This window comes from Leiobunum rupestre, chromosome 10, assembly GCF_980474605.1.
Source record: "Leiobunum rupestre chromosome 10, qqLeiRupe1.1.hap1, whole genome shotgun sequence".
Lineage (NCBI taxonomy): Eukaryota > Metazoa > Arthropoda > Arachnida > Opiliones > Sclerosomatidae > Leiobunum > Leiobunum rupestre.
The window spans coordinates 44,038,966-44,166,380 of NC_143393.1; the positions used below are offsets into that span (position 1 = coordinate 44,038,966).

Genomic DNA, 127,415 nt, shown 5'->3' on the forward strand with positions numbered 1-127,415 from the left:
AAAAATAGTTCAAAGCAGGTTTTTTCAAACCAAATTAGTTCAGCAATAAAAGGACCAAGTGAAGAGCATTTATAATGAGTAAATAGAACACTAAAAAGTTGGTCAGATCAATCTCAAGCCATCTAGAGCTTGACAAATTAAGTAACAACAGACATATTCAACTCCCCCTTGTAATAATGGGAAAGACTCCCAAATTCTAAATCATGTAAATACTCAAACTGCAATGAATATAAACCTTAACATTATTTTATTCAATATGAAGCCAATTTATTCACCTTTTAACTTCCATAAAACTATATCATTATGATTGAAAAAACCAAATATTTATTTGATAATGGACTTCAAAAATGAAATTGATAATTTAGTTTCTAGTATAGAGTTGTAATGTGTGGCATAACATATCTGTGACTCTCCCTGTAACATTTAGTAACATCATAAGTGTATAATATTATAGACTTATGATAACGTACGTTACATAATTTGTAAATGCTATCAAACAGAAAAATTTGCTGTATAGAGTTAATTGTTTACTAGCAATATAGATAATTAATCAATTAATATTTGATTTTGCAAAGCCTTTAAAGATGGAAGACAGCTATTCTTCAATTTTGCCACCTTTTAATTAAATATCACTAAAAACCATAAAATATAATTTAATTCTTCTTAATAATAGTTAAATCTAATTTCAATTTCAACTCCCAATTTTCCAGAAATATATATATATTTTTTTTTAGAAGCTCGTTATGAGCGATTGTGACGGGTGGGACAATTCAGTCCGCTCGTCCATTTGATTAATCAGGTGCGAGATATGTGTTACGGCCACGCCAACGGGGGGGGGGGGGGTACTTGGGGATACGCTTGGGATTACAGGAGTACGCCACTACTCCCGGCTCCAGAAATATCTTGGAAAAATTGTCAAGATAATCAAAATAGGCGCTTAAATAAAAAATCATCAAGGTAATCGCCAAGAAATAATAATTCCGAAAGCCAGGACCTGAAAGTTACTGTTTATATGGTGCTTGTTGAAATAATGGAAACTTTTCACTGGGTCCTGTAAAAAGTACGTCGTGTTTTTGCTAAGCCTTAGTATGTCAAAAAAAGGTACCTGGTTAAAAGGAAACACTTTTTGCGTACCGTGGCATTCAAAAGTTTCCTTTATTTCAACAAGAACTATATAAACGGTAACATGCAAGCCCGGTCTCTCGCATTTATTACATCTTGGCAATTTCCTTGAAGATGTTTTATTGAAGCGTCTATTACACAAGTTAAAAACACGTCTTCCTACGGCTTTATGTCATTGTCTCTTTGGATCAAATCGATGTTAACAGACCGAGAAGTGATGTTTTACTATTATAGTGAATAGAAGGCACAAAATGTTGCCAATTTTCGAGACTCGAAAATCCCACACTTCCCGGCAAAAACAAACAAAAACAAAATAGCCATACCCCAAGGTTTATATGGCCATACCAAAGACAATTTAAACTCGTACCCTAGATTCGAATACTGAGAGCTTTCCCATTGACGGTTTTGTTACGAAGCGTTTACCCTTTTCCGGCACGTGACCTCAGAAAAATCGGGCTCCATCGGTTGCGGTAAGGCGTAAACCATGGAGCGAATTTTTTCTGAGTTCCAACGGGAAAAGGGTAAACGCTATCGGCAACGCGCGAGAGAGTGATTTCGAATCTAGGGTACGAGTTTAAATTATCTTTGGCCATACCCCATCCATTCATGTAAACTCCATAGAAATCGGATAACAAACTAGAATGCTTAATCGAATGGCTGGCAGACCACCGATTAGATTCTTGGCTAAAACGACAGTAACACCATCTACACCGCGCGCACTAAGCTTATTTTTATGTGAATAACGTAGGCACTGATGCAAATAACCATTTATATACAGGTGTTGTTGATTCATTAGTGGTCTTTTCCACTTTCTTTAACGGTTTTAGCTGTAAGTACAGAGCAAGATGTGGTTTTCGGATTCATATTTTTCGAAAGGTAAATACAGCATTTCTTTGTTATTTTACGAGATGATAAATTATCTTTTGAATAATTGTTGTAACTTATCTTTATTATTAAAAAAATAGTTTACGGTATTTAGGGGTAGTTAGGCTTAGCCTTTGCTATCTAATTCTGTCACTCTTGTAAGCTAATGTTATGCAATTATACGTTACCTAGCTAGATCATATCCAAAAGTTAAATTTTTCTTCTCAGTTTGTTTGGGAATTTTACCTTGGTTGCATAGGCCTAACTATTTATAATTCTTAGTTTATAGGAGGTTTTCAGTTGGCTTCTGTTAAAATTAGATGTACTTTTGTTTAGAGAGACTGTCTTTGCTAAAGGATTATATAAGGTATTCACCAAATATATTCTTGCTGGCTCTGATGTCTGTGCAATAACTGGTGGCTTTTACCGGGGAGTCGGGGTCCGGCTCTTGTAATCCTTAAGGGCGGTGGCGCACTGGGAGATGTTAGCTCTGATCAAATGGTCCTTTCTCCACCTCCGACTTCGGTCAGGTAGGGGCTGGAAGTTTCGACTCAGGCTAACGGAGAGGGTCCGTGCAAACTGGCCGCCTCGTCGGATTGGGTAGCCTGCTGTGGGGCAGCGGGCCTCCATATGAGGACACGGTTTTCCTGTTTCCCGGCCTTTTCGAGCACGCCGGGATCTCCGGTGCCAGCTGTGCCGGGTTATGTGGACCGCTGTGTGCTCGTCGCTCCCCTTTAGGAGCTCTCATTGACACATTACCTACGTAGGTAGGGTGTCGGCTGGAGTTGCTACAGCATCCACTCTTAATCCCACTGCTGTGTGCGAAATGGGAAATGGTCCACCCATTGCTGCACCTTCTGCTGGGTTGAGTGGCTTGCGTCAAAGGTGTGACCATCAGTAGTAGGGTACTACTACCCATGCTGGATTTGTCACCTGTCCGGGCTAGGTGGACGCTGGCGTAGGGCACTATGAGGATAGGCCTCCGGTGGTATGGTCTCTGTTACTGACACACTGGCTCTGAGGTCTACATTTAGCGTTGAAATAATACCCAATGTATTTACTAATTTAAAGTATTAAATATAATTTATTATACGTTTTATTCGCTCGCGTTCTACATGTCGAACAGTCTCATCGGTGTGGTGTTTTCTTTTCAAAGCATTGATACTGATCTTGTGAATTTAATCCTTACGGCAGTAAATATGAACTTAAATTGAAGTGACCCATTATTCCGGATTTACCATCATTTTATCTCACACAACCTTCACAATAGCTTCATTTTCAAGATATTTATTGCATAAATAACAAGAGTTAGCTGGGTGGTAAATTTTAAACGCGGTTACATGAAGAGCGGCGGGCGCGTTTTAAGTCAACGAAGGCGCCAAATTGTAAGACGCGTTTCGGGTACAACGTTAAAACCGCGAATACGACACAACGATTGCTCGTATGTAAAATGTTTATAAAACATTTTTTGTAGGAAATAGCTGAGCCCTAATGTTCGTAATTGGGTTTCTAGCCGTACATACAATACTAACGTAGATTTTCGTGATAAACCATTACTGTGCATCGGTTTCCCTCATAATCATTGCGGGTAAAACAACTATTTCTAACAGTAACCTGTGAAAAGATCTGTTTTGTTTGAGTAATTACTCCTAAAATATTTAAATAACCAATCTTCATTTTTTATTTAAAAAAACTAGCTTTCTATGATTTGAACATAGATATAGGAAACGTATATAAAAGTCTAGATAAAATATTTCAAAGGGAGTGAATACGGAGGTGACAGCTAGCAGAAACGCGTAATTTCTGCAGGCTATCCTTATAAGGCGCTATCTATCGGTAAGAAAGCTCGTCCTATCGTCGCGAGAGCCCATGTCTCCTGCTTAAAAATTATACTAAAAGTCACCAACAGATGGTGTCTAAAGACTACGGCCTGCGGAAAGGTCAAGAACTTACAAGGAGAATACCCGAGGTGGTTATCACCGATTTTGTTGAAACTTGGGGGTTAGGTAGACCTTATGGTAGTATGAAAATTCGCCAAGGGAAAAGTTGTAATGGGCTTTAGCTTTCCTATGGCAACCCAAAATGTTTTTGACCTCTCCATTTAAAAAAGCATGGGATTTTCTAGGTTACCCAAATTTTGTAAAAATTTAACCAAAATTTATCAATTTTAGCCAAAATCATTGATAAATTTTACCCAAAATAGGTCAAATTAATCAAATTTTTTAAGTAAGTAAACTGAGAAAATCCCATGCTTTTTTAAATGGAGATTTTTTTGTTTTGAGAGATCAAATACATTTTCGGTTGCCATGGGAAAAATAAAGCCCATTGCAACTTTTCCCTTTGGCAATTTTCATACTACCATAAGGTCTACCTAACCCCCGAGTTTCAACAAAATCGGTGATAACCAGCCTTGGAAATAACGGTGGTCAAGTGGTCAAAGACCAGTTTATTAATTGCTCAGACCAGTTTATTTATTCAAAATTTGGGGGGTCACTGGTCACCGTGTCCAGTTTATTAATTCGAAATATTAACAAAAAATAGAAGGTGACCAGTTTAATAATTCGAAATAATATAAAATAATAGGAGATGACCAGTTTATTAATTCAAGGTTTCTATTAATTTTGATTTCCCATTAAACCGGATTTCTATGTACCGCGACTCGGCGTACTACCGCTGCGGCCGCACGTCGAGGCTTTATGCAGAATCGAAACTTTCGAACCCCCTCTGCCCTCAAACCCTCAATCCTCTAGTTCCCTTTCCCCCGAGTACGGTAGGCTACGCGGTAACGGACCGGGGACTCTGGAGCTACGGGGCCTAGAGCAGAGAGAGAGAATACGGTAAATTACGAGGGTCTTCTAGGCTATGGCAGTAGTCTTAGGTGAGATAATACTATATTGTACTATTCTTGTGATACTAATAAAATAAAGTTAACTATTTTGAATACGTGTAAAATTAATGTTACCAACATAATCTAACTTAAAATGACATTAGAACATTTTATATGAGACCAGTTTAATAATTCATAAGCTAGGGGGTCACTGGTCATGAGGACCAGATAAAAAAAATAGCTTATTTCCAAGGCTAGTGATAACCACCTCGGGTAGTCTCCTTGTTAGTACTAAAATGCTAAGAGAGTTCGCGCTCTTGGTCACGTGCCTTCCTCGGTGTCTGCTAGGTGTCAATTCCGTATTTTATGTTAGGCTTAGATGCCCCGAAATTTATCTAGACCATTATATACATTTCTTTTATCTATGGATTTGAAAGAAACGCGTTTTCTAGTGCGTTCTTTTATTTCTAACACTAACCTGTGAAAAGATGATTTCTTTTGCGTATTTAATTACGCAATTTTGAGCCATTCTTCAACTTTAATTAAACATAAGTCGCTTTAAAGATAAAAAAAAAACCGCGTTAGCGTCGAGCTAATAAAAGTCAGCCATTTAATCTTAGGCGAAATAGAGTGTTAGTTCACCAGTGTGGCGCAGATGGCGTAACTTTCGTTGCCAGCCAAACGTAAAGCATGGGCCAAAGGCAGGATTTTTTAAAAGTTCTAATCGGACCACGCGACAAAATTTCCAAAATCGTTCTAGTTTGTTATCCGATTTCTATGGTAAACTCCTCGGAAAATAGGCCAAACGTTTTGAGACCAAATAAATAAATAAATTGACCTTCGAAAATTTAAAAAAAAAAAATGGAAAATCCCACGCAAAAATAGCCATTAAAAATACCACCATATTGAATTTATTCCACGATTTGGCAACACACTGATTCACTAATTTTAATTTAACCCCCTTTTTGAAAATTGGTCCTCCTCTGGACCCACCATAGAGATAAGACGTGACCGCGAGTGCCTACCCCCCTTGTCGCCAATGTATGAGATCATGAGACGGGCAGATTACGTGGCGCCAACGCTGACGGAAGTTTCACTGATTTTTATTAGGCACCCCCCCCCAGACATCAGCATTTCGGGGGGGGGAGGGGTGGAACCCCCAAACCCCACCCGCCCTTAAATACGCCCTTGCGCCAAAAAATAAATTACATTAAGCTTTTATTTGTAATTTGAAATCGCCGCCTACTACTAATAACTCGGCCAATAGATAGGTGACGCCAAGGAAATCCTGCCCATCTCCGCTTCTCGTACATGCAACGGGGGAAGATTAATTTTCCCGGTCAAAAGTTAACTTCTCTACTTCAAGCCTTAACCATAGAAATAGAAATTAGACTAGAAGCACTGCCCTTTCCGCCAATCCCAAGGGAAACAGGCGAGCTAGAAGGCTGACATTAGGGTGGAATCGCAATGTACGCGCCATCTGACAAACGCATTAAACATTGTCGCCATGGCTACGACGCGAATTTTGAAGAGGGAAAAAAAGACGATCCACTGCGCATCACGTTGTGCGCAGCGTCGGTCTTTCGTGTATAAATTTGGCGCCTAAAAGCATATCCGCATAAATGGTTAAAACACGGACTGTAAATTTTAGAGGACCGGTATTCCCGAGGTATTTTACGCCCCGTTCACCGATCAGGCTGACGGGAGTCGCTCAAGGTCATAAAAAAAACTAAAGCGCGTGTCATTCGGTCGGCCAGATTTCCAGATAACATGCGGGGGGGTCTATCTCTATGCGTGGTACAAATGACCTTGACGGACTCTCTCTCTCTAGTTCGAAGTGATTGATGCTCAGGGAAACCAAAATTCTACAGGGAAAGGCTACGCTTTACTCGTCCTCTAAAATTTACAGTCCATGGTTAAAAACTGCGCTTTTTCACATTGTAAAGAGAGATCTGGGAAAGAAATAAAATTATCATTTCATAAGTATGTAATATTATAGTAAATATTTTACAATAATCTCGGAATAAGTGATTTTTTTTACACTAAGATTTCCTCTGAGAAATGCTGAATTACTAGGAAAATTGGACTGCATCTTCAATTACTTCATAGGACTTTGTGTGTAGTAAACATTTTCCGCCGGATGAAATTTACTTTCAAAATGGAAGGCACCATTTGAAAGTAAATGCTGTACCTACACAAGTAAAAATTACCCTATACATTCTGAAATAAAAAACTAACTGAAATATGAATAATTTCCTTATTAAAACAAGAATTTGAAAGAGCTCCGAAAAATATCTATTCTAGAACAAAGCATATTTACATCTTCTAGAGTATGCCAATTTATTGATTTTAGTAATTGTTATTTAGTTTCCTTATTTATCAGAGGTTATTTCAGAAAACTTACGGAAAAAGTGAACTACCGGAAACCACTCACTTTGTCTAATACCAGAATACTGATGATAGTTTAAAAGACACTGAAACCAAGATTTTGGAATCTCATGTAGGCATATTTTAAACCACACTGAAATAATTAAAATTTTGTTATTAACTGTGATGATTTGTGGTATTTCAGACTTACAATGATTGCGCAAAGTTAACGTGTGACTTAAACGGTGACACCGTAGATATAGTAGATTCTTGAGATTTTATGATTTTCCTAAAGCTGTTTAAATAACTTAATATAATGTCAGATAAATAAAAAAAGTTTTTAATACGTTGCCTACGATCTGTTTTATGTTATTCCACGTGACCATATTTACTTATTTAGTTTAAATTGTTTCTATCAGATGGCGCGATTATCGCGATTCCACTCTGATGGCAGCCTTCTAGCTGGTACGTCCCCGCCCAATCCAATCGTGCTTCTAGTCTAATTTCTATTTCTATGGCCTTTACGTGATAATCTTCCCTCTACCAGTTTTCTATCTCTATAGGACCTATTGTCAAAAAAATCTGAAACTATACACTCTTTTCTCCCCTCAGTCCCTCACTTATACATTATTTTCAGGCATATGGAGAAAGGCCCCGGGGCTAAAGGGGGAAAACTCTAATGGACGCGCCCAGTAAAATACCGCAAAATAAGTGTGACAAATCTCCACTACGAACTGCGCGACTTCTAATGGGAAATAATTCAAATAAATCAATCAAATTTAAATTTTCCGTATGGACAGTTTGTGATTGACCCATTAACCTATTTTCAGATTATTTCCTTCGTATTTTTTTAGTAAAAACATTTATTTTAGTTACTAATATGCTAAAATGTAGAAATAATCAGGAATCGTTCATACCTTTTACATAAAATAGGCAAGTTTATATTATTTTCGATTTTATTTACTAAGCCTTGCATCAAGAAATGCAGCTTATGACGTTTTGAAATTGAATAAGTTACTTTAGTGGAGAATGCCATAGGCCAAGCTATTTCTAGGCGTTTGGCCTAATCCTATCGTGTTTAGTGAATGCTACTTATTATTGTTTAAATCGCTAAGTACGAAATGTCCGGAAATATAGCAGATCGTTTGGGCTTAAGTAATGAAGTTCGTGAATTCAAACTTGGAAAGAGTTTTTCTGAGCGAACTGGAAATGCTTTCCATTCTGTTCGATGTAAGAGCTTTCTTGTGTAATTAATTATTTTGGATGATTACTGCATTTTTTAATATGACTAGATGATTTTAAACCTGCATCTGTGGATACTAGTAAAATGGCTTCAGTTGAAATTGGTGAAAGTAACCAGGTTACTGTCACAGTCCCTCATGTTGAAGTAACTGTCCCATATAAAGGCAATTATGAACTGCTGTTCAAAAATTTAATTAATGGAGTTTATCCCAACAGGGAACAGCGCAAACAGTATTTAGAGGGTCACGCAGACCATACCAGAAGGAATGTGTTTTAATTATAGACCATAATACTGGGGAGATTACTTTGGAAAAGCTAAGCACAAACATTCAGTTGAAAAAAACCAGGTTTGATTATTTCATTAATGGATATTCATTCAAACAAATTTCTTCTAATCTACATTATTTCCAGAGCTGAGGGAAGTAGCAGAGCTTTGCAAGGACGACCAATAACACCTATTGAAAATCCTGGCGGAAGCTCAAATAATACCCAACAACCCTCTAATTCGAAAAAGCCTTCACCTAATAACAGTCACTCGCAACCGCTGAGGTATTCTCCTAAAAACAATCACTCCCCTGGAAGTAGCAATCAACGGTCTTGGATTTCTCCTCAAACAAGTCCTTCGATTGAAATGCCCAACAGTGCCAGTCCTTCCATGCCGAATATTTTAGCTAACATTCAGACCTCTTCTTCAAGAAATTCAAATGGATATAACAATTCCAATTCAGCTTCCAGGAATAATGGGAATAATTACAATTCTTCACAATCGATGCCGCCTTCAATGCCTCAACTGCTTGGAAAAGATAACACACTAATAGGCATGTAAATTTAGTCTCTCCAAAACCTATAAATTAATTAACTTAAGTTAATTTTATACGTGTATAATTTCAGTGGAGAACACTGAGGTTATGGAATCCGGTGATCTTTCTAATAGTTCAGGCAGTGATTCTAGTTCCAGTAGTGGTGAAGAAGAGGATGAAGATGAAATTCGACAACCTCAGGATGAGTTGGAGGCCTTGTTGTTGTCTGGTGATCCTGAACCCATGGATACCAGTGGCTCAGTGAGAAATGACAAAAACTCCAGTTCAGGAAGTAGCTCCAGCAGTTCAAGTGATTCTGATGACAGTGAAGATGTGCCAACTCCAAGCAAGAAAACTTCCGCTGAGGTTAAGAAATGCGGAATGTCCTCTCCTAATGCCAAGTCAACTTTGAGCATGCCGAAGCTAAGCCAACTTAGTAAGTATATATAAAATTAAGATTTCACTTATGTTTGTTAATAATATTGGTCTGTTAGGTCAAGATTTACAACTTAGCGAGTCGGGGAGTGATAGTGACGATTGAAGTGATGAATTGTTACAAAGAAATTACAAAAATTAAAGCAAATGGAATATCTATATTTAAAAAGTATATTTAATCAACATAAACTGACAAATTTTTTGGAAAATGGTCTTTTTTGTTAATTCTGTACGAAAATGCCAGAAAATAAGGCTAGAGTAAAAAAGTCTTTTGTACAATTTCTTCTCTGCAACATTTCATTAACATTAGTACATGTATATAAAAGCAATATATAAGTAGATTTTTAAAGGCACTATTGGTTTTGGTAGAAAGCTTTTTGGTATGTGTAAAAAAATGGATAGCGTAGAGTTATTCAGTATCAGGATAATCTTCTTTGGCACTCGAGTTACCCACATTATGATTTCCCAGTAAAATACTGGCCATGGCTGATTTGGTTCCTAAATTTTTCCAATTACGAGTGATACACTGTTGGATTCTCCTTTTTTCTTCTTTTAAACTGTCATCATCATTTTTAAGGAATATATCAATATCACTATGACAATCGAGGTTTTCATAATAGAGGCGAAGATCTGGTTCAATTGCCCTCATTAAATGAACAAGGCGAGCTCTTAGGAACATTTCCTGTTGGAAATAAAATGGGGTTATAAGTGATGACCTTCTGATAAGATTGTTTTACTATCTCCCGCAGTAAAACCATAATATATTTTCAGTAGAATAAATTATGGTATTACCTTGTTTGATTTTTCTTCCCAAATATGAACCTTACTTTTAAACCGGGCATTGAAATCTTATAGTAAAGACTCTTTTGAAGGTCTCTCATAGTTTTGGCTACTGGTATTTCTTTTTCAAACGCTTTGCGAGAAGTTAAATAATCAAAGACGTAAAAAGAGGAGTGGTCAAAGTTTTCTTTATCAAATCTTCCTTGACCACTCTTAATTTCAATAGCAGGAACATCAAAAACCAGTTCTTTTAATTTCCTGTAACCTACAGATAGGTTCGGGTGAAATTGAACAAATGGAATAGGGAAAAACACTTGAGTCCCGTGAATTGTATTCATCCTGACCCGGTTCAAATACTCCAACCGTAATTCCATATTAGGTTTACACAGAAGAACTAAAGAATCTGGGGTTAATTTTCTAACTAAAAGATCTAAAATAGCAAAGTCAGAAACAAGATTGTTCCTGGCTGTGGTTTTCAAATAAACACTCATCCAAGCTATCCTTCCATTACTGGAATGGTATTTCTCGGTAAAGTTATTAGCTAGAGATTTTAAATAGAAAAATGGATCGTTATCTTTATCCAAATCATTTGGATCTTTTTCATTTGATTGATCGCGATTGTGGAGCAACAACAAAACCAAGACCGAATTATCCTTCTTCTTCAAACAGACATTGGCGTAATCTTCAACAAATTTAAGAGCTTTATCTAAGTGCGTGGACCATACTGGTAGGGCCAGTACTATGCGAGTGTGTTCAGTTACGTAAGGAACAGTAATTATTTCAGTTTTGGCCATAGGTTTGATTGCTTTGAATCGAGTTGAAACTAAATCACCATGATCCAAAAAGACAAAATCAAATAGGTATTCCATTCCTCTGGTGGGGTCAAATTTTCGATAACCATCTGTGAATTCAATTAATTCCGCAGCAGGATATTTAACTTTGGCAAACTTTTTACAAGACTCCAATACATCATTTACGTCTAAACGATTTACTCCTGTAATTCTCGTAACTATGTTAAAGTCATCTTCGAGTAAGACATGTGTTTGGTTGAAGTAAATCCATTGGATCACGTCAAATCGATTTAAAGGAACAAAATTCTTTTGAACTCCCACTGGCCATGAATCGTATTCTAGTAACGCATCTTGATTTAATTCTTCAGTTTGAGCTTGAAAGTGAGCTTCATTTAGTTTACTTTCAATTGATGAAATTTGGTCGTAGATAATTTTTAACTCTCGTTGTTTTAAATATTTGGTCAATTTAGTGTGTTCAACCAGACTCTTCACTGGAAATGCAGAAATGGCACCAGATTCCCATAACTTTAATGCACTGCTGTGCTGGGTTATTTCAGAAAGGTTAAGCGATAAATAATCCTCTTTTGCTTTGTTGGAGCAAGAAATCAAAGTTGTTTTTGCTATGCACTGTTCAAATATTTTAGAATCATCGAGTTTGGCAAATAGTGAATTAACTTCGTAAAATTTGTTTAGATATGAAAAACACCATTCTATACCTTCTTGGTTTACAACTCTTGATAAGACATTTTGACTAAATAAAATGCCTGCATCAAGATAACACTGAGATTCATCTAAATTAGTGTTAACACGTATCACTTTCCCTACATGAATTTCATCGGCCAAACTTAAAGTTTGAATAAATTTTTCTAATTTGGCACCAATTATATAAGTAGTGTCTTTTATAAAATAAAAATATTGGTAACTTTTTAAGTAATGGTCTATAACATATTTTAAAGCCAGTAAAGGGGCTTTGGCATTATTTAATGAGGATCTGGTTACTCTAGCACCAGTTTTCATTGTATTTCCAAAAAAATTCTCAAACTTAGCATCCTCTAAGAAAACTAAGTTATCATATTTTTCATTTTTGAGGGAGTTTTTATCACTAACGAAATAAATAATCTTCTCCACGTAATTTGACAGCGTCTCATTAAGAGCTTTCCCATAAAGTTTAAAAGAGTTATAATCAGGTGACAAAACTATAACTAATAGTTTGTCTTTAATATTTAGTTCTGTAGAATAGTACCTTGGTCGTATTACATTTCGATTTTTATTTCTCAAAATAATGGGGTTTAATTTAGGTTTACTTTGTAAATTAATGATTGGTTCATAATCATCTTCTAATAGTGATAAACTATTAGACCTAGATGATTTACAATTTGTCTCTTCCGAGAAAAATGGAATTCCAAGGAACGTCACATAGAGAATACCTAACAGTAAACCCAAAAACAATGACGTTGGCAATTGTTGGGCAAAACCCATTACCACATATCGTCTGAACCGTCTGATAACTGATAATATCATACCCAAAACTATACGCATTTGCTTTTAGTGTTAGATTCACATGATGAGCTGTTACATTGATTTAAAGTTCGATCACTGCAGTTCGAAACATGATTGGAGCATGGCTCAACCAAGAAGCATATGGCTCAACTTCACGTTCATTAAAGAAACCAAGCAAAGGCTTTCCAGGGCTTATATAAAATTGTACTTCGGCTAGAACTAATTTAAATTTTGAATCCATGAAACACAATATTTAAACAGACAGTTGCATTTTCAACCTTAAACTAATTAAAATTTATTTTTCCACAACTGAGTATGTTGTTTGCAAAGTTAATAAAATGCGAAAGTCCTAATAGTACCATATCGACTAATTTACCAACGAATTCAGACGACAAAGGTTCAAAGGTTTTTATTCGCTCGTACCACGGCCCCCTGCACGCGCTCACGCTGCTCGCGACGATAGCGGCCCCGGCAAAGAATTTCCTCCCCATGTATTTTCGCGACAGCGATTTTCCGTCGCTTGGAACGCTGGTGTAACAACCGGAATCTATCAAAGAGGCGGGAAGTTTAACATACGTTTCAATGGCGATGAATTTGCATTAGTGAAGTTTTTTTCCAACTGTTTTATTGAATTTGGAGAAGTTTGTAACAAACAATTAGTAATAACACTTTTTAAGTATGTAAGTTTTCATTTCAAATTTTTTTTTTAATAAATATCTCAATATTTTGAGTGGTAACATTTTATTGCTAAGCCTAACCATAAATGGTTTAAGTTCAGGGGGCCTATTCTTGTCTTGGCGATACGCATGTCGTTATGGCGGAATCGATAAAATATCGCCATAACGACATCGACCGGCGAAAACCGTATTCTTGTCTCCAAAACTCACTTCGACATCGCCGTATCGCCAGCGAATTATAACGACAGGGCTGGGGATGTCGGAATCGCGTTTCTTTGTCGTTATGACGTCATTTTTCGCTTCGAATCGCGGTATTTTCAAAATGGCTGCTTTACAGCTCGCATGTTTTGAGTTTTAGCGTCTGTCAGAAACAGTGATGCACAAATAAATTTCTATCTATCTTTTTCGTATCTTTTTACATAGATGGCAGCAGCTATACTATACTTTCAATTTTTTCCCTCTGAAATTTCTGTAAATATCATTTTATTTTTGATATTTTTGAGCATAGATGGCGACAAAATCATTCACAATCTTTCATTTTATTCAGTTTTGGCCCTTTGATTTTTTCACGATCTTTCAAATTTCTTTAAGATATGAGAGTTTCAATTATTTTCAATTCTTTTTTGCCCTTGCCTGAAAAATTTCAGAAGAAATCTTTAAAGATTTAGATAAGTATCATTTCAAACACTTCTTTAGTTTTCATTATTTTGAAAAGTATATTTAAAAATATTTCAAGTACGTTTCACGAGAAAGTAGAATCAAATTTTTTCATATCAAAAGTTCGAAGTATTAAAATGAATATTTCAATTTTTATCTTTTTATTATTAATTCAATAGTAAACCCTCCAATATTTGATTTTGATTTTATGGATTAGAATCGATCTTAATTTTCGTATTTTCAAAAACTAAATTATGGAAAATAAATAAAGCTATTGCATCGCCACAGCCCACGCTGCCAGTTTGCAACACACGTGACACTCTAACTGCGTGGGAGTTGGGACGGTGGGAAAAATAACTTTTGGAAGTTTTAGTTTTAGTTTTGAAATCGCCTTTCAGGCTACGCGGCGCAGCTTTTTATCGCTAGAATCAGTCTTTGCTTTCCTTCCTCTGTCTGCCTAGGGATAGAGGGAATTATCCCCCCACCCGTTAAAAAACAGCCAGAAAAACGGCGCGACCTTTGACCGCTCCTCTCCCTTCTATCACTTAACATTGTTTCGGGTTTGCCTATATTTCGGTATCACGTGAGATACGTTCGCCGCTCAAATAGTGTATATCGGCATATCTAGATGGCGCTAAAATATTTCCTCTAAAATACAAACAAAATTGAAGAGAAACCAGAAAAAATCTATCGTGTAATTTCTAATACAAAAAATGGAAGCACTAGCTCTATTCCGCTCTTTTTTTTCGCTAGGCTAGGTAAGAGAAGAATCTTTTAAAATATAGTTCGCTCCCGAATTTATTTCTTCAAAATTCTATCGCGATCATTTTGCAATGTAGAAGATCATATCAAAATCGTATATTTTAATTTTAATTTTTTGGATAAAGTATCATCTCGTATCCTAAAAGTATCCAAAGATACGAGCGCGCACATCACTGGTCAGAAATGGAAGAAACGAAGAGTTTGGGGTGGGAGAGAGTTCTAAGAGATAGATCAAAAGCTTTTGAACTTTCGGAAAATTAGTTTAGAAGTTTATTTCACCTAGATAAGTATTTAGTAATAGAGATTTGTGAGCATCTAAAAGCGACGTTAGAGTCAAACGCGTCTAACGTAAGAGTTACGGATCTCCCTGTAGATTCAAAGGTGAGCCATGAATTTAAGAATTAAAGTTCGTAATTATTAGCGTTTTAATAATTATATGGTTCATTAGGCGTTAGTGGCTGTTCGATTTTGTGCTTACCAGAAAGCAGCTAGTTGACAAAAATTTGTTTCTTGATGTCAGTCGGGCCACGGTCAGTCGCTGTCTGCATCAAGAAACCGATGCAATAAATAGCATTTTAATGCCAAAATGGATAAAATTTCCACTGAGTAAAGGGAAGCCACAAAGTTGAGGTAATTATCAAATCTTCTCATAGCAGATAAATATTAATTTAACAATGCGTATAGATTTATGGAGAAGACCAGATTTCCCGGGGGCCATTGCTGCAATAGATTGTACGCACATTGCAAATGTTGCTTCAAATTATCGTGAACATTTGTACATTAACAGGAAAGGATACCATTCCTTAAACGTGCAATTGGTAAGCTTTATTTATATATCTAAATAATATACATGTACATTCAAAAATTTACATAGTTTTTATAGGTTTGCGATTGTGACATGGTAATTTTGAATGTCAAAGCCAAGTTTCCTGGGCGTACTCATGATGCCCACATATACAAGGCATCAATGGTTTCAAGATATCTTTGAAAAAAGTTACCTAGCAACCAAGAACTCTAGAGATCATTCCTAAGGTAAGTTTTGAGTATTAACTTCTCAATATAAAGGTAAGTATGAGGGTGTATAGGTAACAGAAAAACAACTATTTTTCTTTTCAAAACTTTATTAGTGAAATTGTAAAAGATTCTTCAAAATAAAAAATTTGAAATTTTCACTTACTTTGTTTTAAAACTAAGCATATGAAACTCAAATAGTTTTTACAATACAAATTCCCCTTTGAGAACTAGCTATATGGCACCAAGTTTCCAACTGATCTTCCATTATCTTAGTTTGCTTATCAAGATTTGAATTTATTTTCTCAAGAAATTGTTGAGCCCTTGCATATGGCCCTGTTGCCTTTGTTGGTTGCGACCTTAAACGGTTTAAGCCAAATTATCTTTTCCAAATTTTAAATTAAAAGTAAATGATTTTCTACTTACCTCGTGCAGCTGAAGAAATATTTTTACCTTGGGAGTGATTAGAACCAAAGAATATAAAGCCCCAGGAATGGAAGGATTGATATTATTGGCCGCGTGTTTTGGCCAAGCTAGAAACTTCCGGCAAAGCAAATCAGAGTAACTGGAAACGGTTACCGCAACCAGGTCTCTCTTTGAAAACGAGAGGTGCAAAAGTTCCACTAGACGGAGCTACACCTTCCTTTCCTGGGGCTTTATATTCATTGTTAGAACTCACAGACGCTACTGGTAAACTATGATTAAATCTTGGAGATCTGCGGGAATGGGAGCCAGTGGGAGAAGAATGGGCGATAGTGACTGAATATGGAGGAGCCATTGTTGAAGAAGCTGCGGGACTTTGATCTAAAGTAGCCAATGCCGCATCCATTTTCTTCAATTATCTGTTGTTAAAATCAAGAAATGTTACCATGAAATGTATTCATGAAAGAATACTTACCCCAAAACCAGCTTCTGGTACTTCGTAGTGGCCAAATGTACCCCCTAGGCCGCTCAATAAACGAGAGCTGCCCAGCATTTGCTCGACCTTCCTCAGTTGTCTTAGTTCTAGTTTGGGAAGTTCCAGTCAGCCAAACTCTGGAACATTTATGCATAAGTAATAGAAGTAACAGTATTTCTATTCCAAAAAAATTACTGCACCTCCAGTACGGTCCACAACAAGCATTAAGCCTTTGGACAAGACTAATGCACATCACGGTGTACTGTACGCCTCGTTTGTACAGTTTGCATCAAACTTACGGCTAACGAAACGTTCATTAGCCTCCATGTATTCTAAAATTAAAACCTTTAGATTTCCGCAGAATTTTGTGGCGCGACTCAATGTTATTTTAAAAAAAACTACCAACGAAGAACAAAAATGACAACTGCGAAAACGTAAACAAACGCAAAAATATTACAGCAGCCGACAGAAATAAATAAGTGCGATTCGTATTGGACGATTAGAGGGGCACGTCACCGGATGTTGACGTCACAACTCGCCTGGCGGTATTTTCGTTTTTACGACATTTCTGATAGCGACAGGGGGACAAGAATAAGGTTCCAAGCGAATGTCGTTATCTCGAATGTCGGTATGGCGAAGTGATAAGGCGGAATCGTTATGTCGTAACCGAGACAAGAATAGGCCCCCTGGTTTTCTCGGCGCGTATTTTGATTTAAAAATATCCAAACGTATTTTACTTATTTATTAATAAGTAATTTAAAGATTACGGAAAGAAATTATAACCCTAAAATTACACAATTAGTAATAATTAATGAAACTCTAAAAATTGGAACGTTTTCGCCATATACTCCAGCCATTTCTTAGTTGTTACGTCAGCGCCAAAGGTCGATGTAGGAAAAAAGTTAACTAATTTCACTTTCGCAATTTTCAGTCGATCGCCGGGGCCGCTATCGTCGCGAGCAGCGTGAGCGCGTGCAGGGGGCCGTGCTCGTACAAAGTACACCCTTTTGTAACAGGGCGGCTCCATGGAGTGTATTATTGTATAATTAATGCTGAGCTCCCATTGCAATGGGAGCTCAGCATTAATTATACAATAATACACTAGTAGTAAAAATAAAAGGTAATGGTAATGGAAAATTAACCAGGAAAACGTAAACAGGAAAAAGTAATATACAACGTTATGTAATAAATTTTAGGGGGAAGTACTATGTAGACCGGGAAACAGAGAAGTTAGGGTAGTCAAATAAGTTAATTTTTCTTCTTCTGCCAAGTCTCTAACACCTTTTGGATCACCTTGAAGTCCCAAACATCCCCTGCAAGACCAAGAATATTTTCCAAGGGGCACCCAAAATGCTCTGCTCGCCAGCTGTTACACGCTTGGTCAGTTTCCGTTTCTGGGCATTCTAGGAGAACATGGTAAACATCCTCATTCACTTGACCACATAGCTTACAAAGCGCGGATAAGGCTTCGGAACCCAATAATTCCACTTGACGTTCCCTGGTTAGTAGGGCACCCGTTCGAGCTTGAAAGAGTAAACCGCTGCCCCCACGACCCAGTATAACATGCCTCTTTCATCGGTTTTTCTTTAGCTTTGTAATAGCCGAGGCTTGTTTTCTGACGTACTTGGGACTTCCATGATATCAGTGCGGCTTCCTGTACCTCTTTCTCCACACATGTTACCCATTCCTTATAAGAGGTAGCCTTGTATCTCTTTGAGCTCAGTCATAATTGCCGGTCCACTCTTTCTATTGCTCGAGACCAGTCCGTTTTAGAGCCATTGTCTCGAATGTATGTGTATACTTTCTTAGCTATCCTTCTAGCATCCATAAATTTGAGGCGTCCCAGAAATTTCAATTTGCTGCGAGCTTCTCTGGTTGCCATTGTACTCCATCCCATCTCACCATCTATAGCGGCATTAGCCGCAAATGGGCCTGCATTTAGAGCCGTTCTGCCTACCGCTCTCTGGCATCTCTCCAGCCTCTCCCTAGTCATGGCTGAATAACAAATGACCTCGTTTGCATACGTCATTGTTGGTACGGCTACACTCTTCCAAAGTGTACGGCTGACCGAGTATTTGTTGTAGGACTGCTCGGCTAGGTTACGAACTACCCACCGCATCGCGTTTCCCTTTCCAGCCACTATCTTTTCCATGGTACTCAAAAAAGGACCAGTACTATCAATGGTAATGCCCAGGTATTTGTACTTGTTCACCTTCTCCATTGGCTTCCCGTCGAGAAGGTACGACCACTCATCAACAGGCTGTGTAGAAAAGGACATTGTATTTGACTTATCCATGCTAAATAGTAAGTTCCTACACTTGGCAAAGGCCGAACAAATGTCAAGTAGCTTCTGCAGGTCGTCAGGGTGATTTGCGAAGAGTACAATGTCGTCCGCATAAAAAAGGCAAGACACACAGAGTTCCCTATTTTTTGGAGGATACCCAGGAAGTTTAGCTCCATACCCAGAAACTTGTAGTGACTGGGCTAGGTCATCAAGGTATACTGTGAACAGGGTGGGAGATAACGGGCAGCCTTGGCGTAAACCAACCCTACTCGATAATTCAGACGTCGCAATCCCCTCCAGATAGTATGTGTAGTTACATTCCTTGTACAGACTCTCAATTTCTGATCTCAGGGTAATAGGAATAGCCTTGGAGGAAAGACATTCCCACAGTTTAGACCTATCGACGCTGTCATAAGCTTTCCTCAGATCCAGGAAAGAAATTTCCAGGCGTAGAGCCATTTTCATGGTCAATTCAATTAATTGCATGATGACAAACAAATGATCGCCTATTCGTCGGTCCTTTCGAAAACCTCCTTGGGGCTCACACATTAAATTATTTTCCTCCAGAAAGTTAGTAAGGCGATTCTTCAGTAACATTGCATACACCTTATACATTACTGAGGTGACAGCAATGGGGCGGTAGGAGTCGAGCTCCAGAGCATTTTTGCCTTTCCCTTTATAGATTAGAGTCACTCGTGCACAAAGCCAGGATAGTGGTGCCACTTTACTTCTCTTAATAGAATTCAATATACTACACAGAGACAGGCGAGCGTTAGGACCAAGAGCTTTCAGACTTTCAGAGTAGACTCCGTCTGGGCCTGCTGCCTTCCCCGTTTTTAAAGTACCAAGCACCTTATTTAATTCCATAACTGAGAATTCATCGTCACAAAGGGGATCTTTCGCTTCAGTGCCCGAGCAGCTAGTTGAGAGGGACGGAGTGGTGGGACCGACTGTGGGGCTGAGTAGTTCATTCTCTAGATCTTTGATATACTCTGTGATTCTCAGAGCCACCGCCTTCTTTTCCCACAAGAGGGACCCATTCTTCGCTCTAACTCCTTTAAAAGCCTTTTCTACCACCACCCCCTGCTTCCTCAATTTTTTCACGTAACGCCAGAACTTCTTTCCTTTGTTTTTGGCCGCCTTTTCGATATCCCGTTCCATTTTTAAGTTCACCAGTCTAATTTCACGTGATACTACGTATTTCGCGTTGGCTTTTGCGGCTTTATAGGCAAACCAGAGGTCTCGTACAGAGTTAGTATCTGCTCCTCTAGCAACAGCTAGTCTGTGGGTCTTTGCTGCCCTTTTTCCAAGTTTGATTGCTTCCCCAACTGACTTGTTCCACCACTTCTTTGGAAGTATCTTATTCTTAATGAGCGGGGCTGGCTGTCTCTTTTTTGACGTGCCTTCCATTGACTTTAGCATTAATTGAACGAAATTTTCATACGACTGATCACTCGTTCCCATAGCCTCTTCCATGGCCAACTGGAATAGTTTCATATTTTCTTCATTATCCAATTCCCAAAAAGTCCTTGGGTTGGGTTCCAGGGTGAGGCAATTGGGTTTTGTAACTTCAACTTGTGGTGACTCACAAATTGCCTCCAAAAATAGACTGTTATGGTCGTTACCAACACTCTTTTCACCAAGCTCATCGATTTCCATTTTCGTAAAGAAATTTACTAATTCTTCGCTATAGAGAAAGTAGTCTACTGTTGTACGATATGCCTCATTGTGCCATGTATACATTCCACTACAAATTGGAGCCAAGTTACCCATTATTAGGCCGAAACTTTCAGCAAACAGCTTCACCTGCCGGCCCTTTGAATCTTCCTTCCCACACTCCGCAATATGGGCATTGAAATCGCCCATTATACAGACTTTGTAACCGTTCATGACTGCTTCTGTGACGTCCCTACTGAGGCATTCATAGATAAGACTGTTCAACGTTTTGGCTGCTGTAGAAATTCCCACAGCAAAATACACTAGAGCAAAAAGATTATTTGGCAAATTTTCAAAGTAGAACCACATGTGGTCTATGCAAGTTTTGTGTAGCGTAAGGGGCACAGAAACAGGGGCCATAACGCCAATCCCTCCACCTTTCTTCTCACGGTCCTGGCGGTTATTTCCTAGCCATTGCACACCTTTGGGTAAGTTAGGATTGGCTCCGTCCCGTAGATGTGTTTCTGCTAGCGCAAAGAAAGTCAGCTTATCTCCTGATATAATAGATGATAGCTCCTGCATCTTTTGTTCCGATGCCCCACCCTGTATATTCAGATAGCCAAAACGGAAGAAAAGGGATGTTTTTGTTTTCTGGCTGCGCCTTTTCCCTCTCTTCCTAATTTTTCTCTGAACCATTTTTTTGCTACAGGAACTTCAGCACTATGATCTCGGTCCACAGGGTCATTCACAGACATATTAACATTTCCGAAAGAGCTATTTACATATTTACACATTGTTTCCCTTGCCCTAAAGTTCAAAACTTGTGCGCGACTTATCTTCGTGTTGAAAGATATATCGTCTAGGGCGTCCTCCTGCACTCTCATTGGTTGCTGGGAAGAGTCTTTTCCGTGTCCGTGGGTGACATCACCAGAAGGGCCTGATTCCCAGAATTCAGGCCCACCTTCAAGTTTTTTTTAGCATTGGAACCCTTAGCAGTAGATTTTGGTAAAGCCCTCCGCTTTTTCCACATAAGCATTCGAGAAAACATCCTCTGCTCCAAGGATCGATCGGGGGCCAGCTGAACTTTACTGAATTCTAAGACTTGATTAGTCTTCAACTTAGGAGCTGCTTGTAGTATGACCTGTCGAGATTCGTGGCTATCCAAACAAATAAGTACCGGTTTCTCCTTTCTTTCTGTGCCTCTGCCAAAGCGCGTGCTGGTTTTGACGGAAAAAGAGAAAGTCTCCTCTAGTTCCAGATTCTTTCTTAGCCAGTTTTCTGCCTCTTCTGGCGTGTCCATGTCGTCAAAATCCACTCCGAAGGCCACTAAGTTTTCTACTGGGGCCTGATTCAGTTTTTGGCCAGCAATCTCCAGACTTGACTTGTGTTGCAGAGTAGCAATCAATTTATTTTGTTCTTCAACCTTTAGCTGAAGGGAATCCAGCTTACTAGCCAGAAGTCGAGCGTTCTGTTTCTGGCCTACGGTCTCTACTTTACATAGGTTATGTTCTTTTTCAATATCTTTAAAACGCTTATCAAATGCCACATCTCTGGCCTCCAGGTCTCGAATAATGCCCTCCCGCATATTAGCTACAAAGCTCTGCATATTCTGAGATGATAAACAATTAGCTTCGTCCAATAAATCCAGTCTTTCCATGATCTTAGATTGTTGAGTGCAGATCTGTCGGGCAACGACCAAATCTAAGGCTGTCATAAGACTGTCAAAAGTTAGATCTGTTGGGAGACCACGCTTAGTTTCCACCTCCAAAGAGGTATCCTTCACCCCCACAAGTTCGGTAGGCCCACTTCTACAAGAGGGACAGCGGAAAGAGTTGACAATTTTACGCGGGATTTTCCTAGTTTCCGAAAGTTCAATTTGGACGCATTCAGCATGATACCACCATTGACACGAAATACATCGAATCCAACTGTTGTCTAGATTTTTACCCTTATTTGCAGCACAGTCCACAGAACCACACACACGGCAGACGTTCGAATCATCTCTGTGTAACTTGCCGCATTTAGCGGTCTTTTGGCTTGAGTCCCCAGGCATTGCTTATTTTAACGTTTTCAACAAAACGAAAAAGAATTCCAGGTCTTGGGCTTCGGCGTAGAAAGGCAAGGGATTCAGAGAAGATAATATATAATATTTATTTTTGCTAAGCCTAACTTTTATAAATTGATAAATATGAACGAATTTGAAAAAGAGCGCGAGAAAAATTAATGCGACTGCGCGTGACTGCACCTTAGGCCAACTTCGATCACGCGTACCGCGCTTTATCGGCCCCGTCAATCGCCGACACTTAAACCACGGCCAACTTTGATGTCTCGCGCTACAGCGGCCATCTCATTCGTTGACGTTTCTGTGTTAACCTATGAGCATTGAGCAAAAGATGTGTATGACATCAGCGCCCCTTGCGGATTATTATTTTTAGAAGGGGGGTCGGAATAAAGGTTTACAAGTTTTTGGTGTATATAGCGGGGGCCTTCACACCAGGTGCACAATTAAAAAACAAACAAAACAAAAAAGAAAAATAATAAAAAGCTCGAAGTACACTGTAGAAATGGTAGAATTACACCAAAAACAAAGGAAAACAAAATAAGGAAACCGAGCAGAATGTCAATGCACTGCACGTCGCAGAATAGCACAGGTGGCAATAATTATGTCCATATGACCTCCATGTACTGCTTTAAGAACTCCCACTAGAGTGTTTGAAAGATTGCGCTTCTGGAGCGCTGAAACCAGCGCTGAGCGATGCCCAGTGTAATAGGGGCAGGTGAATAAGATGTGGTGAGCATCGTCGATAGCTCCACAGTGAGTGCAAGTGGCCGTCACACTGAGGTTGAACCGGTGTAGGGTCGCGTTTGTGGGAAGGCGACCACAACCTAGTCGCGAGAGAAGGGTATCGTCCTTGCGCGAGAGTTTCAAGTTAAGTATAGTACTAGAGCCAGGAAAGGGTTTTGCCTCACGAAGAGGCCGCACTACCCTACTGGTCTGCCAGTCCGTACTCCACTCAGCTGAGAGAGCCCGACGACACGCACTCTTTATTTCTATAAGAGTAGACGAGAGGAGGAAGTCCACTCTAGAAGGGCGCTGGAGCCCAGTGACCGAGGTGAGACGATCGGCCTCCTTGTTTCCGGGAACTCCCACGTGTGCTGGACACCAGATTAGAGAAACCGGATACGGGTAATTATCGCAAAGCTCCTGGATACAGATGGCCACCGGATCCATAGACCGACTTAGCAGTTGGGTGAGTGCGCTTTTAGAGTCGGAACAGACAACTACCGGCGAACGCAGATGTGTGGACGCGTAGGAGAGAGCCATCTGGATGGCAAATAACTCGACCCGATTGATAGGATGACCTGAGACCACTAAATTAACCGCACCAATGTTGAGGGAGGGAATTGCGAAGGCAGCACCCACGACCCCTGAATCGGGGGAAGCCGAACCGTCCGTGTAGAAAACCATCGCGTCCTTCGGGTGAGGTTCGAGAGTTGCGAAAAACAGTTGCCGTAACTGTTCGGAGTTATTGTCATCCTTAGGACTGGTGAGCCAACGCGAGATGATGGTCGCCGACGGAGGGGTCCATGGTGGGGTCGCCGCAGTGACAAGGTGTCGACTAGTAACGTGGAAAAGCCAATCAAGATTGCAGGCCTGAGCCAGGCGCCAAGCTCTAAGTAGAAAAGGCAGCCTGTTCTTTGGGAAGCGATGCTCCAAAATCTCCAAGGAAGCAAGGTCCCGGCGCAGGAGAGTGCGGTAGAAGTCCGGAGTGTCCGCCACCCCACATGGAGCAAGGGTGATTAGGTCCATATAGTCTCTCCTGTTGCTTAAGGGTGGAATGGCCGCTTAGGCCTCCATTAAACTGATAGGAGAAGACGGTGGAGTCCCGAGGATGACTCGAAGGGCCGCATTTTGAATTTTGTCTAGTTTCTTGAGTAATCCAGTCTGGAGCGTACCAGGTGTGTGTATAGAAGCCGCAAAACCTTACGACCTGCACCCCACTGGGTACCCGAAACCGCTCGCAGGAGGTTTAGTCTCTTCATCGAAGAGGAGGAAAGGTCCTCGATATGGGGAATCCAAGAGAGACGGTCATCGAAAAGACCACCTAGGTACCTGTAGGTGGATACCTTAGTGAGCGGCTGATGGCCCAGTGTGAGAGTGAGGGCCGCCGGAAAGACGTTGTCGCAAGAGAAAGTCATAAAATTGCCCTTGAGAGGTTGAAAGTTTAGTCCCCAGTTTGCGCCGTAGTCGGTGATCCTGTCAAGAACGACTTGCATAGTCCGGAAAAGATTCCCCCAGTCAAAGCCGCTGGTCCAGACGGCAATGTCATCCGCGTGCTCCCCGTGATCAACCGCCTTTGGGCAGAGCGGAGGAATCCCATCCAGCATGACACTGAATAGGATAGGGCTAATGGCGCTGCCCTGAGGAAGTCCTCTCTGAACCGGGAAAGTTGCCGAAAATTCACCGTTGACGTGAACTTGAGAAGTGTGACCCGCCAAGAAGTTTTCAACCCACCGCAGCAGGTTGCCCTCCAGGCCAAAACCGCTAGGCAATGCTTATTGGAGGCCAGAGCGCAGCTGGCCGCAGAAGCGAGACGAATCGCATTGTCAGTGGCATGACGACCTTTTCGGAAACCCGTTTGTTCCGGAGGGAGCTCCTTGTTGAGCTCTAGATACCAGACTAGCCGACCAAGTACCAGTTTCTCGTAGATTTTCCCCAGATTTGGGAGAAGAGCAATGTCCGTGTAAGAGGTAGCGTCCGTAGCAGATTTCCCCGGCTTCAAGATCGGGTGTAAGATAGCGTGTTTCCACCTCGAAGGCATCACCCCTTCAGCCCAGAGGCGGTTGTAGAGCGCCAAGAGTGCCCCACGATAGGCCGGGGTAGAGTTTTTTATGATCAGATTAGATACATTGTCCACCCCTGGGGAAGTGTTGTGTAGACCGCAGAGGACGCCATAGAGTTCTTCTTCGAAGAAAGGAGCATTGTAACTGGTAGGTGGGCTAGCCAGGAAAGAAGCTGAGACATACTCTTGGTCAGGACGAAGCTCCGGAGGAGGGTGAATGTCGGAGCAGGCAGTCAAAGCCAAAAACTCCGCGACTTCCTTCTGGTCCGTAAGGAAGTCAGCGCCAGTTTTAAGGGTGATAAGTTTACGAGGTAAGGACCCCATTTTGCGCCATCGAACCTGAGACCACACTTGGGTCAGAGGAGTGTGATCGTGAAGCCTGGCACAGTACTGTCTCCAACTGTCCTTTTTTATCCTTGATGAGGCGTTTAAAAAGAGCTCGTTCTTTCTTGTAGGAAATCTGAACAAAAGAGAAACCGGAGCGCTGAGCCTTTCTACGAGCGGCTGGGACAGTCTTGGCTTTGGCCGCGCAAGAGGAGTCCCACCAAGGAGGGGGCGAGGGGATGAGGGACCACCCCCCTTGTAGTGGGGATCGTTTCTGACGCCGCCTGATAAAGGAGACGTTAAGGGATCTTCACCCAGGGAGGCATCCAGGTTGATGCGAAAACGTTTACAATCTGCCTCTTTATATTTCCAGAAGGCTGGGCCCCTTTGCGACGGGAGTGAATCCATGCTAACTTGTCCGAGTAGTACTGGGAGGTGGTCACTGGTCCCACTGTTCAGAACTGTCCAAGGGAGGTGTAAGGCTATATCTCGGCTAGCGAAAGCAAGATCGAGCACACCTTCCGTGCCACCACATGGGCGTCGGGTGTTTTCACCAGAATTAAGAAGGACTATGTGGTCATTGTCCTCCAGCCAAGCTGGAATGCGGCGGCCCGCGGCGTCTGTTTTATTGCTGCCCCACAGGCAGTTGTGAGCGTTAAAGTCCCCAAGAACAATAACTGGGGTGTCCACGCCACGAAAAAGCTGATCGAAAAATGATTTGGGTGCCTTACCCCTGGGGTCGTAAATGTTGAAGAGCGTGATCCACCCCAAAGGGAAGAGAAGTTTTAAAACTAGGGATTCAACGCCGTCGCAAACTAGAGGTGGCAGAAGAATCGCCTGTACAGTCTTATTAACCAAGACCGCCACCCCACCACGTTCCCCGGTCGCTGGAGGAGGGAAAGTTTGTCGGTCCGCCCGAAATACATCGTAAAAGCCGAAGTGGAGGTTGATGGTGGCAGAAGCTGAGAGGAAAATTTCTTGTAAAGCTATAACGGTAGGATGAAGCTCCCCAAAGATATGGAGAATTTCTGGAAGTCGCACCCGAACACCTTGAACGTTCCATTGGAGAACATTAAGAGGAACTTAAGTCATCAGGGGGCCGTTTAGAAGACGCCAACGGTGGGAAATCTGACACATTGGGTGCCGAATGAGCCACCATCATTTTGTGAGTAAAGTCCGCCACAAAGGATTTCAACTTTTCCCTTTTGTTGGATTGCCCATGAAGTTTTTCACAGAGCTCTGCAACACCAGCCACCAACTAGACGATGAGTAGAGAGAGGTCACCAGCGGTGAGATACACCGGGGCCGCAGCACCAGTGGACACGGCAGGCTCTGCCACTGGGTTGGGAGACGGCGAGGGGTTTGACTCCTGTGGCGGGTGGCAGCTTGAGCATATGTCCCCTGTCGGACTATTGCTCTTGCCTCCCGGAAAGTAACATCCTCTGTGCGACGAACCTCTAGAACCTTTTTTTCTCTCCTTAGCCTTCGACTTCGAGCTGTGTGACCCTTTGCAGTTGACACAGTATTCGATGGACGTGCACCTAGCGTCCGGATAAAAAGCATGATCCTTGCCGCACGTAGCACCGATTTCGTGGGTCACCTGAGTGCGGCATTTCGACGCGATATGACCGTAGTGACGACACTTGTAGCACTGAAGGGGACGTGGGTGATACTACAAGACCACAAAGCTCATGCTGTATAGAAAGATCATCGTAGGAATATTGTTCTTAGGGAATCCAATGACATATGTGTTGGTACGACCTCCCAAACGTCGGATTGACTTAAACAACACGTTCTTTTTGCAAAGCGCGTCTTCTATATCTCCTTTTTTTAAATCCGACGGAACGTGTATAATGCGCCGAAGGGCCACCGTCGAAGCGGGCGTAGACTCCTCTACCTCAAATTTGAATTCGCCGAAAGCGCGCGAAGAGCGAATAATAGCTGCTTGATCTTCGGTTTTCGGAAAGACCAAGAGGTCCCCTTGCGGGAGGGGTTGAAAGTGAACCCCTTCTCCAAAATGCTGAATCGCCTGCTCGTGAAGCTTCTTTGTGCTGAGTTCCGAGAATTTGGCGCCGGCCTGTTCGATCTAACTTAGGGGGAAAACGGGGGAAAGAAACGCGCATGCGCAGATGGTATTACTGGTTCATACGCGCGCCATTTTTAGTTTATTTATTTATTTGTTTATATAATTGCTCAATAAGCCTCAGGTGGGCTTTTGTTTGAACATCGCTACAGAAAGACGCAAAACCAAAAAAATTAAAAAAAAAAATTAAATAAAGGGAGAGACGAAAACAAATGAGTAAATTTGGAAATATTGGTTAAAAATCAAGTAACGCGAGAGGTATCTTTAAAATGAAAAAAGGCAGAGACATGGCGGCGAAACGTGTGGCGATTGGGGATAGAAGGGCGGAAAGAATAGCGGCGTGGGGGAGGGAGTCGAACGCCTTTCTAAAATCCAGAAGAATTACGTCGACGGTGAAGCCCTAATCAAGCCAACTTGACCAACGATTAGAAGCAGGCAGGAGGTTAGAGAGACAGGATCGTTTAGGTAGAAAGCCATGCTGGGCATTACTGAAAAATTTTGAGGAAGAGAGGAAGCTAAGCAGCTGTTCAAAAGCCAAGGTTTCAGACAATTTAGGAACCTGGTTTAAAACGCAAATGGGGCGAAAGTTAGATGGAAGATCGCGGGGACCCTTTTTGTGAATTGGAGTGTCATTTGCCTCCTTCCAAGAAGGAGGCAACAAACAATTCGAGAAGGAGAATGAAATAAGAAGGTAAAGGGGAAAAACAAGGGAAGCGGCACAATTGCGTAATAAGAGTGGATGAATACCGTCGGAGCCCGGAGACTTGTCAAATTTTAGTTTCCCAAGTAGACGACTAATATCAGCTGGCGTACAGGTAAATTTGTCAAAAGTAGAGAGAGGGGCAGCGCAAGAAGGAGACGGGACATAGGGCAGAGGTTGAATAGCAGAGGCAAAATACTGATTAAAAACATTGGCGGCCTCCAAGGAAGAAGTCGTAGAGGAGCCATCAGATTTTTTAATTTCAATTATTTTATGGCGAGTAATGCGAAATCGATTGACGTGAGAATAGAAAGCTTTAGGGTTGACCTTTACGAGACTGGAAAGAGCTGCCTCAGATTTTCTCCTCAAATTACGCAAGTGATTAGTGTGGCCGTTGCGAGCCTTACGATAAGAGGCAACATGTCCAGAGATAATTGACTGGGAAGCGTGTCGTTTTTTAGATTGATTTAGGCGACACCAGGCAATAGATTTAGCTTTTCTGCTTAAGGCAGAGCGGCGGTTAGTGTTATTATTACGCTGCTTCGGCTTACTAAATGGGATAAAGGACGAAATACCGGCAGTTAAGAGGGAACTAAAGGCAACCCAAGAGTCAGCAAGGGAATCACGGGAAAGCGTCAGAGACCAATCAATACGTGAAAGAAAGTCATTAAAAGCGTCATAGTTCCCTTTGTAAAAATTAGGTTTAGGCCGAAAAATGGGAGCCTTACAAAGCAAGGCAAAATTGAAGAAAATAATACCGTGGTCACTAGTACCCAAAGGAGGAAAAAGAGAAGTGTTCGAAACCAGACCGGGGTCAGAGGAAAAAATTAAATCAAGAGTGTTGTCGCGACACAGTGCACCGCCAGATCTAGTTGGGAAATTAACAAACTAGGAGAGGGAGGATTCAGTTATATAATCAAAAAAGAGTTTCGTTTGGGCACAGGCACCTACACGCGGAATATTATTAAGCCAGTCTATAGAGGGATAGTTAAAGTCTCCTAAGAGTAATAAACTATAACGCTTCGCGTCACAATGAGAACAAAGAGCAGAGATTAAAGAAATAACATATGCGTGGTTGTGATAATGAGCATTATTCGAACGATATATAACGCAAATAACAATAGTTAGATCGGAGGTTACGACCTGGACTGCGACAGATTCGACACCATAGAGATCAGTGCCCATTGAACAGTCAATAGCAACATCATGAAAGTTAAAAGGCCGAACCAATAGAGACTCTTGGATAAACAGCGCAACACCTCCATGAGGGCGACGAACACCCCCAATAGGGTCTTTAACACGATCGTGGCGAAACAGCGAGAAACCTGGTATGTTTAGTTCAGCACGAGAAATGTCTTTGTTCCACCAAGTTTCGGTAATAGCGACAAGAGTTATTCCAAATTTTAGGATCAGCGAGTTCAGTTCATCAATTTTATAACCCGATAAACCACCAGCATTACAAAAGAGAGCATTAGAGACTCTAGGGGAAGTATCAGGGGGCAAACCTAAAACAGCGTCGGAGGTCCGATGGTATAAAGTGGACAGTTGGTCCGTTAAACATTTAACGTAGGTAGGTCGAGAAGGACGAAAGGCAACTAGGGGATAGTTCAAAGTTGAGTTGTCTGGAGTTCCGGGAGCAACGAGAGTTGGGGAACATCATGCACTGTATGAAGAGGCACCGTAGTAAGGAAATGATCCTGGCGAGTTCTGGAGTGGTGGTGGCTGAAAACGTTGGAAAGGTGCCGGCTGCAGAGTAGGAAACGTGAAATTCTGGGAGCTAACACGAAGAGGCGACGAAATTCCATGAGAGTGCGGAGGATGATGAGAAAATGACGCCTTTGGGACCGTACCGTTGGCAAGATTGGAAAGCGGACGCAAGGGAAGCGAGGGTTGGTTCCACTTTACAACATTGAAGTTACGAATAGTCCAGCCCTGATCGCCGGCGTTGATCTTCGCGTTCAGTTCGTCTTTGGCCTTGATGAAACGTCGACGATGATTTGGGGTAAAATCAGAGCGGGCAGCGAAGGGATACGAGTTGTCATCCATGTGCTGCTGGCGGACGAAGGAAAAAACTTTCTCCTTGTGGTGAGGGAGCTCCAATACCACCTTGATGGGGCGAGGCCGAGAAGTAATTGGTGGAATCGTGCGACCAAGTCGGTATAGCCGGACGAAGCTATTAATACCACACTGAGAGAGAAAGCTAGCGACGTATTATATTAATACTAATATTAATATAATATTAATGCTAATATTATATTGTAACTAATATTAATATATTTAAATATAAACATTGAATTTCTAATATTCAGTAATATTATTTAAGTAAAATACCACACACGGCTCCCTTTTGATCAGCCCTTTCTGATACGGCTTTTAAAGCCTCACCATGATAGGCCTCACGTTGATTGGTTGCCGTAGTTTTTGCAAAATAATTGAAATAGTATAAAGTCGCTCGATCACCAACGGTTTTCGAAGTTTCAGAGTCCGACGTTGATTTTAGCCTCTTAGGTAAAATATTTGTAATCAATGTTATTATTGTATGTTCATCAATAACTACGAAATATTGTTGCTCGTCAATAGTTTTGGCTATAACGTTTTATGTTCAATTGGACCACTTTTGATTGGTGTGGTTGGAGATTTTGGGACTCACATATCTGATGTGAAACCAAATTCGTATTCTGAATTAAAATTTAATTTTCCAAGTTAAGGAGTAAAAATAAATTAAGTAAATTACGGTACAATGGAAGCTGTTAAACCATGTAGGATTTTTTCCCCTGATGATCAAGAACCCTTACCACCACCCATCATAGAGAGTGATGACTCGACTTTGTGTAAAAATCTTGTAGAAGAGTTTACTGAAGAAGAAAATAACAAGATGGAGGTATTTTTGCGAATTCGTCCATTTACTTCCAGTGAAATGAAAAGTGGTGATTCACAGGTAAAAAATGTGTTATTTTATCTAATACTCTAAGTAATATTAACTTCATTTTGCATTTAAAGAATTGCGTTGAGATTGAGCCCAATAAAGAAGAAGTAATACTAAAAGCTCCACTTTGTTCAGCAACATATCGCAATAACCCATACGATTCTAATCGTTTGAGCACGAAATTCACGTTTAGCAAAATATTTGGACCAAAATGTGGACAAAAGGAATTTTACTCTAATGCAGTTGAAAAGTCTGTCACAAATTTTGTAGTTGGACTAAATTGTTTAGTTTTTGCCTATGGTGCCACGAACTCAGGGAAAACGTATACTGTCCAAGGTAATAAAGGGTTAAAGTTTCACACAGGATCTGTTGATTTGTAAACAATTTTCTTTATTAAAAGGGACCAAAGAATCTCCTGGAATAATTCCCTCTGCTTTAAAAGTCATTTTTAAAAGCCTGAAAAAACACTTGCTGAATAGTCCTGAATATAAACCTTTTTCTTCTTTTGAGATTGAAAAACTCTCTCCAAAGGAACAAGAGTTGCACTTGGAGTACAAGGAGAAATTGTTGAGTGGGATAAATGAGGTAAGTTTTTAAAATTTTAAGTTTTAAGGTCATAACTAATTTCTTTCTCTTTTATAGGCAGCATTTTATAACAGTCAAGAAAGCGTTAGTGCGATATCTCAAGAATCTGTTAATATATTTGATACCACAGAATTTTCAAGCCGTAAGCAATTTTATTTAAATTATCTATAATTATTCAGTCTTTTTTTAATCTCAAATGTCTTTTGCAGATTCTAAAGTAACCCTCCCAGATGAGATTGCAGATGATTCTGAATATCTACCATATGTTTCCTTTGCTGAAATATACAACGAACAGCTATTTGATTTGTTAAGTCCTTGTCAAGATATCAAAAAAAGACCCAAGTTGAACTTGTTCCAGGACTCCAAAGGATTTAGTCACATTAAAGGTATTAAAAACTATTAAATTGGGTACATTAATTAATTTGTTTTAAACTTATTTCTAAAAAAATATTTCTTAGGACTTACAAAAATTTGGATAGCATCTGAGCAGGAAGCTCAAAAATTATTGTTTATGGGACGTAAAAATCTTCATATGGCAGCCACTAAATTGAATCAAAATTCTAGTCGCAGCCATTGCATTTTCACCATTTACCTCATTAGAGTTGTGAAATCCCAACCTGATTTAGCATATGTCAATAAGTACGAAGCTTTTTCTAGTGTAATGTTTTCAGCCAACACTAATGTGTTTTGGTTTTAGCCTGTCATTTTGCGACTTGGCAGGGTCTGAAAGGGTTTTTAAGACCAAAAACACAGGAGAGCGTCTAAAGGAAGCTGGAAGTATCAATACATCTCTGATGGTATTGGGTAGATGTATTGATGTGTTGAAAAATAACCAATCGTCATTGAAGTATTTTTCCTGACTATTTAATACCTTTGTTTTTGATTAATATCAAAATCTTTTCAGGGACAAGAACCTTGTGCCTTATCGAGATAGTAAACTGACTCAATTATTTAAGTCATTTTTCAATGGGCAAGGAAAGGCATCCATGATTGTAAATATTGCTCCCAATGCTCTGATGTTTGATGATACCCTCAAGGTTCTCAAGTTTTCTGCTCTCGCGAAACAAGTATAAGTTCCAAAAGAAAAGCATATTTGGGAAATGGGACTTATTTTACTTGGCTTTGTTTTTAAGGTCATCACCAAAGATAAAACTGAGAAATCAATCTTAAACTTCACGTCTTCCATTTCTGAAAGATTGACCACTTTCTGGGTTAAGAGTAACAGACGTTGGTCCAGCATTGCTCAAGCATGCCCAAAACAATCAGTCTGTACAATCCCTGACGCCCAAAATTATGTTGAAATGGAAAAAGTAAATGAAGGTGAAGAATGCGATGACTATGATGTTTCCTATGGTTCTGAAGATGATGGTGATGAGTTGGATATGCAAGAGCTGTTGGATGATATCAAATCCTGGGAAGAAAAAGCTGCGACCCTAGAGTCCAGAGTCAAAGAACTTGAACGTGAAAATGCCACCATTGAGGGAAAAACAAAAGATGAAGCCTTTGAATTCTTCCAAAATCACATAAGGACGATTGAAGAGAACCACAAGTAAGCTATTTAATATCAAATTTTTTGAGTTTTGTTTTCAAGCATTTGATGTTTTTTTTTGCCTCTCCCTTTTTAGTATTTGCCTTCCCTTTTTTTGGTTTTTTGGTTTTTCCCTGTTCCCTTTTTTTTTCATCTAACTTATTGTGAACATCCTCCTTTTTTGAGTCCTTTTTAGTAGGTTTATTTTTGTGTCGTGTGGTTGTTTCCCTTGTTGGGTGTTTATAATTTATCATGTTTTAATTTTTAAAACATTCCGTTGGGCCTTCAAGGCAAAGTTACAAGTTAAGATTATCAGACGAAGTACCGGTTGAATTTACTGAAATAAATATATTTTAGTTTCCCCAAATGTTGTTGATCTTTTTTACCACTGACATTGTTCAATGTTATCTTTAGACCAATGGTGATTCTGGTTTTTTTTGTAGTTAATATCATCTTCTTTTAAATTTTTAAAATTTTGTTACAGAGAGCTGCTTGCAAGACGTGAACAAAGATTTGAAACTATGTTGAACAAACGTACACAGTTGTTGGAAAATTACATTGCCGAGATGAAAGCTAAAAATAAGAATTCACAAAGTGAAGATGAAAGTGAGGACGAGGAGAGTCTTGAATTGATTGACAGGAGCATGCAAGTGGATAAATCAACATGCGATCTTGGCACATCGATCATGAGCATTGAAGAAGATCGATATGTATAAATTTATAATATAAAAACTGACTTGGCTCTAATATTTTAATCATTTCTGAAGGAATTTTCAAGTCTCAAAAAGGAAAACGAAGAACTGCAGAAAAAGATCAAGGAACTTGCTGATCATAACCAATCGGAAGTTTCGAATTTTAAAGTGGAGACTGATGAGTTGAAGAAAAAGATTGATGAACTTCAAAGTCAACTCCTTCAAACATCTGAGGTTTGATTAGTAAAATAAGGTGTCAAAATTTTAAATCCTATTTCTAAATTTGTTCAATTTTGCAGTCTCTTGAGGTTGAAAGAAAGAACAACCAGTCCATACTTGCTCAGCTTGAGGAGAGCAACTCAAAAACTGATTATGCCACAAAAAAGATTAAAAAACTTGGAGAAGAAATTCATAATTTAAAGCAGCAAGCCCAATTAGATTCTCAAAAGGTGTTTTTAAATGTTTACAAATAATTTTATTCAAGTATATTTTGAGTTTAGTTTGACAATAAAATTTATATACTTCTATTATTGCACATGTAGTTTGAAGACATACGAAACAATAACATGGAACTTGAGGGTGAATTGCGAGATTTAAAAACTGTTAATCAAGAACTTACTCTTCTTCAAGAGGAAGGACTACAAAATATATCGCAGTTAGAGAGAAACTTGCAAGAAGTCAAGGCTTACTCTGAAGAGCAAAGGAAATTTCAACAAGAAAAGATAAGTTCATTGGAGAATGAACTTGAAAATACCATTAGCCGTCAGAGTGATAATATTAAGCAATGTGAACGAATGTCACTGATGAAAGAAAAACTGCAAGTGCTTGAAGCAGAATTAACCCGCTGTCAAGAAGAAAAGGAAGTGCTGATTGGAAATATTTTGCAGCTTGAGATAGAATTAAATGAAGCCAAGAAAGCCCTTCAAAATAAAGAACAGGAAGAAATAGACGATGAACAGCTTCAAAATCTTAAGGTTAACAACGCTAGTTTGGAGTACAAAGAACAAGTCAACAACCTGGAGAATAAATTGTCAATAACAATGGAAAAGTTGAAAATTGTAAACAAAGAAAATAATGAGAAGAGTGTTGAATTTGACAAGCTAACGAATATCTTCCTTGACAAAATGTCAGAAATTAATGACTTATCTGACCAAATTAAAAAGATGGAGGAATCTAGTGAACAGAAGCTGAAACATTTTGAGCGAATAATCAAAGATAAAGATGACATAATTACTGATTTACGTGACAAATTAAATCAAGCGGAAGAAAACTCTAGAAAGTACAAATTGCAACTAGATGATTTAGTGAGTGCTCAGCTAAAAAAAAAATCTTAATATTCGTAACCACGCTCAATTTGTAATTTTTCTATAGGAAAACTTTCAACGTCCTCCAAAGGTGCTTAAAACTGGAGCGACAACTCGGGCTAAAAGAACTAGAGTAAAGAAGATGAAGTTGGATGTTAATACATCAGATGAAGACGTGTGTTATGAATTTTTGACCCAAAATTCCACTTCAGGTTTAAAAAGTTATTGTTCATTTTCAGAGCTCAAGTGAAAGCCAAAACCCAACTACAACTGAAGTTCCAGCAAAATTGCAGGCATCAAGATCACCCTTGGCTGTCCTTGATACAATGATGGGAGAATCTCCAATTTATAATTCTATTAAAAAGACTGTTGAGTACTCCATTGGTAAGTATTTAAGTGTGTAATCGTATCTTTTAAATGTCTGTACTACTAACATTTCCTGTTGTTTTTTTTAGAGAAAGTAAGCAATGTATTCAGTAAGAGTCCAGCTGAACCACCCCAAACAAATTCTACTACGCGTTCGTCTAGGCGACGCTTGTATACCGCCAGTAATGAATTATTATGCGAGCCACCGAAAGATGATCCATCCCCTCTGATGGTTAGTTATACTTATTAATAAACATGGTTAAATTAAATGTAAAATAACATTTTTTTTGTATTTTTCAGCCTATAAAAAGAAGTTCAAAACCATATAGCCTTAGGAAGAAACATACCAAAAAATGAATAATTTTTTAATGATTATTCTTCTGTACTTCACTTGTAAATTTTTGCGTTTTAAAAATTTTAAAGTTAGCGCTCATTTTTTCCCCCCCACGAAGTAAAGAGGGCGCTATATTTCATTGTACCGTTGTACGACATTTTATTATTTTTGTAAAAAAACTGATTGTGTAACCGTTTTATATTATATTGCATTTTAAAGAGTGAAAGTATTAAACTATTTCATTCACAAGTTTTCTTTAATGGTTCGTATATATATTTTGATATGATTTTAAGGAATCAGGCCTATTGTATTATTCTAGTAACTGATTAAAATCTGCTGTATGTAGATTTTCTTAAGCCTTGGTTAATTTTTAAATTGCAAGTTGCTAGTTTAAATGTAAAAGTAACGAAAAGATATCTAATTCAGTGATTGTCAGTGGAATTCTTAGTTCGTGATAAATCTTAACCAATCTATTTGCAGCACGTTTGAGCAGTTGAAATGAAGATAACTACATTGTGTACAGCTTTTGGACGTAGCTTGATCTTCAATTCACGTTTTGGAAACGATCATATTCTTGATTATGGCTCGAGAAACTTTGTTCGCCATATTAAGAAAATTAGAATTAACAAAGTATGGCCAACTACAAAATTGCCCTTCTCCTACACAGTCCCCGAGAAAATAAACAGTATTTTTAACTCTGGGGATTTGGATCAAACAATTGGCGAGATCAATTATTCTCAACCTAAATTAAATTTTGAGTTGTCAGAAGAACTGAAAGATGCTGATGAAAATGTGAAACGTCTGTTTTCTTTAGAAATGGCTTCCCGCAAAGAAATAGTAGAGTTAAAGAAATTTCAACTAATTTCCTCCATACAGCAACATAAATTTGATACCAATTCGATTGAATGCAAAATTGCCGGAAAAACTTTAACAATACGCCGGCTTCAGGAACACATGCGAATACAAAAATATGATAAAGTTATAAAACACATTTTAAATGGAGCAATAGGGAAAAGAAATAAGTGGTTAAAAGAATTGCGTAAAAAAGATATGGAGAGATTTAATTGGATTGTAAAGAAGCTACAAATTGATTATAAGCCACCTTTATTAGGTGTAACTACGAAAAACCCAACTAGAATGGATACCTTAATTAGTATGACAAATGAATATTGCGCTAACATCAGAAATACACGCCTTAATGCATTTCACGAAAATCTCAAAGCCCAGCAAGCAGACTTCTTAAAGGAAAAAGAAGAAATGAAGAAGTTCATAGAAAAAGAGGAGAATGAACTTGGTGTTGAAATATCCTAAATAGTCATTTTCTCTGTAATATTTGAAAAGTCGTACTTAGTATATAGAATTTGAAACAAATGCAAATATTTGTCTTGGTAAATTCAGAATTGCATAAATTTTTGAAAATTATCTGATGTGTTTTCTTTCATACAAAACTTAATCTGTAGTAAAGTTAATTGTCACGTTAATTTGTTGTATGTGACTCTCGTTTCAGACATTGACTCTTTCCCAAGTTTCTGGTTAAAAAATAACGAAATGTTGCCTCGTGTGGTTGTAACGGGCATGGGTATCGTGTGTCCATTGGGCATCAAAGTACCTCGAGTATGGTCAAATTTGATTGGATCTGGCTGCGGAATTACCAAGCTGACAAGCAAAGGATTTGATGGAATTCCTTGTAAAGTTGCTGGATATGTGGCTGACTCTACCGAGACACTTGAATCAAACTTTTCAAAATCTGATATGAAAAACATGTCTTTATCTACCAGGTATGCCATCCTCGCCTCGGAGGAAGCTCTGCATGACTCGGATTGGGTAGCCGTAAACGAGGAGGACAAAGAAAATACGGGCGTCGCGGTTGGAATTGGCATGATTGACTTGGAGGAAGTTGGCCAGACGAGTCAAGCGCTCGCAATGAAAGGCTACTCCAGGATCAGTCCGTTTTTCATACCGAAAATTTTGTGCAATATGGCAGCTGGCCACATTGGTATCAAGAATGGTTTTCAAGGACCAAACCACTGCGTCTCTACCGCCTGCACAACCGGAGTCCACGCTGTCGGTGACGCCTTCAACTTCATAAGAAAAGGCGACGCTAAGGTCATGGTTTGCGGCGGTTCGGAAGCCGCAATAACACCCCTAGGAATTGCGGCGTTCGCCCGCATGAGAGCTCTCAGCACCAATTTCAACGAAGACCCCACCAAAGCGTCCAGACCGTTCGATACGAGTAGGGATGGTTTCGTCATGGGTGAAGGCGCCGGGATACTGGTATTGGAATCCTTTGAGCACGCCAGAGAGCGAGGAGCCAAGATGTACGCTGAAATTCTCGGATACGGACTGTCCAGTGACGGACATCACATCACCGCGCCCAGTAGCGATGGAAAGGGAGCTTACCGTTGCATGAAAGCGGCCATCGCCGAAGCTCGCGTCTTGCCCGATGACGTGGGCTACATCAACGCCCACGCGACTTCAACGCCGAAGGGAGACGAAATAGAAATCAGAGCTATAAAAGAGCTTTTCCCACGCCATCAGGCTCACTTGCGAGTGTCGTCCACGAAAGGCGCGACAGGCCATCTGTTAGGCGCGGCTGGCGCCGTCGAAGCTGTTTTTACCGTGATGGCTTGCCATTCTGCTGTTCTCCCACCCAATTTAAACTTGGAATTGCCATTGGAAGAAGCCAAGGACGTCAATATAGTAACCAGTTCGAACCAGGATTGGATACATTCAGACCGGAAGCGCGTTGCTGTCACCAATTCTTTCGGATTTGGCGGCACTAACGCTTCTTTAGTAATCGCTAGTCTCGAGGAATGAGTACGAAGAAATTAATAATAACCATTAAAAAATAATTAAATATTTATTTTTCTCTAAATCTATTTGTATTTAAATTATCACTTTATTCGCGATCGAAAACTATCACTACGCCCCCTTTGATAGATAGGTAGAGGCTGTTTTTCGTAAATTTGACTTTAAAAATAATGATACTCGCATCGTGTGCTTGTATTTTGATAAGTTTATTTAAGAAAAAAATTTCTTATGAGTTTTTAATTTGACTGTAGCAGACGCTAGATCATAGGCACTACCTCTAGAGAAACTAACGCCGTTACTCCACCTAGACTCGTTTCGCTCACGAATATCTTGTATAAATTGTATCACATTGTTTGAAAAGCATTGTATTTTCAAATTGAGTATCGTTTTCGTCAGCACTTAAGTTTGGAATGGCTAGCTCCTACGTGTCTAGCCAAGGCGTCGGAACGGGTGTAACTGTGTCCGCAATTGACTACCGGGCATAGATGCACTTTCTTCTCGGCTAACCTCTGATGCGTTCTTCTGTGTTTGCTGAGATGGTCTTTACGGCCGAACCTTTTGGAGCATAAGTCGCAACCGTGCGGTTTGTCTCCGGTATGTATCCGTCTGTGTCTCGTTAACTCTTCATTACGAGCGAAGGCCCTGGGACAATTACCGAAATCGCACCGGAAAGGTCGGTCTCCTGCGAATATGTACGATAAAACGTCGCCTTAAACTAAACCCCAAAATATCAATCGAGAGTAGGTAACGTACCCGTATGAACCGCCATGTGTCCCGTGAGTTGACCATTATTGAAAAACTTGGACGGACAGTGAGGACAGTAGACTCTCTTCCTCTTCACCGGCAGGAATGAGGAACTGGGGCTTGCTAGCAAATTGACCTTCTTTCCGGACATCTCCATCTTTCCCAATGGTAGGTTGAACAATGAATTCGTAGACGCGTAAAGGGGCTTAGGAACCAAAACCGAACCACTAATCGCCGAATGAAGTACCGGAGTAACATCGGAACTCTGAGGGGGCGTAGTTTCTTCGAAGGGTCGCCATAGCTTCCTCTTAATTTTGGTCGATTCGAACCGGGTCAACTGGACCCCGAAGTCTTCCGGAGTTTCGCGAAAACATTCCATCTTTCGCGATTAATTTTAATTTTTTTTGATTAAGAATTTGGCGACGGGTTCTGGGAGTTGTTCCGTGGGAAGGCACTGTCTAGATCGCATTAACAGGTAGGCGTGAAAGCGATCCCTATCAAATGGTTGGGTTTCCTCTCGCGTGGAGGTATTATCCTTCGTTCGTAGTCTTCCCCCACGCGACGATAAGGGGCTGGAAACACAATAGGTGATGGCTCGCAGGGGTCAGAAGATTCTCCGGCAGAATATCGCGATAAAAACGATAAGAATTAATTTCCTCGCCCTCTCCAACCTCGAGTCTCGATAAAATTTCGATAATCGAGTTAAAACAGAGCTACGTAACATTTTCGCCTTTTTAATGAAACCTAGTCGTTGAGATTACAATAACGGGGGTAACTATCATAATTATAGAATTCTAGAGTGGCTATTGTTTTATTTCAATCGAAAGAAATCCTCTCGCGACTTGTCTTACACTCGCTAAGTACAATACTATCAATTCTATTGTCAAAATTATTGCGTAAACTATCGGTCCCACTTCGAGAAATCTCAGAAATGTAAGACGAGTGTAAATACCGATGTTATTTCGCCATGTAGACATTAATAGCGTCTTGCAACGTAACCGGTTGTTCGTAACTAAATCGAACTATTTAATTTCCTTGTTTTAAAATAGTTTTATCCCGAATTGAAACTAATTATCGACGGAACAATATTGGTTTCTTATCAAGAATACATTTAAGTACCACAATTCATACTGACGTAGCGAAAATAGTAACGGTTCCTAAACCCTAAGACAATCAATTATTAATATAAGTGTAAAGACCTTAAGTGGTCTGCCGAAATAATGAAATTTTTATAGACCCAATTCTTTTAACTTTGGTACGAACTTTTGCGCAAAGGATTTTGAGTAACAAGGTCATTTTGGACGAAGTGGTCGGACATTTTAAAATTTTGCGCAAAGGATTTCGGAAATTTTATAGTACGATTTTCCTCTGGATTTAGACTTGTTTATGTAAAGTGTACAGGATTTTATCAAACGTCCGAGCTATTCCAGGCTCGAATTATTTCAAATAATACATTTCCTAATAACAATTATAATTACAATTCTACAAATGTGCCTTTATTATATATATTTTCCCTTTTTTCCGAATTATATGGCTACCTCAATTACTCAATTGAGAAAGTGATTTCTTTTGACCATAGCGAATAGAGAGAAAACGTAATTTCAGTTGGGTAATTAGATCCCAATCGACATGGATAAAGAAGAACAAAAGGTTTTCCCGCTACGAAATTAGGGTGAGAATGGTATTTTTTTTACTGGTAGGCCCCCCTCACCCACTTCCAACGGATAAACCAGTTTTCCGAGCCTTCCTTACCTGGTCTCATCGACATGTCTTGATACGACCAAATTGATTGTTACGAACCGAGATAGTTTGACCTTTTCGTCCGTCGTCCGACACCCGCCTCCGGAGTTTCACTTTTTTCTCTCTAAATTGATTTCGATGATGTCGTGGTTTGAAAAGAACAATCGTTTTTTGGGTGTCCAATGGCTTCATTTCGCCATCCTCCCCCGCCAACGGGATTCATTTCATGATGTATATAAAGGAAAATCCAACTCCCATTCGACCTCAGATCTCTTTCAGCTCTCGTTTGGAATACCACGCGTTTTTGTTTCGTTTGCGTTTTTGCCTTTTCAACCCTCCGAGCTCCTCATTATGGAACACGTAAGTACCGGCGGCTTGCGGTCATCATCGGAATATTTTGGGAGTTCTTGGAACTTCGTAGCGTATTCCTGGTTCGTAAGGCGTTTAGCGTATTCGTTCTCCTGGTGCGGTTGCCACTAGTAAATGGTAGATGTATTTGCTTCGTAAAGCGTTTTGTGATATACCGGAGTTAATACGACGTTCCAATGATGTACCAGGACATTGCAATTGAAAAAATAAATTGATTCTTGCAGCAAATTCCCATTCTGGTATTGATCGCGATACTGGGACTGGTCAATTGCGGAGTCCCAATTAACTACGGCGTCCGGTACAAGCAACCAATTTTCGCTTACGCGGCCGAAGAGCACCCTGTGGTGGACCAACCTCGTGACCAGGGCCTCTTAAAACCGATCCCCGGCGCTTACGACAACAGCAACGTAAGTTCGTTACTATACGGCATAATATCAAAATACTTGTTACTCGAATCACCTCGGATTTCAACCTATAATTACCAAGAATAAGCCCTCTTTAATTGTTCATTGTTCGCTCGAACGCATTTTCAAAGGCGAGATAGCGAGATAATGGTAACGAAGAATTACTAATTGACGGTTCATTTTTGATGAGCGCTGTACAAAGATGTGCCAATGAAGATGGTCAGTCTTTCCCTTTGTTTAAGGCTCTTATTAAAATGAAAGTTAAAAGGCGTATCGTGGTTATGATAAGAAAATTAAAAGTGACCTTAAGATGTCTGGTTTAAGTAGGTCGTCTTTTTCAAGTGGCGACACTAGGATTTTCATTTAGTAATATAAAGATGATTATACTTTTCTATGATTATATATTTTGATTTTTTTTGTAAGGATGGTCAGACTTCTTAGCAAAAAGATAAATGAGATTATGAACTACAGTCTTTGGGTGGGTTTTCCGGTTTACCTAGGAATTATAGAATGGTCTATTGTTATTAATATGTTCTCGAAATACGTGGACACTATAATTACCTCTGGTTTGAAGTCTTATGGTAACCATTTCATCTAGAATTATTTTTATTCAAAGTAAGAAAACTAAGCGCTATTGAACACATTTTTGAGGGGATTACCATCACTTTTTGTAGGAACTTTGCAATGGGGCCTAGCGACACAACTGTTTTTTCGCGTTACCTATAATTACACTTTTAAATTTTTCAGATTGAGAACCACGGCCCACCGACGCCGTACCAATTCGGCTACCAGATTAAAGACGACGAAGGCGCCACCCAACATCGACAAGAGTCCGGAGACGAGAATGGCGTGGTGAAAGGCAGCTACGGATACACCGATCCTTACGGAGTTTACAGACAAGTGCATTACGTCGCCGACGCCGGTGGCTTCCGGGCTGTCATCAAGACCAACGAACCCGGCACGTCCAACGACAGTCCCGCCGACGTGAAGATCGAGGCTGAAGACCCCCCCGCGGTTGTCCACGAGAAAGCGGCGCACGCTTCGGCTTCGAAGATCAACATCCCAGTTGGTGTCCGCCCGGGTTACAGCGAGCCCTATCCCCATTACGTCGCCCCCAGACCCGTCAGCTACGTCGCGCCGGCTCATCCGGTTAATTACGGCTACGTGGTGCCTCACGCCACCGTTCCCGTGGCCAAAATTGTCCCCGTCAGCCGAAGGCACTCTTATCGCAAGCGGAAACCTTTGGTGAGGTTCGTTAAGCACGCCCACTATTAGAAAAAAATACGATTCTTGTTTTGAAGAAAATATTAAGCGATTCCCAGATGTAAATATAGTTGAAGCTGCGTTACCGCAATTTTATTTAATTCTTAAGACGCGATTTTAATAATAAGTAATTATTTTTAATATTGTTGTTGTTGTTAGCTAGGCGCTTAGAGGTTTCTAAATTTATCTTTGTATAAATTTAAATAAATCCATATTTATAAGGCGTTTTTCAAAAGTCAAATTTCGCGGTTATTTTGCGGTTTTTGGACCAAAAAGGTACGATGTTATTTTAACGATGTAATATTGCTTTACGCTGCATTTTGCTTGTTGCTAGTTTGTGATTTTTGTTTCTGATATTAAATAACTATTCTGATTAAGAGCGTTATAATTTCTTTCCGTAGTCTGCTCAATGACGAAAAATCGGTTATCAACTTTACAGATAAGTAACGAGTCTGAAATTTTTTTTGTGTTTTTCGGTTTTTAACAGAAGTGACTAAACGAAGCAACAGCTTCCAATCTCATTGGCTGCGAATTACGTTATCTTGTTCCTTTCCACGATCTATGATAATCGCGCAAAGTTCGGCTTGGCCTCATTTTTCGCGCAGTTTTTATTAATTTAGGTTAGGTCTTGGTTAAGATTAGGTTAGTTTTAGGTTACAGTTAAGGTTAGGTTAGGTAATTATTTAAAAATAGTGTTTATTTTTCTGCCGCAAAAATATATTAAAATAAAAGAAATACAACGAAATTTTCTCGTGCACAATTAAGTGTTAAAAGTTTATTATAAAACTCAACTGCGGTTTCGGCTAACCTTCAAGAGTCTCTTTTAATATTTTTTTATTTTTAGGTTAGTTGAAAAATTACTTAGTATTTCTGGAGGAATTTTGACCAACGAAAATTGGGAACCGCTGCTACGTTTAGTTACACGTGTCCTCCTACGCATTGTAACCCAGTCACCTGAAATAATTTCATTAATGGTCGGTGGATTAATCCATTCTTGAGAGCATATTTATGATTTCTAAATATTTATAAATATAATACTTAGATATATCAAATTTTATTTCGATATTTCTCGAATATTTATAATATTTCTAATTTTGTTTCGATATTTTTCGAATATTTCCAATATTTCTATTTTTTTATATTTATTGAAATTTTTTTTATATTTATTGAATATTTTTTTATATTCATTGAATATTTTTTATATTTATTGAATATTTTTTATATTTATTGAATATTTTTTATATTTATTGAATATTTTTTAAATTTATTGAAGATTTTTTATATTTATTGAATATTTTTTATATTTATTGAATATTTTTATTTTTATTGAATATTTTTATATTTATTGAATATTTTTTATATTTATTGAATATTTTTTTATATTTATTGAATATTTTTTATATTTATTGAATATTTTTTATATTTATTGAATATTTTTTATATTTATTGAATTATTTTTATATTTATTGAATATTTTTTATATTTATTGAATATTTTTTAAATTTATTGAAGATTTTTTATTTTTATTGAAGATTTTTTATTTTTATTGAATATTTTTATATTTATTGAATATTTTTATATTTATCGAATATTTCCGATATTTTTCGAATGTTTCCGATACTTTGATATTTCTCGCATATTTCCTATATTTGCGAGATTTCCGATATGTCTCGATTTCCAGAAATATTGAAGATTTTTCTTTTGCGAGATTTCCAATATTTCCATGGATTTCACGAGATTTATAATTTCTAATACTTACGATATTTCTGAATTATCATAAAAATTGAAAATAGTTATTCGTATTACTCGAACTTTCAAATATTTTTGTGGATATTTTTGATTAGATCAATTATTGCTCTTGGTTGAAATCACCGGTGTGGGGTGATTTCGTAATCGAAAGCTAGAGACAAAATTACAGCCAGGTTAGTGTTATGACGATAAATACGATTTTATGTTTCGACTCAATAATTTTATTTTTAATTTTGAATAAGCCTTGGCGGATGCTTCAAATAGGCTGTCGGCAGCGATTTCTCTGCCACCGTTACCTGACACTTCCAGAGACTATAGTAACATCTGGATTTGAGTTCTCAGTACTTAGCCACGTGATAATTTATGTGGTCATTGACCAAAACAAACGATCATTAAAAGAGAATAGTAGGTGTGATACTTATTGTATTTTGTTACTTATGGTTAAAAGAAGTGGAAGGCACGTTTTGAAAAATTATTAATTTAATGTTCCGGGTGATTGAAATATTTTAATAATTAATGGACAAGGTGATTAATAAAACGTTGTAATGGATTTTTCGTTGAGATAAAATTAGTCTTAGGCGTTGATTTTGTTTGATTGAGATATTGTTCTAAATATACAAGGTGGTTAAAAAAGCGCTCATTTTCAACAAGATTCTTGTTATTGAAGTGCGCTTTTTAAGTTAATGTACAAGATAATTGAAAATATGTTCAAATTTAAATTAAATATGCAAGCGGTATTGTGTATACTCAAATATCCGCGACATCTTGTTTCTCTATTTCTTCTGAAATGTATACCATTCCATACTTTACTCTGTTTATTCCACCTCTGCACAACTTAGTTTTTTAAATATCATTTTAATAGTGGTGTATATGAAAATATTATACATTTTTGACATAGGCACCACTTCAGAAAGAAACACCTAAGAAAAAGTTAAAAAGTCGAAACTAATAACGCGAGATCACAGCACTTAATAGCAGGATGGAGTCAAAAAATCTTGGCCACACGGAAGATGGGACCATTGATCATTTTACCATCCTAATGGGAAAGAAATTGGCGGTGCCTCCTGAGGGGCAGCTCATTCCAATGATAATTATTACACCCGCGTATGATTAGATTATATTAAAATTAAATCTGTAGCTTTGGCTGTACAAAGATTAAAAATGATTAAATCATCATTAAATTTTTAATCATGATTATTAGGACACCCTGTAAAAAAGTGATTGGCCCCTCGGTGCCTCCCAACCTCGAACTCTTCAAAGGAGGGATAGTTCATGCCCTATCAAGGTGAAAAAAATTAATGTTTACAGAGGAGGGTGATACTAAAGAAGATTATGAACGTTACCGTAAGGCGGCTGCAGAATTAAGGCGATATATAAAAGAGATACGAAGAATCTGGAATAGGGTTAAATGGTTTAGCAAAAGTACAAGTTTCCGTAGAAATATTTCCTAACTTTCGGTTCCGGCACTTGTAACCCATAAAAGTGGTGAAGAACTGGAAGATGTTACCTTTGGTAAAATGGTCCTACCACCACCTCCGAATTCCAATGAGCCATTGCTTTCCCACCTTTTGTATATCCGGCTCCAGCTATGCGGAGGACGCTGGGTACCTTAACTTTCGGGCGTTGACTCCCGTTCTTTTGTGAGCTGGATGTTTGTTGGTGCCACTTGGTGGTGTCCTTATTCCCAGGCGCCACGGCTGTGCGCGAAGTTTAGTGTGGCGTCTTCCGAAGGGTTAGATGGCTCGCGGCAATGGTGCAACAGTCAGCAGTAGGATTCTTTACCTGCCCATGGCTGTTGGTCACTTATCCGGGTTGTGGACACTATCGCGGCGCGTTTTGATGAGACTACCGGACCGGTGATATTTGTGTGATACCAAAAGTAAATAGGGGGAGAAAGTCTATCACTGCCTTCAGATTTTACCTTCCACCATGCTTGACAACCTTTTTAAAGAGCTAGTGATCACGTGATATTTCTAACCAATAAGGATAGCACATTACGCGCGAAGTAGTGCATTTGTGGTATTCCGGACTGCGCTCACGATGAAAATTTTGAATTTTATTCCCTGGTAACCATGTCACCGCCTCGCGATTTCAAATAGTCTCTCTGTCCAATGCTGACCATTATTTCTTTCGATAACGGTTGATTTTAATTAATAATTACTATATCAATTGTAAAATAAACAAAAAAAGCTCGTAGCTATAGCTATTATTTCAGTTAAACTTGCAAATTGTTAGGCCTTAACATCGTAATTTACCAATTAGTCCTGATCTCTGCTCTTAGATGGCGCCACACTCTCCACGATTTGAGTGAGCGTTATTCTAGTTACGGTTTATTTCTTTTCAAAAGTCGTGTTATTATTTTTAAAATGTCGCATTTTAGTTTCTATCATATATCTACTTTATTTAGGAACTAAATTAACCAAATTATCGAAAGCAAAAGTTTAATATTCACGTATTTTATAGAGAACTATTTTTCACCGTGGCGGAGTACATAAGTATATGTATTTGTACCCCGCTGCTCCACCTTAAGCACTACAGCGGCCACCAAAACAACCAGCCCCGGACAAAAGTGCGCTTTGCGAAACAACGTTCGGCCAGTGAGACAGCCATTTTGACCGCCTCACATATAGCAAACAAACGCCCTCATCACGGCCCAACAAAAGGCGACACCATGGGCTGCCCGAGACCCACCCTCGCACAGCTGAGGACTAGAGTGGCTTCCTCTTCCACTGCAAACTACCCTCCTTAGTAGGTCACAGAATGACGAGTGTGGAACACCCATGAGGTTCCAGTGACCCAGCGCCCCGATCACATGACCTTGAGAGCCGGGTATGGAGCCCCCCACAGGCTCCAGTGACCCCATCACACCACTAGATAGGGACAGTGGGAAAGATAGGGACAGTGGGGACGTGGCGGAGTACAACCGATACCTTTGTGTCCTTGTAAAGAGGCGAGGGGGAAGTCATTTCCGAAGCCCAAAAATGTTACCCCTCAAATAAGACGTCGTGCCGTTGGACCCAAGTGCCAGACTTTCTTCCCCTGTTTACTTTTGGTGATACGATATCCCAGGTGCACCAGTTTGTAAAATCTAAATGAATGCTTTCAGGATAGCCAGGTATATTGTCTACCAAAATACGTTGCCGAGTATTTGGTGATACCGTTTGAAAAGCAGGTGCATCTACCACCAAATCTAAACCTCCGGAAAGGTTCGTCAGAAATTGACCAATCTGACCTCGATGACATCTACAATGTCAACAGAAGTCTTATAAGTTTAAAGAACCTGGCTCCAGCAGGGTGACCACAGAATATTTTAAAATCCTTTAAAGGGATTATAGGAAATTTATATAGGAAGAAAAAAGGAAAAAAATAGGAAAAAATTATTTATGTAATAAGATAAAACGGTTGTCAAAATTGTTTAAAGGGGGTATAACATTCAAAATAAAGTTGATAACTGATAGAAATAGTCGAAAACCGTGTTGTAAATAAGCATCTTTAAAAACTTCGATGTTTTAAAGACCTCTAAGGGTAAAATATCAACTATTTTCATTTCTTCAGGCTTTTGAGTTAAAATATAGGGTATTATAGGAAATTTATTGAAATTTTAGGAAAGAAAAGGAACGACGTTAAATTATAGGAAAAATCGGAAATATAGGAACTGTGGTCACCCTGCTCCAGGGGTCGACGATATCTCCATGATATCTCTAACCTAATGTTGAAAAATCTACCCAAGACAAGTTGTTAGCACTCTTTAATACGTTGTGGATTCAAGGTTCTTATCCCGAAGAAGCATGCCCTTTACACCCAATTTGTAAACCTGTCGCGGCGCTGTAAAGGTGGGAAAAACCGTTTCAGATATAATATCATAATGATAATCAGCTAGGCTAATATCTAAGGCACCACCTTAGCCGTATGCCTAAGCCATCAAGCGACTTTTAAAGCCATGAATTCAGGTGGCCGGGCTACTATGCGTAGGATGGTGTTGGCAAGCCCTTCAGCCACGCGAGCCAACAGCTCCCTACACTATTGGAAAAACAAATACTCTTATTTCTAATAGCCAGTTTGAGGTTCTGATGAATAATTTGGCAAAGATAAGTGTTAATTTTAAGTTTTAAAGCAATAAAATTGTTCATAAGCCATTATTAAGAATTGGCTACGGTGCTAAGGGCTCGCGGCAGAGATTTAAAAACGTTCGCGAATGGCTTGTGCGCATTCATAATGCATTTGGCGAAACTTATTTCAGAAATTCATAGTGGAGAACATAACCACTATGAGGTGCATGAATACTATACCTCTTAATAACGTGTATGTGATAATCCAAAATTTGGCCTAGACCTTTGCTTATGGGGACTTTATGATAGGCTTATGTTATTATCTATTTACCCAAATAAAACAAACCTCGTCCATTTAAAATCTATGCTTTTGAGTTGTTTAAGGGGTAAGAATACAGTAAAAGCCTCTTTTTCGTCCAAGCTGAACGTTTCTGTTTTAAAAATTACATAATTTAATTATATTTTTCAGATTAGGCTGAACCTTCCTTTAGTGCTTAAAATAATTTTTATAATTCTAATATTAATAGTTAACGAGATATAAGGTCCTACACTCTAAGAAATAGGGCTGTTTAAAAGGTGTTAAGAAAGTGTTACACCTCGTTCACACCGTTTTAACACTTCCAAAACGGAGTAACTTTTTAAAGGTGTAAAAAGAGTGTGACAACACTATACAAATGTTTAAATAAGATAAACATTCCAAGAAATTGGGATTCATTTCACACCGTTCTAACACCATTTCCACTCAATTTGATAAGTCCAACCCAGATTCAACACCTTAACCAAACAATTAAGCCGGTTTTAAGCACTCTCCACAGTTCGTGAAACAATAAATCCAATAACGTGTAAACGCACTTTTAATCAGTTATGACGCATCTTTTAAGCGTTAATACGCCCTTTATTAAAAGTGAAATCACACCTTTAAAAGTGTCAATACGCCCTTTATTAAGAGTTAAATCACACCTTTAAAAGTGTCAATACGCCCTTTATTAAGAGTTAAATCACACATTTAAAAGTGTTAATACGCCCTTTTGTTAGTGTGAAATCACACCGTTAAAAGTGTCAATACGCCCTTTATTAAGAGTGAAATCACACCTTTAAAAGTGTTAATACGCCCTTTTGTTAGTGTGAAATCACACCTTTAAAAGTGTCAATACGCCCTTTATTAAGAGTTAAATCACACATTTAAAAGTGTTAATACGCCCTTTTGTTAGAGTGAAATCACACCTTTAAAAGTGTCAATACGTCCTTTTGTTAGTGTGAAATCACACCTTTAAAAGTGTCAATACGCCCTTTATTAAGAGTTAAATCACACATTTAAAAGTGTTAATACGCCCTTTTGTTAGTGTGAAATCACACCTTTAAAAGTGTCAATACGCCCTTTTGTTAGAGTGAAATCACACCTTTAAAAGTGTTAATACGCCCTTTTGTTAGTGTGAAATCCCACCTTTAAAAGTGTCAATACGCCCTTTATTAAGAGTTAGATCACACATTTAAAAGTGTTAATACGCCCTTTTGTTAGAGTGAAATCACACCTTTAAAAACGTTAATACGCCCTTTGTTAGAGTTAAATCATACCTTTAAAAGTGTTCATACGCCCTTTATTAAGAGTTAAATCACACCTTTAAAAGTGTTAATACGCCCTTTTGTTAGAGTTAAATCACACTTTTAAAAGTTTTAATACGCCCTTTTGTTAGAGTTAAATCATAGCTTTAAAAGTGTTAATAAGCCCTTTATTAAGAGTTAAATCACATCTTTAAAAGTGTTAATACGCCATTTTTAATAGTTAAATAACAATTTTATTAAATCTACAACGCCTGGGCCAATGAAATGATCCATAACCCCGAATTTCACCATCGCGCAAAGCATATCAACATCCGTGAATTCTATACCACAGACCTGGGGCGTGATTCTACTCTTATCGTTAGCTACTTAACGAAAATAATTTTTCGTTAGCTAATATAATTTCAATGGAGCCAACGAAAATTTTCTTTCGTTAACTCCTAACGATAAGAGTAGAATCAAGCCCCTGGTCCAAGACGATCAGCCATTACGCCTTAAGTAATATTTTCATCGAGGGTGATTTAAGCTATCAATAATCAGTAGTTTTTTATGCATATTTTATCTCTCTGTCCTTTTGTTTTTTAGCAGATAAGAATACTTTTTGTCGCGCTTGGTTTTCGGTATAAAACACCCGGGCATTATTGCTCTTGGTCGCAGTTAAAATTACGTCTTAGGCAAAGCATGTTCGTTGTAGCGTTGCTTTAGTTATACTTAACGTTTTTGTAAATTGTCTGCATAATTTTACCGCTGCGCCCGGTTTGTCGTGCTGTAAACTGCAACACTTTTTTCTATGGTTTTTTAACTAAAAAGGTTTGTAGAACACTACAAAAATGACATAGTAACACCATTAAAATTGTTATTGAGCACTTGAAGGTGGAATGTACCTTTCAAAAAGGCATTTTAACACCTTTATAGGTGTTATTTATCTCTTACGAAGTGAATTTACACTTTTGAAGGTCTGATTTTACACCTTTAAAAGTCTGATTTTACACCTTTAAAAGTCTGATTTTACACCTTTAAAAGTCTGATTTTACACCTTTAAAAGTCTGATTTTACACCTTTAAAAGTGTGATTTTACTCTTTATACGAACCTATTTACACCTCTAGAGGTGTAATTCAACTCTAATCAGGTACAATTTTTATATTTAAAGTGCGAATTTACACCTTTAAGAGTGTTATTTTATTCTATAAAAAGGCTTATTTACCCCTCTAAAGGTTACTTTTAACTCCTTCACGGGTGTGATTTTACTCTTGAAATGGGTGTATTAACACCTTTAAAGGTGTGATTTAAAGCTTACAAGTTGCTAAATGACTATTTAAAGGTGTGTTATTACACGGTTATTGGAAATATTTGGTGTCACAAACAAAGAATGATAAAACAGTGTTTAAATAGTGTGGAAAAGGAGTTTTAAATCTCATTTTTTACACCGGATTTTTAAGACAAAAATCTTGAAGGTGTTAATACGAGGTTTGATTTGGGTAATAAAACCACCTAGCAGTGTAAAATTTCACCTCATGAAAAAGTGTACAAATAGTGTTAAAACGGTTTGAATGTACCCCAATTTCTTAGAGTGTAACTAAAGGGTAGTTTGGGCGCTTGCCCAACTTGTTTAGCTCTGGGGGTCCAAATTAAAACGTAATAACTTAATTATTTTTAAATTTAAAATTGTCAAAATTATTTTAAGCACTAAACAAGAGGCTGTTCTACACTTAAATATTAATTTTATAAGTTAAAATACAAAATTAAAAGAGTTCAGCTTGAAATAGCGCGAAAGTAGACAATGGCCACTGTAGTCTTCCCACTTAAAGCAAGTGTCGGCTCTGTCGTTGCCCTCTGTATTTTTGATTGGGTCTATGTAACGAAGATGGCTATGATTACTTAGATCGTCGGGAAGGTGCTTCCATCTATTATCGACTTTCAAAAACGTATTGTCATTTATTTGATAGTCGACGATTACGTAATTGAAAAACGTGATTGCGGGAAAGCCAATCCAAGCTAAGTTGTCTGCGCACGTGATTACGCAAAGCCAATCAAAGGAAGGGGTACCTCGAGGCACCTACTTTTAAGGGAATAATTTGCTCGCTCAACTTGTTTCAATTTAGACTCAACTCTACGTTATTGACATCTCTCGCTCGCCAATGATACTAACCTTAAAATAGGAGGCGACACTTGCTTTAAGATATATTAAAACAACTGGCGAGTTTCAATAATATCTGAAACAGGCTCGGTTAGACGAAAAAGCCACGTCCAACGATACAATGCCGAAGGACTATGGTCCGAAAGCTCCTGAGAGTTTTATAATAAAATCAACTAAACCGTGAAGTAGCGGAACTTTTATTATTAAAAATTTGGGATTAATTACTGTACAACACTTTTTATTAAAAAAAATGTAAAATGTTTCCCCTTTCTAAAATTATCATTTTATTTTAACAATCACATTTTCCGCCTCCTTTTCGTTGATCCACTTTCCCAGTTAATTTTAGAACATTCGGTGCAAAACTATTTTCGTACTGGAATATATTTCATTTTCAGGGACTTAATTTTGCAGTTTTCCCCGTCACATAAGATCATATCACCAGACTCTGCAGGAACACCAAACTTCTAGGGTTTGGTTTTTGTCAGCAGAGCCTACAGGTGAATGACTGCAATATTTCGTTAGTGTCGAAGTTGTGGAAACCTGTGAACATCAGATGTCCATTGTTGCTTTTTTTGGTGAAGAAAATTGTGTGGGATGGGATTCTTGATGTTGCTAGTGCTTGGAGATATTTGGAAGGGCTCAAAGGCTTCTTCTTTATTTGAACACTGTTTGGGGCAATCTTGCTTGGATATAAAATGCAGTTTCCTTCTTCCGTGGTTCTTTTTCAAGGATGTATTCTTTGTAAAAAACATCCTATCATTTTCGAAAGTATGGCAAGGTAGAAAAATTCCTTTTGCTCTTGCATTAGTCATTCCCCAGAAAACATCATCTGGATATATTCGTTCCATATGAAAATATAATTTAGTCCGTACAAAGAAATTTGCGTATGCTCTTCCAGAAGTTCCTGTTACAAATTTATACTTTGAAATTCAACCGAAAACAGACCAAATTCAAAATTCCCGAGCTGATTTACCGGAAATTCATGCTAGTATCTTTCCGCCTAATGTACTAGATATATTGCCATTCTTAACGTGCAACTCAATATATCTCTTTCAAAGCCTTATCTTTAAACAGGCCCGTAGCCAGAAATTTCGTTAAGGGGGCAGTAGCTTTTTGTGAGGGGGCACAGTTTTTCCTATACCTAATTAACATAAGTTGCGCCGTGAAATGTTTTTAGTGTTCAACAAAAAAACCGTTGCTTTCGGAAGCAGACCATTCTACAACTTGTATTTTATTAAGAAATAGTTACCTATAAATAACGATCTAAACCTTAGACAAAGACCAGTGGTCCAAAAGGAAAATTTCTACGAATAGAAGTTTAAAAAACTAATAAAGATGAAGGGGCAGAGAATATTTTTTGAGGGGGAATGGATTAAATTGAGAGGGCAGGTGGGGGAAAATAAAAATTTCATTTGAGGGGGCATTGCCCCCGAATGCCCCCCCATCGTAGCTACGGGCCTGTCTTTCAGGCTGAAAGGTCACTTCAGCTCAATCACACATTGTCCACAGCAATAACCAAGTACAAACCCATCTGGAGATGCGCCACAATTCGATTTTTCAATTTGAAGGTTTTTTTACGATTCATCACCATAGCTTTCTGGTAAGCTTTTCTAGCTGTTTAATGGTACCCCATCTTGTTGAGAGAAGATCAAGGAATCTGAAAGCATTGGTGGATTGCCGTGGCAGGCTGCTCTCAAATTAGAAGCTGTAATCCTGCCAGCGCGAAAGTGATACCACAGTTTAAACTGAGACTGATTTTTGGTTTCAGTTTGAACTTTTTGGGCTTGCTCGAGAGTAAATTCAACATCAATGTTTTTCACAAAGGTGAAGTAGATCATTAAATGGTAGATCAGCCAATTTTTCATTATAAATTCACTTAATGAAATTGGAAATGACTGGTTTATATTTTGTGGTTTATATTTATCTTGGTATTTTCTATCTACACTGAAATATGCATGTTTCCAGAAGAAAATAGGGGGAAGTACGCTTCTAGTCAGCTTTGGAAAGGCGTCACTTTTCACGAATTTTCGCGCCAAAACGGTTTGGCGGGAAATCGCGGATGAATACATCGTTTAAAAAATCAATTTTTCTTAAATTGAACAATTGTGACATATTGTCCTTCTCATTCTCTGCTAATTGAGCTAAGGCGTATTTGCTTTCGTCGTTTATAGCCGAGTTGAATCAAAACAAAAGTGGAACTACTTTTTCAGTTTGGTTTATTACGCGTAAAAAGGCATTTTCGTGGGTCACACGACGACTTCTATGGCTCAAAGCTACAGATACGTACTTCCCCTATTTTCTTCTGATGTTTCATACCAAAGGAAAACGTTTGTCCGCAAGTTTATAATGTTCTTCAGTGAAATTCTGCACCAATATGGTACTGAGTTTAAGATTGTCTTCCAGCTCTAAATCGCAGTCTAGGTCACGTTTTTTTGATTTGACTTATTGGGGCATAGCTTGCCTCTTTAACAAATAAGCTTTGACACCAGTAACAGTTGTCTTTCGTGGTCACGAACAATGTAATCAACATAAATCAAAAGTGCGGTGACGTAGGAGCATGACTCATCAAGCACTGCCATATACGTACAGTGACCCGATTTTATCGTTACATCTTTAAATGGTGTTTCTCGTTGAGTGCATTACCTTAAAGAATAATAATCAATAATAATCAGCTAGGCTAATGCCCAAGGTACCAACTTAAGCCTAAGTCATCGAGCGACTTTTAAAGCCATTAATCCAGGTGGCCGGGTTAAATTGCGTAGGAGGGTGCCAGGGTGGTGGCAAGCCCTTCATGCCACGCGAGCCAACAGCTCCCTACACTAACTATTACCGTTAACCCCAACAAGTTTTTATATAAACGATAAGCGGTATGAATAAACTATCTACCGATCCTGACGTGATGGGTTTTCAACCTTTTGTCGCGCATACCTTGAACTAAAGAACTAGATAATAGATAGTTAAAATGGCTTTTACCAGATCATAAAAACAATTGTTAAAGCTTTTAAGTATGTTTAACCATAACATCACGAAAAAACCCAGAGAAGAAAAGGTTGTAAGCATTTAAGCATTTTATAATTATTAAGCTTGTTCTTGGTAAATGGAGATATGCCTTCAATTAAGTAAATGCAAATATCAGTGATTTAGGGTAACAAAACCAAACTACAGTAAAATCTTTCAGTTTCAATAAATAGGGATTTACGTTATTGATAAATTATATTTTTTCTTTATATCAATACTTTGGGGGATATAAAGAAAAAATTTGGCTTCAATGGGAAATGGGACCATCACGATTGCATAGCCGGTGGGGCCAACTTCTTGCCAGTCCAGCTCTGTACTTTTACATGAAAATCTTCCAAAGTATGAAGATATTGAATTAAATTTGAATCTACCATATTCGTGATTCAGGATTCTCGAACTTCAGCTCCTGTCACAAAAAAATCACAAAGACTATACTTTAGGGAGTTATGTCCGTTCCATTCTGCTGTAGAGGCGTTGCTTTTAGCAGACGAATTATGATTCCACCCCCAAGTTGCCCCAACTGCCTGTACACTATACGTCATAATTATCGAATTTATTTGGAAAATGGACAATTAGTTGATAATTATTTGTGTAGATGGCGCCAGCGTTTCCATTGAAAAGATAATAAATACCGTCGTTCGTCAACGATTGCTAGTCTATTTATGCTGGTTTTAGATAATCTACGGCTCCATGTTTGTAAAACTATTTCATCGCTAAAATTTTGCTTATGGTTCGTTAAATATCTCTACGCAGTGTAATTTTCCCGTTTTAGGTCGTAAAAGATATATTATAAGCAAGGACGTATTTAAGGGGGGGGGGGGTTGGGGGCTCACACCCCCCTTAGGACTCGATTCCTTTCTTACGAAATTAAATTTTGCAAAACAATATCATTTTGTCCTTTGTTTTATTATCATTTTCTCGCAAATGTATTAAAAAACTTCGTTTGATACACGTGCAGAAATGTCATTGTCACTCGTCCCGAGTCTAGCCAGCACTTTAAATATGCGTTATTGCTAACGAAAAATTTCGACTCACCACCAAACTCGACCCTCAAGCTGCGGTCATTGCAATTTATGTCTTTCAAAGGCTTGAGCCCATATTACAACAGCGTAAAGATACAAACAATTTCTCTCTTCTATTCATAACTGGGACATGGTGGGATAAAACCATCACGATGCTGAAATTTATCTCCCTAACTATATGCATTACTCCGAACAGATCGACAAAACAATACATCCGGTGGTGGCTCGGCCATGTCTCTCAGCTGCTATATCAAATTCCTTACTAACACAAAACTGCTCAGGCAGCAATTCCAAAACCTAAAACGGACTCGACTACTCACTTATCGAACTTTCGATAACCCCGTCTCATTCCTCGTCGTGTGCATATATCTTCAGAAATAAACCAGACCTTAGGCATCTTCTAGAACATATCGAAAACTATGCCGCAATAAATAACCTCTGCCCATTAATAGCAGGCGATTTCAACTACCCTTACATTGAGTGGTCTTCCCCTGCTCATGCTATACACTCTTTTTCACGCCTTTATTTACCCTTCTTACTTGCCTCCCGCTCGTCGGCCATTGCCTCTCCCCTCAGCGGGGAGTCTAGCATCCACTCTTTGGGTATCCGTTATGGAGGATGGGGCTGAAAGGCGGAAAACCAAACATGGACGCGCCCAGGAACATACCGCGAAAAAGAGTATAGATAGCAAAGACGACGAAGAATTCCTATCTGCTTTGGCCCTCTACAGCCTTTATCCATTTGTGTCTATCCCAACACGTACACGTCATCGTGACAGCACCTTGGATTTCATTCTGTCCACTGATTCTCTACTCGTCTACGGTGTTAAATTCCTACAGCCTCCGGAAAAAGGGACCACGATGTGGTCTCTTTCAACCTAAACCTTCCTGCACCACTACCACCTATACCTACTGAATCAACCGACTATTTAAACGCTGATTTCTCAACTTTAAATGAAAATCTGTGAACCATTGACTGAAAATTTAAATTCGAATCAAAAGCTAGGAAATCTTCCATGATGAACTACTCTCGGCCGTTACTGCCTACTTACCCGCTAGGAAGCGGAACTCCAGAAGATTTCCATCAAAGGATAGGGCTGCGCGATTAGTGGTTTTAGGCAATAGTGCCAGTTATCGAGTATCAATTTTTATTTTCATCGAGTAATCGAGTCGAGTAATATTGAAGTCGAGTCGAGTAATCGAGTACATGATTAAGGATAAATTTTCTTTTATTCGAGTCAAGTAATTCAGATAAAACCTCGAGTACTTGATTACGAGCTGGTTTTATTCAAGAAATTATGAAATTAAATTTAAAAGGAGTATAAAGTAACTTTCAATGCTGAAAAATGTTCCTTTAATTTAAATGAACCACAGTTTCCACAACTTTGTAGGTACCGTTTACTAAAAAGTGGTAAAATCCCCACTTTGAACTTTGAAGCAACGAGGATAGAAAAAACAAATGCTCGACGAGTTTAGAGAGCAGCTTATTCGAGTAATCGGGTACCCGAATATGCAACTTTTTGGTACTCGGTAATCAACGAGTATTCTAAAATTACTTATTCGATGTCGAGTTCGAGTACTCAACCTCCAAAAAGGCCGAATACTCGATGATGTTCGAGTACTCGCACAGCCCTATCAACGGAACTTCGCCTAGCCAAGCGCGAAAAGGAACGGACGTGGAAAGTCTTCCAAAAACATAGGAAGCTGAACTCGCAATATTTAGATAACTATCACTACCTCTATGAACGAGCCAGAAACAATTTGACTCACCTAGCTCGGATTGCTCAGGGAAATGTGACCACCTTAAACTTAAAATCTAGCCCCAAAGCTTTCTTTAAATTTGTAAACTCCAAACGTAAATCTAAACGTTAATCCAATGTCTCCGGATAAACGGGAAAACAGCCACAGAAGACCTGGAATTAGAATTATCCCTCAACAACTTCTTCATCTCTGTCTTCACACCAAGACAACAACAAGTGACAGTCCTCCTGCCATATTCCAGGTCACTAGGAGTGAAGGTTACAGAAATCTATCTACTCTGTCCAAAACCAAAATCCCGGAACCCGAAAACCTGCACCCAAACCTACTGAAGCAGACGGCTCAACACATTGCCCTTCCATTAACTCAAAATTTTTATTTGATCCTCTTCCTCAAAACTAGCGACCGATCAGTCTAACCAGCCAAGTGGCAAAAGAATTAGTATCTCTTATCAAAGACCAGATTTTCAAACGTTTATAGGTACCTCCTTCTCCTCCCGACATGAGCATGGATATCTTCCTTCTAGGTCTAATACCACTACCCAGCAAACACAAATAGTTTTGATATTCAGTAGATATCCATTACATATCCAGATGTCATAGCAATGGAGATCCAGTAGATATCAAAGCACAGGATATTGACTATTCTGTGTTTCGACATCTACTGGATCTCCGTTGCTATGACATCTGGACATGTAATGGATGTCCACTGAATATCAAACCTATTTGTGTTTGCTGGATAACGATGGGCTCGCTGTGGATGTTATTTATTTGGACATCCAGAAAACCTTCGACCAAGTACCCCATCACAAACTGTTTGAACGCCCGATTGCCGCTGGACGGTCTTTCTCAGAAAACAACTCTCCATCATGCCCTGTTTACATGATTTCCCTAATCTATTTGCAGATGACACTAAACGTATTCATGTACTCCAGTTGACCACGTCTACAAATGAGCTCCAAGACGATTTATCTCAGGTAGAAGCCTCAGCAGCAGTATCTGGTCTTATTTTTGACGCTACAAAATAATGTGTCCACCTTGGAAAAAACAATCCACGCACCAATTACTACCTCGATGGGCAGGAAATTCCACCCGAAAAATGTGTATGCGATCTTGGTGTTCAAATGGACGAAAAACAAGATTTTTCAGACCTCTGTCGTAACATAGCGAAATAGATTAACATGTTAACTGGAATAGTTAGGCGCACTTTTCACAAGAAAACTACAAACTTGATAAAAACAATCTTCAATACCTTTCTGTTTCCCTTTATAGACTTTGCGTCACCAGTCTGGTACCCGCCTTTCAAAAGGTATGTTACCCTAATTAATATATACATATTATAATTAATATATACATATTATAATTAATATATACATATTATAATTAATATATACATATTATAATTAATATATACATATTATAATTAATATATACATATTATAATTAATATATACATATTATAATTAATATATACATATTATAATTAATATATACATATTATAATTAATATATACATATTATAATTAATATATACATATTATAATTAATATATACATATTATAATTAATATATACATATTATAATTAATATATACATATTATAATTAATATATACATATTATAATTAATATATACATATTATAATTAATATATACATATTATAATTAATATATACATATTATAATTAATATATACATATTATAATTAATATATACATATTATAATTAATATATACATATTATAATTAATATATACATATTATAATTAATATATACATATTATAATTAATATATACATATTATAATTAATATATACATATTATAATTAATATATACATATTATAATTAATATATACATATTATAATTAATATATACATATTATAATTAATATATACATATTATAATTATTATATACATATTATAATTAATATATAAGTATAAATATTATTTTAATTATCATATAAATATAAATATTATTTTAATTACCATATAAATATAAATATTAATTTAATAACCATATAAATATAAATATTATTTTAATTACCATATAAATATTGTTCAAAATTATATTAAAACAAATAACCTTAGTAATATAAGAAGATGGATACTTCCCTCTAAATACTTCTGCTAATACAAATTAAAGAAAAATTTGGGCCACAACTTTTGATAACTAAAAATATAGAAACTAAAATTTTTCTAATTCGTTGATATGCCGACCTTTTTAAACAAGAAATTTGAGTTAGCATTTCCTGTTTACGGTCCTACAGTTTTTACAAATTCTCAGAAAGAGTTACGAAATCTGAATATATTCGTAACTTCAGATCATTTGGGTTTCGAAGGCCACCGTCGTAAAAACATAAACAGGTGCGTCATATAAATGTCCTTCATCCCAAGAATTTGGACCTTGCGACACCGCCACTATCTCGGCCCAAAATTTAAAATTAAAATCCCTTCTCGCGCATTGTGCGCCACCAGCCGGCTTTCTTCTTTAAAAGTTTCGTCTGCTAAACGATTGTGGCGATGGAGTAGATAGTATGTGCCAAAAAATATTATTCCCCTTCCTTCGCCATTTGCTAAAACGTCCCGTTGAGAAAGGAATTTGTCAAGACCCCCCTAACCCATCTTCAGCCGTAGCATTAAAATTTTTCTTCCCTTTTTGAGACTTTGATTGCCTTTATGTTATTTAAATAAATTTAAAAGTGCAAACGCGTGATTCTTGTATCGAGGCTTGTATTTTTAGTAGCGGAGGCTATTGGAAAAAATTCCTGGGGGGCTCGGGGCCGAAAATTCATATACTGAAAACTAAGAAAGAAAATGTACAGCTCTAAATCTTTATTACTATACAGGGTGTTTCAAAAGAGTATGCTTAATATACTCCAAAGATATTTTATAGGTAGAATATATAAAATAATTAAAAGTTATTGTTTAGTTGTATCTAATGGTAAATTATACAGAGTGTTTCAAAAGGTGATGCAAAAATCTTAAGGAGCTGTAGGGGGTGAGTTGAGAAGTATGCCTGTTTTTTCCCCCATTTTCCTACGTAAAAAACAGGCATACTTCTCAACTCACCCCCTACAACTCCTTAAAATTTTTGCATCACCTTTTGAACACCCTGTACAGTATATTTTAAATGTTATTTCTAATATCTCATCAGTCAATGAATTCATTGATAACAAAATTTAAGAAAAATCTCAGTGTACCCTAAATCATTAATCCTTTCTTGGCCACATATTACGATCGTATTTTAGGCTATTTAGCTTAACTATAGATAATTGCGTAAAACGGGGTACACGATGAGGCGATTTTCTGTTTGGACGAATGTATCGAACTCAATTTTACGCTTATTTTATCTCAATGTTACCTGCATCTTCATTATCAAAATAACTTTTGTAAAAGACTGAAATAAAGGCAGTGAGATAAGAAATTTTTCCCTGATTGTTATTTATCCTCAATTTTATTTCTGTGGAGGCTCTGTCCCCGTAGGTTTTTCCTTGAAATTTTCCCCTGATTGTTATTTATCCTCAATTTTATTTCTGTGGAGGCTCTGTCCCCGTAGGTTTTTCCTTGAAATTTTCCCCTGATTGTTATTTATCCTCAATTTTATTTCTGTGGAGGCTCTGTCCCCGTAGGTTTTTCCTTGAAAATTTCCCCTGATTGTTATTTATCCTCAATTTTATTTCTGTGGAGGCTCTGTCCCCGTAGGTTTTTCCTTGAAATTTTCCCCTGATTGTTATTTATCCTCAATTTTATTTCTGTGGAGGCTCTGTCCCCGTAGGTTTTTCCTTGTGGGGGTATCGCCGCCATTTATTTTGCGGGCTATTTTTTCTCTGAATCGGATACATATGGATTTTCAAATTTCGACAAAAATCAAAATAATAATTTATTTCCCCAAAAATAAATTTACATCTTGATTTTTCCAATTATTTAATTTTTAATTTATCCAAAACGTAATTTAATACGTAAGAACAAGAATGTATTTATTTATACTTAGGGAAATAGACTGCTGATAAAATTATTTCCTCACGCACGAAGAGCTAGTAAGCTCATTGGATCCTTAAGACTAACTTCTTTCAACGCGATTGAAGGAGTTTTATAGAGTTACAATATGGAAATATAGTACTTTTAATGGTGTAAAATATCAATAAATTGTAGATTTATACGGTTAAAATATCGAAATATTTGAGTTATATAGGGTTAAAATATCAAAATATAGGACAGGGTTGCCACAGTTTTTCCCTGACCATCTCCGGAGATTTTCCCTGACTTATTTTGTGCCACGATTTTGTATTTTATAACCTATATTTTAGTAAAATTTCCTATTTGCACCCAAAATTAAATTCCCTGACATTTCCCTGACTTTTAGACTAATTTTTAAAATTCCCTGATTTTTAGACTAATTTTAAAAATTCCCTGACTTTTCCAGGAATTCCAGGTTTTCCAGGTACCGTGGCAACCCTGTAGGAGTTTTATAAGGCTAAAATATCGAAATATAGGAGTTTTATTGGGTTGAAATATCGAAATATAGGAGTTTTATTGGGATAAAATATCGAAATATAGGAGTTTTATTGGGTTAAAATATCGAAAAATTGCAGTAGAAAAATTGTAGTATTATAAGATTAAAATATCGAAAAATTGCAGTAGAAAAATTGTAGTATTATAAGATTAAAATATCGAAAAATTGCAGTAGAAAAATTGTAGTATTATAAGATTAAAATATCCAAAAATTGTAGTATTATAAGGTTAAAATTTCCAAAAATTGTAGTATTATAAGATTAAAATATCCAAAAATTGTAGTATTATAAGATTAAAATATCCAAAAATTGTAGTATTATAAGATTAAAATATCGAAAAATTGTAGTATTATAAGATTAAAATATCCAAAAATTGTAGTATTATAAGATTAAAATATCCAAAAATTGTAGTATTATAAGATTAAAATATCGAAAAATTGTAGTATTATAAGATTAAAATATCGAAAAATTGCAGTAGAAAAATTGTAGTATTATAAGATTAAAATATCCAAAAATTGTAGTATTATAAGGTTAAAATTTCCAAAAATTGTAGTATTATAAGATTAAAATATCCAAAAATTGTAGTATTATAAGATTAAAATATCCAAAAATTGTAGTATTATAAGATTAAAATATCCAAAAATTGTAGTATTATAAGATTAAAATATCCAAAAATTGTAGTATTATAAGATTAAAATATCCAAAAATTGTAGTATTATAAGATTAAAATATCCAAAAATTGTAGTATTATAAGATTAAAATATCCAAAAATTGTAGTATTATAAGATTAAAATATCCAAAAATTGTAGTATTATAAGATTAAAATATCCAAAAATTGTAGTATTATAAGATTAAAATATCCAAAAATTGTAGTATTATAAGATTAAAATATCCAAAAATTGTAGTATTATAAGATTAGTATGTATTTTAAAGAATAAAAACGTCGTTACATTTGCATGTATATATTTAAAATTTCTTTACAATATTTACATGATCGTCTGACCGGTTTCGTCGGGCTTAGCCCTTCATCGTCTCCGCTATAGCGATAAACCTAATATTCAAAGATGAACATTATTTTTTATGAAATAATTCGACCTTTGTAAACCTGGACAATTACCAAAGTAATGGTTGGTCTTCGAAACGAAAAATCGAATCGTTTTTTAACGCGTTAAATTCTTCCATTGTACGCCGGTACAATTAACTACCCTTAATTTGGCAAATTTAACTAACCGTGAAACTATTTTGGAGATTTGGGAAGTCGTGATTCCATTAGAGAGGGATAATTCGTGACCCTGTAGCCGCCCGATCAAAAGCGCGTTTGACTTGCGGTGACTGTTGGTGATAAGGAAAAGAGGGGGCGCGGCCACGTTTTGGGGGTCAGAGGTCACACGTAACGCCGAACGAAACGTGCCCGTCGAAAGCGTAAATTGTTGGAGGTCAAGGACATCTCTTATCCAAGTGTACCGAAATTTACGAAATCCCTTTTTCCAATTTTAAAGCAAAACATTTTCCGTGTGGTCAGTTTTTCTCGGAGTGGTTTTATTGAGATATCATTCACAATTTTCGGATGCAATATATTAAAATAACCCTCAATAAAAATTTTAAATCCAAATAAATATCAAGAAATCAAACAAACCCCCTCCAAAAAAAAGAATCCGAAAATCACGCAACCCCCAAAAAATCAAGGAATCCTAAAATCACGCTCCCCGCCAAACTCAAAGAATCCCAAAATCACGCAACCCCCAAACAAATCAAGGAATCCTAAAATCACGCTCCCCGTCAAACTCAAAGAATCCCAAAATCACGCAACCCCCAAACAAATCAAGGAATCCTAAAATCACGCTCCCCGTCAAACTCAAAGAATCCGAAAATCACGCAACCCCCAAAAAATCAAGGAATCCGAAAATCACGCTCCCCGCCAAACTCAAAGAATCCCAAAATCACGCAACCCCCAAACAAATCAAGGAATCCTAAAATCACGCTCCCCGTCAAACTCAAAGAATCCCAAAATCACGCAACCCCCAAAAAATCAAGGAATCCGAAAATCACGCTCCCCGCCAAACTCAAAGAATCCCAAAATCACGCAACCCCCAAACAAATCAAGGAATCCTAAAATCACGCTCCCCGTCAAACTCAAAGAATCCCAAAATCACGCAACCCCCAAAAAATCAAGGAATCCGAAAATCACGCTCCCCGCCAAACTCAAAGAATCCCAAAATCACGCAACCCCCAAACAAATCAAGGAATCCTAAAATCACGCTCCCCGTCAAACTCAAAGAATCCCAAAATCACGCAACCCCCAAAAAATCAAGGAATCCTAAAATCACGCTCCCCGCCAAACTCAAAGAATCCCAAAATCACGCAACCCCCAAATAAATCAAGGAATCCTAAAATCACGCTCCCCGTCAAACTCAAAGAATCCCAAAATCACGCAACCCCCAAAAAATCAAGGAATCCTAAAATCACGCTCCCCGTCAAACTCAAAGAATCCGAAAATCACGCAACCCCCAAAAAATCAAGGAATCCTAAAATCACGTTCCCCGCCAAACTCAAAGAATCCCAAAATCACGCAACCCCCAAACAAATCAAGGAATCCTAAAATCACGCTCCCCGTCAAACTCAAAGAATCCCAAAATCACGCAACCCCCAAACAAATCAAGGAATCCTAAAATCACGCTCCCCGTCAAACTCAAAGAATCCCAAAATCACGCAACCCCCAAACAAATCAAGGAATCCTAAAATCACGCTCCCCGTCAAACTCAAAGAATCCGAAAATCACGCAACCCCCAAAAAATCAAGGAATCCGAAAATCACGCTCCCCGCCAAACTCAAAGAATCCCAAAATCACGCAACCCCCAAAAAATCAAGGAATCCTAAAATCACGCTCCCCGTCAAACTCAAAGAATCCCAAAATCACGCAACCCCCAAAAAATCAAGGAATCCGAAAATCACGCTCCCCGCCAAACTCAAAGAATCCCAAAATCACGCAACCCCCAAACAAATCAAGGAATCCTAAAATCACGCTCCCCGTCAAACTCAAAGAATCCCAAAATCACGCAACCCCCAAAAAATCAAGGAATCCGAAAATCACGCTCCCCGCCAAACTCAAAGAATCCCAAAATCACGCAACCCCCAAACAAATCAAGGAATCCTAAAATCACGCTCCCCGTCAAACTCAAAGAATCCCAAAATCACGCAACCCCCAAAAAATCAAGGAATCCTAAAATCACGCTCCCCGCCAAACTCAAAGAATCCCAAAATCACGCAACCCCCAAACAAATCAAGGAATCCTAAAATCACGCTCCCCGTCAAACTCAAAAAATCCCAAAATCACGCAACCCCCAAAAAATCAAGGAATCCTAAAATCACGCAACCCCCAAACAAATCAAGGAATCCTAAAATCACGCTCCCCGTCAAACTCAAAGAATCCGAAAATCACGCAACCCCCAAAAAATCAAGGAATCCTAAAATCACGCTCCCCGTCAAACTAAAAAAATCCCAAAATCACGCAACCCCCAAAAAATCAAGGAATCCTAAAATCACGCAACCCCCAAACAAATCAAGGAATCCTAAAATCACGCTCCCCGTCAAACTCAAAAAATCCCAAAATCACGCAACCCCCAAAAAATCAAGGAATCCTAAAATCACGCAACCCCCAAACAAATCAAGGAATCCTAAAATCACGCTCCCCGTCAAACTCAAAGAATCCCAAAATCACGCAACCCCCAAAAAATCAAGGAATCCGAAAATCACGCTCCCCGCCAAACTCAAAGAATCCCAAAATCACGCAACCCCCAAACAAATCAAGGAATCCTAAAATCACGCTCCCCGTCAAACTCAAAGAATCCCAAAATCACGCAACCCCCAAAAAATCAAGGAATCCTAAAATCACGCTCCCCGCCAAACTCAAAGAATCCCAAAATCACGCAACCCCCAAAAAATCAAGGAATCCTAAAATCACGCTCCCCGTCAAACTAAAAAAATCCCAAAATCACGCAACCCCCAAAAAATCAAGGAATCCTAAAATCACGCAACCCCCAAACAAATCAAGGAATCCTAAAATCACGCTCCCCGTCAAACTCAAAAAATCCCAAAATCACGCAACCCCCAAAAAATCAAGGAATCCTAAAATCACGCAACCCCCAAACAAATCAAGGAATCCTAAAATCACGCTCCCCGTCAAACTCAAAGAATCCCAAAATCACGCAACCCCCAAAAAATCAAGGAATCCGAAAATCACGCTCCCCGTCAAACTCAAAGAATCCCAAAATCACGCAACCCCCAAACAAATCAAGGAATCCTAAAATCACGCTCCCCGTCAAACTCAAAGAATCCCAAAATCACGCAACCCCCAAACAAATCAAGGAATCCTAAAATCACGCTCCCCGTCAAACTCAAAAAATCCCAAAATCACGCAACCCCCAAAAAATCAAGGAATCCTAAAATCACGCAACCCCCAAACAAATCAAGGAATCCTAAAATCACGCTCCCCGTCAAACTCAAAGAATCCCAAAATCACGCAACCCCCAAAAAATCAAGGAATCCGAAAATCACGCTCCCCGCCAAACTCAAAGAATCCCAAAATCACGCAACCCCCAAACAAATCAAGGAATCCTAAAATCACGCTCCCCGTCAAACTCAAAGAATCCCAAAATCACGCAACCCCCAAAAAATCAAGGAATCCTAAAATCACGCTCCCCGCCAAACTCAAAGAATCCCAAAATCACGCAACCCCCAAACAAATCAAGGAATCCTAAAATCACGCTCCCCGTCAAACTCAAAAAATCCCAAAATCACGCAACCCCCAAAAAATCAAGGAATCCTAAAATCACGCAACCCCCAAACAAATCAAGGAATCCTAAAATCACGCTCCCCGTCAAACTCAAAGAATCCGAAAATCACGCAACCCCCAAAAAATCAAGGAATCCTAAAATCACGCTCCCCGTCAAACTCAAAAAATCCCAAAATCACGCAACCCCCAAAAAATCAAGGAATCCTAAAATCACGCAACCCCCAAACAAATCAAGGAATCCTAAAATCACGCTCCCCGTCAAACTAAAAAAATCCCAAAATCACGCAACCCCCAAAAAATCAAGGAATCCTAAAATCACGCAACCCCCAAACAAATCAAGGAATCCTAAAATCACGCTCCCCGTCAAACTCAAAGAATCCGAAAATCACGCAACCCCCAAAAAATCAAGGAATCCTAAAATCACGCTCCCCGTCAAACTCAAAGAATCCGAAAATCACGCAACCCCCAAAAAATCAAGGAATCCTAAAATCACGTTCCCCGCCAAACTCAAAGAATCCCAAAATCACGCAACCCCCAAAAAATCAAGGAATCCTAAAATCACGCTCCCCGTCAAACTCAAAGAATCCGAAAATCACGCAACCCCCCATAAAATCAAAGAATCCGAAAATCACGCAAAACCCCCAAAAATCAAGGAATCCTAAAATCACGCAACCCCAAAAAAATACAAGGAATACAAATATCACGCATCCCCCCCCCCAAATCATGGAATCCGAAAATCACGGTACCCCAAAAAAACCGATAAATTTGGAAATCGCGAAACCCCCAAAAAATAAGGGAATCCGAAAGTCACAAAATATTAAGAGATCCGAAAATCACAAAAAAAAACAAATTCAAACAAGATTTTGGTGACGCTGAAAAACTAAAATATGCTAAATTTGACCCCAAAAATTGTGAAATCCAGCGAAAAATTCCAAATCCAAGACGAAATCTATAAAATTCCAGATTTCTAAATCCTACACTTTTGTTTAATGAAAATTCAGTATTAATTTACGGATTTCGAAATAGTACACTGTTTTTTCTTATGTCCGAAACCCCACGCTTAAACCAAATGGCTGGTTTACGGACTGGTCGGTATTTTTGATCAAGCATACTTCCTTTGAACTTTTGTATCTTTTTCTTATCAATAGTTCTTGAGTGGAATACGCGGGGCTAACCACTTCTGTTAATTCTGTTCACCAAGTACAGAGAGTGCAGCCTTTGGTAGTACAGAGTCAAAGCTACAGGCTTGTACACGTAGTGCTCAACGCCTCAGAGAGACACAGATGAAAGTTGAAGAGATCTTTAATTAGACGTCTTGGGGTGTCGCGACGGCCTGGGCGTGTGCTACTGCTACCCGGAAAGAAAGGTCGTGTACCCACTCCCATTGTTTGTCCTTCCTCTCGATTCGTATTATACACTAATAATATAATATATTGGTTCTTTAGAGTTGAACGCCACCTGCTGAGAGGAAAGAGCTAGGGTTACAATTTTTACAATTAACTGAAGTCGTCACAGTCAAGGCCACGCGAAAACAAAAGTAAAACAGAGCTCATTATACCAAGGTGTTACGTGCGTGACCACTTATTTCTTTTCGGATTTCTACATTGTCAGGGTCACCTCACGTCTGAATTGCGCAAAATCGCCCAAACTATTTGGGAAAAACCGCCCAAATGACACGAAGAAAAATTCTTTACCCGCAAAAACTACAGTTCTTGTGAAAGTGAAATTAATAATTAATGTTAAAAATTTAATCATTTTTAATCTTTATACTAGTTCTTGAAAGTGAAAGTGAAAGGGCAGAGAGTGTTCTAATAATCAAAATTAATAGTTTAATAATTGTTTATCTTTTGCAGGTTTGGTTTTAAACAGATTTAATCATGATTAAATGTCCTTTTAAATTCGCTATGCAAACGAACTACTACATTGAAAATTCAAACCGCCAAATTTGGCTATTTTCTCTTTAGTCTGGCAGACCTGTTAAACTTTGCGTAACACACACCCCCCTTGTAAGTGGAAAAAAAATTATACCTCGTGTTACACGATTGTCTTTCGTTTGAACGTCGAACTTTGAGAGTGGCTGCATCGAATGTAAGAGGTTTGTTAGTTTAGCTGTCGCTTTCGTTTGCCGGCAACGGAAGTTCGTCGCTTATGGCCTAATTGATTCTAAAGGAAACTCTTTTTACGTTGCCACGGCAACTAGCACTATGTCTACTTTAATTTCCCTCTATTTTAAAACTCTTAAATTTCGTTGGATTACGTTATAGTAAGTATTTTCATTTTTAAGTTCGTTACTTAAATTATTGCTCCAAAAAATATCAACATACTGTCGTAATAATTACGCAACTTAAAGTAAATTCTCGAGTTTTATTTTCCAACCAAATCTATTTAATTACATTAAATAACGTTAAATTAAGTACTTTTAATTTTAAGGTTTATAACTTATTGTAAAGCGTTATATAAAATCGGCGTGGTGTGCTTTCCCCCTTTTGAGTTCGGAGGAGGTGAAAGTTTGGCCAGTTATTTTGAGTGTGAGAGAAAAATATTTATCTGGCAAACCCGTAAGAAATTGAGAGCAGTCAATTTTTAGGAGTAGCGTAGTTGCTAGCCTAGGCTTCACTAATTTCCGGCTTTCCGCGCCGTTTTTCTTATTTTAAATGATTTTTGTAATAAATTTATGATAGCAAATAAGCAAATACGAGTCCCAAGAAACTTAGATCCTTAAAATATTCTGAACCCCAAACATACTTCAACACCTAGGGTCCCTCCTACAACTCCTAAAAGGTACGTTTCTAAAATATAATATAAAGACAGGACATAAGCCGAATTCTCTTAAACCCAAGAATTGAAAATTTTGTTAGTCTTGCTGAGCTAGCTCTATAGTCTGTATGAAAAGTGTGGCCGGTTTTGTCCCGATTTTATAGAACGCTCTATTACATCAAGAAAAAATATTGCAATAAAAATTCTCAAAATATTGTTGTAATATTTACGCAACTTTAATTAAATTCTCGAGTTTAAACATTAAGCTATAAACAAAGCAATCTCTTTATGAAGACCCCACGAAGGCGAAGTAATTAACAGTACACGCTAGTTGGAAATTTATCGTAATAAAAACTCAATCCTGAATTGCTCATTGGGTGCCACGTGTTCTGAAGAATCTAGTATAAAGGCAGTGCATTTTATCAGATTGGAGATCATACGGTTCACTAAATAGTACGACAGGCTGCCTCCTTATTTCGGTCAAAGTTTTATAAGATATTGGATTGCCTCTTTCTGTTTGGAGTGGGTTTTCTGGCTATTGCTCACGTAAGTTTCATCTGGATGTTTTAAATATAGTAATAAGTCTAAAATCAGCCATAATTTATAGAAAGGAAGCTTTAGAATTTATGAAAATAAATAGTTAAGTTGGATCAGAGGTTTATTATGTATGTTATTTGGTTGTAACGTACCTTCCAAGGCTCAAGCTAATTTAAAAAAATATTTTTCGGTAGCAAAAATAGTCCCAGAAATACATATTACTCAAGTAAATATCAATCCGCGATTGGACGCGAAATTCGCGCCCATTGAAAAACTGACTCGTATACAAAACAAAAAGTATTTCATTGTAATGGTCTAGTAGGAGGTATATTATAAGATTCTGGTGTAATCTAACGATCTAGCCTAGTTGTACGAATTCCTCCGCGCCAAGTTTAACTGTCTTTTAAAATAATAGGATTTGTAAAATGGGCTGGAAACTGAGGAAAGAACGGCGTTTGACCAGTAGTCGTTCGACTGGGGACTTGCTGAAGAGTGTCCGCGTGAACAGGGAGAAATTACTCCATCGAGCCACTACATTCGTGTCCTCGTCCGACGGGAAGGCCACTCGAGGTGGCCCGCGCCCTGATGCCTCTAATTACGCTCACAGGGACCCGCTGGAATCCGGGGCCTATCTCTACGTACTGACCGACGGAGGATTCTGGTTCAGGTGAGACAAACCCGACCAAATCATTACTTCTCCAGTCGCGATTAATCGGCTTAATTCTAGCGACTAAATTCGCCGCATACGCTACGTTTGTCCGTCTAACGTTACAGTGGAGTACGAAGGCGGGCCATACTTTGGAATAGTGCCAACCGACGATGACCCTTAACCGTTTATTTAGAGTACAAAGTGTAATACTTGGCTGTAGTTGGGAGCGGTGACAGGACCTTCGAAGTGCATTGATTTACCTCCCGAAACAGCGCTCATGAAAAGGCGATTCATTTGATAATGCTTTCCCGGAATACAATTATTCAGATTAATCGATTTTGCTGAACTTAACTAATTTAGTTTTTTTTTGATAGCCTAGTAATTAATCTAAAACTTTTTTTCTAAATTTATTAATTTTTGGGCTAAGACCGCTAGGGAAATCATTGCTTTATTTTCGGTAGAATTGATGTCGATCAATAGGCGAAACTATAAAGTAAATTTGGTCTTAACCAACTTGTTAAAATGGGAAAACAAAATCACGTAACTACCATTTCACAGCCAACTTCGATTCGGTAACTCGTGTTCATAGTTGGCCGTGCGACGGTAAAGAAAAAATATTCAGGACTTCCAAATACAGTAAATACTGCAGACAACTAATTAACTTACACCTTTCTATTACAAAATGGTTTAAATAATAATTATAATTAAGTAATTTAGATCAATCGATCAAAATTTAAAAAAATTAGCAAAATAAAATGAATAATGGTTCGTATTTCTTAAGATAGATGGCACTGCAGTTCTCCCCAAAGTCACGTGACTACCATCTTTTCAGCCCCCCTGGACTTTATAGTTTCGCCTATTCGATGCGAATCGCTTTTAGACCAAATAATCCAATTCGTGACCGAAACGAGTCTAGATGGCGTAACGACGCTAGCTTCTGCGAGGTAGCGTCTATGATATAGCGTCTGCTCAGTGGCGGATTTACACATTTCCCAACAGGAGGCTGTTCACATTTTGCCGCCCTTACCTTTACAATTGTCAGTTCCCATTTTTTTACAATTCAACAACTTGGTTGAAATTGCACAAGAAATAGTTTTTGGGTATCTATTTTTTTTTAATAATTAACCTTTGGCACCACCACAGGCCCCAAGTCGAAAATGACTTTTACTACGTTAATAGCCCCCTGACTAACGAAAACAAAATTCGTATTTAGAATCTTCGATAATACTAATACAGATGCATTTATATTTATTATTTAATTTATTTATTATTTATATTTTACTCCGTAACTTAATTTTTTAACGTGCATCAGATAAATGTTTCTATTTTTTAAATTATATTAAAACAACTTCCCAACGCTGCCACTGGCGCCAACTAAAAAAAATTGCTTACTTAATAGTCCTAGAATTTTTTTCGCCCCAAAAACCCTCGCGCCCATACGCAGTTGCGTACCCTGCGTACCCTATTTCTCCACCCCTGACCAGTAGTCGGACTTGTATGAGTGGGGGGTAGTGTAAAATATATTTGCCGCAATTTTGCTCTCTTCTCACTCATACAAAGTACAGGCAGAGACGCAGAAGCCGATTACTGGTTGCTGGCCGGGAACTGGGTGTTTTAGCATAGAGCTTATAGAACTTATAGAAATTTTCGGTACGTTGAATGTACAATGAAAATGATAAGGGAAAAGTTACCGGAAAATGTCTTTTAGACTTCTTTAGTTGCAAGACATCAGAAAACCGTCTTACAGAAATCTTTTTGTATTCTGAAAGACGGCTAAAAAAATTCGGTCCACAAATTTGCCGCCCCTAAAATCTGCCGCCCTAGGCTCCAGCCTTTTCAGCCTTATGGTAAATCCGCCACTGCGTCTGCTACAGACCAATTAAAGTCATAAGAACGTTTTTTCTTTAATATTCTTATCAAAATATAAGACAACGATCCAAGTATCATTATTTATAAAGTCAAATTTACGAATAACGACGAGGAAAAACTAATAGCGTCTGCTCTAGCATAATTGCGAACCAAAGGGGGCGTAGCGATAGTTTTCGGTCGTGAATTGTAATTTACTACAAAACCTAAAAGTGTATATATTTATGCTCCGATTTCATAAGTCTTCGTTATTTTGGCGTAGTATTATTTATTAAAGCGATTTATTATTTAGTAAGCTTTTGCTGAAAAGTGAAAATCTAGAACTATTATATGGTTATAGATCTAAATTCACGATTAATAATTAATAATTAATGATTAATGATTATTGATTAATAATTAATAATTAATGATTAATGATTATTGATTAATAATTAATAATTAAAAATTAAAAAAGTAAGCTTTTGCTGAAGGTGAAAATCTAGAACTATTATATGGTTATAGATTTAAATTCACGATTAATAATTAATAATTAATAATTAATAATTAATGATTATTGATTAATAATTAATAATTAATGATTAATGCTTATTGTTTAATAATTAATAATTAATGATTAATGATTAATGATTAATAATTAATAATTAAAAAATAAATAATAATTAATAATTAATAAATAAATAATAATTAATAATTAATTAATTTATAAACATTAATTCTAATTTTTTATAATCTGTTCGGACGTCACACTGAGTCCTCCTATTGGTGGCTTAAAATAGAGTGTCGTCTGCTCGTACAGCCAAACCTACTATTAATTGTGGCACTGGATGAAAACGTCTTTCCGCGTTGAGTTATCTCCCACTGGTGTTTTCCCCGAGTTCATCGGTTTCCCTTCCGTAGTAACTTGTCAAGGTTAGCGGTAATAGAAAATGTAGTTGCCCAATTGACTCGCTACCACCCAACGACGCGTTGTAACCAGGCTACCTGAAGTAATGGCATTATGACTTGGGCCTAAGGTGGTGCCTTTGTTTATTAACCTAGCTGATTATTATTATTATTATTATAATTGAAATTAGTAGCGTAAAACCAAAGTGTATCGCTGATCAGTGGCTGGCTGCGGGGATGTAACCTTCGTTGCTGGTGGCGCCACAGCGGCGAAAATCAACATAGGCGAGCAATTAAAACGGATAAACTTCCTGTTGGCTGTCAGCGGCGCCTGAACCTAAGATGAACTCTAGCGCGAAGCGATCCCACTCTTTTCAATCGGATTAAAAAGCGAAAGGAAAAACACGGCCCGAAAATGCGAAGAAAGAACTCGGCAAATACAAAAGAAAAATGCAAACAATTCTCTCTAATTTCACTAATTAGATTTGGTTTTTTTTGCTAATTAAAACGAAAGCTAATGAGCGGGGGCTGAAAATAACAATTCGTTGCGTTTGCCCAGAAACAAAACGAAAAACGATGGTAATATAATGCTTGTGTCTTCGGTGTCAACCAGTCGCTTTTCAGTAAATGAAAACTACCCCAAGAGGGACTTGTACTGGTAGAAATATTTTTGTAATTCTTTTCCCCTACCTAATGGCGTCGAAATAAGTTAAAACGAGTATTCGCCATTCCATATGATTAACCTTAAACCTTTGCCAATAAAAATTGAAAGAAATAATGGATATTTTTAAAACTTTGCAAATACTTTCAATAAAAACTAATTTTAAAATATTATGTCTAAATGTTTAAAGACTTAAAAATTTTATTGACGCCATATTTACCATCAATTTTAAATTAATTGATTGTAACGTACTCGAAAAGAACCTGATAAAAATATCTCTTTGATTAGTTTGTCGGCGAATAAAAGGACGATTAAAATTGACCTCACGACATTGAACCAATCAAATCATAAGTTTGATTTTTTTAAAAACAAATCCCGAATACTCCCCAAGTATCTTGCCCCGTTGCCTAATATTTCTTCCAGAACTTAAGCAGCTTTGGCAATATGAAAAAAAAAAACGTCAGGCGGCCCAGCAGTGATATTAGTTCCACATGGGCCAAATGTATGGGCCCCCAAGGGCCCCAATAGTCATCGCTATCTAGAAATTTTATACCTCATGAATCGACGTATCATTTACATATGTGTTCTCAGCGGTTTTTAAAGAAACCAATTTCCCAAATTGCAGGGTCCCCGAGGGCTCCAATGGGTTTTGCTATCGAGATAAAATTTAATCACCCATAAATGGATGAATCGTTTATGTTTGTGAACTAAACTGAATAAGCCTTTCTATAAAGTCATTACGCTTGCCGAACTTGTTTTAATGTATCGCTTTCGTCACGAGATACGTAGGAGTTCAGTTCAGTTTTGAAGGTTAGATCTTTATAAAAAGGGCGACTCGTCGAATTTTAATTAATGTCTTGTTCAACTTGTTAAAATGTTCCACGCGCTCTTTAAAATTTTAGCGTAAAAGGCTCGTGCATTTTTTTAATTCTGGGAGAACGCGCGAAATCGCTCGAGCGCATTTACGATAAAATATCAAGACTCGCGCGTTTAACTTTAAATAAGTTGAATAAGACATAAATAGAGTTTATGCTAGCGTCTATACACTCTTTTATATCCTTATTTGTAAGGGCTGCCATTTTATTACAGATCTGATTTCAAATAGCGCATGCAAGGCCGCTTCACGCGGTCAAGTGCACGCGACGTCTCGAGCTGATGAGCACGTGCAAGCTCCCTTGCCTGTACTATTTTAAATTAGGCCTGTAATGAAATGGCCGACTTTGTAAAAGAGTGTATTAACTATCATAGTGAAACTTCACTTCTACGTCAGGAGTGATGCGCCTGATACATAATAATAATAATAATAATAATAATAATAATAATAATCAGCTAGGCTAATACCCAAGGCACCACCTTAGGCCCAAGTCATCTAGCGACTTATTATAATGCCTTTAAACAAGAAGGCCAATGTCACTGTATAGAAATGCCAATTGTTTTACATACCTGGTTTTAGAAAAAATATAGCGAAACGTGAACGCGTTAACTGTCATCATTTTTTACTCAAACCGAATTTTTATCCACGGCGACCTATACCACCGCAACTAACTCGCGAGCCATTGCTTGGATTAACAATAACTCACAGGGATAGTTCTCTTCGAAAATAAGTTTGATTCAAACGCCATCGGTCCTAGCGGCTGAAATCAGAACTAGGCCTAAGCGGAAACGATTCAATTCGGCGAGCAGACGGGCAGTTTTTTGACGCCGCGAAATCTAATGAATTTTTTGCATCGTGTTTCTGTTTTTAGTTTTTTAAATGTTTTCATCAGGTAAATTTTTTTAAATAATAATAATAGAATCCAATAACTGTTGAATTTTTATTGATGTAAAGCTAATTGCTATTTACCTATGCGATATAAAAAATTACGGCTTAAACAATGACAAATCCTATTAAACTCAGAATAAAATAATCTGCGGACCAATTTTACTGACAGTCGAAATTTTTAAAAACCATATTACTAAACCATAGTATCGATTTCAGACACGAGATGGCGTTACTATATCTGGATTTGAATCGTTTTTGGGGCGGAAAGTGGGGAGTGTAGGACTGTAAGGGGGGAAGAGTATGTAGCAAACGTATTTTTGGCTGGCAATGATAGTTCTTTGTAAGAGAACTATCCCTGTGAGTTGTTGTTATTTCACCCTGTAACCTGGCAGTTTCATTGGAGGCGAGGATTGGAGTAAAGTCCGTTTGGATTCGCGTAGCTTGTAGGGCCTTTGTTACCAGCGTCTCCGAATCAGTAAAGAGGTGCAGTCATTTATAAACGCGCACTTATGAATATTGATTGTCCTTGCACGTTACGTGTCTGGCTATGATAGAGTTGCAATATATATTGTAAATACATTTCCAAAACATTAGATGATCGAAAAGTCGTTTCAATAATTATCGACAGGGACGATAGTTTTCGTAAGTCTGACAACGCTGCCCTCTATAGACGAGAACCAGCAGAGACCAGAGGCAGTTCCAACACTAAAATACATATGCTGTCTATGGTGGCCGTGAGCGTTAGCTTTCCGTCCCGCGCGTGGAAAGGCCGGGGATTTAGAAAAAAAAATTATATTCATTCGGCGCAAGCGCCATCTCTAATACTGTCGCGGCATTAGACTACTACTATTACTACTACTACTACTGCTACAACAACAACTACTAATACTACCATTACTACTACTACTACTACAACAGCTACTACTACTACAACAGCTACTACTACTACAACAGCTACTACTACTACAACAACAACTTCGGTCATAGCAATAGTGCCACTCGATATAAATATATCGATGTGGAACTAAAAACCGGTTTTAAGTCCAGTAGCGGTAGCACAAACTCCATATTCAACTTTGATGGGGATTTTATGGAAACATCTCCCTGACGCATGCTCTGTTAGGTGAAAATGTAAACTTTGATGGTACTTTGACGTCATAGGTACGTCACCTTTTACGTCAGCCTACATTTCCACTTTGTCGTGAGATGAACCGTGTAAAAACGCGATTAATTGATTAATTTCTGCTTCGATGGTTTTAATTTTTGAGTTATTTTTCTTATGAAGTAGTAACGAAACTCGAGCGGAGTTCAGTAAACCTTCCCTTTAAGAGCGTGACGTCACGTAAGGGCGAAACCGAAATTAGTCCCCCTCCCCCAGTTAACTTCCACTAATTAGAAAAGTGGAAAGTAGTAACGAAGAACTAAGAGCCTTTTTCCGCCTTTGAGTTTCTTTAATTTGTTTTCCCACAACACGCGCGCTCGCTTTGAGCCCCGCTCTCAAGAGAGATATTTCACCCTGTAACCTGGCAGTTTCATTGGAGGCGAGGATTGGAGTAAAGTCCGTTTGGATTCGCGTAGCTTGTAGGGCCTTTGTTACCTAGTCTCGTTCGGCGTTTACAAAGCGCCTTTTGAATTTCTTCATGATGATCGCAAAGTGGCCAAATGTATCCTTCGGGAATTTTTATTTTGGATTTTGTTTCGCCTAAGGATTAAAAATGTTCCCTTCGATTTGATCATGGTTTCCTTAAAGACTGAATTCTGTTATATATTCTGGAAAATATCATAATTAGTCTTACTCTCGTGGCAAAACCTAGTATACCCCAAATATGCAAATTTCGAGTTAGTAGTAAATAGTATATAATAAAATGGTACATCTAGTCTAAAAATGTCAACTCCTCCAAATATTTTGTCAATGATATACATGTATGGCAAATAACTACCACTTACATTCAGTGCCGTATTTCCACCTAGGCCAACCTAGGTCGTGGCCTACTGGCCCATCGTTGGAAGGGGCCCTCCAGTGACCGTAATTACTGTATTCGAAGGCATAAATTTATAATATCAATCGTAATTTATATTGATGAGAATTCCTAGGTAGAAGGTTTTGTTTTAAAATTACAAAAATTTCTGCCTGGCAGTTTACGGACGCAGCCTTAAATCGCAATGTTGCATAATTATCGCATATTAGGTCGACGATTGTTAAGAGCTTTTATTTAGTAATATAACCGTAGAGCTCAGACTTCTACTCTGAATCAGGCAAATTCAGGCACAGCTTAGTTCTAGGGATAAGAGTAAATGCGTGAAAAGGGGGCCCAGACTCCTTATCTGCCTATGGGCCCAGGATCTCTAACAAGGACACATCCCGAAGTGTAACCCACCGATTTTGTTCAAACTCGGAGGATTGGTAGACCTTCATGTAACTTGAAAAATTCTAAAGGGAATTCATTCAATGGGCAACCGTTTTGCCATGGCAACGAAAAATGTTTTTGACCACAACAAATGGAAATTTTCCCATTGAAAATAACATGGGATTCTGACCGATTCCTAGGACCCCCCCCCTGTGAAATATTTTAACAAATTTCAAAATTTCAAAAATTCCAAAAATAGAAAAAAAATTGACAAAAAACATCAAAATTGATCAACTTTTGATCAATTTGAGGTCAAAATCCCATGTTATTTTCAATGGGAAAATTTATTATGTGTTGTCAATAACATTTTTCGTTGCCATGGCAAAACGGTTGCCCATTGAATATATTCCCTTTAGGATTTTTCATGATACACGAAAGTCTACCAATCCCCCGAGTTTGAACAAAATCGGTGGGTTACACTTCGAGATGGCTCCTGAGTCCTTGTAAGTCCGGCCCTGCTTACATTACCACAAGAAGTAATGTAAAACGAAATCTAAAAACTTAATTAACTCGAATTTGTCAATCCAATTAATTTTATTGTCTTGAATGGATACTTTTCTCGTAAGATATATATTATGCACTTACGTTATAATGTATTTACCACGCAATAATTTGCTAATAATTGAAATAATACATTTAACGTATGTAGTTTTCCTATAATCTAACTATTTGATAATTAAAAAATTGAACAACTTTCTTTCGCTAAAAAATACGCCAAACCCGGGAAATTAGATTTGTAAATGGCTTTTCTGGGAAAGTGGAACTGAAGTTTTTCGTATTTTCTCAGGCTTGAATTGACGTAACTTTTCTCTTTCTTTTTGGATTTAATGAAACGGCTGCAGAATGTGGGTGAGGCTGGGCAGAGAGCGACTGGAGACATTCTACTCGTCGTCGGACAAGTTGCCTTTGCAAGTGGTCCATTTAGCAGACGGCTCGACGTCGCTGGTCATTCCCGGCACCATCGAGGCCGATTGCCCGGAGGACTTCCTTTTCCCTCTACACGTCGTTAAGAAGGTAGAAGTTTCCTTTTTTAATTAGCGTCTCTTTAATTCATCCCAACTGCACTCTCTAACAGGACATTATTATTTGGTCACTGCTGGTCTAAAGACTTGTTTTCACTGGCCCAAAAAACGCCGTGATGAAGAAATTGAATTAATTAGGCTGGCTTTCAATAGGGCGAATGTCGACGCTAAGAAATTGTTTTCGTAGACTATTAAATATCCGAAGGGCCTAATAAGTTTTTTTTATTTCTTTTTGGGTCATTCGCGGATTTTTGCCCCAGTGAAAACCCACCCTTATGTCTAAAGGGTGGTTTTCAATAGGGTAAAAACCCCGCGACTGTGAGCGTCGACGCAAGAATAATTCCATTAATGTTGGATTTCACTACGAAATAAACGCCTTTACGACTAGAGTTAGCCTAGTACATTTTTTGCGTCGATTGTCGACGTCGCGGCATTTTGGCACAAGTGAAAACCAAGCTTAACTAGCCTAGTGCTCAGAATTGTTTATTCATTATTCACAAATTTTCCGATTTATTTAACAAACGTTGGTAAAAAGGATATCATTTTGACTCATTTAATTATGTTTTTTACGCAACCCAGCATTTATTTGGAAAAAAGTGGCATTTATTTAAATAATTTTTGGTTTTATTTAAATAATTGGCTTTTTCAATCGCGTTTATTCAAATTTCTTATCATTTTTATTCAACTATTGGTTATTTAAATAAATATTATTTAAATAACGCCGGGTTGATTTTATTCATGGATAAAAATTAATCGAAATCCAAGCACTAAACTAGCCCTTATGATTAGTTTCACTAGCGTGCGTAACTGGAATCACTGGTAATGGCGCAAAACTAAAATTTGGCATGTTCACACATTTTTGCGATCATAAAGACAAAAACAAGTTGGCAAGCCAAAATATACCTTTCCTCGAAAGCATTGTCCCTAGTGGCATTAATCCCTCGGGTTAACCCTTAAAGATATATATCCGCAATTTAGAGTTATTTACTAAAAACGTAATCCCGGTTCAATCCCGCACGGTATACAATTTAATTATAATTAAAATAATTGAGACGAAACAACTGAGTTTAATTTATTCAGAATATTATAAATAAAGTAGTGACAACAGTGATTTAGACGAACTAGAACAACGCACAATTGAATTTAATCCTATTTACAGAACAATTTTATCAGTTAAATGTAATACGAAGCAAATTTTAATGAAAGAAATATCTACAGAGGGTATTTGTATTTTTCTCGCTTACGAAATAACAACATAGAAAAACTTCTTTAAACCACTTCACACGAAAAAATGATAATTAAAAGTTAACAATACCGCCCAAAAGCTCAACACAATCAATAAATTAAAATAAAACTAGCGGTATTAATTTCTCGAGATGACCCTCAAAGTTATATCTCCCCAATTCAGAGTTATTTACTAAAAACGTAATCCCGGTTCAATCCCGCCCGGTTTAAAATTTAATTTTAATTAAAATAATTGAGACGAAACAACCGAGATTAATTTATTCAGAATATTATAAATTAAGTAGTTACAACAGTGAGTTAGACGTACTAAAACAATGCACAATTGAATTTAACCCTATTTACGGTACAAGTTTAGCAGTTAAATATAATACGAAGCCAATTTTAATGAAAGAAATATCTACAGAGGGTATTTGTATTTTTCTCGCTTACGAAATACTTGCCGCATAGTTAACGCTCATTTTATTTCAACGTTCGCCCTTGATGAAGATACCGTAGATATCTGGTAGTGGACGACTTGTAGACTGTCGTAGCCATCCTGTTGACGTTGTGACACATACTGCATGAAAAAGACCAAAACCGTCCAATTTCCAATATCATATAATGACTCGCACACCCAGGATATCAATGACTGCATTAGGAATCGTAGATATCCAAATATCCACACCAACAAAAAAATTATTAACAAGAAGCGAAAAACTTACCATTACAAAGCACAGAAAGCCACTTGACTAAACGTATATCAATAAATGACCGTAGAGGGAATAGTTAGGGTTCTTTATAAATAAACACAAACGAACCCAATTGATGAACTGCATTAAACATCTTAATCAGTCGAGAAAACGTTTAAAATAAATTACGACCGAGTTGAAAACCAGACCAACTCGATATTTTGTTAATAAATGAATTATTAAGCTTGAAAACAAATACGCTAAACCCAATAGATAAGAATATACGACTGAAAAAACTAAATAAATTACAAAAAACTAACGGGTTCTACCCTTTATCTTATCTGCTGACTGCGCTAAAACAAGATTTGACCTTTAAATTTTCATACGTAAAAAATGTAGACTTTAAAAACAAAATAAACATCTACGTTTATAATCTTCCCACCCAAACAAATATTACGTTTATTTTTATCCCGGTTTTACTAGTATTTAAACTTTAGAAATGTAAACGTCAATGGCTCATCGGTAAAACGTCCGCGTTCTAAGAATGTGCCCCGGGTTCGATTCATGACGACGATCGTATTTAACTACAAATTGATCAATTTCCACAATTGAAAATTTCATACATATCAAAAAAATAAAATGGTCGGTGGCTAAGTGGTTAGAGTAAATCTCTTGCACGCAGTAGACCCGGGTACGATTCCCGGCCGGCGCCAATAAATCGCAAATTGATACTAAGACGAATACCGTGTACAATTGGTGGAAATCCTGCCATTGGACGTTGAGAGGTTGCATAGCACTCGGTCCGTCCCAAAGTCATTAAGAAGAAGTTGGAGAGAAAACGCCCGTACAAACATAACAAACTCAACATCCACAACCGTCATAACACAAACACCACAAACTCAACATCCACAACCATCATAACACAAACACAACAAACACAACAAACTCAACACCCACAACCGTCATAACACGAACTCAACATTCACAACCTATGCATAAACATTACAATAACGAAATACCCAATCAAACTGAGTTAAAACCGTCACGACGGTGAGCGAAGAAACATTCAAACCAAACCAAACCGCAAATTAATCCGTTAACCCTCACCGTCACACGGTGGTTTTGCCAACCATTCGAGAAGCTGCGAACGCAGAGATTTTGAGAAACTGCGTACGCAATGATTAACCTTTGCACGGAAAATGCGAACAGACAGACCCACAGACAGACACGGTGATTGTAATACCCCTCCAGGGTACAAAGTCCCCTCGGAGAGGTAAAAAGATAAAACAAATATACAACAGCAAAAATAAAACGTCAAATAATAGAAGAAAAAATCTTTAAAAAAAAAGATTAGGCCTTCAAAATTTCATTCGTAAAAAATTCAAGACTTTATTAACTATTATGCTTACGATAAGTGTCTTATTTGCAGTATAGCTAAGGAGTTATCGTTGGTTCTGTGGTAGAGCGCTCGATTGCCTGACTAAACGGCCCGGGTTCCAAACCTGGGTGGCGCATTTGTTTTTAATCAATAGAGAAATCGCTAAATTAGAATTTCTTCGATGTTATAATTTAAATCTTACACTAAATCTTGTTCTATTTCAATTAAACCAAAATTTCATACTCTATTAAATACGCTTCCGATAAAGCTGAAGGTCTAATTTTCAATGAAGCGTAATAAGCGTCGGTGGTTCTGTGGTAGAGCGTCCGCCTGTCAAGCAGGCGGTCTTGGGTTCGAAACGCGCCCGATGCGATCTCAAATTAATACTAAGACGAATACCGTAAACAATTGGTGGAAACCCTGCCATTGGACGTTGAGAGGTTGCCATAACACTCAGCACTCGGTCCGTCCCAAAGTCAATAAGAAGGAGTTGGAGAGAACGCACCCATACCAAATGGCGCGACGGTGAGCGTTAACGAAAAACAAATGCAACCAAACGTAAGGTGTACACATTTTGTACCAGAACAAGCGAATAGTTTAATTTAGCGTAAAAGGTGTACAAATTTTGTTCCAGAACAAGCGAATACTTTAATTTAGCGTAAAAGGTGTACACCTTTTGTTCCAGAACAAGCGAATAATTTAATTTAGCGTAAAAGTTGTACACATTTTTTTCCAGAACAAGCGAATAGTTTAATTTAACGTAAAAGGTGTACAAATTTTGTACCAGAACAAGCGAATAGTTTAATTTAGCGTAAAAGGTGTACAAATTTTGTTCCAGAACAACCGAATACTTTAATTTAGCGTAAAAGGTGTACACATTTTGTTCCAGAACAACCGAATACTTTAATTTAGCGTAAAAGGTGTACACATTTTGTTCCAGAACAAGCGAATAATTTAATTTAGCGCAAAACGTGTACACATTTTGTTCCAGAACAAGCGAATACTTTAATTTAGCGTAAAAGGTGTACACCTTTTGTTCCAGAACAAGCGAATAATTTAATTTAGCGTAAAAGGTGTACACATTTTTTTCCAGAACAAGCGAATAGTTTAATTTAACGTAAAAGGTGTACCAATTTTGTACCAGAACAAGCGAATAGTTTAATATAGTGTAAAAGGTGTACACATTTTGTTCCAGAACAAGCGAATAATTTAATTTAGCGCAAAACGTGTACACATTTTGTTCCAGAATAAGCGAATACTTTAATTTAGCGTAAAAGGTGTACAAATTTTGTTCCAGAACAATCGAAAACTTTAATTTAGCGTAAAAGGTGTACACATTTTGTTCCAGAACAACCGAATACTTTAATTTAACGTAAAAGGTGTATACATTTTGTACCAGAACAAGCGAATACTTTAATTTAGCGTAAAAGGTGTACACATTTTGTTCCAGAACAAGCGAATAATTTAATTTAGCGCAAAACGTGTACACATTTTGTTCCAGAACAAGCGTAAAAAGACAAAAAGTTCCAGAAAAACGAAAAGTATCCATCTAAGCTTTGTGCTCGGCTTTAGGTCTAATATAATTTTGATTTGTGTCGATACTCGGCGGGTTTTGCCATTTCAAAAATTAAAGTGTCAATAGACGCTTCAATAAATCATCCTCCAAGGAAATTGCCGAGAAGTAATAATTCCGAGTGCCAGGACCCACAAGATATTGTTTATATAGTGCTTGTGGAAATAATGGAAACATTTCACCTGTCAACAGAACGTCGTGTTTTTGCCAAGCTTTAATATGTTCAAAAAGCTACCTGGTTAAAAGGGAACGCCATGGGGAACGCTTGTTGTAAAGGTGAAACATTATTTTAACAAGCACTAGGCCTATATAAACAGTAACTTGCAGGTCCTGGCTCTCGGAAATATTACTTCTTGTAGATTTCTTGGGAGGATGATTTATTGAAGCGTCTATTGCTCAACAATTTTTGGATAACACCTAACCTTTAGCGTTGAGTCTTACTGATTTAGTGGCGCCATTTTTCGTTTGTTGACTTGGAAATATAAGTGATCAGAGGCTAGGGTAATCCGCGCTAATTACGTTAAAAACAAGACACAAGGCGTTTTAGCAGACGATGTTTTTATTCAGAACTTTATCTTTTTAACTATCGAAGGTATACCTAATCAACTATCTATGTTGATAATTTTCATATTTTAACTTACCAGGGATGTTTATAATAACTTACGACATTAAATTTCTTAGTTACGCCTCGGTCATAAGCTGCCTTAGGTATTAATTTCGACAGCTACAGAAAATTGAATACGAATTGATATATCAGTCAGTTATTTAGTCCTTGTAAGTTGTACGTAGGCTCTGGAAATCTGAACCATTGAGTTGGGAATATTAATCTAGAGGTCCAATCAAAACGTCAGATTTCAGTATTTCGCGAACCAAGTTTTAAAAAAATAAGAATACTGCCGTCTGCTCCCAAATGACGAGAAAACTTTATCATTCTACCCGTGGCGACGTCTATCTCTCAATGGTTCGTTCAAATAAGACGCGTTTTCCGGCAAAAAGATGTTTTTTTCAAAAATAATGGATGGCGTCACGGGTCATATGATAACGTTTTCTCGGTATTTTAGAGGAGACGGCACATTCGTAATTTTCAAAAACTCGTTTCGCGGGGAGCAGATTTGATTATATCTCTAGATTAATATTCCCAACTCAATGGTCTGAACCAATCACAACTGATATATTAGCTCGGACTTACTGCCGACAACGACATCTATTATGCCCCTGACGTATTACACTAGAGACGAGGATTTCTTAAAACGTCACACGTATCGAGTTGAGTAATGGCACGTTGTAGCTATGGCTGCCATGTTGGTATACAAACTTGTATACGTAGGATAAAGCATATGTGAAGTTCTATGACGTCATAGTCCCAAGTCACTATTGTAGTTTAACTAAGAATCATCTCAATAATAACATTTTGTTCACAGTTTTTCTTCTCTGTTTGCCATTGTTGTTCCCACAAAGGTAATAATAATAATAAAAATAATCATCCAGGCTAATGCCAAAGGCACCACCTTAGGCCCAAGTCATCTAGCGACTTTTAATGCCTTAAACAGATGGCCGGGTTACAATGAATAGGAGGGTGGTTGCTACAAAATAAGCAAAAACACGCTTATAACCCAATATAAACTACGTCATAGCATTTTAAATATCTACTATACCGCCATCTCTCGAAAAATAGCTGAACTACTATCTTTTACAAATGAATATATCAGCGCCATCTGTCAGTTTCGAATGCAAATTGTACTATATTTTGGACCGATCCAGTGAACCAATGGCAATAAACAGAGACTTTGTTTGAAGCACCTAGAGGTTGGGGATGGTTAACTTTTATTCAATAGATAAAGCTCTCAAAATTATTCGTAAAACGTTTTGATCGAGTAATTTATATTTCTGTATCATCCGATTAATTGTTTGATAAATTTGTAAAATTAATCGGAAAAACGACTTTTTTTCGATAAAAAGCTAAAATTTTACGAATAATACATGTTTTTAAATTATTTTCCGAAATATTAACCGTTAAATTTCTTTGTTTACATTTTTTCCCGAAAAAAATCAATTTAAACATGGATAATGATTAACCGTCCCCGACCTCTAGAAGCACCTTACTCGTAATTCCCGGAAGAAAAACCACGCCCTCCCCGCATTCTCTGGGTAAGGGGGGAAGACACTCCGCTACGATCGCGGGCTCATGAAAATGAAGGTAAACGTCCCAGGGTCTGGGGCTGGGTGCTGCACGAAATGACTTCGGCTATAAACACTTAACGGGTATTTTGCAAACGGCTCCGCAGACGCCCATCTTCAGGGCGCAATTTTTCGCTCGCGCCACTGTCGTTTCTTTCTTTTACTCCGACTATTTCTCGAGAATGCAAAGATAAAGATTCTAGCCTATCTTTTATTACCAGACTCGCGGATCCTTTTTCTTATTCTTTTCCTGCTAAGCTCCAAGTCTCAAATGGCTCAAATGATATTGATATATATATATATATATATATAATAATATCTTCGCAACCAAATCTTATAATTTATTATTTCACGGATAATAAATTAAATTTGTAGAACTTTTTTAACGTTTTTGCTCGCGTTTATGAATATAAAATATGCGTCATTTCAAAGTTATCTGTTTATAGTTTACGCTTTTCAGTGTACATCTAGGGGTCGGACATAAGCCACGAATCCAAAATCCAAGGGGTCCATTCCCATAGATTTAATGTGGAGAATCCTTTAAAGGAAATTCAGGATTTTGTTCAAAATTCCAAAATGCAAATGTTCGACCCCTCGGTGTGTACTAAAACTGCAGGCAGACGATTTGCCATTTTTAAAGTGAAAATTGTCTGCTTAGCGGACGAAAATACAGAAGATTATGAGCTTCTCGTGTTGGCCGCTATGTGGCTAACTTGCACTTTCATTTCGAAAAAGTTTAGTCAAATCTTGTTGTCTCTGAGACCGATTTACGAATTGCTTACAGTTAAGCAAACATTTACAGCACGATCCTTAGATGCTCAATTTTACTAGAAATGATACTAGATGGCGACAATGTAGTGGGGTTCGGCCCCACCTTGTGGGTGAAAACTTGGACCCACTCATTCCGCGTTGAGTTTGTACGTTATCTCCCTGCTGGATAAAGGGATTTCCCCCTAATTATTCCGAAATAGTAAGTATATGCTCGTGTGGCTTGTAGGGCTTTTCCAGCACCCTCGTACGTATTGTACTACGACAGGTCCGGCGCTAGGATTTTCGGGCCCCAGGTAAGCGTTCCAGGGTTGGCAAAATCCTTGTTTTTTTCAAAAAGAACAAAAACGATGTTTTTTATTGTTTTAAACAAGGTTAATTGTTTTAAACTGTTTTTAAATCAAACGATAAAAAACACATAATAAACAATAAAAAACTATATTTAAAACCCGTTTTAAACTATTCATTATACTTATGAATCAGACTCACGAGTAAACTCATTTAAAGAAATATTAGGTATCATTAAACGTATTATCTTCAGTGGCATAATTACCCTAAGTGTGTCAATAAGATGAATTTTTCAATGATACCTGGTTTAACGAAAGTGACGTAAATGACGTCATTTTTTCCAGTGAAGAAATTTACGTAATGTGTTTGCGCGAGCATTAAAAATACCATATAGGGTACTTGAACGGAATTTGCGAGTCCTACGTTTCTTTGGTCTGTTTTGAACAAGCTCAAATTGAAGATTTTCTGTGGGAAAGGCTCTTATTGGCAGTAGTAGTATGGTTTTTAATATCGCTATCATCCTGGAATTTTCGGTCGCATAGTACTAAGAAATGGGAAAATAGCTAGTTATCCACACATTGTTTTTAGTTTTGGTTTATTGAAATGTGCACGTCGGCAGTCATAAATCATCACAAATAAACAATGTTATAAAAAATAATAACTTAGATACCTCTATAATCTTAAAACTTCTATCACGTCATAAAATTTCTAAAAAATCGAGAAAGGGGAGCCTTGATTTTTAGTTCCACATCGAGATATATATATCGAAGTGGGACTATTGCTATGGACGGAATGTCGTTAAGTGTTGTTTGTTGTTTGTTGTAGTTTGTTGTTTGTTGTTTGTTGTGTGTTGTTTGTTGTTTGTTTGGTGTGGAAACCAACAACACGGCAGATGGAGCTGCGAAAAAGAATTTATTAATATAATTTAAATTACCGCCGGCGCCGGGACTCGAACGCAGATAGCTGCTGCCCGCGTAATCTCCAAAAGCCGAAGATTTTACCCACTATGCTACGCCGTCCTATGCGTGAGAATAGCTTAAACTTTTACTATAGAACACTTTTTGTTTCGTTCCCGCCCAATAGGGGGGCGCATTACTTCCATGGGGGGGGGGGGAGCGGAACGAAATTTTGCGTTTACTCAATAGCGGTACAAGTAGATTGTTAACTAGTAGTGCCCGTAAAGGCGGGAGAGATAGATCCGTTAGACATTGCAGCAGAGAGCATATAATATTATATGATCTCTGATTGCAGAGAGGTCTACCTCGTAGCTGTCGCAAAGGTCAGAAGTAAAAAATAAGTGTGCACTTTCTTATCGAAACCGTGTATGGCCAGAAGTAATAAATAAGTGTGGCACTTTCTTATCGAAACCGTGTATGGCCAGAAATAATAAATAAGTGGGGCACTTTCTTATCGAAACCGTATATGGTCAGAAGTAATTAATAAGTGTGGCACTTTCTTATTAAAGGGAGAATGACCGAAAAAAAACAGTGGGTCTCATTCGATAGAACTCTTTGACGCGCACGCAGTGCCGTTAATTTCCGCCCCCTCTGACCAACCCCCGTAAAGGGAGAGTTACCGAAAAAAAAAGTTGATTTCATGAGGGTGGGCGGTGGCCACTCTTTAACAATGGATGGTGAATTTTATATCAAACAATAGGAAATCAAATGGGCTCAACAGCTTTTTTATTAGTTTGCCCACCCGGGTCAGCTGATGGTGGGCGGCATCCACTCTTTAACTTAGGGTGGCAATTTATTTATCAAACGATAATAAGCGTTTGTATTAGTTTGCCTACCTATGTCTACTAAGGGTGTATAGGTTTGTCCACTCTAATACACTGATGTGGAACTAATATTACGGCCTGGGCCGACTTGTTATCTAGGAGTGCCGCCTAGTCTGTCCAGACCGGCCGTGTTTCTTGTTACTTAAAACCCGGTACAACCCGACTAAACAGCAACCCTACTTTTATCTCGTGCATAGGTAGTGTCCGAAATAGATGTATATTGGCAGCTATATACATTCTATTTAAACCAAGAGACAAAATTCAATGCGTTCGTAGGATTTTTGCACTGGTAGGAAATTTATGAAATCATATCGAGCCCTTTCAGTCGCTCTTTCAGATAATCTTAAAATCAAACTACCCGTTATCAATACAATTTACCTTTCTTAGAGCCTTGGAATGGTTTTTCTACCTTTTCCCTTATATTGAATAACCAAAATCTTACAAAAAAAACGATGAAAATTTACCTTATAAAAAACATGTTTAAAACAGATAGTTTAAAACGTTTAAAACAAATTGGTGTTGGTTTAAAATAGTTGTTTTAAACACTTGTTTTAAACATTTTGTTTAAAACTTGCCAACCCTGAAGCGTTCTCAGGCCCCTGACCACCCCAAATTCTTTTACTCTTTTTTTGGAAATAGTCAGAAAATTTTAGTTAGGCACCCGTTCCGGTGGGCCCCTTTCGGAGGCCCGGGCCCGGATTACTTTTGCCCAACTTACGCCCCTAACGCCGGCCCTGTACCCAAGCCACCGGTAATTAGCTTAGCTAATTATTATTAAGTACTTTTATGTAAAAACTATAAACAACATAAAAAACTAAAAATATTATACTTTTAGACAGTGGCGTCACTAGGATTTAAAAACTGGCGGCGCTTGAGTAATATGGGGAAGGGGCCATCAAAAATGTTTGGAGATCCATTTTTAAGGAAGCATTTAAAAAAAAAAATCTAAGACACTTTTCGGCAAGTGAATTGGAAAAATTCTGAAATTTAGGAGGCGCTTTTCGGAAACTTTAGGTGGGGCTACTGAAATGGTTAAGGTGGCTTAAGCTCCGCCTAAAACACCCTAGCGACGCTTTAGATACTTTTAAGACTTCGGGTATTAAAAACGACCCGTCATGGCGTTACTCCTTTGAAAGTATCTTCTCCCTTTGCTTACGTATCGGAGGGGGGGGGGGGATGAGCTTTGAAAAGCGGTCGATTTTGGCTAATAACTTTTTATGTATTTATTTACTTCTGGTGTGGCGGAACGCGTTTGAAAGCTCGAAAATACTTGTAATTCCGTCAATCTGGTCGCGGCACTTTGCCAACATCCGGTCTGCGTTCAGTGAACTTCAATTGAGTCTTTAAATTATAATCTTTCGTTCAAAATCATAAAATTAATATATCCGCTTTGTAGTACAAATATTTGAAAATATCGTCGTTTTTCGAGTTCGAGGGTCATTCTTGGGACGGGTTCATTTTGGCAACACGCCTATTTATATTTTAATTAATGAAAAATTCTGGATGTCGAAATTCAATATCGCGTTTTTATTTTAATATTTTTTGTTGGCCTCCATCTGAAAGCGTCGCAAATTTAATAGGTCGAACTGAACCACGTGACCTTTAAATTTATCCGACCCTTAATATTTACATGCCTGTTCCCTCTTACCCTCTCGAGATCGTCTCCCTTTAAGTCTGGCTCCACGGTCACACCCTGACGAAGCTAATACAATCGACGAAGTTGTTGCTGTAGTAGTAGTCTCGCCTTAAAATGTGCTGATTGGTAAATGTCGTTAGAGGTCGGGGATGGTTAACTTTTATGCAATAGATAAAGCTTTCAAAATTATTCGTAAAACGTTTTGATCAAGTAATTTATATTTCTGTATTATCCGATTAATTTTTTGGAAAATTTGTAAAATTAATCGGAAAAACGACGTTTTTTTCGATAAAAAGCTCAAATTTTACATGTTTTTTAATAATTTTCCGAAATATTAACCGGTAAATTTCTTTGTTTACATTTTTCCCCCGAAAAAATCAATTTAAACATGGATAATGATTAACCGTCCCGACCTCTAAATGTCGTTATGAATGTGGGATTACGGGAGAAGTTGAAATTTTAAAACGTTGTTCAAACGAGTAGTACCAAATTTGGGACTTTTGATTTGATCATTGACACAATCCCCCTATTGTTTAGGTACAGATTAGTTTCCAAGTTCAGTCACTAGATGGCAGTACAATATCCATAATCGATTTAATTCGAGCACAATTAAATTGCTTTAAATAAATAAAACAATGAATTATTACCAAGTAGTTTCACAAATGAGACTGGGAAGCTCCCAATTGGGCAACTGTGGGGTTTTAAGGTCGGTATTAAAATTCCATCACGAAGTAACGCGTTAAGTCGGCATTTATGAGTCGGAATTGAAGCTTGAGCGGTTCAAAAAGCTCAAGGTGCCATCCCAAAAGAGTACGTTCAGTCGGCGTATTAGCTTTGAACGGGTCGGAATTGAAGCTTTAGCGGTTCAAAAAGTTCAAGTTTCCATCGACAGAGAATGAGTAATATTTTCTATAATACGTTGATAAGCTATGATGCACCGGAATGCGAACATCAAAGGCTTAATGCAAGTGTCGGCTTGACGTCAAGTAGCTCTTTTTCCAACAGATGTCGCTATCGGCGTAATCAAAACAAGATAGTTAAGTTACATTTTTACCCGAAAGGCTTGTACTTACAGGTACCCCTCGCGTTGATTGGATCGTTAGTAAATTGATCAATGACATAAATTACAGTTATTTTAAACAATATTTTAGGTTAAAGCCCACTAAGTTGTCGAAATATAATTTTCCACAAAGGCTATCTGACGGCGTTATCATTTGGCTATTTTGAATTTAGCTTCCTTTGCCATTAATAGATGGCCCCTTGCTCTCCACGAAAGTCATTTTTTTCGAAGATTCGGAAAGATTCATGGCCATCTCTAATAACAGGGGCCTTTTCATAATACAGGTGGCAATGATAGAGCCGACAGTTGCTTTAAACCTAGGAATATAATACTGCGTACCTGGAACAGAAATTTTTATTCCCCCATCACGGACTCGCTGTTTTAGCTTCGGCAACGCGACAGCTATACAATTTCGGACATACGAGCGTAGCGCCATCGTAAAAATAGGCGGAATTTTTTGTCACTATACATTTTTCCTACTTTTCATTCTATTCACAACGATTTTTTGTACAAGTTGAAACACGAATATTCTACCTGGATTCTACGAAACTAATTTCGGAGATGTTTATTTAATTTGAAAACAAAATAAATAAATATTTAACACGATTTTAAAACCGGCGCGCATTTCTAACCAAGTCCCAACGAACACGCGGACGAAATTTTGATTACGGTGTCCACTAGGTGTCTCTAGTACCTTACGTCCGAATTCCCCACATTGCCAGGCCTATGAATCCCATATTTCCCCTCCAGTATTTCCATCCTCCTAGTTTAAACCACAGTCGGCAAGTTGAGACTGATAGCAAAATTGAGTCTTTTATAACAAACTTATTTACAAAAGCGAATAGTGAAATGGTAGATACGCAGTGGCGGCCTAAGGGGGGGGGGCGAGGGGGGCGGTCCGCCCCGGGTACCAGGGCAGCCAGGGGTGCCATCGGAGAAGCTCGAGGTGGGGTGCAAATCAGAACGATTAAACTTGAAGAAAGCAAACCCATGAAAACTTCTGCACGGTCCTGGGGGTGTCACAAAACACTGCCGCCGCCCCGGGGACCCAGCCTTCTTAAGCCGCCACTGTAGATACGTCTTATTTGCTTTTAACTTTAAGCGAATAGGGAACTAGGGAACGTGGGGGGTTGATTATGGCTTGCAACTCTTGTTTCGTCTCTACACTCGACGACGTGGTCCCTCCCTCCTCCCGGCTCTCCTCAATCTGGGCCCAAACAGTCGTTTTTCATCGGCGTCGGTTGCTCTCTCTTCTTGCGAAAATAAACAGCTGGAACTTCTCCTAAACACCCCCCCCCTCCTCCGTCACTTCCTTCCGTTGATCACTTCCTAACTTCATAAACTTCCCGGAGCACATGTACCAAGGTTAGGTAGTAAAATGCGCCGCTAACTGGTTAGGACTTCTGCTTGTGTCCCAAAGTTTTCCGCAGTTGGTTTCGAGGCATCACCTCGCTTCAAAATTCAAATCGAAGGTTTAGAAACCCCCCCCCCCCAACCCCCTGGGGTTCGAACCCGCGTTCTTTGCGAGGATTAAAAAGATAAGCGGGATAATGGAACGATCTTTAACCGTGCGCGACAAAAAGAAAAACTCCAATCAAACTTATTTGAGGTCCTTTTCTGTCAAGGTAAGGTGACCCCTTTTTAAATGTCATCGAAACCTCGCTTCTTTTACACTTTAAGCGGACAAAATTATTCACTTTGTCATTCATTTTAGAACTTACATTATCAAATTGGATTTCTTTCAGTGCAGAAAGTAGAAGGGTACCCTCATTCTACCAACATAAATATTAAAATATTAAGTGATTTAATTTTCTAATTTTATATTTACTCTGAAGTCATAAGTATAACCAAACTAAGTGATATAATTTTATCATTTTATATTTACTCTGAAGTCATAAATATGACGAAACTAAGTGATGTAATTTTCCCATTTTATATTTACTCTGAAGTCATAAATATGACAAAACTGAGTGATGTAATTTTCCCATTTTATATTTACTCTGAAGTCATAAATATGACGAAACTAAGTGATGTAATTTTCCCATTTTATATTTACTCTGAAGTCATAAATATGACAAAACTAAACGATTTAAATTTTGCATATCTATGTATGTACAGTGTGGTCATAAACATGACAAAACTAAGCTATATAATTTTATCATTTTATATTTACTCTGAAGTCATAAATATAACAAAACTAAGTGATTGAAATTTCTCATTAGATATCAACTCGAAACTAAGTGATATAATATTTTAATAATCTTATCTGAAGATATCAATATCACAATATTAGTTGGCTGATTTGATTTTGTTTTATATAATTTTACGCAAAACCAGCCGTTAATATGACAATATATGCTAGAATTGTTAGCCCAAAAACACTAAACCGTGCAGGGCTCCCATCAGGTCCTTAAAATACCCACAAGTCCCTATTTTTCTTCAAAGTCCCTAATCTATCCTAAAATCTGTATTTGTTCCCGAAAGTACCCTATTTTCATGAAATTCAGAGAAACCATCGTAGGCTTAAAATATTTTTATACATCTGCTCAAGGACTGTTTACAAAACGGAGGACTATCGATAGAATAGTTCAACATAGTACATAAGGTAAAGCCACAAGCTTGGTAACATTTCTAAATTCTTGGACAGAGATTCCCTGTTAGGTTCTAAAATTTTAATAAAATATAAATACCAAATCAGTTACATTCGTTCCTATTTTGAAAGTTCTTATTTTCCCAATTTATTATCAAGATTTTGGTAGTAGCCCTGTAAATGACTTAATATAGAATATTTAAGGTATAAAGGTATATTTTTCATAGGTCAAAAGAGATTGCACTATATCAGGTTCTATCAATGTTAGTTTAATGAAAATACCCGAAACAAACGGGCCATTAGTACTTCAACATTACCGGTGAAACAAATACGAGTTTGAACAACCCATCCAACGTAGTAACCCCGCGTCCCAGTAGACTTTCGTAAGTTAGGTAAATGACCCACCGTATGTACGGTCTTTGTTTCAATTCAGACTTGGCTCGAGTCCTAATTATGGGAACACTCGTTATGAACGGAAGCGATGTTGACCGATTTATATATACCTTAATGTCGCCATCTATTAGCGGCGAATAAAAGTTTTAACGATAAGAGTCTTCTTTCCACGCAGGAACAACCGGTGATCTGCCTGGCCACCGAAAACTCCCGGGACCAGGAGAGATGGGCGGCGGCCATTCAAAACTGTTTGCAAACTCGATCTCTGGACATCGAAGGCCTGAATCTCGAATGCGGCAACTCCGGTGAGACCTCTCTCTCTCTCTCATACTTTTGTAACAATTTAACAAACAATACCCATTCTTTGATACCCCCGTTAAAGCTACCCGATAACGAGTAAAACGAGAACAAACCGTACCCCCGCGAATGGTTATCGTTAAGGTAGCCGGTCGCGTCTTCTAAAAGTCGATTCAAGTCGCCTTTATTAGCATAGATATGGCTGATTATTTCTGTCGCGATTTGTCTCGCGTAGTCCCTCCGGTGGCGTGCCCTAGCGGACATATCCGGCGTCACAGCCCTCGATGCGGTGGCGCTGCAGTCTCCGATTCCTTTTGATTTTTGTCGCCGCTGTTGTATTGTTGTTCGAATAAACGGAGGGGTTGAAAAGGCCTCGGCCGTTCGGGAGTTATAGAGATATAGGACTCCCGATTGATAGCGACTTAGCGACGGAGGTCGTGTTCTAAACCGTTGACTTCTTATTGCGCGCTTCAACGGACGCCTGCCCGTTATTTTTACTGCCTTTATTTCGATGGCGAGGTTAGTTTCCCCTTGAAAAGACCCTTATAATTCTTGCCGAGGCCTTCCTCTGTTGGGAATTGAATTGCTAACGACCCTTTACTTTACTTGACCTCCCTGCCGTATTGGAGCACGCAGTTATATATATATATATATATATATATATATATATATATATATATATATATATATACCATACATACATACATACATACATACATATGGCCTAGGTTCCTGGCAAATTATAACCGCGCCATTGATTTGAAGAAGTCATCGATACGGGTTACGGGTTTCGGTTGTGTCGGTTGCAGTGTCTGTCCGTGGGGTGGTTCATTTCCATGGCTGATTTTATTGTCGCGTCTTTAATGATCTGATAAGGGCACTTAATTTTTCGCGTTAGTTTTGACGATATCGAGATAATAGAGCTTGCTCGTTCGATATACAGGATGCTGTGGATGTCCTCGGAGCAGCCTCAACTTCGTGTGTTTGGTGTTGCGTTAATACGACATCGCAACACTGTACTTCGCCGAGGGGCCACACGAGTATAGAGTAGTAGTATAGTGTTGTTTTGGTCATGGCCGCCAGTTTGGGGGAAAGTTAAGGATGACGTCACAGTGACATTAGTCTATAGGGAGTAACACGAGTGACTAATAATTTAAAAAAAATTCTGGTCTGATAGTTTTATGAATTTTTGATTTTTTTAGGAAACTTAGAATATGATAATTTTAGGAAAATTTCGAATATGATAATTTTATAAAAATTTCTAATATGATAATTTTGGGAAAATTTCAAATATGATAATTTTGGGAAATTTCGAATATGATAATATTGGGAAATTTCGAATATGACAATTTTACGAAATTTCGAGTCTGATTATCTTATATAAGTAAGATTTTAATAATTAAGACTAAGATCTGCCGGGAGTAGTGGCTCACTCCTGTAATCCCAGGCGTCCAGGAGGCAGAGTTTTTGGATGGCCGTGTGAGGACGACCACCACTCCCCCAACGGGTGGTCGGAATACTTCCGCCACGGGTGTCCCCACCCCTGTCCCACGTATCCCCCCGTTGGCGTCGCCGTTACGCATCTCTCGCCCTGATTAATCAGATGGTGTCTTCGCCGGGCTCGCGGTCTTCTCAGACTCAATCAGCCCTTTCTTCCTTGAATAAAAAAAAAAGACTAAGATCTGATCGGAGGGTAGGCCCGCCACCCTCGAAAGTAAGCTAAAATACTATCAGAACAGAACGCACTGAGGGGGCTAAAGAAAAATGCTTATCTGGCTAAAATATGGTTCGACTTTCTAGGCATTATTTATTGATAACTAATAGCAGAAGTGTATAATATTTATACATAAGTGTGACACTTCCTATTCTTCACATGCAAAAGTTTTACTGAGAGCTACTCACAAGACAGACTGCATTACGGTCTATTCTTCACATGCAAAAGTTTTACTGCATTACCGGTTTCGTCGCAGTTTTGCGTCCGCTTGCTAACGCGTCTCACACGTAGCCTTTGACAGTGCCTCGATAGGGGGATATTTTCTTCTTGTGATGACGTTACTCCGTTACTAGCTCTCAGTAAAATATTCCCCAAAGTGACAAACTTATGGAAGTATATTATAGACTTATGGTAATAGGAACCAAATTTGAAGCGGGAAAAGCTCGCTCCAGTTTTCTAAGTTGGTACATGGGTACTTTTGAACTTGGAGGAGGGAGTAATGGACTTTTGCGTCTATCACTTCGCTTTGATTTTTAACGCTATATGAAGTTGCTTTATACAGAAATAAATATTTTCGAATCTGAATCGCATCGAAAGATTTTGGTTAAAAATGGAATAATCCATTATTAAAAGTCGAGTTTATTTTACAGAGTCCCGTTGTAATATTACCGAAAAGCTTTAGGCAAATCACAAATTACGTTAGGAGTCACTGAAAAATGTTACGTCGAATACCATAAATTTATACCGGACCCTAAATTATCAATTATTTTTAGGCACGCAGCCATTATATGCGTGTTTATTTTATTTATAATATTATGATTAGTTTTGCAGATGATAAACAAGAAAAAATTTGATTTAATTTTGAATGAAATTTATTATTATTTAGGTTTTTGATTGGCTTTAAAGATTTTAGTAATGGAAGGCTTTCGATCTTATTCTGATTCGAGACAGATCAATTTCGAGCGTAGGGAATTTTGGTCACTTTCAATCTTATGCAGATTCGAGACAAATAATTTCGAGCTTAGTCAATTTTTGTCGCTTTCAATCTTATGCAGATTCGAGACAAATTATTTCGAGCTTAGTCAATTTTTGTCACTTTCGATCTTATTTAGATTCTGACAAATCATTTCTAGCTTAGTCGATTTTTAAAGTGTTAAGAAAGGGGCCACAATTCTATATGCTTAGCTAAAATTATTAAAGAAAAAGATAAAACTTCGTTAAATTTGCATATATATTTACAATAAGACACTAGGCCTAGGCCTTTTTAATTGTAAATATATATGCAAATTTAACGAAGTTTTATCTTTTTCTTTAATAATTATAGTCGATTTTTGTCACTTTCGATCTTATTCAGATTCGAGACAAATCATTTTGAGCTTAGTCAATTTTTGTCACTATCGATCTTATTAAGATTCGAGAGAAATCATTTTGGGCTTAGTCAATTTTTGTCACTTTCGATCTTATTAAGATTCAAGAGAAATCATTTCGAGCTTAATCATTTTTTTTTGTTTCGATCTTATTAAGTTTCGAGACAAATCATTCCGAGCTTAGTCAATTTTTGTCACTTTCAATCTTATTCAGATTCGAGACAAATCATTTCTATCTTAGTCGATTTTTTAAAATTTCGATGTTATTCAGATTCGAGACAAATCAAATTCTAGCTTAGTCGATTTTTTAAAATTTCGCTGTTATTCAGATTCTAGAATATTCCATTTCTAACCAATGTTTTTCGAGGATATTCAAATTCCAAAAAAATCCTCTCCGAGCTTTGTGACTCTTTGAAAAATTTTGATCTTATTCAGATTCGAGAATATTCAGATCCGAGACTATTCATTTTCGAGAATATTCAGATCGATAATATATTTTCAAGAATATTCATTTTCGAGAATATTCAGATCCGAGAATATTCAAATCCGAGAATATTCATTTTCGAGAATATTCAGATCCGAGACTATTCATTTTCGAGAATATTCAGATCCGATAATGTTCATTTTCGATAATATTCAGATCCGAGAATATTCATTTTCGAGGCCTTATTTACCATTGAATTAGCTCCACTTGTACCTCCACAGTGTCCGAAATTGGCAAGATTTCCACCCAAGTATTAAAAACGTGTGCTTAAAATCGTTAGCTCGGCATCTAACGATTTAAAGCACGTAATAATAATAATCAGCTAAGCTGCTGCTAACTTGGATTAATAATATGTTACATATTATTAATCCAAGCTTCTAATACCCAAGGAACCACGCAGGCCTAAGCCAACTATTGACTTTTGAAGCCAATTACTGGTGGTCGGATGTTTCGCGATTCTGTCGGTAGGAGCGCCGGTGGGCGATGCAACCTACTTTTCCAAGTTTTACAAACCTTTTTACTCGCTTTTTACCACAGCGTGCAAAATCAACTTTCAATATCATCCCAAATTCGAATCCACTCCAATTTGATACATTTCTCAGACTATAATCAATACTTTCAACACCCAAAAGCACTTTATTTTAAAGCCAGCTCCAATATTTCTATACCACAAATTACCAAACTCATTTCCCCGAAGGATTTCGAAGTTATATCAGCGTCTACATCCTCTAGCCCAGCCAATTTTAACGGTTCTCGAACCTTTTAAAACTCTCCTTCCGAAGAAAGCTTTTAATTAGCTCTTAAAATGGTTCTAGCGCGCATCTTTCTACTCAAAATGTTTTAATGGCTAAACTTTCTAACTAGACGCGTCGAAGCAACAGCCAACGACTAGAGAAAAAAAATATTTTTATCCCCAAGTTTCGTAAGTTTCTCATCCTGTGAAAATAAAAATAAAATGGAAAATGTTAAAAAATAAAAACATGGAAGGCGCTGCCTGCCTGCTCTATTTCGCTTTATGACGCGTTAAAAAGTATATTAAAAGAGACGTTTTATCCGCCGTAAAGGTGGTTATCACGTGACGTCATCGTCTCTATTGAGGAAGGCTCGCGTCCTCCGCCTTTTCCGCCATAACGCGTTGCCTTTGCGCCGTGGCCGCCTCCTTAGCCAAATTTCTCTTGAAATCTCCAGCTTAGCCTTAGGGGCGTGTTTAATCAATTTTGTTAATAGTCTTGTGCGTTAAATTATAGTTTTTAAAGATATAAAAGTCTTACGGAACTCCCTGTTGAATTAACCTCGCTAAGTAGCTTTAGCTAAAAGTCGCAAAGTTTTTAAAAACGTTTCAAATACGTAAAAATAAAAACAAACTGTGCTTCACTCGGAGGTCTAAAACCAAGGGTTTTATTCGAAAATGGACTTTTATGTATTCATATTTTAATTACCAATAATAATTACGTAGTTTAATTATTTATATTTTAATTACTAATAATAATTACGTAGTTTAATTATTTATATTTTAATTACCAATAATAATTACGTACTTTAATTATTTATATTTTAATTACCAATAATAATTACGTAGTTTAATTATTTATATTTTAATTACCAATAATAATTACGTAGTTTAATTATTTATATTTTAATTACCAATAATAATTACGTAGTTTAGTTATTTATACTTTAATTACTAATAATAATTACGTAGTTTAATTATTTATATTTTAATTACCAATAATAATTACGTAGTTTAATTATTTATATTTTAATTACCAATAATAATTACGTAGTTTAATTATTTATATTTTAATTACCAATAATAATTACGTAGTTTAATTATTTATATTTTAATTACCAATAATAATTACGTAGTTTAATTATTTATTCACTCGGAGGTCTGTGGAAAATCCCCATTCACTAAGTTCGGCGAACGGCTTAATTATTTATATTTTAATTACTAATAATTGCGTAGTTTAATTATTCATATTTTAATTACTAATAATTGCGTAGTTTAATTATTTATATTTTAATTACTAATAATTGCGTAGTTTAATTATTTGTATTTTAATTACTAATAATAATTACGTAGTTTAATTATTTATATTTTAATTACTAATAATTACGTAGTTTAATTATTTATATTTTAATTACTAATAATTACGTAGTTTAATTATTTATATTTTAATTACTAATAATTGCGTAGTTTAATTATTTATATTTTAATTACTAATAATAATTAGGTAGTATAATTATTTATATTTTAATTACTAATAATAATTACGTAGTTTAATTGAATATTTGTTTAGTAGAATTATAAATCCAGTGTCTTAAGTCATCAGGGCCAAAGAGTTTTTACACTCACGTACAGTGTAGCCGATGCCGCCGCTGTATTCCACATAACTCTCCAAGAATATCATGCCCTCGGTAGCCCGTTAGGAATTTTGGAGAATGGGGGCCCACAAGTTGGTCATTTGCTTATTTTAGGTTTTCTGGCGATATTAGACTTTAAATCTACATAATTATTTTAAATTAAGACTGACTTGCTTGAAAATTATATTTTAGTTAGTACTGATCATTTCTGAATTACGTTTTCGGTTGCATTCAGAAATTTTAATTTTAAGTGAGATTTCTGACCAAATCGCGGGACCCCGAAACCCGCGTACGCATTATTGTGATATTTGAATTTCGCACCAATTGATACAGGCTCTATCTATCTAAAAAACAAGATGTCATGTACCTTTAAGTACACCCGCGATGTATTAAATCTATTTTGAATATTAAATTTAAATTTGAATACATTTTCAATAAACCAAAGAGGAACTTTATCGAAAATGAATTTTCCAAGTTACCTGGTTTTGGAAATAAGGAAGCGAAACGCGAACACCTTAATTTAAATGAATTTAAAAAAAACCGAATTTTTCGATCTAATTGGTTTTGGAAATAAGGAAGCGAAACGCGAACACCTTAATTTAAATGAATTTTAAAAAAACCGAATTTTTCGATCTAATTGGTTTTGGAAATAAGGAAGCGAAACGCGAACACCCTAATTTAAATGAATTTAAAAAAAACGAATTTTTCGATCTAATTGGTTTTGGAAATAAGGAAGCGAAACGCGAACACCTTAATTTAAATGAATTTTAAAAAAACCGAATTTTTCGATCTAATTGGTTTTGGAAATAAGGAAACGAAACGCGAACACCTTAATTTAAATGAATTTAAAAAAAAAACGAATTTTTCGATCTAATTGGTTTTGGAATTAAGGTAGCGAAACGCGAACACCTTAATTTAAATTCATTTTTAGGCAAACCTAATTTATCTAGTTACGTAGTTTTGGAAATAAGGTAACGAGTTGAATGCGATAATTTAAATAAATTTTCACTCAAGCTGAATTAGAGGTTAACTTTTATTCAATAGATAGCTCTCAAAATTATTCCTAAAACGTTTTGATCAAGTAATTTATATTTCTGTATTATCAGATTAATTTTTTGATAAATTTGTAAAATTAATCGAAAAAATGACGTTGTTTTCGATAAAAAGCTCAAATTTTACGAATAATACATTTTTTTTAATTATTTTCCGAAATATTAACCGGTAAATTTCTTTGTTTACATTTTTTCCCCGAAAAAAATCAATTTAAACATGGATAATGATTAACCGTCCCCGACCTCTAAGCCGAATTTTTTTGGTACCGGTATCAATTGGTACGAAATTCAAATATCACAATAGTTCGGGATGCCGCGATTTGGTCAGAAATCCCACTTAAAATTAAAATTTATTATTGCAATCGAAAACGTAGTTCAGAAATGATCAGTAGTAACTGAAATAAAATTTTCAAGCAAGTCAGTCTTAATTAAAAATAAATATGTAGGTTTAAAGTCGAATATCGCCCAAAATAACTAAAATGGGCAAATGACCAACTTGTGGGCCCCCGATCTCCAAAATTAATTACGGGCTACCGAGGGCATGATATTTCCTGTCGATTAAGCCTAATTCTTGGAGAGTTATATGGACTGCATTGCAAAGATTGATAAAAACCCGAACGAACTATTGTGATATTTCAATTTCGTACCAATTGATATAGGCGAGAAAAACTTTCGGCTTGAGATTAAATTGATTTAAAATAACGCGTTCAACACTACCTTGTTTCCAAAACCAGGTAACTCGAAAATTTCGGTTTGTCTAAAAATTAACTTAAATTAAGGTATTCGCGTTTCACTACCTTATTTCCAAATCCAGGTAACCCGAAAAACTCGGTTTGTCTAAAAATTAATTTGAATCAAAGCGCTCGCGTTTCGCTAACTTAATTCCAAAACCAGCTAACTCGAAAAATTAATTTTCGATAAAATTCCTCTTGGGTTTATTAAGTTAATGTACAAAATGATTGCAAATTTGTTAAAATATATTTAAAATATATTTAATACAATGGGGGGGATGGTGTGTACTTAAATGTCCGTGACATCTTGTTTTCTTTCTGTAAAGGAAAGGAAAGCTTGGGAGCAAAAGCTTCAGTGTGAACTAGGCTATAGACTGCGTGCGCTAGAAGAATATTTTTAGGGTGTTCTGGCGCCAAAAGATGTTTTTTTAATGTTTGTACAGCTTTTAGTTCTTCCGAATCTCGACTTACTACCTACGTAATAGTTCAGCAAAATCCGAAATCCTTTTCTCTTTATAAAGTTGCACTCTATTTTCGTTTTATTTTTCTCTCTATTTGTATATACAGTGGTTGGTAGGACTGGAACGGCGAGCGAGACGCCGGTTGCCGCCACTGGCCAAGAACGCAATTCCTTGCTCAACAAATTAGATCTTCTGGAGGAACTTTTAGCGCAACGGGACAAATGCGGGGATCTCACCAAAGATAAGAAGACTCTGGTATTTGCACCTTTTTCTCTTCTTCGCGCTGTTCCCAACCTCCCCATTCTTCGACTCACCACACTCTTACTCGCTAGTTCTTGGTAGGCTGAAACGCTACTGTTAGAATAAGAGTCTTTTATTTCTGGTAGACGCTTTTGAGGGGCTCGCGACAGACCCTGTCTTTGTAATTTTACTTTTCCCGCGAAAACATTCCCTGGAAAACATACTTAAAACTCAGTTCTTTCGCTTTTCGAGGAGAGTTTGTTTTCGGGAGTTTTCTTAAGTGCTATCTCAAAACGTTTTTAACGTTTTACGTGTTTGGGTCGAGTACTGATGTGTTGGGAGTATGTGCTAGTTGTTTAGCTTTTACCCAATTAAGCACAGTCATACGTTACGATTGTACTGTCTTGAACTGTGGAGAGGTCACCGTATCGTAATATAACATTGTGTCTTTGGGAGAAGAAAATTCAGGTATGACATCCATGGTTTTATAACTTGTTTGTTGCAAAGCCAAAAGACCCGCGATGGGCATTAGCTTGTCCCATGCAAGTGTAAATAACAATGCGGCTATCGGAGAAGAAAATACAGGTATGGCATCCATGGTCATACAACTCGTTTCATGCAAGTTCAAAAAGACAATCAAAGGGCGTTACCTTGTTCGATGCCAATGTAATTTTTCCATTAATGGGCATTAGCTAATTCAATGGAAATGCTATTAGCCTCTAATGGGCATTAGCCTCTAATGGGCATTAGCTTATTCGATAAAAATGTTAATAGGCCCTTAATGGGCATTAGCTTATTTTATGCCAATGTAAATAGGTCCTTAATGAGCATTAGCTTATTTGACGCAAATGTTAATAGGCCCTTAATGGGCATTAGCTTATTTTATGCCAATGTAAATAGGTCCTTAATGAGCATTAGCTTATTTGACGCAAATGTTAATAAGCCCTTAATGGGCATTAGCTTATTTTATGCCAATGTAAATAGGTCCTTAATGAGCATTAGCTTATTTGACGCAAATGTTAATAGGCCCTTAATGGGCATTAGCTTATTTTATGCCAATGTAAATAGGTCCTTAATGAGCATTAGCTTATTTGACGCAAATGTTAATAAGCCCTTAATGGGCATTAGCTTATTTTATGCCAATGTAAATAGGTCCTTAATGAGCATTAGCTTATTTGACGCAAATGTTAATAGGCCCTTAATGGGCATTAGCTTATTTTATGCCAATGTAAATAGGTCCTTAATGAGCATTAGCTTATTTGACGCAAATGTTAATAGGCCCTTAATGGACATTAGATTATTAAATACCAATGTAAATAGGTGCTTATTCGGTGCAAATGTTGATTGGACATCGATGGGCATTAGCTTATTCGATGGAAATGTAAATGTCCATACATGGATAGTAGCTTATCTTTCTTAATTTAGTTATTAATTAGATATAAAGTCAGTACCCGCCCTGTCTACGCCACTGTGTAAAGTAACAGTTTGGATTTTCTCATTATCATCGTAGTCGATTTCTCAATCTGACGCGCTTCATAAAGCTTTATATTTTAGCATTGACATTTTGGTAACTAAAGGTATTTGCGATTTATTCGAGTGAAATAGAATAATAATAATCCGATCCGAGGGCAGTTCCATTGTCCGTGTGGTGCGAAAAGGGGTTCCAAAGAAAGTCGGGAGCGAGTTGGCTGGCATCGGAGCGGACGTGCCTGGTGATCCCGAAATGATAAATGAGCCAAAGTCACGCCTTAAATAAGGCCAATATTACCCACGGGAAATGAACTCGCCTCTAGCCCATTCAACTTTCTTCAGACAGCGCGAGACACAATCCCCGAACAGAGATCGTCGTTGCTATTTCAATTTCAAATTGCCAATTTGAATAATTTTACTCAAAATTTACCCCCTGTTTTGTTTTACTGTATGCGCTGGGGGGAAAATCCCGATTCTTTATTTATTTTTAGATTAGTTTTTAGATTAGAATAAAAATCTTCTCGAGATTTACATTTACTCGTAATAATAATGGAGAGGAATAAAATATGTTTTAGGAGATAAATGTTCATCTTCTATATAATATAATGTTTTTATCTTTGATTTCCACTCGATTTTATAAACACGCGTGGCACGAAATATATCATATTGTGAGATTCTTATTTCAAGGGTAATTCGAAATTGCAATAATTCAAGAGTAATTCGAAATTGCAATATTTCAAGGGTAATTCGAAATTGCCATATTTCAAGGGTAATTCGAAATTGCCATATTTCAAGGGTAATTCGAAATTGCAATATTTCTATAATAGTTTCAAATTGCAATATTTCTATAATAGTTTCAAATTGCAATATCTCTATATTTTCAAATTGCAATATTTCTATATATATTTTCAAATTGCAATATTTCAAAAGTAATTTGAAATTGCAATATATTTCAAGAGTAATTTGAAATTGCAATATTTCAAGAGTAATTTATAATTGCAATATTTCAAGAGTAATTTATAATTGAAATATTTCAAGGGTAATTCGAGATTGCAATATTTCCAGGGTAATTCGAGATTGCAATATTTCCAGGGTAATTCGAGATTGCAATATTTCAAAAATAATTGGAAATTTTAATATTTCAATAACTGTTTCAAATTGAACTATTTCAATAATTGTTTCAAATTGAACTATTTCAATAACTGTTTCAAATTGAAATATTTCAATAACTGTTTCAAATTGAAATATTTCAATGAACTGTTTCAAATTGAAATATTTCAATAACTGTTTCAAATTGAAATATTTCAATGAACTGTTTCCAATTGAAATGTTTAAAAAGTAATTTGAAACTGCAATAAAAATTTAAAATGATTAAAGTAGTTCTAAACAGCCGACACTTAGATAAACTTAGGTCTCTGCCGAGTGTAGATACGTCAATTGAAGAAATTAGGAATATAAATAGCGAAAATTCAATTAAACTTACTCACAAGGAGACTACCCGAGGTAGTTATCACCGATTTTGTTGAAACTCGTGGGTTAGGTAGACCTTATGGTAGTATGAAAATTGCCAAAGGGAAAAGTTGCAATGGGCTTTAGTTTTCCTATGGCAACACAAAATGTTTTTGACCTCTCCATTTAAAAAAGCATGGGATTTTCTAGGTTACCCAAATTTTGTTAAAATTTAACCAAAATTTATCAATTTTAGCCAAAATCATTGATCAATTTTACCCAAAATAGGTCAAATTAATCTTTTTGGGTATGTTTTGAAAATAAAAATTTTTCAAATTTTTTAAGTAAGTAAGTACCCTGTGAAACTGAGAAAATCCCATGCTTTTTTAAATGTAGATTTTTTGTTTTGAGAGATCAAAAACATTTTCGGTTGCCATGGGAAAACTAAAGCCCATTGCAACTTTTCCCTTTGGCAATTTTCATACTACCATAAGGTCTACCTAACCCCCGAGTTTTAACAAAATCGGTGATAACCACCTCTTGTAGTCTCCTTGTCAGTGTACTGTAAAATAACATTGTTAAAACAATATTATTAATTTATTTTTCGACTAAAGTGTATGCCGCCTAAACTTTTTAATTCGACCATGTTGAACAAATTAACTTGATTTAATTGACGAAAAACAGAACGATAAAAATGGAATTTTATTCTTTTGTATAGCTTTAGATTAAAGCTAGTTCCTTAGAATAAGAGATTTGAGAAAAATAAAACTTTACGTCTGTAGCGGAGCGTATATCCCAATTTTTATTTCCCAATTTTATTTTTATTTTTCACCCCGAGTTTTCAAGTATATATTTTAAAGGAGAAAAGTTTGCTACGAAATGTAGTGCGCGCAAAACTATAAATTTTCTTTATTATCTTTTGGAAGTTGCTACTTTGAAGTTTTACGTTAACCCCCTCTGCTTAGACCAATAAGAATTTTATTTCTCATTTTTTTCGTTTTCTCCAAAGGTTTATATTTTTATTCGAGACATTCGACGAGATAGCATTCCGTACCTTAATATATCACAAATTTTTATTTTGTGTTTTTTCATTATTCTTGTAGGATCTGTGCCAGAAAATGGTCGACGCCGATAACTGGTACGATCGAATTCTGATTTCCGAGCAACAAGAAGCCCTAAGAAGAACCACTTATCTCAGACAAAGAAAAATATCCACGCAGCTTAAAGTAAATATTTATTACCAAGAATGCATTTTTCTCTATTTAGGGAGAAGGACTACGTGTTGAGGCAATCCACGACCATCGTGGTCAAGGTTGTAGAGAGATGGTTCGATCACTTAGATTTTTATTTGCCGAAATAATTTTCTACCACGGATGGCGCTAGTCACGCCAAGTAGCCCCTACAGATATTTCGTGGGCTTTACCTCATTACACTGGAGTATCTAAGGAAAGGGAACACTACCAAGTTTTCGTATCGATCGAACTAGGTTCTTTATTATCTCTAAATTAATTAATTTTCGCTTTGTTATAAACAAAAGAATTTAATTTTTTAAAATGGCAAACAATCTAAGCCAACCTAAGCTAATTAGGAGCCAAAAGGCCAAAGGCAAAACTACGGTCTGTGATATTTCTTCATCAATTCTAGTGCAAATTTTGTATTTAAGTTCAAATAAATATTTGAGAAACTAAAATTAAATGTTCGCTGATTAATGATAATAAATTTCTTTAAAATTCGCACGTGTAAAAACGAAACCACAATTAACGCGATCGCAGTTAGCTTGTAAAATTTAAATTTCCCGCTGCACCTCACTACTGTGTATTGGGGGAACGCCCATAAGTTTCTGAAGGGTTTACACAGTGTCGGGTGCGCCATCTATTTGCCACTTTTTCTTTAGCCAAACTTAGAATTGCTAAGTGATCGAACCATCTTTCTACAACCCTGATCAATTTGATCATGGTCTAGTTTCCTCCCCGCAACGAGAATGGGGTAAAACGTCAGCATCGTGGTCTTCAATCGCGTCGAAAGACGTCAGTGTTAGTGAACCAATGAGATTTGATTGTATTTTAAGGGGAGGAACTTATTGGCAGAACGTGAGTGGGATTGGAAGAAACGCAAAAAATGGTTTCCACTCACAAGGAGACGAGTCGAGGTGATTTTCATCGATTTGGTTTAAATTCGGGGGATAAGTAGACCTTTATGCAACTTGAAATTTCCCAAAACGAAAAGTTTCGACGGTCTTTAGTTTTACTCATGGCAACCAAAAATGTTTTTGATAACTTAAAACCTACTTTTACGTACGGAAATTAACATGGAGAAATCGCAGATTTTAATGGTCCCACCTTTGAAAAATTTCAAAATATTAAAAAAAATAATTATATTAAAAAAATGTACAATGGATAAATTCGGCTTAATTTTGGGTAAATGGGTGTAAATTTGGTGAAAAATAAGCGAATTGGGTAAATATAGAGGTCGGGGATGGTTAATTTTTATGCAATAGATAAAGCTCTCAAAATTATTCGTAACACGTTTTGATCAAGTAATTTATATTTCTGTATTATCCGATTAATTTTTTGATAAATTTGTAAAATTAATCGGAAAAACGACGTTTTTTTCGATAAAAAGCTCAAATTTTACGAATATGACATGTTTTTTTAATAATTTTCCGAAATATTAACCGGTAAATTTCTTTGTTTACATTTCCCCCCCGAAAAAATCAATTTAAACATGGATAATGATTAACCATCCCCGACCTCTAGGTAAATACAAGTAAATTTGGGTTTTATTGTTTAAAATGGGTAAAAATTGGTTCTAATCATGTACATTTCGGTAAATATTAATAAAATGTGTAAATTAGGTAAATGCCATTAAATTGGAAAAATCTTAGTAAACCTTTTTTTGAATTTACCCAATTTGCTAATTTTCCCCCAAATTTACACGCAATCACCCAAATTAACCTGAATTTACCATATGTACAATTTGTTTAAGATAATTCATTTTTTAATATTTTAAAATATTTTGAAGAGGGGACCCTAAATATCTGCAATTTGTCCATGTTAATTTCCACCGGGAAAAATAGATTTTAAGTAATCAAAAACATTTTTGGTTGCCAAAACTAAAGCCCGTCGAAACTTTTCCATTTTGGAAATTACAAGTGAAATAAAGGTCTACTTATCCCCCGAATTTCAACAAAATCGATCAAAGTCACCTCGGGTCGTCTCCTTGTTAGTTATTCCAACGAAGTATATGAAGGAATGTATTCTTGGTATTCCATTTATTTTTATATTGCGTTATCTTAAATATTAGAAGGGTTTAAGCTTTAATCTACTAATCGGATTATCGGCTTTTTATTATGAAAATTACTTTAATATCCCTTACAAAAACGTTGTACAGAAATTCCAAAGAATCCTTTAGCGCTCTATATTGATTTTACGTAGCTCTATAGCCTTTATCTAATTTATTTCTAAAGGAAAACATTAGCAAACTGTAATACGTAATTTATTTTTAAAAGGTTTCAATAGATAGTTTATGCCATTCATTAATTCAGATTTAAAGGGGGGATGCAAACCTCTAATTCCTTTTAGGTCACATTTTAAACCCTGGATATGCCCTTGACTCCTCTCCTAAGATATGCTTTATATATTTCTGAAAATACCAATGTTATTTTGAAAGGTTCCTAATAATACCTTTAAAAATAATTCAAACACTAAACGTATTCTGTATTCTGTAGCTATTATGAAAATTTTATCTACAGAAACAACTAAATAATAACTTTGATTTATATCATACAAGGTGTTTCAAAAAGTGATGCAAATTTTCTTAAGGAGGTTGGACGGGGTACTATGAGCTTCGAAGTGTGGCCTACTAGCCCCTGGAAGTAGGCTGCAACAAGCGCAAAACCAAGCAGCGGGGACTTTATATACTGTTTAAGTTTACTTTTTTAATATGATTACCTCGATTTGTTTACAAAGTCCTTTATAAGAAACCAAACCTTAATATTCGCATTTCCCTGCTGCCTGGTTTTGCGCTTATTGCAGCCTACTTCCAGGGGCTAGTAGGCCACACTTTGAAACTCTCTGGCGCTCTTTTAACTCATCGTACGAAAATGGGATAAAACAGGCATACTTCTCAACTCACCTCCTACAACTCCTTAAAATTTTTGCATCACCTTTTGAAACACCCTGTATATTTTACCTCTAGATATAACTAAATAATAACTTTGAATTATTTTATATATTCTACCTCTAGATACAACTAAATAATAACTTTGAATTATTTTATATATTCAACCTCTAGATGCAACTAAATAATAACTTTGAATTATTTTATATATTCAACCTCTAGATACAACTAATTAATAACTTTGAATTGTTTTATATATTTTACCTATAGATGCAACTAAATAAAAACTTTGAATTATTTTATATATTCTACCTCTAGATACAACTAAATAATAACTTTGAATTATTTTATATATTTTACCTCTAGATACAACTAAATAATAACTTTGAATTATTTTGTATATTCTAAATCTAGATACAACTAAAAATAACTTTGAATTATTTTATGTATTTTACCTCTAGATACAACTAAATAATAACTTTGAATTATTTTGTATATTCTACCTCTAGATACAACTAAATAATAACTTTGAATTATTTTGTATATTCTACCTATAGATACAACTAAAAAATATCTTTGAAGTATATTAAGCTTTATTTAACGTAATTTAATAAATAACATTTCGACGTTCCTTTTACGATCGTATTTAAATATATTCTCCACGTCCATATACTTTAAATCAAAGTTCTATGCGTTATTCATATCCGAAAGTAAAATGAAATAATTCGAGTTACGTGACAAAGGCTTGTATTCAGAGGTTCTGAATGGGTCAAAACGATTTTTGTCATGTAGGATTTTTTCCTTCTCTGATCCGACTACAAAAACCACGTATGTCGCGGATTTGCATAAAGCGATCTCCGAGTTAAAGATTTATGTAGAATAAGAATAAAATCAATAATTTTCTTTTCACCCTAGCTGGTCTTTCTATAAGGAAATCTTGCCAACTTTTCGAATTCTAACGGAAAACGGGCCATTTAAATATCTAAAGGGACCCTTTTTTTACTTTTTTCTTCAATGGGAGGGGTTTGGGGGAGGAACTGAAAGAAGATAATGCTAAATCCCGAATTCCTGTAGTCGCCTTTTAGGAACAGAGGCAATAGGCCTTTTGGGAGATATTTCACGGGACAGTTGAATGGACAGTGTTAGATGAAAATCATCCCACGCCAACAAGTAAGCCCCGTTCCTTCAAACTCGACATTTCGGTTTCACACCGATTTCATCGATATCCTTTGATTATTAAATCCAGGGCCGGATTAAGACTTTATGGGGCCCTAGGCCCAAGTTAATTTTGGTACCCCCTTTCAATAGCGAGCGAAGCGAGCTAGGCGCTTCCTCAATTTATAATTGAGAAATGGAAGGAAAATTCATTTTGCTGCCAGATTTAGTATGTCGTCAGGCGTTAGACGGCAGTCCGTCAGAGAATGTGACAATCAAACGTTTTTGGTTCATAGAGGTGGACGCATTTACTAAAATTATTCCGGAAAATATTTTGTGAAAAGCAAATGATTAAAGTTTTGTACTTTTGTTTTCGAACCCTCTTGGTGCCCCTTGTAGGCTTGGTGCCCTAGGCCCAGGCCTATTCGGCCTATTCGTTAATCCGACCCTGATTAAATCGATTAAATCGTGAATGATTTCAGGAGCTAAGAGTAAGAGAGCATTAGCCTTTGGTACCATCATGGCATACTTCGTAAGTTCGTCTGCTTTTTAATCACAAAACGTAAACAGAGAAGGCATACGGGAAATCGAAAGTGATCGAACTGTCCCTACAAAGTGTGTTATATGGGGAGGTTTAGATTGTCTTCCTTTACATCAGTGGCGTCGCTACGGTGTTTTAGGAGGCCCTTGAGCCACCCGAAACATTTCTGAAGCACCGCCTGAAATTTCCAAAAAGCGCCTCCTATACGGGAAGAAGCCTTGATTTGGCCAACTCTATTGTATTATCTTATTTACTTGACAAAAAGTTTATTTTGGTTTGGAAAAATCCTTCCTAAAAATGCCACCAAAAACCTCTTTTCTAAAACCTTTCTTACCCATCTCCAGAAATGGAACACCCCTGACCAGGGCTTATGGCTTAAGCGCCACCAATTTCTAAATCCTGGCGACGCCACTGCTTTACATTTTCTTGGTACCTGAATAATTGTTTTCATAAAATCCCCATCAAAGAACTGCCTAGGAGGTGGTATACTCTAGGAAGGGACATGTAAACTGTCTGTAGTCTTTGGTTTTTATAGATTTTTCGGGAAACAGGTTTTCCGGCTTGTTGATGTACATTCATGCGAGTCGCAACGACTGTTTTAGAACTGGAACTCCCTTCGAAGACTGAAGGGCAATTATTGAGGGGGAGGAAAACAACATATTCGGATTTTATGGAAAAAAATCTATTGTGAACAATGGCGTAGACAGAGGACTAGTTAGTTTCATGTTGCCAACTCCTTGGGCTTTGACTGCAATTAATTTTTATCCCTTCTGAGATTTTATATTGTTTGACCCCCTCCCCCTCTCTGACTACGCTTCTGATTTTGGGTACTCACGCCGCTGAAATTTTTTTTAAAAAAAGAAATCGTTCTGTGAGCGCGAAATGTGAGAAAAAATAATCAACGATGCCATAAGTTTATAATATGTTAGCTCCCTATACGTTAGCTCCCTATAAGTTAGAATCGTACATAGGCTTCGCGTTAGCAGCGATTTTTCTAAAGACGTCGAAGTCGCCATTTGATGGTGAAAAATCGAATTAAGAGTTTGCCTGTGAAATCCGGTTTCGTTTCAACGACGGGATTGAAGCTAGTTAAGCCTAACGCGAGCTGTATCGAAGAGATAAGCTTGAAACTACGAATATCTTACGACAATACCTGTTCATATGGAAATTAATAAAATATTATTTCAAAATGTTGACACATTATAGTGGTTTCGTTTAAATTTCCCCAAATCAAGGATTTCGCCAGCAAACAAACCTATCGCCGCCCGTGTCAAATTTAAAACGAGCATTGTTAGGGTTAGCTCTACTCTACGTGCTTCTGTTCGTCTCGTATCCATCGAAATTGCCGTTTCCGCTCTCAAAGGAAGTTGAAGAAGCTAAAAAGATTGGGCAAAAAGTTTGATTTTAATGGGATAAATCGCTCTTGACGTTAGATCTATGGCGGATTCTAACTTATAGGGAGCTAGTATATTATATACTTATGGCTATGCTAATACCGAAGGCCCAAGTCATCTAGCGACTTTTAATGTCTTTAAATCAGGTGACGCGAGTCAACAGCTCCCTACATGCATCAGATTTATAGCCCGGTGTACCGGTAAGATTGAAACCACACCAACGGAGGTCCATCTCCCTACACTAACTATTACCGTTAACCTCGACAAGTTTTTACAAGAAATTGTTATTCAATAGAACATAAAATGGAAATTTTCCCATTGAAAATAACATGGGATTTTGACCTATTCCAATGGCCCCCCCTGTGACACATTTTACAAAATTGAAAACAAAATTAAAATACCAAAATTATAAAAAAATTGGTCACATTTTGATCAATTTTTTTAAATTTTTTCACAGGGAAATCGCTCAAAATCCCATATTATTTTTCGTTTCCAAGGCAAACCCGTTGCCCATCGAATAAAATCCCTTTAGGATTTTTCAAGTTACATGAAGGTCTACCAATTCCCCGAGTTTGAACAAAATCGGTGTGTAACACCTCGGGTAGAATTATAAAAATTATTTTAAGCACTAGAGGAATGTTCAGCCTAATAAGAAAAATATAATTCAATTATAAACAGAAACGTTCAGCTTGAACGAAAAAGAGGCTTTTACTGTATTCTTCCCCCTTAACCAGGTAGCTTTTTTGACATATTAAGACTTGGCAATAACGCGACGTTCTGTTCACAGGTGAAAAGTTTCTATTATTTCCACAAGCACTATATAAACAACAATAAGCTAGGCTAATACCCAAGTCAGCTAGCGACGTATAATGCCTTTAAATATGTAGCCGGGTTAAAACACGTAGGAGGGTGGTGGCAAGCCCCTCATGCCACGCGAGCCAACAGCTCCCTACACTCACGGTCACGTTTACCTCTACAAGTCTTTATGGAAGGGGAAACCGACGAACTCGTTGGTTATATTTTATAATATAATTATAGCATATAAATTAAATTTCATTGGTATGATTTGGTATTTTTGTAGTTATAATGTAATAATAATAATCAGCTGGGCTAATACCCAATGCACCACCTTAGGCCTAAGTCATAAAGCGACTTTTAAGGCCTTTAATTCAGGAGGGTGGTGGCAAGCCCTGCAAGCCACGCGAGCCAACAGCTCCCTACACTAACTATTACCGTTAACCTCGCAAGTTTTTATGGAAGGGGAAACCGAAGAGCTCGGGGAAAAACCCCTTAAACCAGTGGGGAGAGAACTTGCAAACTCAACGCGGAAGGAGTTGTTCCGAGTTTTCACCCAGTGCCAATTTCATCGGTATGATTTGGTATTTTTGTAGTTATAATGTAATTTTACTCGGTACTAATTACAAATACGAAAGTGTCAATTCCTGACGTTTCAACCCAAAGGTAGCGTAGGATTGTAAATTTTGGGGGATTTTGCGCGAATATATGGAAGGGGTAGCGGGAGCCGTGGGAAATGGAGCAATAAATTCTATTCCCTCGTTCCGTAGGCCGACACCATTCGGAAGCAGCTCTCGAAATCCAGCAAACGGCGGCCGAAGTCCCTGTGCGTCTCCGAGACCGAGGAGGTTCAGGAATTTTACGAAGAACAGTTAGAGGAATTGAACAATAAGCTGCAAAATATCCACACCAGTCTGGGCAAGACGGAGCTGCAGGCGGAAGTCGCGTACCGGAAGTTGGGCAGGAAGCGAGAGAGCGAGCTGAAGAGGCTGCACTCCGACGCCGACCTGGGAGGCCTTGGCGCCACGATCCTCAAGCGATCCTCCGACCCTCACCTGCCGACCATTTGCGTGTCCAGGTCGCAGGAGGACTGCCGCGTCGAAAGGAAACCGTCCAAAGGTTCCGTCATCCGAAAAAACTCGCCCAAGTCAGTCAAGAAGTACTTTAGCGATGGCTTGAAGTTTTCTTCCTCTACCACTTCCAGTACGAAATATTTTTTATCACCTTTTTTTGACACGCTCCAGTAAGGCCGGGTGACGCTCCAGTCGAATCAATCTTTATTGTATCCATATTTTATTAAGGGTGGCTTCTTTGCAATATTTGTACGACACGGCAATAGGCGAAACTATAAAGTAAATTTGGTTTTAACCAACTTGTTAAAATGGGAAAACCAAATCACGTGACTACCTTTTCACAGCCAACTTCGATTCGGTAACTCGTGTTCATAGTTGGCCGTGCGACGGTAAAGAAAAAAAATTATTCCTTCCAACTAGGAGCAGCAAACACAAGGAGAACGCAGCTAGCCTTTAAAAACGCTAAATCAGTGTTGTGTACGAATTTCATTGGACGAGCCTTCACGCTGCACGTTTTACGGAAAGGGGGAAGACAACTTCCGTATTTTCCCCTTCCGACGGCAGCAGGCGCTAAAGCGTCTAACCAATGAAAAATGTACGCGAGAAAATCCACGACTTTTGACGGGTTGCGTTCTCCTTGGGTGGGGTGCTGGGTTTGTTGCTCCTTGCTTCCAGATAAGGCAGACAGCTAATTAACTTACACTTTATTTTTAAAATGTTTTAAATTATAATAATAACTAGATAATTTAGACGAATCGATAAAAATTTAAACCAGTATTAGCAAAAAAAATTAATAACAGTTCGTATTTCTTAGGATAGATGGCGCTGCAGTTCTCCACAAAGTCACTTGACTACCATCCTTTCAGCCCCCCTGATCTTTATAGTTTCGTCTATTGAAAAAAAGATAATTGGATACGCCTAAGACTAGCTTACCCGCCTACTCAAGTGCTACGAGGACAACTGACCTATTTTTCAAAATTAAATTAAATTAATCAACGAGGCTAGGCTAATACCCAAGAGCCTTGGGCATAGTTGTTTTCATAAAATCCCCATCAAAGAACTGCCTAGGAGGTGGTATACTCTAGGAAGGGACATGCAACTGTCCGTAGCCTTGGTTTTTATTGATTTTACGGGAAAAGGGTTTGCCAGCTTATTGACGTACATTCATGCGAGTTGCCTTTTTTGAAGTCGAGTATTTGAACTCGACCTCGAATAAGTAATTGGAGAATACCCGTCGATTACCGAGTCCCAAAAAAATTCATATTCGGGTATCCGATTACTCGAATAAGCTGCTTTCGAAACTCGTCGATTACCGAGTCCCAAAAAAATGCATATTCGGGTATCCAATTACTCGAATAAGCTGCTTTCTAAACTCGTCGATTACCGAGTCCCAAAAAAATGCATATTCGGGTATCCGGTTACTCGGATAAGCTGCTTTCTAAACTCGTCGATTACAGAGTACCAAAAAATTTCATATTCGGGTATCCGATTACTCGAATAAGCTGCTTTCTAAACTCGTCGATTACCGAGTACCAAAAAATTTCATATTCGGGTACCCGATTACTGGAATAAGCTGCTTTCTAAACTCATCGATTACCGAGTCCCAAAAAAATGCATATTCGGGTATCCGATTACTCGAATAAGCTGCTTTCTAAACTCGTCGATTACTGAGTCCCAAAAAAATTCATATTCGGGTATCCGATTACTCGAATAAGCTGCTTTCTAAACTCGTCGATTACCGAGTCCCAAAAAAATGCATATTCGGGTATCCGATTACTCGGATAAGCTGCTTTCTAAACTCGTCGATTACAGAGTACCAAAAAATTTCATATTCGGGTATCCGATTACTCGAATAAGCTGCTTTCTAAACTCGTCGATTACAGAGTACCAAAAAATTTCATATTCGGGTACCCGATTACTCGAATGAGCTGCTTTCTAAACTCGTCGATTACCGAGTACCAAAAAATTTCATATTCGGGTACCCGATTACTGGAATAAGCTGCTTTCTAAACTCGTCAATAGAGTACCAAAAACATTCATATTCGGATAACCGATTACTCGAATAAGCTGCTCTCTAAACACGTCGAGTATTTGTTTTTTCTATCATCGTTGCTTCAAAGTTTTTACAACTTCTTGGGGGGCAATAAACGGTACCTACAAAGTTGTGTAAACTGTGGTTCATTTAAATTCAAAGAATATTTTTCAGCATTGAAAGTTACTTTATACTCCTTTTAAATTTATTTTCATAATTACTCGAATAAAACCAGCTCCTAACCAAGTACTCTATAACCCGACTCGTTAAAAATATTACTTTAGTTACTCGACTCGAATAAGAGAAAGTTTCCTTTAATCAAGTACTCAATAACCCAACTCGTTAAAAATATTACTCGATGGTATTTTTAGTTACTCGCAAGGGCGTATCCAGGATTTTATTTCAGGGGGGGTTTTGAGGCAAAATTTCAAGGGGGGGGGGGGTGCTGACGGAAGTTTCACTGATTTTTTATTAGGCACCCCCCCCCCCGTCATCAGCCCTTGGTTACTCGACTCGAATAAGATAAAGTTTCCACTTAATCAAATACTCGATTACTCGACTCGACTTCAATATTACTCGACTCGAATACTCGATGAAAATATTGGTACTCGATAACCGACTCGATTCCCTAAAACCACTAATCGCACAGCCCTACAATTAACGCACCCCAAATAAAAGACCTGTAGGGATTCTTGGATTATCCAACTGTTTGGTAAAATTAAAATGAAAACCCCTTTATAAAATGGGTCTTTTTCGGAAACATTTGTTCAGTTTGGGAACCTTCTCCGAAGAAATCAACGAGTGGAAACCAGACCTCGTCCGCTGCTTCTACGAAGAACCGAATCAGTCCTTTACGATTACTGGGCAATTTCGTGGATAACCAATTGCTCCGAGCTCGGAACAAGGGCAAGAAAATAGAAGAAAATCCGGCTCTCAATCGCAAATCGGAAAGCGATTCGGCGGAGGAAGCCGAAAATTGCCCTCGGCGTTCTTGCAGTTCGCTAAATGACACCTCTTGTCGGGGATTAGGCGACGAAAGGGCTCTACCTGCCCATCTTCGAGACTTCTCGGAACCCCCACTCAACAAGCGCTCTTCCACCAGCAGCGAAAAATTAAGGACCGAAATTGACCCCAATGCTTTGGCCGAGATCGAGGTAAGTAACATTCTTTGTCAATTGCTCAAAGAAACGTTTTCTCACATTTATCAAATGTTTTTATGAAAAAAAAAATAATTTTCTCTTAAAGCAAGTGTCGGCTCCTATTTTAAGGTTAGTATCATTGGCGAGCGAGAGATGTCACTAATGTAGAGTTTAGTCGAAATTGAAACAAGTTGAGCAAGCAAATTATTCCCTCAAAAGTAGGTGCCTCGAGGTACCCCTTCCTTTGATTGGCTTTGCGTAATCACGTGCGCAGTCAACTTGGCTTGGATTGGCTTTTACGCAATCACGTGTTTCAATCACGTAATCGTCGACTTTCAAATAAATGACAATACGTTTTTGAAAGTCGATAATAGATGGAAGCACCTTCCCGACGATCTAACCAATCATAGCCATTTTCGTTACATAGACCAAATCAAAAATACAGAGGGCAACGATAGAGCCGACACTTGCTTTAATATTAGTGGAAAACCAGGGGTTTTTAGGTCATTCTCTAATTTTGTCGATTTTTTCCCTCTCGGGTAGGCTTTTGAATGTCTGACGGAACAATTTTTACAAGATTTTCAACAAGTTAAATGATGTTGCCAAACTTGGATATGTTTCATATTCAATAGCCCAGACTGTAATCGTTGAACATTTTGGAAATTTCTTGGAATAAAAGTTTTTGAAACGTATTATTCTTACAATATAATATTTATATATTAATTTTGTATACTTAAAACAAATAAAAAAATATTATTCAATAATTGTTTAATCGGAGGATCGAAGAATTGAACCTGTGTCATTCAATAAAAAACCCAAAATTTTCAACTACTAGATTCGACAGCATTTGGACGTGGCCATTCTGAAAAGTATAGTTTTTGAATGGTATATTTGTTCTTATTTATGTTTTATTAAAATATGTTTTTAAATATTGCTTTTTTTAACAAATTATTATTCTTTATTCTTGACAGATACAAGAAATTAGGCCTAATCATATCACACAGCCAACCCGAGCCCTCCTACATGACACGCGAGTGTTCTACCACAGAACCACCGATACATGTTACGCTTCATTGAAAATTATAGCCTCAGCTTAGTATATTAATACTTTTTATTACACAACCACCGTGTCTGTCTGTCTGTCTGTGGGTGGGTCTGTCTGTATGTCAGGCCTGCGACCGCGTTCGCATTTTCGGGGCAAAGGGTAATCACTGCGTACGCAGTTTCTCGAAGAGTTGGCAAAACTACCCTCTGACGGTAAGCGTTCGGTTTCGTTGGTTTTTTTTTGTCAACGCTCACCGTCGCGACAGTTTTAACTCAGTTTGATTGGAGATTTCGTTATTGTAACGTTAATGTGAAGGTTGTAAATGTGGGTGTTGAGTTTGTGTTATGACGGTTGTGGGTGTTGAGTTTGTGTTATGACGGTTGTGGGTGTTGGATTTGTTCGGGCGTTTTCTCTCCAATTTCTTCTTATTGACTTTGGGACGGACCGAGTGCTGAGTGTTATTCAACCTCTCAACGTCCAATGGCAGGATTTCCACCAATTGTACACGGTATTCGTCTTAGTATCAATTTGCGATTTATTGGCGCCGGCCGGGAATCGAACCCGGGTCTGCCTCGTGCAAGAGATTTACTCTAACCACTCAGCCACCAACGCTTGTTAAGTTACGGTGTTTTTCTAAAAAACAGCTTTGGCGAATGTCCTTTACAAAGTTATAACGTTAGGTACTATAATTTATTCTACATCATTTTAAATATTTGTAAATTATATTAATCTTATATTTAATTAAATATTTATAGATAATATTAATCTTATATTTAATTAAATATTTATAGATTATATTAATCTTATATTTAATTAAATATTTATAGATAATATTAATCTTATATTTAATTAAATATTTATAGATTATATTAATCTTATATTTAATTAAATATTTATAGATTATATTAATCTTATATTTAATTAAATATTTATAGATTATATTAATCTTATATTTAATTAAATATTTATAGATTATATTAATCTTATATTTAATTAAATATTTATAGATTATATTAATCTTATATTTAATTAAATATTTATAGATTATATTAATCTTATATTTAATTAAATATTTATAGATTATATTAATCTTATATTTAATTAAATATTTTAGTATTTTAATGTAAAATTTGATCGTGATCAGGAATTGAACTCGGGTCGCATTGTAACAATGCGGATAGTTCACCGCCGAGCCATTGACTTCCTAAGGGAAAATTTTAAAGTAAAGGAACTATTATGCTAAGGCGGGTTTGTTTACTAAACGGATTAATACAATATCTGTATATATTGTTTATTGAACTTTGGTACGGTTTTTTGTTTTGTTTTAAATTTTTGTTAAATTCTTAACCAAATTTCGTTAAAACACAAAAAGTAGTTCATTGTTACCTTTTAAAAACGCTTAGAAAAAGGATAATAATTCAAAACTCCCGCGGAAACTATATCAAAGTAATAATATAGCGCCACCGTGTGGAGAACTATCAATCAAACCGGGTAAAAAATATAATATCTTCAATTTTTCGAACTTTAGTCAAATCTCGACGGGTCAAAAAAACACAAACTAAACGTATATAAGGCCGTTGAAGATATAGTCTTTCTTAAATCTTGGCTGTCAGACGAACTACAACAGGACGGGTCCTGGTGTTGGTCAAAAGTTATGAGGTAACTTTGCGGTTTAAATTAGTATGTTCGGTCTTCGGTCAAGAAAAGAGTTAAATTGTGTTTCGCGTTTGGAACGTGAGTGAATGGACTTAAGTGTATGAACAGAGCGTGTTTAAGACTGAAAGAGTTAAAGTAATTGTGAACTAACTCAAGTCAGCTGTAAGATAAAATTGATTGTTATTATTTTTTGAATTGGAATAACCTAATTATACCCTTGAAATTATCAACTCAACCTGTGAGGCTAATTAAGTAGATTGGAAGTAATTAGTAGCGAACAGCTCTCAGCTGTTGATTAAGACAGTTTATAGTTAGGTAGTTTGAATTTAGTTAAAATTACTCGGAATAATTTATGATATTTACTTAAGTGTAAGTGTGTTTTGGTTTATTTTTCAATCACGATGAACTAAGACAAATCTAGTCTTAGACACTTGAGTACCAGTTCTGTACAATTACGTAGAAGGGATATATATTGTTGGGTTATTGATGAAAGTTAAATCTAGAACGTTCCATAGACCAGCGGCTCCTAATTTCTTTTTGCTATGGAACCCTAAATTATGCAGCTAATACTGGCGGAACCCCAACTCATTTTTTTTACTTATCTTAGAAGACTGTTGCCACGAACAAAGATGGCCGCACTGCGAATTCTCGGAACCCCTGCGACCCTTCCACGGAACCCCAGGGTTCCGCGGAACACCTTTTGGGAACCGCTGCCATAGACTGTTCTGAATAAAAATAAACATTTATAATTTTGCATAATTCTGGTTGCCATTTTATTTTCTAATCACTCGCCCACAACATTACAGTGCTGGCAATCCCGAATCAAATAAATTTTCGATATAACGGCGACGGGAAATTATTATCGTAAATTTATCGCGCGGCCTTAGGGAATATTCTTTTAACAAAATTTCGATAATCTATCGTTTAATTAAAATCGGCCCGATTCCGTTAAATTATAAACCAAAAAGCGAACGGTCGTTATAATACCCTCTGTATATATTTCTTTCATTAAAATTTGCTTCGTATTATATTCAACTGATAAACTTGTACTGTAAAAAGGGTTTAATTCAATTGTGCATTGTTATAGTACGTCTAACTCACTGTTGTAACTACTTAACTTATGATATTCTGAATAAATTAAAATTGGTCGTTTCGTCTCAATTATTTTAATTATAATTAAAATTTTATACCGGGCGGGATGGAACTGGGATAACATTTTTAACAAATAACTCTAAATTGCGAGTTATATCTTTAAGGGTTATCTCGAGAAATTAATACCACTAGGGACAATTCTTCCGAGGAGAGGTATATTTTGGATTTCCAACTTGTTAAAGTCTACATTTCTTACGTATGAAATTTTAAAGGTCAAATATTGTTTTAGCGCAGTCAGCAGAGATAAGATGGTTAAAGGGTAGAACCCGTGGGTGGTCCACTTAGTTGTTTTTTGTAATTTATTTACGGGTTTTCTTATCGACTTAGATATAATTGTATTAATGTGGTGGCGTTGGTTTAACGTTTATTTATATACTAGCTATCGTTTAGTCAAGTGGCTTTCTGTGCTTTGTTAACGGTAAGGTATTTGCTTCTTGTTAATACATTTGGTGTGGATATTTGGATATCTACGATTCCTAATGCTGTCATTGATTTCCTGGGTGTGAGAGTCATTATATGATATTGGAAATTGGACGGCATTGGTCTTTTTTACGCGGTATGTGTCACAACGTCAACAGGAAGTCTACGAGTCTTCCACTACCAGAATGTCAAATATAGCTATTCTACGGTATCTTCATCAAGGGCGAGTGTTGAAATAAAATGAGCGTTATAGATGCGGCAAGTATTTCTTAAGCGAGAAAAATACAAATACCCTCTGTAGATATTTCTTTCATTAAAATTTGCTTCGTATTACATTTAACTGATAAACCTGTTCTGTAAATAGGGTTAAATTCAGTTGTGCGTTGTTCTAGTTCGTCTAACTCACTGTTGTAACTACTTAATTTATAATATTCTGAATAAATTAAACTCGGTTGTTTCGTCTCAATTATTTTAAATATAATTAAATTGTATACCGTGCGGGATGGAACCGGGATTACGTTTTTAGTAAATAACTCTGAATTGCGGAGATATATCTTTAAGGGTTATCTCGAGAGATTAATACCACTAGGGACAATTCTTCCGAGAAGAGGGATATTTTGGCTTGCCAACTTGTTATTAGTGCTTTAAAGGGCAACGCAAGTGAGCTGGCATTTGTGTGACTATGTATGCAAAGTGCGAAATTTACGGTAAACTCTGCGTGGTCTCGCCAGTACCGAGTGGGGGTGTAGGGGGTTAAAAAGCACGGTGCTTTTTCTTTTTTTTTTGCCACAGAGCTTGCGTTGCCCTTTAACTTATAGTTTTTCCATATTAATTTGATTCAAATTGATTGTTTAAGACCTATAATACAATGGGTTGGTTTTTCTCTATAAAATAGTTTCTTGCACGTATATTTTACGTTTCATGAGCGTTCTAATAATTTTAAATTTTGTATTTTCTATTTCTCATTTTGTTGCTTTGGTAATTTAATAACGTTTTGAGTCTAAAGTTGGTTTTTTGTTCTATTGATATTGGAAATTTGTTTAATGCAATAACATTTGTAATATTTATAATGAAAATAAATCTACTGGTTGGGATAACACCGGGATAACATTTTTTTGGAGGACGCTTTTGATGGCGAAATATCATTGAGTACCGTGTCCAGTAGTTAATACACCCAAGGGCAAATTCTTCCGAAGAGACGTATATTTTGGCAAGCTTGTCAACTTGTTATTTAAGCACTATAAATATATTATGAAGTGTCACGTAAGTGTCGTAAGCCATGGACAATAAATTAAAAGGACAGGTTTTCGATAGCCTTCCACAGTGCATTTTATTTCTCCCCGCGTATCAATCAGCTCGAGAGACTCCGAGGGAGTTTTGCAAGGTCGTTTGTACCACGTGATCTTAAAATTTCAAAATGGAAATCTATTGCAGTTGATATTGTTACGTAATTTTTTACGCTTTATATTTTAGTAATTTTTAATTGTGGTTTTTTAATTCAATAAAAACTATCAACTGATATTTAGTATATCATATTTAATCTATAAAAACGTGAAAAATACCTTTTGGCGTAAAAATGTACTTCGTGTTTATCTTTTTTCTTTTTTCGAACAGTATCGTCCACTCTTAGCGATACTTGTTTTTTTTTTACAAATAACCTTGGACGACTCCCTTAGTGTGATTGGTTTACGGGGACTAAAAACCAGGCTTTTTACCTATCCTCTAAAATCTACTATCCATGGTTAAATACAAACGGGAAAAGTAAAACGTCTAAAATGACGACGTGACTCCCGACCAGGGCAGGACATAAGGAATTTTTTTTTAAAGTCAGCCTGACTGGTGAGCCTCCTACCTTAATTTATTTTAGTAGTCACTGACTAGTGGGGGTAAAATTGGGGGTATAAAAACAAGCACAGCCAACATTTTGCTTTGCCCGTCAAGTTACATGACTTTGGCCGATCACAATTTTATTTTTAAATAAAATGGGATTGATGAATGATGAATTTGTGATACGCCATATTCGCCATTATTTAAGAATATCTAGGTAAATTTTAACTAGTTAAAATGTTTAGTTAGCCCCAGATTTCGATTAATTTTAATAGTCCCTGTTGTTGTTAAACCATTGAATTGGAAATAGTACCGGTAGAATTACATAATGTAGGAGCGTTCGGGAGTCGTGGTTTCGCGAACCCAATGCTGGAATTTTGAGTCGGTGCATTCAGCCGTCAACTCTATCATTTTACAGTGGCGCCATCTATCTCCTTTCAAGGTGAAATAATGGAAAAAAATCTTTTCATAGGATATGGTTCCGACCGCTAACAGCGGATGACGCCACCGACAAGTGATTGAGTTCTCAATTTTGAAAAATTTGTCTCGCGGAAGGCAGATTGAAACTGTAATTCTAGCGGTCTGGTTCAATTCCCAATAGGCGAAACTATAAAATCCAGGGGGCTGAAAAGATGGTAGTAACGTGACTTTTGGGAGAACAGCAGCGCCATCTATCCTAAGAAATACGAACTATTATTCATTTTATTTTGCTAATGACGATTTAAATTTTGATCGATTGATCTAATTATTATTATTATTATAATTTAAAACATAGAAAGGTGGAGGTTAATTATCTGCTGCAGTATCTGGAAGGAATATTATTTATTTACCGTCGCACGGCCGACTATGAACAGGAGTTACCGAATCGAAGTTGGCTGTGATATGGTAGTCACGTAATTTTGTTTTCCCATTTTAACAAGTTGGTTAAGACAAAGATAATTTAAACTCGTACCCTAGATTCGAATACTGAGAGCTTTCCCATTGACGGTTTTGTTACGAAGCGTTTACCGTTTTCCGGCACGTGACCTCAGAAAAATCGGCTCCATCGGTTGC

General features: G+C 37.3%; 9 protein-coding genes and 3 long non-coding RNA genes across 14 annotated transcripts; 8 read left to right on the top strand and 4 right to left on the bottom strand.

Annotated features, from left to right (window-relative positions):
* The first annotated feature begins 8,058 nt into the window (after positions 1–8,058).
* LOC149926005 (uncharacterized) lies at positions 8,059–9,940 on the top strand. Its single transcript, XM_090160296.1, has 6 exons — positions 8,059–8,410; positions 8,473–8,567; positions 8,639–8,769; positions 8,834–9,240; positions 9,314–9,658; positions 9,717–9,940. Exons 1-6 carry the CDS (start codon positions 8,302–8,304, stop codon positions 9,761–9,763), a joined length of 1,134 nt encoding a protein of 377 aa, XP_090016422.1. The 5' UTR covers positions 8,059–8,301; the 3' UTR covers positions 9,764–9,940.
* Chpf (Chondroitin polymerizing factor) lies at positions 9,834–13,110 on the bottom strand. The gene is made up of 2 exons (XM_090160295.1): positions 10,485–13,110; positions 9,834–10,339 (listed from the first exon to the last, which is right to left on the bottom strand). Exons 1-2 carry the CDS (start codon positions 12,765–12,767, stop codon positions 10,067–10,069), a joined length of 2,556 nt encoding a protein of 851 aa, XP_090016421.1. The 5' UTR covers positions 12,768–13,110; the 3' UTR covers positions 9,834–10,066.
* Positions 13,111–14,885: 1,775 nt separating this feature from the next.
* On the top strand, positions 14,886–15,617 carry LOC149926007 (uncharacterized). Its single transcript, XR_016477062.1, has 3 exons — positions 14,886–15,205; positions 15,273–15,454; positions 15,509–15,617. It is a non-coding gene; the product is annotated as an uncharacterized LOC149926007 (long non-coding RNA).
* A 415-nt stretch (positions 15,618–16,032) lies between these two features.
* Positions 16,033–17,158, bottom strand: LOC149926008 (uncharacterized). Its single transcript, XR_016477003.1, has 4 exons — positions 16,934–17,158; positions 16,734–16,870; positions 16,262–16,677; positions 16,033–16,194 (listed from the first exon to the last, which is right to left on the bottom strand). It is a non-coding gene; the product is annotated as an uncharacterized LOC149926008 (long non-coding RNA).
* Positions 17,159–18,456: 1,298 nt separating this feature from the next.
* Positions 18,457–21,369, bottom strand: LOC149926009 (uncharacterized). Its single transcript, XM_090161839.1, has one exon. It carries the CDS (start codon positions 21,367–21,369, stop codon positions 18,457–18,459), a length of 2,913 nt encoding a protein of 970 aa, XP_090017965.1.
* A 9,718-nt stretch (positions 21,370–31,087) lies between these two features.
* LOC149926010 (uncharacterized) lies at positions 31,088–36,608 on the top strand. Its single transcript, XM_090161952.1, has 17 exons — positions 31,088–31,562; positions 31,625–31,886; positions 31,951–32,135; positions 32,193–32,277; positions 32,345–32,521; positions 32,594–32,774; positions 32,833–32,982; positions 33,040–33,202; positions 33,269–33,684; positions 34,148–34,373; positions 34,431–34,589; positions 34,655–34,804; positions 34,898–35,659; positions 35,727–35,834; positions 35,899–36,043; positions 36,115–36,257; positions 36,326–36,608. Exons 1-17 carry the CDS (start codon positions 31,365–31,367, stop codon positions 36,380–36,382), a joined length of 3,567 nt encoding a protein of 1,188 aa, XP_090018078.1. The 5' UTR covers positions 31,088–31,364; the 3' UTR covers positions 36,383–36,608.
* bonsai (28S ribosomal protein S15, mitochondrial) lies at positions 36,513–37,740 on the top strand. The gene is made up of 2 exons (XM_090161954.1): positions 36,513–36,621; positions 36,840–37,740. The coding sequence occupies exon 2, from the start codon at positions 36,858–36,860 to the stop codon at positions 37,668–37,670; it is 813 nt and encodes a 270-aa protein (XP_090018080.1). The 5' UTR covers positions 36,513–36,621; positions 36,840–36,857; the 3' UTR covers positions 37,671–37,740.
* LOC149926012 (3-oxoacyl-[acyl-carrier-protein] synthase, mitochondrial) lies at positions 36,556–39,234 on the top strand. Its single transcript, XM_090161953.1, has 2 exons — positions 36,556–36,621; positions 37,867–39,234. The coding sequence occupies exon 2, from the start codon at positions 37,908–37,910 to the stop codon at positions 39,174–39,176; it is 1,269 nt and encodes a 422-aa protein (XP_090018079.1). The 5' UTR covers positions 36,556–36,621; positions 37,867–37,907; the 3' UTR covers positions 39,177–39,234.
* Positions 39,235–39,243: 9 nt separating this feature from the next.
* LOC149926013 (uncharacterized) lies at positions 39,244–40,461 on the bottom strand. Its single transcript, XM_090161956.1, has 2 exons — positions 39,924–40,461; positions 39,244–39,852 (listed from the first exon to the last, which is right to left on the bottom strand). The coding sequence occupies exons 1-2, from the start codon at positions 40,291–40,293 to the stop codon at positions 39,563–39,565; spliced, it is 660 nt and encodes a 219-aa protein (XP_090018082.1). The 5' UTR covers positions 40,294–40,461; the 3' UTR covers positions 39,244–39,562.
* On the top strand, positions 39,964–43,863 carry LOC149926014 (uncharacterized). Its single transcript, XM_090161955.1, has 3 exons — positions 39,964–40,082; positions 42,248–42,430; positions 43,175–43,863. The coding sequence occupies exons 1-3, from the start codon at positions 40,080–40,082 to the stop codon at positions 43,700–43,702; spliced, it is 714 nt and encodes a 237-aa protein (XP_090018081.1). The 5' UTR covers positions 39,964–40,079; the 3' UTR covers positions 43,703–43,863.
* Positions 43,864–45,501: 1,638 nt separating this feature from the next.
* Positions 45,502–46,394, top strand: LOC149926015 (uncharacterized). The gene is made up of 3 exons (XR_016476958.1): positions 45,502–45,612; positions 45,682–45,844; positions 46,338–46,394. It is a non-coding gene; the product is annotated as an uncharacterized LOC149926015 (long non-coding RNA).
* A 23,998-nt stretch (positions 46,395–70,392) lies between these two features.
* LOC149926016 (uncharacterized) lies at positions 70,393–121,090 on the top strand. Of its 3 annotated transcripts, XM_090160159.1 has the most exons (10): positions 70,393–70,547; positions 71,468–71,587; positions 71,994–72,245; positions 80,649–80,820; positions 96,561–96,690; positions 104,962–105,110; positions 109,118–109,240; positions 116,789–117,221; positions 119,895–120,277; positions 120,806–121,090. In XM_090160159.1, the coding sequence occupies exons 3-10, from the start codon at positions 72,004–72,006 to the stop codon at positions 120,857–120,859; spliced, it is 1,686 nt and encodes a 561-aa protein (XP_090016285.1). In that variant the 5' UTR covers positions 70,393–70,547; positions 71,468–71,587; positions 71,994–72,003; the 3' UTR covers positions 120,860–121,090. The 3 variants fall into 3 exon arrangements, with proteins under 3 accessions (XP_090016285.1, XP_090016286.1, XP_090016287.1); XM_090160160.1 differs by lacking the exon at positions 71,468–71,587; XM_090160161.1 differs by lacking the exons at positions 70,393–70,547; positions 71,468–71,587; positions 71,994–72,245; positions 80,649–80,820 and adding an exon at positions 94,802–95,027 and having other exon boundaries at positions 120,806–121,089.
* The last annotated feature ends 6,325 nt before the right edge of the window (positions 121,091–127,415 follow it).

What these genes read in the sequence shown, in the direction of transcription:
- LOC149926013 (XM_090161956.1), bottom strand. Translation starts at nt 40,293, where the DNA reads ATGGAATGTTTTCGCGAAACTCCGGAAGACTTCGGGGTCCAGTTGACC. An exon ending in ACACATGGCGGTTCATACGG is followed by an intron (nt 39,853 to 39,923) that starts GTACGTTACCTA and finishes ACATATTCGCAG; the next exon opens with GAGACCGACCTTTCCGGTGC.
- bonsai (XM_090161954.1), top strand. Translation starts at nt 36,858, where the DNA reads ATGAAGATAACTACATTGTGTACAGCTTTTGGACGTAGCTTGATCTTC.
- LOC149926009 (XM_090161839.1), bottom strand. Translation starts at nt 21,369, where the DNA reads ATGGTTCAGAGAAAAATTAGGAAGAGAGGGAAAAGGCGCAGCCAGAAA.
- LOC149926016 (XM_090160159.1), top strand. Translation starts at nt 72,004, where the DNA reads ATGGGCTGGAAACTGAGGAAAGAACGGCGTTTGACCAGTAGTCGTTCG. An exon ending in CTCTACACGTCGTTAAGAAG is followed by an intron (nt 80,821 to 96,560) that starts GTAGAAGTTTCC and finishes CTTTCCACGCAG; the next exon opens with GAACAACCGGTGATCTGCCT. An exon ending in TTCTTCCTCTACCACTTCCA is followed by an intron (nt 117,222 to 119,894) that starts GTACGAAATATT and finishes ACATTTGTTCAG; the next exon opens with TTTGGGAACCTTCTCCGAAG.
- LOC149926012 (XM_090161953.1), top strand. Translation starts at nt 37,908, where the DNA reads ATGTTGCCTCGTGTGGTTGTAACGGGCATGGGTATCGTGTGTCCATTG.
- LOC149926014 (XM_090161955.1), top strand. An exon ending in GCGCTTACGACAACAGCAAC is followed by an intron (nt 42,431 to 43,174) that starts GTAAGTTCGTTA and finishes TAAATTTTTCAG; the next exon opens with ATTGAGAACCACGGCCCACC.
- Chpf (XM_090160295.1), bottom strand. Translation starts at nt 12,767, where the DNA reads ATGCGTATAGTTTTGGGTATGATATTATCAGTTATCAGACGGTTCAGA. An exon ending in TTTCAATGCCCGGTTTAAAA is followed by an intron (nt 10,340 to 10,484) that starts GTAAGGTTCATA and finishes TATTTCCAACAG; the next exon opens with GAAATGTTCCTAAGAGCTCG.
- LOC149926010 (XM_090161952.1), top strand. Translation starts at nt 31,365, where the DNA reads ATGGAAGCTGTTAAACCATGTAGGATTTTTTCCCCTGATGATCAAGAA. An exon ending in AATAACCAATCGTCATTGAA is followed by an intron (nt 32,983 to 33,039) that starts GTATTTTTCCTG and finishes AAATCTTTTCAG; the next exon opens with GGACAAGAACCTTGTGCCTT. An exon ending in AATTGCAACTAGATGATTTA is followed by an intron (nt 35,660 to 35,726) that starts GTGAGTGCTCAG and finishes ATTTTTCTATAG; the next exon opens with GAAAACTTTCAACGTCCTCC.
- LOC149926005 (XM_090160296.1), top strand. Translation starts at nt 8,302, where the DNA reads ATGTCCGGAAATATAGCAGATCGTTTGGGCTTAAGTAATGAAGTTCGT. An exon ending in TCACAGTCCCTCATGTTGAA is followed by an intron (nt 8,568 to 8,638) that starts GTAACTGTCCCA and finishes TTATCCCAACAG; the next exon opens with GGAACAGCGCAAACAGTATT. An exon ending in ATTCAGTTGAAAAAAACCAG is followed by an intron (nt 8,770 to 8,833) that starts GTTTGATTATTT and finishes CATTATTTCCAG; the next exon opens with AGCTGAGGGAAGTAGCAGAG.